At 41.7% G+C, this 144,179-nt stretch overlaps 9 protein-coding genes across 17 annotated transcripts in view; 5 read left to right on the forward strand and 4 right to left on the reverse strand.

Annotated features, from left to right (window-relative positions):
* The window catches only part of tmem245 (transmembrane protein 245), a 14,862-nt gene extending 6,120 nt beyond the window's left edge, over positions 1–8,742 (reverse strand). The window contains exons 1-7 of one of the 2 annotated variants that reach the window (XM_023400759.2): positions 8,123–8,741; positions 5,837–5,954; positions 5,185–5,280; positions 4,373–4,480; positions 3,656–3,859; positions 3,394–3,563; positions 2,309–2,332 (exon numbers count right to left, since the gene is read on the reverse strand). In XM_023400759.2, the coding sequence (XP_023256527.1) occupies positions 2,309–2,332; positions 3,394–3,563; positions 3,656–3,859; positions 4,373–4,480; positions 5,185–5,280; positions 5,837–5,954; positions 8,123–8,722 (1,320 nt within the window). In that variant the 5' untranslated portion in view covers positions 8,723–8,741. Of the gene's footprint in view, positions 1–2,308; positions 2,333–3,393; positions 3,564–3,655; positions 3,860–4,372; positions 4,481–5,184; positions 5,281–5,836; positions 5,955–8,122 lie in introns of both variants that reach the window. The other variant, XM_023400760.2, reaches the window with a different exon arrangement.
* Positions 8,743–9,877: 1,135 nt separating this feature from the next.
* frrs1l (ferric-chelate reductase 1-like) lies at positions 9,878–13,942 on the reverse strand. The gene is made up of 5 exons (XM_023400761.2): positions 13,365–13,942; positions 12,908–12,992; positions 12,448–12,586; positions 11,209–11,455; positions 9,878–11,117 (listed from the first exon to the last, which is right to left on the reverse strand). Exons 1-5 carry the CDS (start codon positions 13,567–13,569, stop codon positions 10,945–10,947), a joined length of 849 nt encoding a protein of 282 aa, XP_023256529.1. The 5' UTR covers positions 13,570–13,942; the 3' UTR covers positions 9,878–10,944.
* A 12,353-nt stretch (positions 13,943–26,295) lies between these two features.
* Positions 26,296–28,055, forward strand: LOC111650853 (phospholipase A and acyltransferase 4-like). Its single transcript, XM_023400791.2, has 4 exons — positions 26,296–26,385; positions 26,918–27,041; positions 27,224–27,525; positions 27,966–28,055. The coding sequence occupies exons 1-4, from the start codon at positions 26,332–26,334 to the stop codon at positions 28,053–28,055; spliced, it is 570 nt and encodes a 189-aa protein (XP_023256559.1). The 5' UTR covers positions 26,296–26,331.
* Positions 28,056–28,294: 239 nt separating this feature from the next.
* Positions 28,295–89,008, reverse strand: alg2 (ALG2 alpha-1,3/1,6-mannosyltransferase). 3 transcript variants are annotated; one of them, XM_023400788.2, is made up of 8 exons: positions 88,849–89,008; positions 87,427–87,592; positions 86,385–86,469; positions 64,665–64,828; positions 32,391–32,562; positions 32,125–32,262; positions 31,341–31,508; positions 28,295–29,802 (listed from the first exon to the last, which is right to left on the reverse strand). In XM_023400788.2, exons 5-8 carry the CDS (start codon positions 32,559–32,561, stop codon positions 29,062–29,064), a joined length of 1,218 nt encoding a protein of 405 aa, XP_023256556.1. In that variant the 5' UTR covers position 32,562; positions 64,665–64,828; positions 86,385–86,469; positions 87,427–87,592; positions 88,849–89,008; the 3' UTR covers positions 28,295–29,061. The 3 variants fall into 3 exon arrangements, with proteins under 3 accessions (XP_023256556.1, XP_023256555.1, XP_023256557.1); XM_023400787.2 differs by lacking the exons at positions 64,665–64,828; positions 86,385–86,469; positions 87,427–87,592; positions 88,849–89,008 and adding an exon at positions 33,363–33,507; XM_023400789.2 differs by lacking the exons at positions 64,665–64,828; positions 86,385–86,469; positions 87,427–87,592; positions 88,849–89,008 and adding an exon at positions 33,382–33,497.
* Positions 33,783–37,212, forward strand: sec61b (SEC61 translocon subunit beta). Its single transcript, XM_023400793.2, has 4 exons — positions 33,783–33,941; positions 34,451–34,548; positions 35,675–35,779; positions 36,635–37,212. The coding sequence occupies exons 1-4, from the start codon at positions 33,939–33,941 to the stop codon at positions 36,720–36,722; spliced, it is 294 nt and encodes a 97-aa protein (XP_023256561.1). The 5' UTR covers positions 33,783–33,938; the 3' UTR covers positions 36,723–37,212.
* Positions 89,009–91,167: 2,159 nt separating the features above from the next.
* nr4a3 (nuclear receptor subfamily 4, group A, member 3) lies at positions 91,168–113,155 on the forward strand. 4 transcript variants are annotated; one of them, XM_023400816.2, is made up of 8 exons: positions 91,168–91,504; positions 94,691–94,861; positions 98,783–99,618; positions 104,557–104,686; positions 105,508–105,671; positions 105,782–105,981; positions 109,227–109,405; positions 111,212–113,155. In XM_023400816.2, exons 3-8 carry the CDS (start codon positions 98,785–98,787, stop codon positions 111,472–111,474), a joined length of 1,770 nt encoding a protein of 589 aa, XP_023256584.1. In that variant the 5' UTR covers positions 91,168–91,504; positions 94,691–94,861; positions 98,783–98,784; the 3' UTR covers positions 111,475–113,155. The 4 variants fall into 4 exon arrangements, with proteins under 4 accessions (XP_023256584.1, XP_023256582.1, XP_023256585.1 ...); XM_023400814.2 differs by lacking the exon at positions 91,168–91,504 and adding an exon at positions 93,637–93,947; XM_023400817.2 differs by lacking the exon at positions 91,168–91,504 and adding an exon at positions 93,858–93,931.
* Positions 113,156–116,323: 3,168 nt separating this feature from the next.
* On the forward strand, positions 116,324–126,900 carry stx17 (syntaxin 17). 2 transcript variants are annotated; one of them, XM_023400780.2, is made up of 7 exons: positions 116,324–116,498; positions 117,310–117,519; positions 117,624–117,689; positions 119,647–119,979; positions 120,828–120,878; positions 123,014–123,100; positions 125,792–126,900. In XM_023400780.2, exons 1-7 carry the CDS (start codon positions 116,484–116,486, stop codon positions 126,044–126,046), a joined length of 1,017 nt encoding a protein of 338 aa, XP_023256548.1. In that variant the 5' UTR covers positions 116,324–116,483; the 3' UTR covers positions 126,047–126,900. The 2 variants fall into 2 exon arrangements, with proteins under 2 accessions (XP_023256548.1, XP_087028599.1); XM_087172473.1 differs by having other exon boundaries at positions 119,650–119,979.
* Positions 126,901–126,990: 90 nt separating this feature from the next.
* Positions 126,991–138,278, reverse strand: erp44 (endoplasmic reticulum protein 44). The gene is made up of 11 exons (XM_023400779.2): positions 138,124–138,278; positions 134,947–135,019; positions 134,048–134,087; positions 133,693–133,808; positions 132,640–132,824; positions 132,423–132,538; positions 132,131–132,305; positions 131,779–131,890; positions 131,517–131,658; positions 129,357–129,459; positions 126,991–129,259 (listed from the first exon to the last, which is right to left on the reverse strand). Exons 1-11 carry the CDS (start codon positions 138,181–138,183, stop codon positions 129,149–129,151), a joined length of 1,233 nt encoding a protein of 410 aa, XP_023256547.1. The 5' UTR covers positions 138,184–138,278; the 3' UTR covers positions 126,991–129,148.
* A 161-nt stretch (positions 138,279–138,439) lies between these two features.
* The window catches only part of invs (inversin), a 22,446-nt gene continuing 16,706 nt past the window's right edge, over positions 138,440–144,179 (forward strand). For both annotated transcript variants that reach the window (XM_023400784.2, XM_023400785.2), the window contains exons 1-2: positions 138,440–138,538; positions 139,673–139,778. In XM_023400784.2, the coding sequence (XP_023256552.1) occupies positions 139,776–139,778 (3 nt within the window). In that variant the 5' untranslated portion in view covers positions 138,440–138,538; positions 139,673–139,775. The remainder of the gene's footprint in view (positions 138,539–139,672; positions 139,779–144,179) is intronic.

Raw genomic sequence — 144,179 nt, forward strand, 5'->3', positions numbered from 1 at the left:
AGCCAGTTTATAACAGATTTAGTCTCCATCTGTATGTGTTTGTGCCCATGTGTTAAAATCAAGTTACTGGAGTTCATGGCGAGTTACTGGAAGAGGCTCTGTTAGTGGCATAAGGACGTGCCCTAATGTTTTGTCATTACACTGACGGCGATGTGATATGGAAGTCAGTTAAGGTTTCACTCCATTTCAGCTACACACTGCAATAAAATCCTGAAACTCAGAATAATCTGTCATCTTGTAGGGGTTTTTTTTGTTCCATCAATAAGGACGTACACTTATCTTAAAGAGAGTTATACCTGGCAGGCTGAATGAAGTGTATTAAATCCAGTAAAAACAAAAAAATGGAAACACCACATCAAAGCAAACTATATTTTGAAAAAAAAAAAAATAAGTAAATTACAAAATAAGCAAATTAGTATGTTGGGTACCAATCAGAAATAAGGGGTCTAGTTTAGAAGAGTTGTGGCGATCACCACCGCTGAATGCAACATGAGATCACTAATAAATGTCCAAATAGGCCACACACCCAATGCATTACTTACAAACACTGTATTTTATTCATACTGCAAGGGGAAAACCTTCAAAATCACGAGGAAGTACAAAAATCATGTGACAAACTATGTAATCAGAACTCTCTGAATTGGATCAATGCCACCATCACACTGTCTCAACAAAAACCACGACAAAAGCTTCATAACCCTAACCCTTTGAAAAGCAAAATATATATAATGCACATATAATATAATAATAAATGTCCTTGTGATAACCAAATATCAATAAAACCACAAAAAAAAGCCACCTTTTAAAATTTTCCTTTTCATTTCATGCTTTAAGGAAGCCAGAGGACACCATTAATGCAACTCTGCTTCTGGCTATTTTAACATTGTGATGAACCCACCACAGTCATCTAGTTCAAGTGATAAGGTCAACTGCCTGCAATAACTGCACTGCTGAAACAGCTATGTAATGCTATGAGGAACTTTTAGACTACTATTCAAGATGGGTTTCAATGTCCACCGTGCCCATGCCCAGATCTAAACTATACTGAACCTTTTAAGCCTAAGGCTGGTATTACTGTATATAACTCTTACTGTCAACAAATACACTGCAAAGACCAAAACCAACAATGTGTTAGGCCATCTCTTAATACTTCCCAATGTCATTATTCCAGTGACTCTCAACCCCGAAGATCCATAACTGAAGATATAAATCTTAAAAAACAGGACAGTTATGTACTAAAACAGCTCGCCACCATAGTTTATAGCAAACCTGACACAAACAGGAGTAGACATAGATTAATACACATTTGGTTTCTTAGTGAGTGGTTATGCTAACAGGACGACTCAAAATAAACTACAGTGCCTGTGTTCATGATAATGAAGGAACATGTCACCTTATGCCATGTTATGGCTCACTAATGTCTTTTTACCAGTTTTTGGACAACAATGTCAGGCTTTGGCTACACAGATCAGATCATTGATGGTTTTGGTCTATTCATGGGATTTGTTAATACTAAGAAAAACATAGAACATTTCTGCCTTATCATTTAAGCAAAGTTGATGCTAAAGCACATCCTTTTGTCCTGGAAAACTGGAGCTTCTTGTGTAAACATCTAATATCCTACTACAGACAGTTCAGGATGTCAGATGTCATGACCACAAAGAGAAGTGAAGCTCTTCTAAAGGATAAAACATTTTTTTAGTTTTGACACTCACAGACTGTTTGGTGTTTCCATTGTTTTGTCCATGCCCAGCACCTTCCCACCCATAAAAGCTCCCGAGATGTGATCACATCTCTCCAAGGGTTCTTTCTGGGAGACCATGGGCAGTGTTTCTCTTTCTACATCTCCATTAAAAACTTAAAATCAGGCTTTTTCATCTGCACTTTTCAGAAACACTGCCCTTGGCTCTCCTCTGCTCTGCTCCGTCTATACCAGCCTCCTCTCCATGCAGCTCAGACACTATCAAGCCAAACCTGCCAGTTAAGTAAAAGCAGGGAAGGTACAGACGGGGCTGAGGGACCAAGGAGTCCCCCCTTCCCCCGACTGTAGCTTCCTGTAAAAATAAAAGCAAGCAGCGGGAAAGCAGCGAGAGGACAGACATATAGACAGGATGAGAGGGTGATGAGTGATCAAGTGGATGGGTAAAGCGCCAGTCCAAGCTACTACATGGTGTGCTCACGCTTTCACACACACCCACACATGTACCCAGGTGATTTTTTTCTCCTTGACTCTCACGTTCTCTCATATACAGACACTCTTTCTGTCAGTCTCTCTTTCTCTCAGCACTCTGCTCCTCCAAATCATTACCTGCTTGTTAAGCCAATGCCAGAGCTTGGGAGGAGACAAGAGACATTGGGAAGATTATTATTGGAAAAAGATCTGTGCAGCAGTCATCACATGTACCCGTGCGACAAGAACACAACTTCTGTTTGGGTAGAGGCAGTGAGGGATCAGAGAGTGACAGGCAGGATTGAACTACTGACCATACAGGGAGTGTGGGATGCAAATCACTGATTACAAACACAACCACATCCCAAATCCTTCAGAACAAAGACATATTTTAGTGTGAAAGGTGTCAGCAATGAGGTCACTGATGCCATTATATAAAACCTTAGAAATGTAATTTATGTAACACCATCACTCATTCTAACACACACCTCTAGTTAGGCCCAGAGTTGCTGGTATCAAAAATTTCTATTCAACACTTTTTAAAGTCTTTTTAAAGCAATACTATTTGATTTTTGACTGTAAGGGCAACAATACAACAGTGACATATCACCTTACAAATGTATTATGGTGCTAGCAGACAATTTCCAACCATTATCACTCATTCATTCTCTCGCTGCTAAATGCTCCACTATGTTCACCAGCTAGTCGCAAACTGGTTGTTTATGCAGTTTGATGCTGAGTAGCATATGTTTATCAGAGCTTAATCTGTGAAAACAGCTGCCTGCTGCTGTTGCTGCTGCTGCTGCTGCTGCTGCTGCTGTTGCTGGAAACAACGCTGAGGAGAGTCTGTGAAACTGAGCCATAACAACAAAGTCGAGGACCTGAAATCCAAAACGAAAGATGCCAAAACACTCCATAGAGCTGAGGGGAACCGCAGTGTGTAGGATCCCTTTTTATCATATCTTACTAGAAGCAAATTTATTAATTTAATATCCATAAAGACAGATTTTAAGTGTGATTTACAACATAAGGATCAATTTTTGCTGAATTATTTCAATATTTTTTACAGAATCCTTATTGACCCGTTGATATCCTGTTTATGTCACTGATAGTCACTGACAGTCTTCAATGTGGACACTGTAACAGAAAACCGCAGTGTGCCTGGATGAGGATGTATGAAATAAGGACCACAGCAGCACCTGTAGATCAGTCAGAGGTGTTACCTTGGTGTCAGTGCGAAGCAGGAACTGAGCCAGGCCTTTGATTGGTCCAGGCAGCAGGGCCTCCTCTCGCTCTCGTCCGAACTTCTCCAGCCCCATCCACCACGAGGTAAGAGTCCGCTCAGCAAAGCTCTTCAGGCCAAAGTGGACCATCAGCTTCTTCAGCACCCACACTGAAGTATCAATGCAACATGGGCCTCAGTAGAATATACGAAGAAGCACATCAAAGGGTTTATGCATTCATATGTTTGCAAATGTGTGTTACCAGCCACAGGGATAGGCAGCAGCTGTAGGATCCAGAGGTTGAGCCAGACCTGAACCAGAACTATGGCCCAGACCAGTAGAATAAAGTAGATATCACTGGCTCTGTGGGAGCTTTTCTCTTTCTGGAAGAGGCCAGCTGGTAATGATCGAGAGCCCCGAGGGAACCCAGGGGTGGCAGGAATGGGGCCCACAGACTGAACACCATCTTGGGAGAGATGAGAGGGATTTGGCAGATGAAGCATGTAAGAGGAAGAGAAAGAAAGGAAAAGAAATTAGTTATCTATAACAAGTGCTAACCACCATGGCTGAATGGTGAAACTAAAGCAGAAGTGTCTTAAGCCACATTTCCTCAAATTGGTGCTAGAAGCATGTTGACAGTGGAGAACAGAAATTAAATTTCTCTATTAAAATGCACAGTGAATATATTTTTACACAATCAGATAGGGGCTTTATAATCAATAGTTAGTTCTTCTTATGAAAATCTCTATGGTGACGTTCAGGTTAATCTCCATTAAAGAGATATAAACACTTATGGAACAGTATGTTTTAGGGGCCTGTTTGCTTGACCAGTCATTGTGGTTATTGATTGGTTATCACAAATCACTTCCGCCGAGCCTTCCGCCACACTCTCACTCCATATTAGTCTGTCGCCTAAGAGTTGCACCTGTAATAAAAGCTTCTGTAATGCACTGAGTTGAATAAACGTAAGCTATCTTACCTGTGGTAGAGTTTTCACTGGGCTCAGTTTTCAGCTGAAGGTTGCTACAGGAGATTGCCATGTAAATAGTATTAGCAGCGAATGACAACACCTGCCCTGACAGCTCTCCTGGGGAAATGAGGAGAAACAGAAAACAACAGTAACTTACAAAGGCAGAGGGTGTAAAGAGCATAAAGTAACACTCTTTGTGCGTGTTGCCCATGTGATCTCATGTTCCTAACAAGTCCAGTGTTTCAGAGACAAACTGTCGACCTAAGGTCACTTGTGTTTTAGGGAAAAAGTGGGCAAGGAAAAGTTATAACTGAATCTAGGTGCTGGTTGAGGTTGAGGGCCAGGCTTAACAAATTATAAAAATTGTCAACACAGGAGGTTTACTTTTCCACTGTTAAATTAAAAGGATGATAGCTGAATAGCCTATGGTAGTTTAGCAGTTATTTTATAGGTTGTTTATCAGCTTATTTGGCATTTGACCCACTTGAATTTTAAAGAAAAACCTCAAATATTTTAGGAGATTCAAGAAACTTTCATATCTGTAGGATAAATATGAAAATACAGCAGACTTTAGCCTAGCTTAGCATAACGGCTAAAAAGAGGGGGCAACAGCGAGCCTGACTCTATCCAAATGTAAATAAATCTACCTACCAGCACTTGTAAAGCTCACAAATAAACACATTATATCGCTATTGTTTATTCCATATTAAAAATATTTACCTGTACCCTTTTTTACCATATGTATGAGTGCCCAGTTGATACGGCGCAAAGGCTTCTTACTGTGGGAAAATGTGAATGTGTGTGTGTCCAGAAATCTTCACCTCTTCCAGAGACAGGTGGTTTCTCTTGGGAGCCGACGATGAGGAGTATAACCACAACCACAAATATGGGCACTCTCCATGAGCCGGTCAGAGACACTAAAAACAGGCACAGAAATCAGGTTGATATCTATGTATCTCCTCTCTTCTTGCTCTTAAACTGCATGTTGTGTTGTTGACTTTACTGGTTATTATCTTGGTGGAATTGTTGGCACTACTTTGTCCTGCTGGACCTGAGATAAGATAAAATAATTTTGACCAGTTGTCTGACAACATTATTATTATAAAAAGGCACATGCCAAAAAGAGAACATTTTTCTAAAATTTTCCAACAACCCCCTGCTGCTTATTCTTGTCTTGAGCAGAACTTCTTTTTAATAGCTGTCAGCAACTTTTAACATTTCACGCCTAAAGGTCAATTTCTTTTCAGCGCCACTTGTGTGTGCTAAAAATACCTCTAAGACTTCTTCATCTTACTATGTAACTCTGCAAGTGCTCCGTCTAATGGACTTGTGGACCTGTGGAGACAGCTCTCTTTATCTCACCTAGAAAAAAAACCTTGCCAGGGGGCAAAGAGGGAATTTGCATAGAAGTATGAAATGACAACCAACACGTCTGAGCAGGCTCTCCACACATCCTCTCATCGCCCCACTCACCAATATAGAAGAGCAGGGCGGCCCAGACAGGAAGAGCCAGAGCCTTCAGGTAGCGCTCGGTTTGGGGACTCCACTTGAAACAAACTGCCAACAAGTAGCCAAACACCACAGTGCACACCTGAGGGGAAACAAAAGATTTAAAAAAACACTGCTGTCCAAATCAATGACTCCAGGCGACTTTTAATCAGAAGCTAAGACTCTGAGTTATTGTGGGTTTTGCTTTTCACATTTCAAAAAGAGCTGAAACAATGAGTTGATTATTATAAACTAATGAATACTTAGTGTCAATTGGCAACTATTTTGATGGTCAATTAATTTTTTAAGTATTTTTTTCTGCAAACGATCCCCAATTACAGCTTCTCACATGTGAGGGCAGAGCATTTTTCTTTGTTTTAAGTTACTGTAAATCTTTGAAGATGGCCCAAACACAAATTGCTTGTTTTGTCTAAGCAATCTGAAAATGGCACCTAGGACTTTCAGAAACTGTGACAGACATTTTTAACTATTTTCTGGCATTCTGATAATAAAAATTGTTAGTTGCACCCCAAATTTAAAGCGTTTTGTCAAAAATAATGTGTAAGAGCAGCTTATTGCACTGGAGATTTGTTTAATATAAATGTGATTTTGCATCATAGATTATCAGAATATTGTTCTTGTTATCCTGCGATATTGCTTCCAAATGTACCAGCTTTTCCCTAAATCATTGCACATTTCAAAAACATAAGTGATCAAACTGTACTTTCTGGTCTTTCCAGAAAAACATGAAATGTGATGCTCCGGTCTGTAATCAGCTAGTAACAGATGTCTTGGCCAGTTCCACTCCACACAAAGACATATTTCAATGTAATTTAACATAGTGTCCTCCTTCCTATTTATAAACAAGGGCCCTGTGTCAGTCTACCTCTGGTTTAAGAGAAAGAACGGGCTGTCTGAGGAGGAACATTTAATGTGATTTGTATCTAGTCAAAGCGAGGCCAGCTAAGGGCCCTGCAGCTGTTCTGGAATAATAAGGTATTGATTGATCAAACACTGGAATTGCAGGAAATTAGATCAGATGCCATACAAATTTAGGCATGTATTCCAAGAAATCAACTTTCTGCTTTGAGGTTAATTGAATAAGCCCTTAGATGTTCAAGGAAATAAGATACAATTTGCAGCTCTAAGTCAGCCTGCAACGCTTTTAATCCAGTACTATTGTTTATTGGCTATCATTTACTGTTTATGGGGTTGTATTGTGATGATTTGATGATATTATGTCATACTTAGACAAGGTTTTATTGTCAATATTAATGATTCTGAGCAAGAAAATTTAAGTGTTTATGTTGAGAGCCAAATAACAATTATTTTTACTGGCTGGACCGCAACAGCGAGGCCAGCCCCAAAATCACACACACAATATACTATATTGTATTACTAATTTTACCAAATTAGAAATACAGTATTACTAATTTTACCAAATACCACAGGAATGAGGATAAGACAAGTATAGCAGCAGCAACCTTGAACCAAGTAAAGCTACCCATAATCCAAAGCAGCAAAGGTATAAGAGCCCCAGAGGAACTAAGGTTTAAACCATTCAACTAAGTTGTTTAGGGACCACATTTACTGAAAGCTAAGGGCCTGGGGCCAAACATTTCCCTGAGCTATTTTCATTATGTACACTTGAAACAACATGGCACCACATTTTCAAAACTGTTATTTTGCCATATTGCATTTGATTTTCTGTTCAGCATAAACTGTGATATTAAAAGAAGTAAACACATAGTTTTCTACAACATTTAATGTCAGCTGTCTGGCATATAATTTGATTAATTCTGCCATCTCTTACAAAGCTACATTACAGCATTTTTTAAATGACAAAAAGAGACAACAGAAGAGATGAACTGAACTTGCCTGAGCATTTGATGCCAGACAACTAGGGATAGGCAGCTTTGGGTAATGTATCATTAAGCAAATTTCAACAGCATTGTTTTGAACAAATCACTATTATAGAATGACTTTATAATGATGGAAATGTAAAACAAATGTAATACACAATGATTTGCTACAGGGCTTTTTCTGGGACAGTATTTCTAAAGTGCAATAGTGTTAGTGAAGCCCCCACTTCACCATGTCACCAGAGCTGACCTCGCCCAACCTGTAGCATCCTCAATGGCTAACACAGAGGACCTTTTGTCACCAAAAGGGAAAGTGTGTGTGTGTGTGTGTGTGTGTGTGTGTGTGTGTGTGTGTGTGTGTGTGTGTGTGTGTGTGTGTGTACCCAGTTGCCACTGTCCATTCACTTACCCACATAGCGTGGAAACAGTCCAGCGCGGCCCCGATGATTCCACAGGCGTGCCCGAGGATCACCTGCATGCCGGTGATGCTCCAGGAAAGGTAGAGGAAGTAAACTAGCGGCGCCCCGGCCCCGATCACCAGCAGCACCGTGAGCCTCTCCAGCACCAGCCTGCCCATCGCCTCCACCCCGTAGTTTACGCACCACACCGGGACCAACAGGGTGCCCACTAGGATGGGCGTCCCGGTGTCTTGCAGGCCGGAGAGCCACGAGCGGCCGAGCCGGGCCAGGGAGTACTTGAAGGGGTGGAGGAAGGTGCCGCAGAGTACTGCCCAAAGCAGCGGGCGGAGGAAGGCCTCCAGGATGAAGTAGACCAGCACAGCAGCCCCGCAACAGATAGCCACAAAGATCATCGCCCCCGTGTTGTAGAAGGCCTGTTTGATGTTTTTGTCAAACTTGAGGGAGGAGGGCTGCGTTAGGAGCTGGCTCATCATCCCGACGGCCGGCTGGACACTCTCGGAGAAGGATACAGTGTGAGGGCGCTCAGTGTGAGGGGTCTCCGGCGGAGAGACAGCGGCAGGCTCCGGCGCTGAGTCTTCCTCGTCTGCCATGTTCTACGATTCCGCCTCTGCTGTCTAGCCGGGAGATGTGCCCGCGTGAAGGAGGAAAACATATGACGTAATCCAACCAAACCCCCCAAGGGCACTATGGGCAATGTAGTGTAAATGAAAAACAAGCCACTTCGTTTATTTTATAACACGGTTCCAAAATTGATAACCTACATTAAGCATGTTTATGAGATGTGTCCTATTACCTTTGGTGCAGATATTTGTAACAGATATTTGTTGTTTTTTGTGGTTTTCTATGGGGAATAAGCAAGACATCTTAATTTTTAAACAAGCTACAACACTGAAACAACTGAAACTGGTATCGACAGCGCCACCGTGTGGTTAGCTTACAACTATTGCAAAAATATTTTTGGTTCTTATCTCTGAAGAGATAGCTGAAGCCACGCCCGTTTGCGTCAAATAAATCTCCCACAATTTTGAATTTTTTTTGCTAGACAAACTCTTTTCACTCCCTCACTGACATCCAAGCTTCTCCAAACTTAGTACATCACTTTTAGACTACTTGGTTCATGGCTTTTGTACCGTTTGTCTGACAGAGCTGCCTGTTCATGCCCAGCAAGATCTGTATTTTCTTAAATATATTGTACTGTATTTTCTTACAATGTATATTGATAATTAAGACAGTCGTACCAGATTGTTTCAGTGGGAGGCATTTTGACATATCCATTCATTCTTAATACAGATCAAAAGGCCACATTGACAACGTCGGGAAAAAAATTAATAACAAGGGTCATAACCAGTACTTAAAGTAAGGCGTATTGGTCCAGTGTAGTTAGAAGCTTTTGGGTACAGCTACTATTTGATCTACTAGACATATATTTATAAATGGGTCTTATTTATACATGTTACGCATGGAAACAGAGAAGGCAGGTCCCTAAAAAAAACACTGATGTATTCTTTCTCTCAACTACACCAAAAAGGTTTCTGTTGGGGGTAAGACCAAAATTTTAATTTGGGGCTTTTTTTTAATATTTTCAAAATTTTGTTTTTTTTCAAATGTAAGTTGAGGTAGTCACTGATTGTTAACATGGAAGACTATTTTCCTCACCTGACTTCTATCAAAATATACAAGGGACATGACCTCAGTGTCTCAGTATTAGCTACAGTCCTGAACATCCTTATAATTCTACTAAAAATATGTCCTATGGCTTTATTTGGCTATTTGTATTTTCTTGAATATACTGTATTGTATTTTCTTAAAATGTTTATTGATAATAAACACAATCATGGCAGATTGTTTCAGTGGGAGGCATTTTAACATATCCAGTCATTCTTTATACAGATCAAAAGGCTACATTAACAATGTGGGGAAAAAATTAGTCCATGCCCAAGGAAAAATGTTCTTGAATCCACAGTTTGTTCCTGTTCAGTGTGTTGTTGCACACGTAGGCAACAAGAAGTCATGTAGCAGTCTCTCTCTGTTACACAGTCACAGTGCCACAGTACTGATAAACAAACCCAACAGCCACTGTGGTGAAAGATGGGGGAAGAGCTGCTAACGGAAATTGTGGAAAAATAAGATGAGCCAAAAAAAAAAGAAAAACGTTAATGAAAACCTTTATATGGTAAATGCTTATACAGTAGGCAGTGCCTCAAACCTTGGAAACTATATTTCGATAGTGCAAACCACTAGATATACTGTCTTTTTTCCTTTTAAGCATGTGTAAAGGGACAGGAAGAGTGTGTGCAAACGGCTGTGAGCTGTGTGGTTTCTTTTGTCCTCAGAAAACCTTTGTGTTTTAGCCAAGTTCAACATGAGGCCACTGTCTTCTCATCACCAGTGAACAGTGGATTTTTGAAATCATTCCCAGATTTTCAAGTGCATGCAACATTTTCAAAGATTTGTGATTTATTTATTGGCATGTGTACTCTTCATATTTTGTTAAATACTTGGAAGTTATAATAAATACTGAAAATAATTGGCCTATTTATAATATAACACTACTCTTATTAGACCTCTTGTTTTGTACTGACACCAGTACATAACACCTCTACAGTATAGGTTTAATAATTTGTCAAGATCCTATGTATGAGTTCAGAGTAATGAATATATATTCTCTATAATGTTTCATATATCTAACACTGGGTCTATTTGTGCAAAGTGAACACTTGAATGTGGCATCTAAGGAAAATGGCAACTTTCTTTTATTGCTGCTTCATCTTCTCTTCCCTTTTTTCTCCAGTCTGTGCTCTGCTGTGCTTCATTATGGCGTTCCCATTAGTAGGTAGAAGGTGAGAGCTACAATGAGCAGTAAGCAGAGGGGAGAGTTGAAGGTCTGGTAAGCTGTGGAAGGCATGAAGATGTCCTCGTACTTATAGATACTGATCATGTGGTCGCTGACTGGCGGACTGTCAATGTCATGCCTTGTGATGGAACCTGTTGGAAAAGGTAACACAATGTTAGATGGCATCAAAGGGAGAAGGAACATTAAAAGGAGTTGACTTTATGATGATGCTCAAACACTCACCTTGAATGGCAGGACCCCATGCAAACAGGTAATACCATGACAGGTGTAAGTCCACAAGCGTTTCCTCTCTGGGGACATACAGCGGACGCTTGAAACGGCAGGTCACCCGATTGTTCTCAAAAATGCCCTCCTCATCTCTGGCTGGGTTCCTCTTGATCTCCTTGGCCCACTGACCGACGTTGTAGAAGTGATGGATCCGCACACGACCGTTGTCATCATGGACGCAGCCCATGACATCATCTCCTCCCTGAGGATATAGAAATGAAATAACAAGGAATAAAGAGCATTGTTCCAAAATGCTACATATTTATTTCTTGAACAAAAGATTCTCTAAACTTTTAATAAGACGGTTCATTATACTGCACATGAGCACCGTGTGAGTCCCATGTTTTTCCTGGGATAGCCAATATAGGCAAAATAAACAACAACAATAACTGATAACTTTTCATATTGATATATTGTATAGCACCACACTAACTGAAAACCTGTCACAATGAACTGCATGTGCTATGGATGTCAAACTCGTCCAAGCTAATTAATGGGAGAAGTGTTTGCAATTTTGTAATTGTTTTGTATAGTTAGTTTAAATGTGACAAACAATATGAAAATATGATGAGCCTTCATTATAAGGCTCTAAGCACTTGATTGTAATGATATATATTCATATTGATTGATAGGGATGTTTATCAAAAATAATTAATGTTAAATAAAAGGTTTTATTGTAAATTATATTGAATATCTTTAGTGTAAGTTAAACATCTAAAAAGAGTGGTTCCCAACTTTCTTGGCTTATGAGCCATCACAATGAAGTAATGTCTACTACTTTATAATTCTAATTATTTTGTAACTGATATTTATCTTGGGATCCCCCACTGCCTTGGTGTATGATGTATAAACTCTGTACTTAAATGTATTAGCATACTTAATAGAAAGCTTTTAACATTCATGCCAACAAAGTTTGAAAAAGATGCCTCACACTGTGTGAAGGGGGACAATTCATTTTGAAATAAAAGCCTTAAGACTTAATTTTTGTGTAGTTAATGATTTGGTTTTATAATTAACTGACTGCATCATCATCAAAATTGCATCATTTTCAACATATGCATGTGTTTGATTATGGATTACTGAGTGTGCATTTGCAGTAACTTGGTCTGATACATCAAAAGTCAAATTAGCTCTGTTAAAGCAGGACACAGGAATTTCAGTCTCAGCAGTCAGAGAGGTCGTACAGCTACTCACCATTTTCTTGTCAGAGGAGAAACCTACGGCCACCCAACCGTCAGTGTCTGCGCTCATCTCATACTCCACGTCTGTACCAATACGACGATAACTCAGAAAGTAGTCACACGTCTCTGCATCACAACCTGGCTTCCCATACCTGGATATACACAAATACACACACATATTTGCTCACAGATTATACCATCAAACAGAGCCCAGTGGAGAACATTTGATTAACAATATTCAGAATATTACAGTAATCAAAGAGCCAAAGTAGATCAATATTTAAATGAATTTCATCCAAAAAGACATCCAAGAAGACTAGACAGAGGAGAGTTTCCATGTTTAGCTCCTGCCTAACAGAATCTCTGTAGTCAGGCCACAGCAAACTAGGATACAGCAGCCCTGGGGAATACAGCTGCACTGGAGCTCTGTTTTCAGAAGGAGAGAGCTGGCAAAAGATGTATCCTTCTCTGACCTTATGCAGCCTTTGGTTACTCCACAGTCGCTGACTTTGATCTTGGCAAAGGGATCCACTGGTGGGGCGGTGGGGAACGGATAACCTGCAAAATGCAAAATCAGCAACTCTGTTGGTTCCACACAAAAACAATTGATGCTTGTTTTCAAGACAGTCAAAGGGCCAACTAAGGGGAGGCCATCTGCACTGTGCGTGTGTGCGTGCGTGCGTGTGTGTGTGTGTGTGGTAGGCAACTACCACCAGGGAGCTGGCCTGGGTGCTGAAAGGCCCAGTGCAGAGGAGACAGTTGGATGCAAGACAAAATAAACAGCACATGTTGAGTTTCTACTTACAGTCTCTGTTTATTTGTCTCTAACCTGTGCTCTGTGCTTCTATGTTACAGCTATAGCTAGCGTTGACTGCATGTAAACAAAATACACTTGCTGGGGACTTTTAGTAAACGGGATTAGATCCTTACCATCATCGGACAGATATCTGGACTCCAGGAACTCAGAAGCAAAAGTACTGTAGGAGTCCTTGTGTGGCTCCTGGTGTCCCGGCTCTCCGTGCTCCCCGTGGCCTGCCCGGAGTGCTCCTTCATCGGTGGGGCTCGGCGCGACCCCCCACAATCCGCTCTGGATCAGCAGCACCACCAGCTGCACGAGCCTCCGCAGGAAAATCATGGCCAATAAATCAGAAAGCACCAATATACAACTACTAAACCATCGTGAAACCAAACTGGATCCTCATTGTGCTTTTCATTTCGGTATCCCCGCAGGTAGCCATCGCAGCGTCACAAAAATCATCTCCGCATCCTAATTGTCTGTTTGGCTGTTTATTCGCAGGGATGCGGGGGGATTCAGCGCCGCGGACGGTGCGATTAAGACGCTAATCCTACTTTAAATTACCCAGATTCGTAATCTTACCATCTAATTCAGATACACGCCCATAATCCTCTTTGAAATCCGAATCTAGATGGCTAGGCCACTAGTGCTCATTAATCTTAACGTATTTTTCTGTCGGAGTATTGGCTGGATGAATGGTTTCGTCCGGTCTGCCTCTCCACTCCCTCCTCAGTCAGTCAGTCACAGTAACGTCCAATGAGGAGCCGATACGTGCTGTATCAGGATCAATCAATTGGGGATTATGCCCCATAGACACCGTTAAAGAGGTAATTTTAACACCGATGACACGCAACATTTCACGGATTTGGAATAGCCTACATGTTACGTATCATTTGATGTGATTCTGTAAAGAACAGAACAATGAACATGTTTAAATAAACTACCAGGGTCACAGCCAGGATTTTAGTAAAGAAAGAAAGTTTCTAAAATTACTATAATAAATCACTTGAATGCATATTTTTTGTCAGTTATCTGTTTAATCAACATTTTCTGTCAACTTTATTTTAAAAAAACAAGGATTTAAAATGCTTTGCCAGGAAAAATATGCTAAATATGGATGAGACCATTGTGTCCTCAGTTATAGCCTCTGTCCTGCTTATTGCACCATTATGCTTAACCTATCCCTAAACTGCTCTCCAATGTGTATTTTTATGCAAGTCCAGATCTGGATGATATTTTAAAAATGTATAAAGGATTGTGCAGTCTTCTGAGTGCATTATTTATTTAATATTGTGCAGCTCAGCTTTAATTTGTGAATTTGTGTCACAGTGTCCCCATGAGTCTTATCCCAGCTGCTTTAGGAACACTGCAGTGGTGTACCTGCAGCCCTGCTGAATTTCTAAATTCATACACAGCACACGGGTAGACATGACTGTATACATAATTTGAATCTGCGAAGATGCATTGTTTCAAATTGACAAAGGGGTAACTCTTCTCATATATATCATCTGACCATCCTTGCTTGCACCCATCGATTTTCCTCCATCCTGTCTGTCTCTGTGGTTGTACACAATCCTGCCACTTGATGGTGATATAAATCCACAGTTTTAATTTCATTTTCAGGTCTGCTTGGGAAGACTGCTCTTGGAGTACCATCTAACTGTTCCACTTTCACTTTTATTTTATCACAACCAAGAAAAGACCCACACTTTCTAACTGACACAGTGCCGTATCTTACATTGTCTCTGGTTGACTGATGGTCTTATCATGGTTTTTGTTTTACTTCTGGGTTTTACCGACACATTTGTAAGGATTGCAGTCACCTCAGCAGGCTTGTGTCTTATTAGAATAGCAGCGGATTAAATCCTGGTAAATCATGAAACTTCATCTGTAGCCGTTGGATAATTTATCACTGTACCCTTGCTAAAATAGACATCACAGACTTGTAAATGCCTTTGACTCATTAACACACACAAGGGTTACGGTTTATATTTTCAGTACTTTAATATTTCATGAGTCAGTCCATTTAGTCTACACTCTCCATTAACTGTTAAAGTTTAACACTACTTGCAAGCTGGACAGAGCATCACAGGGAAATTTAAATTTGCATCAAAATCTTAAAGAAATCACAATGATGGTCGTGACACCCAGATCCTTTGAAATAAATGTAATACGTAATATTAAATTGGTGTTGTAATACATTTTGCAGACAACATATTTAATGTAGACATTATATCGCACACATACATTTACACAATAGTGCAAATTTTGGTTAATTAATAAATATAAAAATTATAAACTGTATATAAAAAAAAAAAACCTAAAACAAAAAAAAAAACGATATAGTATAACAAGTTACGTTAATTGTTTACTTTTCAGTATTTGGCCAAAAAGTTACCGTGTCAGAAATCCAAGGAGTTTCATAGAAAGAAAGAAAATTTTGCTGTTAACACTGTGTCCTGTAGGTGATGCTGGTGTTTCACTGTGTGTAAGAGACTGAAAGTGTACAATGACCGCCGGAGAGTGACTGACATCAATCCCACAAACACACTCAAATATACAGGCTAGCAATGTAAATGGTTTAAAAAAATAAAAAAAAACCCAAAGACTGATGAACATCTGCACAAAGACTGAAATAATACAATGATTACACTCATATGTTTATAAACCTTTAAAAAAAAAAGGAGACCACCTTTGCACTCTGAGTTTTCATGCCTGTTCCAGCATGTTTGTGAACATGCTTCAATGTGTGCGTCTGTGCTTCTAAGCTTATGCTGGACTGTGACCAGGTCTGAAGAACATCCACTCATGCATGTAAAACATGTGTTTTTTGTATCATGCCTGTGCACATACGTGTGTGTACATACGAGAGTGTGTGACCTTTAACCTCTCCTCTCTTCATACCATCTCTTTCTGCAGACACAAATCAACCTGATCAATCGCTCTTCTTATTCTCAATCCGCCCAATTATCCCTCGTTTATCCTCCTATTATTTCCACTTCTACTCCAAACCCCTCTCTCTCTCTCTCCCTCTCCTTCCCAATTACCATTCCATGTAGGGAGCAATGCTTGCTGGGTAATGAGGGACTCTGGGCGTACCAATCTTATCTTAATAGCCTTAAAGGGCCACTCATTAACACAAACACTCACTCTGTCTTTCGCGCTTGCGCGCACGCACATACACACACACACACACACACACACACACACACACACACATCTGTCCACGCACATCATGACATAGAGAGAGATGGAGTGACAGAAAGAGGGAATGAGCGAGGAACTTGATGGAAGCAGTAGGAGAGAGAGAGGGAGAGAATGAGACAGGAGAGAGGAAGGGGATGGTGGGAGAGAAGCAATGAGGAGAGGGTGAGGCACGCCGGGGGAAGAGGAGGAATGAGGGGGGAGTCTGGTAAATGTCAGCGGTGTGTCTCCTGGGCCTGAGAGACGAGTTAGTGACAGGAGAACAATGGCCGCTGGATCCATTCAGAAACACAGCTGCTATGACTGCATGCCTGGATCTGTCGTCTGTTTAGCCATCAACCAGCACTTGTAAAGGCAGAACTAAACACATACACACACACTGATACAAAAATGCATTCCTGGTACACATCCAGCCACACACAATTGTGCATCCGGACACACAAGGTAAGCCCTGGATGTTATAGGGGATCAGTCGCGATGTGGATGGCTTAGTCAGGGCTGTCAGTCAGTAACAGCCCCTGCAGACTCATGTAAACTGGCCAGTTGAACATAAGTCCTGCATACTCATATCTTCTCTGCCACTGCTTCTTTTCTTCCCTCTGTCACCAAAGGATAAAGCGGGCAATAGTCTATATTTTCATTACTGTCAACAAAACTGTGAGGGGGACCAAAAACAACAAGGAATTCATCTGACTAAGTAAGTCACGAGGCCCGATATGGTTCATTCCTTCCTTTGTCCAAAAACTATTAAAAATGCATAAATTACATGTTTAAGGGTGATACATTCAGGACAGAAAAGTCAGACAGTACACTGAGACAGTCTTACATATTGTTGGCTTCAATCTTTTCATGGGATTTGTTGACAATAAGAGAAATATTGAACAACTCTAGCCTAACCTTTTAATCCAGGTAACTGCCTCCTCTTTACATGTATATCTATGTATAAAATGTTTAACCTCTCCTCATTCCTTCTATTGTATCTAGTTGCTCATGTCTAACACTGTATTTGCAGCAGAATTGCAGAGGTTTCATTTTATTCCCTCACAGAGCTGCAGAAGTAAACCTGTGTTTTGTTTTGGGTTTTTTATTTTTTTTATTTTGGCACCTGAACTCTGTGTTGGATACCTCCCACTTCATTCTCTCCTGGACAGTAGCTAGATCACTTATCGACTCAACCAGGCTTATAACGCCAAGCTATTACCTCTGTCTCTAACTCTCTCACACACACAAACAGTCATAAAGCAGGTCTGTGATCTAGCTGCGGGCCTCTGCACCCCCAGGGCTTCATTTAGGAGTTGTCAGAAATCACTTTACTCACAGAAGACAGTAAGCACTATTGGCATATTCTTCTGTCTGCAGAGCAAATGCAACCCTACCCGACCCCTCCCAACTTTACACTCACCAAGACACTAAAAGAGACACATCTCTATCAGTGTATGCTTATTGCTCTCATTGGGTAATTCTCTGTGACAGTGGGATATGAACAAAAGTATGTCTGTCTTTGTCTTATTTGCATAGCGCGTTTGATTTGGGCAGTTTGTCTGTTGGGGTCTCTGTGTGTACCAAAGGCTGAAAGGTTCCATTGTGCTGATGAAGTGTTTGCTTTAGAGATAAGGAGGCACAGATGAGACATCGATCAGCACTCATTAAACACCTTCAACTGTGGTGACCCACACTAGCACACAAACACAAACACAGAGCCTCACATTCACATGCACACACTCACCTACATGCACAGGTACAAGATGACAAACAGAAAAATGTATTGAAGCTCTGAATGTATTTGATCTCATTCTAGCCTCGCATACATCGGTCACCTGCCATGTGAGTGGCTCTCAAAGCTTGTATTGACAGCTGACTTAAAATGCTTGTTGTCAGTAGACTTATCCATTAAGCTGTGACACTGCTCTCTCTCCATATAGACACGCCGACTGGCCAGGGCCTTAAGCAGTGATTATGGTGTTGGGCAGTGGGAGCTGGGGGCTGTACTGTCATTAGTCTGGTTAATCAGAGCCTTGCTCCAGGTTAAGCTCCGCAGCCTCAAGAGACAGGCTGATGAGCTGAGAGCCGTGCCCAGCCTACAGTTCTCGGGTCTGGGCTCCAGCGGCTCCCCTGGCCCCTGCCTGCTCCAGCCAGTAATCTATAACTCTCCCCTGGAGCACCGCGCGGAGGCTCAGCCTCCTGGACAACACTGACACATGATGCATGGTAATGAGACACACACAGAATGACACACTGTCACACACACCTGTTCGCACATACCCACACTTCCCACTGATGCAGTGTTAGCAATCATCACTGAGTTTTTGCGAGTTTGCTCTGCTCTTCTTCCAAGAGCGGTGTATTATGCTCAATAGCACTCCAAAAACAAGCGAGTCCCTCTGAGTCGTACCAGTTAGCTGTGACCTTGACTTAATGACCAACGTGATTCGACATCTAAATGCTTAACTACCCCTGTCTGTGGAGCGCAGTAACAACCAGCTCAGCAGAATGAGTGTATAATGACCACAGGGACTGTTGGGTTTTCAAACAAGAACTACCCAGACACACACACTCATACACAAACAAATTCCCACGAGGGCACAAGGGGCCTCAGCTCCGCAGGGACCCTCCAGAGAGGTGTATCTGATCCAGGCCTGCCATTGGCCAGCCTCCTCTAACCCAGCGTCCCCTGTGAGCTCATTAGCCCCAATCATAACCACTTCCCTATGTCTACTTTACACGCTCCATCCATTGCCATCCTGCCACACACAAATTACACCCTCCATCAGGATTGGATGGATAGCGTGTGTCTGTGACTGTAGGAATACATGTGTGTTTAAAGGACAAGGAAGGTCGGAGAGCCCCGTGAGCCCCCAACATTTCCCAGTGGACTTTGCAGACCCTACTAGAGCAGAGAGGAGTGGGCGGGAGGAGACAGGCGAGGAGACAACTGGAGGTGAGAAGTAGGCAGAAGGAGGTTAAGAAGTGTGTTTTCAGGTGATGAAGTGGGTGACCAGGTTTCAGTTCAGGGCCCCTACACTGCTCTTTTGTGCTGTGTGACCCAGATGGGCGGCAAGGGAGAAAAATAGGAAGGAGGGGGAGGCTGAGAGAAATAAAGAAAAAGGCTTTTCATATAACAAATTAGAGTAGGCTGCAGACACAGGAAGGACCCCAGAGAACCACAGAATGGGATGAGACAACAAAGAGCCCCATCATCAATTTAGTGAATAGATCTGTCTATCTATCCCTTTTATCTCCCTCCGCTCTTTTTTTTTCCACCATCTCTTCCTCTCTTAATCAGCCTCTCATTGTGCCATTAGCTGAACCTGTAGTCTTAATCAGAGGCTTGGCAACAGACATCATAGCTATCCATTGCCCTTCTCACACACCTCCACACACGCGCACAAACACTAAATAAACACATTTTAATGCGACACCAATCATGTCATCTCCTCAATGAGCCCGTCCTCCCCTCCCTCTTGTAGCCCACAACCCAAACATAACACATGGGACGCCCATCTCTCCCATCCATCAGTCAGGCAACACACTGCTGGTCTAAAAGTGTGTGTGTATGTGTGTGTGTGTGTGTGTGTGTGTGTGTGTGTGTGTGTGTGTCCCGAGGGAAAGGAGAATGATTTTAACTCAGTAACCTGAATCACCTCCTATCCCAAATCTTTGCATGAATACTGTATACACACTCACACACACACACTCTTTTTTTCTCTCTCTCTCTCTCTCTTATGCATGTCAGTGAGTGTGTATTGATAATGGCCATTAGCATATTTATGATCATTGCCAGCCTCTTATTGTTTGCTTGCTCCATTAATCTTCATCTGCTGCCTGCCGACTGACAGCTCAATCTAACAGGCCATCACTGGGCACTGGGCACACACACACACACACGCACACACACTAAGAATGCATGGTTGTACATAAAGCATACTTGTATCAACAATCGAGGGGGGCATTGTCTCACACATGCAGACACACATTCAGGAAGACAGCGTGATTGACATTCACCCCTGTGAGTGTAATCACCGGAGGTTATCCTCCCCAGCTGTGTGAGAATCTGCTTCAGCTCCTCCTGCTCAGCGCTGCGGTGTCATACCCGCAAGCGAGTGTGAGTTCCTTCTGGGCCATAGGTGGGCTGTGGTTCCCCTTGATCAGGGTGTACCAAGCCAGCCTCCCTCTTTACATCTGCCTGCACACACCCGCTCCACAAATGCACCACTGTGTATCTCAACCCTCGCCCCTCATCATTAAAGAAAGCTTTCGGTGTTTTCTCTCAGCCAGTCCCCATCAGCTGTACGCCAAATGTACCCCTCAGGCCAGCGTCTGTAAAGCCACAAACGCTCCCCTTCATCTGTGGGTGAAAAGCGTAAAAATCTGAAAATGCAGCAGGTAAGAGTGCTGAAGAAAACCCAGGGAGCTAAAATGTGGTTTACTTGCGTCTGTGTGTGTGTGTGTGTGTGTGTGTGTGTGTGTGTGTGTGGGTGCATTAAGATGTGATGACAGCATGTGCATGCGCAAGTGAGCTCTCCTGTAATGTTCGCTCAAATGTTAATGTGTTTGTTTAAAGCCAGTATGACTGACTCACAGCCGATTACTGGGTGAATGAGCGCTGGAAGCGAGCCAAGTTCAATGGGCGGTCTGTTCTCCTGTTGCCTCTTCCTTTCTCTTCCCTCTCCTCACTCCCTCCCCCTCTTCTTCCTCCTCCTGAATCACCCTGCTGCTCCAGGAAGAACAACCAGGGAGCCAGGATATCTGTGTGTGTTTGTGTGTGTTCAGATGTAGGCTTATCTGGGACATAAATTTAACATTGCAGATGAATTCAAGCAGAAATTTCATGATATGATTACCAAATTCACTTCTATGCTAGACCTGATTTATAGCTCACAACTAACATTACTGAATATATTTAAGGTATATTCAGCATCTTGACCTGGGATAGTTTGGGTTATACCAACACAGAAGCTGAGCGATGGACATCTGTGGACAGATTCAGCTGCAAAAAAATGCTTTTTTTTCTGGGAGAAGAGCTCCAGCATTTTGCTGCCAAGTTGAAAGATCCAAGCTTCCTCAGAAAGTGCTCATCTCCGTCTTGTACACTGCGTCAATGTTGGTCCTACTCCAGTCTGCTGTTAAAGTGGACTACCAATAGCGCTTCACAACTTCAGCCTGATTATGATAATGGTCGTGGTTGTAGTTTTCCTCCTTAAGTCGACCATCATCACCTTGGTCTTGTCCACATATAGGAGCATATGATTCCTGCTGCAGCACACCACAAAGTTATTTACCAGTTACCTGACTCCAACTCCTGGCCATCTCTAAAATTGCCCCACCACCACAGAATCATCAGAGGACCTCTGATTGAGAGTTACACTGGAGGTGAACAGAGTGAGCAGAAATGGAGACAGGACACTCCCCTGTGGCACTCCTGTGTTACTAACCACCACATCAGACAGGGAGGTCCTTGGCCGAACAAACTGGGGCCTATCTGGCAGATAGTGAGAGATCCAGGAGACAGTAGACCTGCTGACATCCATCCTGAGCAGCTTCGCGCAAGACAGAACTGGTCGGCTGGCATTTAAAGCACTGGAAAAATTGAAAAATATGATTCTCACAGTGCGGCCACCCGGTACAACCCAGGTAAGAGCAAACACGCTGAAGCACGTAGATGTCAACATCAACATCGTCCGCCCCCTCATTAGGCTTGTAGGGTCCAGAGAAGATTTGATCTGCGGTCCGAGGTGAGCCAGAACCAGTCCCTCCAGTACCTTAATGACATGTAACTTTAGGGCAACTGGTCTGAAATCATTGGGGCCAGATGGGGTGGCCTTCTTGGGTACTGGCATCAAGGAGGATTTCTTCCATAGCTCCGGTATCGTTCTCAGGAGTGAAGATGTGTCCTTCTAGGCTGCCACCCTGCTGACGGTCTTTGATGTTGAAGCCTGCCCATCATCACGTCCTTGATGTTGTTCTGCTGGAGTTTATCCTCCAGCTTCTGTCCTTAATAACACGCGCTACGTGAAAAAGTAGTTTGTTTAGTATGTCTGTGGTGTGGTTTAAACACGCATGCCACAGAAGAGATTATCTTCATTACAAAACAACAGGGGAGGGTTTGAGGTACCAACTGTGGAGTGGATTTATAATGCTACAAGCTCGTTTTAAGCTATGAAATTGTACAAACATTCCTGCTTTGTGTTTTCTGGTATTAATGCTAATACACCCAGATGTTTTTCTGTTGTAAATGAGAACAGCAGTAAAGGATCCGAAGTTGGGAAGAATCAAATAATATTCACAACACCAGTGTGTGTGTGTGTAGTCTCAGTCTAAACAATAAACGTCGGAGGCACATCCCTGATTTGTGGAAACTTTGGTGACTATTTAATCTTATCAATGAGTTAAATATTCTATTATGAGAACAGAGTGTAACCCACTTTTGTTTTTTCTTCCTGTTATCTTGTGTTGTTTCTTATCTTCTTATATGGACCGCCTCAATACTGATGGACATTTCCTCATAACTTTTCATCTGAAACAAGACTGCTAACATTTTTATTGATAAACCTAGCGTGAATTAAGTGATGTCTGATGCATGAAATCTATGGACTCATTTATCTTTAAGCTGTAAGATGGTTTAAACCAGAAAACACAGGGTAGAACAAGTCGTAATGCTTCTCTTTCCTGCACCATAAAGCTATTTTTATAGAGGCTATCTATAATATTCCACTATCAGAGATTATAGAAGTTTTATTGTGATCTCCCACAGAGAGATGAGTTTTATGTAGCTTTAGTAAATCATTCCTTTCCTCTGTGAAACCAGCTCCAACGACTGTTTGCTAGTGTGAGTAGAAGAGTTGTGCAGTGTTAACATTTATGAGGTGTAAGCTAATATATTTGAATAGTTTATGGAAGTAGTAAAGTGTGAAATACATAATTTGCTAACATGTACCATGTAAAACAGCTCTTAAAGATGAGCTGTGAATACAAATGCTGATTTCCTATTGTTTAAGCATATTCTATCATTCATGACCAGAAAGGCTCTTTCTCCCCTCTGTACGCCCGCTCACAGTAAAACCCCTCCTGTCATCTGTACAGAATGTGACAACATTTGGAGCGAGAGGGATGGTCAGATATATGCGTATTTATGTCTCTATACATCAGAGAAAGCTGAAGATTGTAATCTTAAAGCTTTGGTTTTGAAACGTTTTTGAAGCTGCCATATATCGAGTCTATAACTGCACAGCTCACTTACATCACGTATCTAGTGTACAGAATTATAAATACATTATATATCATACAACTGCACTAACACAAACTCATCTGAAGGTCCATATTTTCACAAATATTCCATGTTTTTTCTAAATCTTTATATTTAGTTCAGTGATTTTCTTCCCTAATTCATTCATTAATTCTGATGATTTTTATAGGCCTATTTTGTATTCATTGTGATGGATATATTTCATTTGTAAAGTCAAATGACTAATTCATGACAAATTGTCAGTAACCTCTTGGTATATTAGAGCATTTAATATATCATTTATTATAATGTTTATTATTAATTAGTCTTATTCTCGCTCTGCAGCGTCTGGCACTAAATGTAACTGAAAAATGTTCAATGTTCAAAATGAGAGAAAGGATTTTGTCCCCATTTGGTTTGTATCAGTTTTGCTAAAATGTTACAAGAATCTCAGCAACAATTTAAGAAAATACACAAACATTTTGCTATAATGACTTCTATCAATCTTAGCTCTTCATTACCAAGTTAACCTGCATAACAAACAGTGTATAGTGCGCACTAACAACCATCCAGTTCTTGCACTGCAGTTACATTTCATGTATATTTCTGTGTTTTCAAGGCAATGAGTCCATGACCCGGTTACTGGTACAGGAAGAAGAGTTCAGATTGATGTATTAACACGAACTGTGTTTCTCTCATCATCAGCTTCATTTAGCTCATGATTAACTCCCAATCACGAGGCATGATTAAAAGTCGGAGTAAAAATATTCCATACATATTTAATATTCCACTAACAAGGAAACCAGCTCCCAAACTGCCAACAAAATAGATATACACCCATAACACACACACACTCCCACATACATCTCTCCTTTCCTTGCCTGAAAACACACACCTAAACATTTTGCGGCTATCTCCCCCACACCCCGGTGCTGGCTAGGTGGAATTAGAAAACCAACCCCGCGGTCTCATTAATTAATTAAACACCATGTGCCAGTGGCACCTGGGTACCGGTTATCACTGCCACTCAGACACACCGTGATCTCAATAACCACCCCACCACAGGGCACTGAGAGAGCAGGGAGGTGGGGGTGGAGAGGACAGAAGGGACATCGATTTTTCTTTCACAACTTTGAGGTAAAGACAAGAAGAGAGAAAAGGGAGACTTCAGACATCATCTTTCTGTGTAGGTAGCAAAGTGGGACACATTCACTCTGAACTAATACAGAGGAGCCTGGTGAGTGTTTACTGCTGTGTGTTTTTGTGTGTGTGTCTTTGTCGCCCTTACAGGCTCCACGGGACCCTTTTATCATCTGGCCTAGAAGGGGCCCTAAATCACTGCAGGACCGCCCTCCTCATCATCTCCTCTTAATACTTCTGCATGTGGAAACACTGCAGAAACACACACACACACACACACACACAAACATATATACACATCTGCTTTTATTCTTGCTCTATTAGCATTTTGCATTCTTAAAGCCGTCTATAAATAAGTAGTGTGGTTCATATTCTTAATTTTTCCCAATTTTTACTCAAAACATATTCACTGTATATTGTGTGCTGTGGAGACAACACGTTTTGACTAGTGTAATTTAATAATTTACCCAACATAAAGGCTGTCGAAAAGCCAAAAACCAAAAGCTCAGGTATTTGCCATGTAATCTATAATTACTTTATAAAAAAATAAGTTAAATATGAAAATCACACATAGGCTCATTAGTTTAAAACAAGGACAATATGGATTTCCTATGGTCATGAAAAAAGCACTGCATCTGGCACATTTCCTCTATCCACAGAGCTAAGTCACTAATGCTACACTCGCATATTGTCTTCAATTATGTTTTATGCACTACTACCAACTTTTACCATGTTTCATGTCTTATATTGTACATAAAACATATATAGGTGCTCACAAGGCAAATTTCTAAAAACTACCCTAAAATGTCAATAAGTATCTCATAATGAATCTTATTTATTTACGGGGTAGATTAGCAACAATTAATCTGTGTCTGCTATTGAATGGCCAAACAGTGACCGATCAAACAACCAACAACAAAACAAATCACAGTCACAGTTTTAAGTATAGAGCTGGGATTTTCAACCTAGACCGAATATTAAATAAAAACTTTTTTTTTTTTATTCTATTTTCACACATAAGAAAATATGAAGCTCACATACATAAATTGACGTATCTCTGTGATATTCCAAACCTGATTATCTATTTTAAATGAAACCAAGGCCATCGACACTAATTGGACCTATAGGGACAAATAATTTGCAGTTTTGAAAAACAAGGTGTATTACTGCTGGTTTCTTTGCGTTTCAGCTTTTGAAATTGACTCAGATTATTCAGAAATGTCTGAATCAATATGAGATGTGGGAATTGAAAACTAAGTGCAGGTGAGCCACACATTTTAAACAAACTGAGACAAATGACAGAAACAAATATTTCTGAATATGAAATATGATTGAGGCTCATAGTGTCTGACAGCATATTACAGCATATATTAGATTAATAGGTAACATATTAGGTTGCCTATCATCCTGAAACAGTTACAGTCAAGGCTATCTGTGACTGCACTTGTGACGGCATTTTACACAACCTGATTACGGCGTCTTAATATTTCAAAAACACACTTTAGTCTGTCTGTTGACTCCAGCTCACAGCAACAATGGATCTTTTGGGAAACTGGAACAGCATTTTTCCCCAAATGACACGACAACAGGTGAGCATTAATCAATATATCCAGATACTTTTTATCTTCATACAGCAGTACCTCCCTATAGTCCTAACAAGGCATGTGCTTGTTTATGCTTGCTGGCCATGTTTTCCTGTATAAGACGTGATATAAACAGGAACATTTCATTATAAAATAATTTCAGATACAAGCACTTAAAAAACTATTATAGTTCTAATTTTTCGTGTAATTATTCTCAACATTAAGACCTCCTCTACATACAGTACGAATACAGTTTTATTACATAGCCTACTGAGTCATTCCTTAGTGCTAAGCTCCAGATTGTTTGCTGAATATTGTCTCACTCATTCTCTTCTCTTGTAACGTCCTTTAATGTTACAGGTAGCTATTAAAATCAGACACATTATTCAATTTCACGTCCTTCCTCTTTTTTTTTCCCAGATTTCCATCATAAATATAAAGTTTTTCTCGTTTGAATTCAATGAGTAAAGCAAGCAGAAAGAAAAAAAGGCATGTGGAAACAGTAAACTGCTCGAACTTCTAATCTGTTTGTCTTCAGATTGATCAGAGTGTGTCCACAGCAGAGATTGGAGACCTGATTGAGTTTGTGAACCCATTACTGGGATTGTCTCTTTGGGGTGTTTATGTTGGAGAAGGCCATGTTATCCATTTTGGGGTAGGAGGTAAGAAACAGAAATGTGACTTTATTTTAACCAATTAGTTTTTCTCAAGTTAGCTACAAATGTTTTTTTCTGCTATTCACTCTGGCAGAATTTATTTATTTATTTTTCTAAAAATAAAACTTCTCTAAAAACTTAAATACGCCAGATTTATTTTCATCGTTTTCACTCTTATCTATCTCTAGATGAAAACATGACACAGAAAGCCTGCCGCAGCTTCATTCAACAAATGGTTCCAAAGTCGAATGGTGATCGTGTTCTGAAGAAGACCAAAGTCTGCAAGCAGCGCATTACGGATATCAAAGTGCCTCCAGCAACTCGAATCAGGGTCAACAACAACAACCACAACCTGGTTCCATCACCACTGGAGATGATGACACATCGCTGTGAGACTTTTCTCCACCAGGAGTTCAAGTACGACCTCATGAACTTCAACAGTGAGCATTTCGCCACGTTTGTTCGACATGGCTACGCAGTGTGCAACCAGGTGAGTTCAGCCATACTTAAGTGACAGTGACTGAGTGATGTGGTATATTAGGTCTATAAGCAGTCAACCTGTAATTTATTGTGGAGATCCAATTGAAAGAATATTAATCTAAACTATATTGCTAACTGATTCATCGTTAAAGTAATTTCTCAAGTAATACCAAAACATTTGATGGTTCCAGGTTCTCAAATGAGAATTTGCTGCTTTTCTATTTTTTTATACATATTTTATTGTATCGATTGTTGCTCAAACAAAACAAGACATTCAGTGGAATCACCTTGTGCTCTAGGATAATATGATGGCCATTTTTCACTGTATTGTTATGTTTTATAGTCTAATTGATTAATCAAGAAAATAATCAGCAGGTGAATCAATTATCAATCAAATAATCATAAGCTGCAGCCTCCAATTTAATGTTCCAATTCTTTACTCTTTTTTAGATTCCCTTTAAGAAAAAGAATGAAGCGCATACAGATACAACTGAAACTCTGCAAATGATAATGCAGCAACGGATGGAGACAGAAACTTGAGATCCTCTGTGGTGCCTCTCATGCACCTCTGTAACACTAACTTAGTTAATGAGGAAAATAAAAAAAAATCCCTCACTGCTACTTTGAGAATGTTTCATTTAACAACTCAAGGCACAATAAAATATGTTCACAGCATTAACAATGTTTCTGTGTCTCTTCACTCACCCACAAAGTCCTTAGCAAACTCTATTAAAGGCCAAAAAAACTTTACAACAAAGCAAAGCCCATAAGAGTCAGGAAACTATTTGTCCTCTTGTTTATTAAGACTTCAGGAATGTCAATAAGAGCATTTCTATACAGTAGGAGGGCTGAGGAGGCCAGTGCGCAGACACAATGACCTTCTGCTATTCTCCTCGCTGATAATGACCCAGACACAGGCACACTGCCCATCAGCCAGACCTCTAATAAAGCAAAACACTCTCTGTCAGCATCTTGTGAAGCTAAGCTCTGGGTGGACAGGAAGTAGCGGAAAGCATCTTGTTTATCGATCTGAGACTGTGTACTGCCTGATGGCACATAGTTGTAACTACATTCTTCTTCTTCAACCCCCAAACACACAAAGACAAAGACTACTGTAGAAAAGCAAGAAAAAAAACATACACAGTGCAAAACATTTCACTCTAACAATCAATCCTTTTGGTACACTCATTTGCTAGGCTCTTGGTTGCCACGCTGCTACACATGCACAATTACACACGAACGCTCGTACACACTTGCAGGGGTGGTATTTTTCCAGAGATAGGGTAGGTAAACTCGTTACTCTTTTCTTAATTAGTATAGAGATTCCATCCTTTTTTTCCTCTCAGCAACCACTGCAAGGGAATGCTGATTAATTGTCCTCTAAGTCCTCATAATACCCCACCACCTACCTGCACATATACACATACATTCTCTGTTAGAAGACATCCACTTCAACTCAGACCCCAGTCTTCAGTTTCACAGTTCAGCAGAGGATCGTTTTTCCACAATTTCACTGGTTTTCTCTTGCCTCTCCTCCAGCTTCATATCACTGGCTCAGCCTGACAATGTACCCATACAGCTGGTCTGAGAAGGCCTGAAGAGAGAACTTATCTTGTACCCTCCTCCTTCCAGCTTGTCCCATGTCCCTGCGGAGCTGTGGCTCCCTGACGAGCCTCTCCATGGCCTTAGAGAAGGCTTCAGCTGTGGGCTCACACAAGAAGCCCGTTTCCTGGTCTGCCACGCTCTCCAGGGGGCCCCCAGAGTTCACAGCGATAACAGGGCAGCAGCAGTACATGGCCTCAACGGGAACTATACCAAAATGCTCTCTGCTTGGGGTGTAGAGCACAGCGGCGCTGCCCCGCAGCAGCGCCACCTTCAGTGAATCAGAAGGGGAGCGCAAGAAAGTGACACAGTCCTCCAAATGGAGCTGCGCTGCCAGCTCTTTCAGTTCAGTGTAATGTTCAACATTCTCAGTAACTCGGTCATCATAGCCCCCCGCCACCACCAAGTGAATGCCTGCTCTCTGGCCTGGAGGAAGGCTGCTCCTCAGGGCTGCCAGAGCCTCCAGAGCCAAGCCCAGATTCTTCTTTCTCTCATATCGGTTCAGAGAGAGAAACAGGCAGGAGGTTTCCTCAGGGAGCAGCCCTTCAAGGCCTTGTGCTTCAGTGGACGGCTGGTCAAAGGTACGCGTGTTGAGGGAGGGATAGAGGACATCTGTCTGGACTCTACTTAGACTATGAAAGGTCTCCCTGAAGATGCCTGCAGTGAACTGGCTGTTTACCAGAATCTAAGAGGAAGTAGAGAGAGATTAGTTCATAAGGATCTCACATATATCACAGGTCCCTATGAGTTGGATAGCAGCCTGAGGTCTTTGATTATCCTAAAGTCTAGACTAAAATTGAAATGTCATTTCATTTCTATCAGGGCCCTGAGCTTTTACAACAGCTGGTCTGTGAAGATCAGGCTGTATCACATTTTAAATAGTCACTTTGGTTTATTCAAGCTGTTTAAGTCAAAATAATATACCTTTTATTTTAATTTATTATATTACAAAACTCAAGTCAGTCAGAAAGAAACATGTTAGCCAGTCAAACGACATCTTGGTGAGATAAAAATAAAATCAACTCTGGCTGTATTTAACAGAGCAGTACTTCAGCAGCATGTAAATGCAATCTAATTTGCTAGTAGGCAAAAACAAATTTCAGTTGACACCTGAATCTATTTGTAATTTGATAATCACGGATTTGTAAAAACTTCAGCAGCAAATTGCATTGGAGGTAGACAAAATTATAACAGTCAAAACAACTCAATCACAAGTTTTTTTTGCATGAAGTCAATCCGTGCCTCTATCCAGTAAAAGTTTTTCTTCTTTATTTTGTATATTTTGGGTGTATATATTGGTATTTTCTTTGTATTGTCTCACCATTGTACAGCAAAAAATACAACTACATCTTTTCATGATTGCAGGGTGTATATAAAAATATATATACATAATCAAGTAGCACTGCTTTTTCTGAGCTGATATTTTCTGCATTTTAATATGCAATATGTCATACATTTACAAACACATCCTTTCCTCAACATACATGCACAAAAAATGTCTTTCATATCACTTGTTACTATAGTTACAATCAGAAATCAGAAATCACTTTACTGCCAACCTGCTGCACAAAATGCATCAGTAAGGCTTCAATGTAATATGCAGCAAATTAATAATATTATGTTAGTTTAATTTTGATATTTTACTGACTGCCTTCAAGACATGCAAAGGTTTAGACCTTGACTTTCCTCAGACTCAGACTCTGAGGACTCTCTGGCCATTCTCCAATCCAGACAGAATTTACTGTCAGCACCCTTAATACGCACCACCCAAGCAACTCAAGAAATCAAACCCCATGCATATTTTTTAAATAGTTTTAGTCGTATATTTTTAACTTGCCCTAATTAATGTGTCATTTTTATACTGTATTTATGTTTTTGTGCTTTCCTGCTTGCTTTGCATTCATTACCACGGTTTCAAAAAGATGCTATTTTATATATTTGTTTATTTATTTTTTCATCTGAATGAAATAAAATGACCTGAGTCTTGTCTTGTAACCAGGGCATGCAACAGAAAGTAGCAGTGTGCACAACTCCAAAGTACTCAAGCAATGTATCAGGTGCACGTTGCAATCTAAACAGATAAATAGTCCTCTTGTTCAATAGGGAGTGAAGAAACAAACATGTTTCAGCTATAAGCCATCATCAGTGTCATCAGTGCTGGCATTCCGTTTGTTCCATAACAACCTATTGTATGATACAACCCCACGCTCAGCCGTTACGTACCATATCAGCCATGCCCGTGGTGTATTCCTCCAGCCAGTCAATGGGAGCGCGGTAAAGCTTCTTCAAAGTTGACTTTCTCTGGGTCAGCAGCTGGTCTGGGAAGTGACAGTAAAACAGAACCTTCTTCCTGTGACGGGACAGACGCAGCACTGGGATACACACCGACACCTAGGGAGGAATGGAAATTGTTTTATCAAAAAATACAAAAATGATCCTGTCCTCATGGCTAATCAGTGACAAATATGGCAGCTTTGATGTGTGATATAGCAATTAGTGTGAGTGTGAAAATGTCACGAGTGATGTGATGTATCATTTCACACATAGGGAGAGGGAATAAAACTAACAAGTAATAGTCTAAAATGGTAACTAAACATTTACATATACAGTATACGACTCCATATATAAAACATACACTATGTTAATGCTCAACAATGCTGGATAGAAATATTGTGACAGCTCTTTGTGACCTTTGCATTACATGTTTTGGCTGATAATCTAATTAATTTAGGTAATGAAGACTCTTCAAGTATCACACTTACAGAAGCCAATCTGTGGTTTTCTCTGTAATTATGTGCTAGAGAGAAGGGTGATACGTGTGTCTATTTGTATGAAAGACGAAACAGTAGAAAATAGGCAAGGGAGTGTATAGTAAAAAGGTGTGACACAAAACAGACTGCTGATAACAATGGAAGGTATTCTCCGAGAAGCAGAGTCAGTTACGAGATACAGAAGGCTCAGAAGAACTCAGATAAGTGATGACGAAACAGACACATAGTCAACTCACCTGATCACAGAAGATGACATCATACTCCACCCCACTGAGGAACACCAGGTAGAGGGCCACATAGATCATCCTCAGGTAGGCACACAGGGCATGTAGGTAGCCAAACACACCAGTAGGAAGCCAGTCACCCACACATACCTATTAGAAAAGTAACAGAAACAATGAAGTTACAGTTATTATAGATTCTGCATTTTACATACACTATTCTTTGTCTTTGTTGTGTATCTTCGAGGGACACTATTATGTAGTACGGTGTGTTAACTTACTACAGGCATGTCTGGGTCCAGGGTTTCAGAGAAGCAGTGTGTTGGATCATAATGTGCCGTCCAGATCTGAACACTACACCCCTGAGCCTTAAGAGCGACAGCAGCATCGACCACCAGTCGCTCTGCACCACCAATACCCAGGTCTGGATGGAGGAACACCACTCGTGCCATCCTGCACAAAAGAATGAATAAAGTGAAACTGGAGTATATTTTCCAAAAACACAGTGCGAGTTTGCAGAAAAGGTTTTACATACAATAAAATACATGAAACATCACTATATTGTGTAGAATGACTACAATGATAAACTGATGACTATGAGCACAGACAGCCAGAAGAGCAAGTAGTGCAAAGAGTCCAAAGCTCATGTTCACAACAGTTGGCAATTATAGGAGTTAACCTTAACCTGTGAGATACATCAATGAAGGGAATTCATTTTCAGCGGAATTCAAACAATCTTTAACTTGATGTTGTCGAGAACAAATTACTCTTTCCAACAGAAGAAATTCATGAACCTACTCTGATGTCAAGAAAGGAACGTGTCAGAGCTGCATTGTTGGCAAACTTAAAGAATCGATACTTGTGGTTTGTAACTTAATTCAATTTGTAACTTTTAACCTTTAAAGCACTTTATTTCATGACTGTTTAACAGGGAAAAGTACATAGTACTACTGTCTGCCAACCTCCCTGGCTGTCACTCGTTCCCAGTGGCCCCATGTATTATAAGGAAAACTGCTGGCAGACACTGAATTGCAGGTAAGGACACAAATGAGTCCTTATTTATTTAGCTGTTTACTTAAAAAAGCTAACATAAGTGTCTTTAGCTACAGAGATAAGATTGTGGATACTAACTAGCCTGTCGCTAATGAAATTACAACCCTGTTAGCCAACCCCAAATAGCCAACTTGGTTAACAGTTGTCTTTGTAACTAAACACCACAACTACGTTATAATTTAAACATACTATGTGTTTACCTTTGGATATCTTCACTACCTTGTCTTAGCTTGGAAACCTGGGCTTATGCTCGTCTAGCTTCCCGTAGCAACAAGACCAGCTGCCATGAAACTCTGTCGTGTCGACGCCATGTTGGCTCAAAATAACCGTCTGGATCAGGCTACTCGGACTTCGCGTTAGAACCACAATGGCGCCAGTTTCCCTGACGTAAAGGGGACACGTCTCATTCCAGTTAAAGCGGGTCATTAATTTGCCTTTGAATAAAAGTTCAAACAAGCATCTAATTTCAAGACATTATAAATCGTATGCTTTTATAAAATACGTATAATTTAAGTATTACAAAAGTAAACTCCTTAAAATTAATTTTGGGTCTTTCTCTTTGTACTGGATGCGATCAGACGGTCAGGCTTCTGCTCGGTCGCCCGCTCTGGTCTTGTGTTTTGCAGTCGTGTCCTTTTCAGACAAGCGTCAGCTCTGTGAGATCTCTTCTCAAGTTTTGAGCCGTTCATACACCTACTGCTGCTGCTCATTTAACGTGGACATCGGCTGGGAAAGGGACTTAAGGTTTCAGTTCGCATCTGGAAGAATAAAGCAAAATGGTAAGATTCTCAGCTCCATCTTCAACAGTTACTACTGTTAAAGCTAAGTGGCTCTGTTGCACTCATTCAGACCTGAAGTAACGTTTTGCTATGTGTTAGCTCGGTTGCTAACGTTAGCTCATCATTTGTAGACGTGGCTGTTTTTTAGCAGCTCAAACAGTCCCACAAGACATTTTAAGCTGGTTCAAAACAGAATGAATTGCTTGTATATGTTTGTGAACACATTTGGTGGAGACTGTATGTTAACACTAGATGTTGAAAGCAATGAACAGTGTGGACACTCAGTCAAGGCCTTTACCACCAGTCTCTAACAGAAAACATACTGTACAGTTCAGAATCAAATGTGACTTAGAAATCCAAGAATCATTGTTAAGTCTCTTTATCTGAATGCTGAATGTTACTTTTAACTGTGAATGTGTATTTATAAAATATGTTTATGTGAGTGACAGACATCTGGTATAACGGAAATGAATCCCATTTATGTTTTATATCTGGTGTTTCTCTTTCAGCCTGGACCAGCAGCAAGTGCAACCAATGTTGGGGCGTCTGGCCGTTCCCCCAGTAAGACAGTGGCTCCCCGTGCAGCAGGCTCCACAGTCAGACAGAGGTATGCACACACTCTACTTGTACTTCTACTGCATTCAACCAAGCAGATAGATACAGAGGGTAAACTTTCCACAAGTGAACACTACACACAGATGGATGATAAATAAAAGGAAAAGTCAGAACATGTTTCCACACAGGCCACAGTGGGTCTCTGAATGGTCAGTGAAGTCTGACAATCACATGAATCATATCATATTGCCCTCACAGTCCTCACACTTTGATCCATTTAAGCTGTAGATGATTTTTGGCTGATGTCAATCTTTACCACCATCCTCAAAACACCCAGCAAGGGAATATATTTTGGAAGAATGGTGTTTATCTCTTCAGTAGAGTTCAGAGACTTGTAGTGACCCAACACTTTACTGAGACACTTTGTTTCTTCTTAAGCTGTCACACAACTCTTTTTTACACACTAAAGACTACCACTGTAAATGTAAAGCTATTGGTGGTCATTTTAAATCAAACATGAAAGATAAGTTATGCAATTGTCTCAGCCTGAACACACTCCCCATAATTATTTTCCAAATACCCTCAGCATTGACCCCACCTGCTCATGTCATCATACTGTAAAGAGTGATAGATGAATTTTACATGGTCCTTCTCTGTATATTTGTGTGCCCTCTGTAGATTGGAGCAGCAGATAGATGTTGTACTATGGGCTTAATCAGTGTGTAATCAGAGGCTCACTGTCACCTCTCTCATTATGTACCGATACTATCACCCTCTTCATTACCTCATTAACCTCAGTTTAATCTCATCACATGAGTGAAGCAGCCATGAATCACTCCACTCTTTCATCACCTGCTACTGTAGTTGGAGTTACTCTTTTAATAAGGTGTATAATGGCATATATTTTTTGGTAAATGGCTTACGTACATTCAGATTTAATGGTCTCAAGATTCTTTTGAGTTGGTTTTTGAGGCTTGGTTTTGAAAAGTTTGGTTGCAGTTAGTGTGATCATTAAGTTCTGAGAAACTGCTGGATGATAAGTGGGGGATTGTCTTGTTAAGGCCGAAATAATGAGAAATTTCCTCACTCAAATACTGTATCAGTCTTACTATGGTTACTTTATGCATATATGTGTGTGTGTGTGTGTGTGTGTGTGTGTGTGTGTGTGTTTTCCACAGGAAAGCCACTAGCAGTGGTACACGCAGCGGTGGCAGGACCACAGGATCAGCTGGCACTGGTGGCATGTGGCGCTTCTACACAGAAGACTCACCAGGCCTCAAAGTGTAAGTGCAGCTTATAAAAGCAGCTGCTGTAAAGCAGTTATACCCCCCCCCCCAACACACACACACACACTCCACAACATATACACGTACAACAAATTTACCCTTCTATATTTTAACTTACATCCACTCAAAAACAGACACTAATTCACAGGATTTCCGACACTTGCACCTCCATTAATGTCATTTATGTTCATCGGGTAGAATGGGAGGAATGTTCAATGGCAGGAAATTGGGCAGACGCGCCACTGTGGTAAAACAAATCTGTTTCATTAAGTGTGTGTCTGTCTACACACACATACAATTATGTGCGTTAGGAAAGCGCATATTTAGAAAACTCTTTAACTCATAAACATCCATTCTGCTGCATCCTCACCCCAAATATTAGAGAAAGCATCCTGTCGTCTGGTCATAGCCAGCCATGGTTGATCGATGGTGCTGTGGTGGTTATTGAGTGTGTCTCTCCAGCAGTCGAAGGAGGGCAGACTCGCCATACAGTGCTGTATATCGAGTGCATGTTTGTTTCTACGTTAGACACCGGCCTCAAAGCTTCATTAAAGGATCCACTCTGAAAGGTCAACTCAATTACAGCCTTCTGACAGGGGGAGGAGGGGGCCGCGGAGGAGATGGTTGGCATGGCAATACTGCTACTTAGTGATGCGCCCCTCCACCCCTCCCCCAACTCAATCCCTCCTTGATAGATGAGAGCCCCTCCTTGTTTCCGAAGCTCATCAATAAAATCAGCCACTCAACTGAGACTCTCACTTTGGTTGGGGTTACAGAAAATGATGGGATTTTGTGTGTGTCTGTGTATGTGTGTTAATCTGAGTGTTAATCAGTGTCTCTTTGTTGTGACAGTGGTCCAGTGCCAGTGCTGGTGATGAGTCTGCTCTTCATTGCTTCAGTCTTCATGCTGCACATCTGGGGGAAGTATACCCGCTCTTAAGGCCCACCCAATGACCCCTGACCCTGCAGATTGGTTTCTTCTTAACATATTGGACTTGGACCAAACAAGAACCGAACAACAACCTTATGTCCCTTGTTCCCTTCTCCTCTGTCATTACAACACACAGGCACTCAAACTGGATTTTTATGCAACCGTGTCAGTACATGATCTTCATTTGAATCTGATGTTGGTAACCACCTTGCTGTTTTTGTCCACCCATATTTGAACATCTGATTGGTTGATCTGGAGGAAGCCATGCTACCCCGACTGTGTGTGTGTGTGTGTGGCTGTACTTCCAAGCAGCAGCAGCAGCAGCAGCAGCAGGTGCTCCCTCCACTGCTGCATGAAGGTTCAGTGCTGTGCTCAAAGACACTGTTATTTTCAGGCCATGAGCAAACATTTTTCCATCTAGCCTGAATTGTATTTTTTTGTTAACAGCATTTGTACAAAATGTAATTGTAATATTGTACAATAAAAAAGTAAAAATCAATGCATTCAAATTTAATGTTATTTCATTTTTGAACCCTGTTTTAATGTGGGAAAAAGTCTTTTGTGTCTACAGTCAGAAAGAAAATAATTCCTCACCCATATTTTTAGTGACAGGTGAGGTAGTGTTATCACTTTATAACTTCTGTAACCACTAACAGACTTCTTCCAGACAGGTTTTTCCAAAAGGCATTTACCATCCTTTGTTTCAACAAAGATTGCACGGTGGACGGTGGACAGACAGGACGACAGGAATATTAAAAAGGAACATTTAAGTGTCAAGTTTCAGCATCATTGACAGTTTTAGACAGTTCGTTTAAACAAATTCCAGCTACTTGCAACTTATTTGACGAAGGTTTTGGCATTACACCACTCAGTAATCCTATCAATGTTCTTTTTCATCTGTTCAACATTAACTGGCACCTAAAATTGCCTGTATACTCAGTGCAATCAACTTTAATTGTCAAATATGCATATTTGCCATAACAAGGTTACACAAGGCAAGAACAATCAGCTGATGTTGTAGGAAAGCATATACCTGCATATATCCAAAGCACAATAATCTGTCACTGAAACACATGAAATCAGTTCTTATTATGTTCCTCAAAATTTTTTTTGCACTTTTTGATTGCTTGAAAATGGCTTGAAATTTGTTTTGATGTTAATCTAGAGACTGAATTGCACAATCAAAGGAATAGTAATTGCATTAGGTCTACCTGTATAATCACTGAAAACCTATCCTGTATGGTTGTCATTTGAATCTTGGCCACAGTGTTTTTCTCTCTTCTCCTGAAGGGGGCGCTGCAGACTATTTTCTGAATATCACTGGCTCCGAGGATATCAGGTCTCATGCTCTCTCTCATGCCTGTCCGGGACAGGTATGAGCACATGTTCCCAGTGGGGATTTTTTTACTCAGTCAAATACTTTGTGGTGTAACATAAAAAAAACAGTCTCCTCCACAAAAGTCTGTTTGATAATAACGTGGTTCATAATCAGACTTTTTCGTGTTGAGGAAATTCTTTTTAGATGAACATCACTATAATGGAGCTGAGTGGAACAAAATGAAGTGATGAGAAAAAGCTTTAGATTGGATAGGTTTACATCAAGTTAAAGAGTGTGATACACTCAGAAGAACTTAAAACATGATGTTCAGTGTAGTGAATGCTGCTGGCTGGGTATTTTACATTTGGAGATGTAGTTCTGGCCCAGCCTGCATCACCAGGTTATCTGTGTTGAATATGAAACCACCAGCTGGCATGGCTTGTGCTTGTTTGTGTCATTGTGTGTGTGTGTGTGTGTGTGTGTGTGAGTGTGTGTGAGTGTGAGATCTTGTACCTTGTGTTAAACGTAGCATTCGAATCCTGTTCATTAATTTATTCTGTTGCTATGGCTCTGCTTTCCCACCGGCTTCCAGTGTTCGTGGCAGACTCAGGCACTACTGCCACATCATTCTCCCTCTTGTCCCTGTCCTACACACACACACACACACACACAGATACACTCACAAACTCCGCGACCCAATTCACGGTGGCACAACACGGCACTGAGCCAGAATAATTCAACATAACAATTAAATATGAAGGAGCTGTGGCGAAGCGGTCCCTCAGTGTACAGGAGTCAAACAGGCCCAGGCAGCATGTGGAGCACTGTGACCCTCCACACTGCTGCAACCTGTAGTTCCCAACTCCTCTTGGCACCATATATTCAAGTCAACTCAATATTTCATCAAAAGGTAGAAATGTTTATGTCCTAATGCTGGGACCAAAGTCATCAGTCCTTGTGTTTTGGACAGACAGACAGAGGAATCAATCATGCTGTGAAATCACTCAGAGGTAGAGATGTAAGTACTAAACTCTTTTCTATCTTGTTTCTCTGTGTTCCTCTAGTTTGCAGTGTTTGGCTTTTAGATATGTGGAAATGTTTTTGTTGCAGGCTTCTCAGGGACTCTGTTTGTCAAGCTGGTTACCCTAAGAGCTCTGATTTGAGACACTTATAGTCTTATAGTTACTTTAAAAAGCTGTATTTATCCCGAAGGGGGCAGTTTACCAAAATATTAATCTTTTAAACAGAAATAAATGATCTAAGAATCTGAGTTATGAGTACGTGACTTTTTGATTCTTTCTTTGATGTATGCCAGAACTTCACTAAAATAGGTATGTGTTTCCTTTAAATCTGCAGCAAATATTCAGTAAACATTATTCATACAGGCTGACATAGAGAAAACATGGCTTTCATTCATAGGTCATAACATCAGATAACATTATATAACAATTTTTAGGTTCAAAAAAGACATTTAAAAAGCACAGGAGGATAAGTTAATGCATTCAGCTGCAATGTGACTTCTGAAGTCAACCAGGTTGTGAACAGTTCTTAAGAAACACTGCAATGTCTTTGTTTAAACTGGAATTTACAAGTGAGTGATTTATTCCCCCTGCACATGAGATTATTAGATAAAAGCTGTCTGGATACATATTCATTCTCACTACATCAAAGCTGCATCAGAAGAGATTTCATCAATGTGCATGTTATGTTACCGGACACGCGAAGCCTATATTCATTTGAACATTGAAATACCAGATAACATTTGTCTCGTGGAAAAAAAAAAGACAGGAGAGAGAAAGAAAGAAAAAGCGAAGCTTTCTTCAGAGCTCTTCCTCTGTGTCTTTTTCAACAGAACCCATATCCTGTGAAGAAACCACATACTTTTACAAGGGATGGCCCCTTACAGAGAAACAGATCAGCATACACACACACACACACACACACACACACACACACACACACACACACACACACACACACAATCTTGAGAAGACTTGTAAATAGGTCATATGTATTTTCTGTTCTACATGACACATGTTGCTCCTTGGTTCAGTGTGAAAAAGAAAGTTTCAGTCTCTCTCTCTCTCTCTCTCTGTCTCTCTCTTTCTATCTCTCTCCCTCCTCTCATCCATCACCACAGCTATCAGGATATCAGATGCAGCAGAGGGCTTATGATTTGAAACTCTTCTTTCCTGTCAACGACTATGCAGAATATTCTGTTTTTAGATGAGTGTGAGTACCCAGTCTTGCATGCACGCATGTCAAGTATGTGTGTGTATTCTTGAACAGATCACACGGTTGGTAAAGCGTGGAATGAACGGACAGACGAGTGGAATCGATCCCCACTCACTGACCAAGTGCGTCCTGAGGGATGTCCTGAAAAATGAGGGCTGGTGGACGGGATGTAGAGACACCTGTGACAGAATCTACATTGTGAAATGGTATAAATGCTGTGCACAGGCCCATCAGCGAACTAATTTCATCTATAGATATATGTTGTAGCATTCAAGTATTATATCATGTATCATGAGCTTATTGTATGCTTTGCTTGGAAAATTGTGACCTACAGGAACAAGCTTTTATTGTGAAATAAAATCTCATTCTACCCCTTATTGTTTAATGACTTTTACTTAACTCATTTCTCTACGCTTTATTTATTTTATTGAGAAATGTATATAATTTATACTGCAATATTATTATAATAAATTGCTTATATCATTTATACCAGTGCCTCAAAATTCTACCAAACTATAGCAATTAAATACATGCACATAGTTACTGTTAGTTATTGTTACTTTCGTCTTCTGGGTCAGAAGACTGAAGCAGAATTTATTTATGTTTATTAATGATTATATGTGCTCATGTTGGACCGGTTGTTGTGATCATAAGGCCAGTGATCAGGCAGTGATTAGTCAGTAACATTGCAGCCAATTGGTGCAACACTCTCTTAATGGCCAGTGACCAGTAGCACACACTGATCTGCTGAGAGGTGAGAGCTTGTTCACTGTAAAATAATCTGACTCCATATTTTGACATCTAAATCACATGGGCACTGTCATATGTCCTGTTATGTGGGTCACAGAGGTCGGAGGGAGAGGGGACACACAGAGAGAAATTGTGAATGTGTGTGTGTGTGTGTGTGTGTGTGTGTGTGTGTGTGTGTGTGTGTGTGTGTGTGTGTGTGTGTGCCAGCTGGAGGCTCCCTGATCTTTCTGGACTTAGATCCTCTTTCAGATAGAAATAAGAGAGTCAGACTTGGATCCAAAGCTGAGTCTGCATCTATCAGTACCTCATCTCTCTCTCTCTCTCTCTCTCTCTCTAATCCTCTATGTGATAGTCCATACACTTAAAAAGTATAAATAACTGCTTACATTTCTATTAAGTTATATTCCATTTACCCATTATGCAAAATAATAATAATAATAATAATATTGAGAATGATATATGTTGATAACAGAACATTTACAGTGACAGAACAGGTTATTTGTGTCTTTGGTAATACTTTACTGTAGTATTTCTTTTTCATCTTTTTATTGTCATCTATCATACTTAAACACAGCACATTGATGGCTATACTTCCCGTTGATGTCAAAGGTCAATTTCTCAGTCAGTTCAAGTATTTAGAGTTGGTATGTCTTCATTTGAACCATTCATAGACTTACACCCATTCACACATATTAACCGGTCATGAATAAGCAGTTCAGTGTCTCTTGCCTTCTTCTTTTCCCAACTATGAAGTAGCTGGTCACAAAAACAAATAAAGCAAAAAATAAATTATCTGTAAACCATGACAAGTTAATTTAAAATTCCGGCACCAGCTGTGTTTGGAAAACTAATGTCATATAGGAATGAGTCTAGATAGCTGCGAAGTCTGTATTGTAACTCAGTTTACATGTTTTCTGAGATGTGATTTCCATGGTACTGGCACTCACTCTCATGCCTTTTCTGCAGAAGAGATACATAAAAAAATAACAAATGTATCAAAACAAAGGAAATAAAGAGAGAAAAGAAAAATGTACATAACTGTCAAGACAAGAAATTGTTTCAAAATAGAGATAAAAGTCAAATAGAAATGGAAATTACGATCTTGAAGAAGGATATAGCTCCAACGGCTGAGGTTAAAAACACAAAAGAAAGAAAACAAATATACAGAGTTGAAAGAAATAGAGCAGAAACAAGGGGTAAAACAAAGAGAGGAAGAAACACAAGGCGCTGGAGAAAGAAAGCTATGAATAACTACATAGAAATGGAAACAAGTGGAGACAGTCGATGGTGGGAGAAAACCAAAAGAAATTTAACAGGTCTACAGTGATACATGCAAAGAATTTCACAGAATGGAACAATGTGGAGGCTCAAGTAAAGACAAAGATGAGCGCTGAATAAAACCTAAAAGGAACAGGAGAGGAAACTAAATACCACAGTTGTGCTTTTTGATGAGAAGACAGCGAGCACAGGGCGAGGGATCAGTTAAAAGACAAAATTCAAAAAGTGTCTCAAACCATGCGCAAACCGTAAATAAAATATATCATAAACTGAGGTGTTATATAGGAAAATACGCTGTAAATGCCGAGTTTTGTGTGTGTATACGTGCCATAGTGTGTGTGCACAGGGGGAGCTACGATAAGGAGAATGCCAGGATGGAGGCCACGTTGGTCCCAATGACCATTTCACACACATCAGGCCTAGTGATGCCCCGTGTGACTGCCACAGGCATGCAGGGCCAACTGGGCTGTGATGTCATAAGCATGTAACACCCCCCCCTTCTCCCGCCCGTCCGTTCCTCGCTCAGCACCATCCTGCAGCAGAGCAGATCAGACTGGACCCTCAGGGACATGCTGGCCAGGGCTGGACTAATTTAAGGCGGGGGGGTGACACCGCTGCACTGAGCGTCTCAGGTGTCAGCCTTGTGCTTTCTAATATTAAAGACACTTGGCCTGTGTGCGCGAGGGTGTGTGTGTAGTGTACCCATGTGTTTGTAAGCGTGTTGTTTATGTGCAGTGTATTTTTAGGTGACTGTATTTTCCACTCCTTGTGCAGCTCTCCAGGGCAGCAACAGAAAGGAGAGGTGAGGCAGAGGCTGGGTTGTACAGTGAATCTGGGGATCACCTGGCCCTCATATCATTACATTTATATGTCATTAAAATAATTATAGATTGATGTAGTTTAAAAGACATTCTGAGCATGCTCTCTAATTGTGTTATCATTACATTCCTTGCTTTCTTGCTTTCAGTCAGTCAAAAATGATTGTAAATCTAACAATTTCTACCTGTGGTAGAAACAGTCCAAATAATCATGTACACAGTCCTTCTTTTCTGGTTTTTATAATGATATGATGATGTACTATTTCTACATTTCTGAGTCATATTTATCAGTTTCTTGGCTCATCCATCTGTCCTGTGTTCCTAAATGAAATGTTTCCTACATTACATAAAAATGAAACAATATTCTGAGATCCATATCCTGAATGCGAAAGAACAAAAATGGAATGTCACGGTTTGTTAGCTGCAGAATCTATTGTGTGTGGTGGGAAAAGCTGTGATTGTATGAAATGAAATATTCAGTTTGCCTGTGAGGACTGCAAGCACAGCAAATATTATTGTGTCTGTGTGTGCGTGTGTGCGTGCGTGTGTGTGTCTGTGTGTGCGTGTGTGTGTGTGTGTGTGTGTGTGTGTGTGTCATCTTTCTATCGTTTTGTGGGGACATTTTGACTGATCCTCACTACATCAAAGGACTGTATGACAAGTAACACCTGATTTTAAGGTTCGGGTTATAATTGGGTTGGAGGTAGATGTAGCTGTAGGGTCTGGCATGTGTTTTTGATGGTTAATGTTAGGGTAAGGGCTATAGAATGCATTATGTGAACAAGAGTCCTCACAACTATAAACCAGAAAGACCAACATGCGTGTGTGTGTGTGTACATACTCCAGATACATGAATTGGGTGTGGTAGATGGTGATTTAATAGTATGTCTATTGTTTATTATGAGATGTTGCATAAATGAATGTCAGCACTCAGATTATCTCCCCCTCTCTCTCTCTCTCTCTCTCTCTCTCTCTCTGCACGATGCCAAACAGCTTGTAGATATCAGGTGTGGCGGCTTTGTGGATTTTGATTTCACATGCTTTCCACACAATGAGCAGCAGAGTTGCAGTGTTGATGAATGGGGGAAGGCCGTCTGTAACAACAGTCGCTGAGTTTCCTCAAACCTGAAATATTTGATTTTTTTTTGGTCACTTGGGGGCAGCGGACACAAGTTGTGAACACAGTGCTGACATACAGTGAAATTCTTGGCCAACAATGGCCTATATATACTGCTAAAAGATACAGAGCAACAATAGCATTCATCTGGAGTTGTTTTAGTGTCCAGCTGTGGGCCTTAAAAACAAAACAATGAGCTGAAAGATGTTATAAAGGAAGAGAAACTGCAGACTCAGGTGATAATTCTCTGTGGTGGATTCTTCACCACAAGCCCCACCTTTCAGGGCATATATGTATGTGTGTGTGTATGTGTGTGTGTGTGTGTGTATATATATATATATATATATATACACAGTATGTACTGATTTATCTGTTACTATAAAAATATAAATTAGCTTTAAAGGTAATACAGAATTAAAGGTTAATGAGTTGAATGAGTCATCAGTACATGTCTTGATTGGGTCTATGAACTGCATATCTTTCCCCACCTACAAATTTAATTCTACAGTTACCTGTTATGTGAACAAAAAAAGAGTCTGTGATCATTTTGAAACATTGTAAAACATGTTGTAAAACCGCCTTATCACAGCAATGGCTTCTTTCAGGCCACTTGATTTGCATATAGTGGCTGCCTGATTTGCTCATAGCACTTGTTCTTTTTGTTTTAAGGCATGTTCTGTTCTTCAGGGCTCTCAGGGCATGTCAGTGCATGTGGTGTGTGTGTGTGTGTGTGTGTGTGTGTGTGTGTGTGCGCATGTGTGTGTGTGATTGTGGCATGTGACTGCGCATTATGGAATCCCAAGTGTTCAGGGAGTGGGGACATATGTGAATCAGTTTCTCATATAATGCATACCCAAAGCTTCAAACACAAACTTTAGCCAAGCGTGTTTGTGGATGAATCTCAAGATCGTACAGCTGGTGTGATGGTTTAATTTTATACATCATAGATATACCTACATGAGTTTACTGCATTTTGTTCTTATCTGATTAACAATTCTTTTTTTAATTCTTTTTCAGACAATACTTTCATTCACAACTCTCCTTCAAATGATGTCAGCACTCGGTTAACCTGTGGCTGTGACCGGACAAGCAACAACTGCAGTCTTGACACACTGCCCTGACTTACACATCCTCCTGAATGGTTACGTAACCCTCTCCCTCTGCTTACGAGACTCAAGAATTTGCATATTAGTCCAGTTTGCTCTTACGTTTCGTGGCTCTTTTGCGCTGAATGAGCACATACCGTACTACACCCCTGGGATGTCTGCTCATCTATCTTTCTCTCTCAGCTGCCTACCTGCTGCAGGTCTGAGCAGGGAATTCCCTCATATTACTCAACTATAAATCAGAGTAAGTGTTCGGGAGTGGGTGGGTTTGGAGGTGGGGGTGGGGGGTGGCTTCTGTGCATTTGTGCCTGAGTTTGGATGCAATGCGTGTGTGTGTGTGTGTGTGTGTGTGATCATACACATTTCAAAGCCCCAGGCGATAAAGCGGATAATAACATAATGACAGGCCAGTCTTCCAGTCCTAAGTCTCCAAAAGCCTCGGGGTGAGGTGTGTGTTTGCGGGTGGGTGGTGTGTCAGGGAAAAAGATGATTGGAGCTTTTTCTTTTCTTTGTTCTTCTGTGTTTACCTGACGTCTCTGAACTCCTTCCCATCATCCTTTCTTTCACTTAAGTGAAAATAGGGCAATCCTGTTAAATCCTCCATTACAAGTCCTGCATTCAGAATCTAACCTAAGTACAGAATATAATCAGCGAAATTGACTTCAGTACAAAAAGTAAAAGTGCATTCATTATTGAGAAAAATGTTCCATGTGATGCAAGTGTAAAGTTACATAAGCTGGAGATACTCAAGTAAAAAGCAAGTACCCTACTTAAGCACAGTACAAAGGTAAATGTACTTAGTTACTCTCCACCACTGGTTCCCTGTTCCTCGTCCGTTCACCTCACTCACTCCGGGCTCCTGCTTCCCCCTGACGTTCACCAGTTGCTCGCATGAATAAATGGATGAAAAGAAAAACAGGTAAAACAAACTCCAAGATACAATCTGCAGGGGAAGAAAAATGCAGACTTGCAGATTCTTCTCACAGAGATTTGTCACGGTGAATGACTGATGAGCGAGGGACAGACAGTAAACATGAGTAAACATAACGGTGGAAGCGTGCATGTGTGTGCGTGTGTGTGTGTGTGTGTATGTGTGTGCGTGTGCGTGTGTGCGTGTGTGTGTGAGTGAGAGCTGTCAGCACTGGACTTTAGCTGTTTTTCTATGTATTATTAAGGAGCAGAGAAATACAAGGAAACACAGGAGCTTGTCTTGTTTAGCAGGCAACTTGTTATTCTTTTATGAGGGTGTTTCATATTGATGACTCTGTTGTGAGTCAGTGATTTGTAGCCAAACAGAGATAACTTTGATTCAACTTAATGTTTCAGGAACTTAACAATGACCTTTTGGAAACTTTCATTTGAAATGCTCTCACTGATAGACTGGATTAGTCACAGATTTACAAGGTTACAAACAAATATACGCATGTGCAAGAGTGTGTTTGTGTGTGTGTTTGTTGAGTGTGTGTGGCTCTGAGGAGAGGTGGATCCAGGTTCTCGTCAGATGTCACGTTTAATATCGTCGCATGGCCACTGGAGCTCTATTATTCATGAGATCAATGCCGAGATTCAACCAGGCCTGATACAGGACAACCTGTCCCCCTCAGGCTCTTCCCCTCCATCCCTCCATCCCTCCATCCCTCCATTTCTACATCCTTCCAACCGTCCTCCTCAATATTTCTCAGAAGATTATTTTCCCCTCACTGTACTCTTTTCTGCTGAGATTGAGTTGTGAGAGTTGTGAACATGAAAACTGAGAGTGTTCACCTCAAGGGATGACAGCCAGTGAGAGACAGCAAGGCGGACACCAGTGCCTCTGACACCTCCTCTGACAGGGCTGTAAAGCCAGAGGCAAAATAGGGAAGGAAAGAGGGGGAAAGGCGCAAGAAGGGAGAAAGAATCAAGGTGATAGGATGTAGTGGTGCAGGGGTGGGTGAGTGTCAGACGTCCAACAATGACCAGAGAAGTGTGAATTTGTGCTACGTGTCCCATACTTCCTAAGCAGTGTCTGAAATCTCTCCCTTAGACACTCATTCACTATTTTCTCCATAACACACTTGTAGTTTACTCCAAAGTGAGCAGTAAACAGCAGTAAAGAGATTTCAGGCATGCATCACTGACAGGTGTTTTGTAGAGTTGCATAATTGCAAACTGAGCTGAAAATAATTTATATGAACACAAAATCTTTCTTTTCTTTTTTTCCTTTTTACGCCTACTTAACTATACACAGTAAAATTACCAAAAGTAAATATAGATCTGTTTGTACACTAGTAAAAATTATACATGAATTTAGTGGAAACAACTCATCTTTTATCATTATCTTTAAGTTTTATAAATTTCAAGTTCATTCAGCCTTACAATCTTTAGTTACAAGTAATGTCTTAATGGAGCCAAAGGGTGTTTAAAATATAGGAAAACTCTTCCTCAAATGGGAGAGAGAACAATGTGGAATATAGCCCTCAATCCCGATTGCCCTTTTCACAAATCCACCAACACTCAACACGCAACAGATCCACCCACACACACACACAAATATACACATTTTTATTCTTCCATGTGGAAAACATGACTGTTGCGCCAGAAGCCGGAGCGATGGGGAAAGGCGGACTACCCATGCAAGCTGCTTGATACCTCACAGATCCATCAACTACACAGGCTTTAAAGCACAACAACCATAACGTAGTGAACCAACGTTCACTATTTATAACAATGGCTCAGTACTCAGATCCGCATGCACAATGCCGGGACCCTCAACCTGAGGCAGCTAAATGGAACTCCGTCATCAATATGCGACTGTGACATGTCAAAATGTCTTCCATGAACCATATAAGATTTTCAGATGAACTAATTTTCAGTACCTTTGTTGGAGGAATAGCAACATGTTTTTCTAAAAAACCCTTTTTCCTTTAACTACACCTGCGATCACTCTAACCTAAGTGTTTAAAGGTCCTTCACACCCACACAGCTGCTTTCTCTTATTGTGGCTGGTTTGGCAGAGCTATACTCTTATACTTCATTATTTCATAATCTAGATCAAATAATAAGCATTTGATGTCACCTCTCAGTAAGTGACAGTTTTCACTACTCTGTGCTATGGATACATTTCAGTCAATACACAAAATGTACTGAGGTCAAATATCCAGCTCTGTTCATGCAGCATCTCAGCTGTTAATGTATGTCGCACAAGATTTCTTACAGGCCCAAGCGATGTGTGTCATATGTGCTTTCAGAGCTGCAAATTAAAATGGTCAAGAAATGTTCACATCATGTACCAACCACATCACTTTGTAATGTTTCACACAAAAATGCAAATGTTAACAGACTAACCCGGTGTAATTGAGCCTTTAATAAGATCTCTGTTCTTCCTGTGTGTCCCATCAAACGAGTCAGTTTCATAGCAACTCATAAATATTTTAAAGTCCAGTGCCCATAACGCTTTACCCCTGAGAACTACAACTCAGAGGCCCAGGGAACTACAGCTTCCACAGAGAAGCAACAATGTGTCTGCGTGTGAGTCGTCTCGGCCGTGACGTCCCTGTAGGCGTGCGTATGTGCTGGTCTGAGCTGCCTGTGCGTGGAAGCCCGGACAGTGATGTCAGCACACAGACTGCGGCCGTGGTCCGCGAAGTCGGGTTGAGGCTTGGGACCATGTGGAGCTGCAGCAGCTGGAACGGACTCCCGAGGGAGAGCTGGGAAAGTGGCCACAAACCTCCCCCCAAAGGACTCAGCGAGAGACAGATAGGGGACGACCCTGACTGCAACATGTTATTAGTGGATGTATTGTGATGCTGTTCTCATATTGTGTGCCACATTGTTCTACGTAGTCACTAAAATCGTCTTGTGTTTTTGTGTATGTGTGTATCTGTAGCACTGCGCACAGGAAGCAGTGGTGACGCTCTCACACCACCCACCATAGATATTACAATCGAAAAGCACAGGCTACTGAGCAACTGTACCCTGTGCCCCCCTTAGCCCTCCAACACACACATGGAAAACTACCATACAGTTGTTGTATGGTTGTATTGGCCAGCTGGTGGGTATATCCACTATCATTGGCTCAATAAAGGCTGAGTCAGGACACATTGGTCTCTGTATATGTGTGTATCTGTGTGTTTGGGGACAGTAGAGAGATGATGGCAAAGCAAAGTGGTGTACACACACTCACATGCTTCTCTCTTGACACGTGTGAGGATAAACATCGACTTCTTTGACTGACGTTAACACCCTGTTGAGTAAACACACACCCTAACTCACACCACCGCAGCGACGTACGACAGCCCCTGCACACTCAGATGCCTACAGGCACCTCAGCTCCGTCTACAGTCGTCTGGTTAATGGCGATAGGCCCAACAAACAGCGCCAGCTCAGGGTTCAGAGCAGCTTCGCTACAGCTTTCCCACACATACAGCCACTGAAAACAACAGCACATACCTGTATTATGGTTTAACAGTCTCAGATTGTCAACACAGTTCACTGTCATGCCCCACAGGGAAAGAAACATAGAGACACAGGTCACACCAAAAGAAAAAAAAAAGAAGACATCTCACTCCCTCTCGGTCTTGCTCTCACACTCAAAATCAAGTCATATGTAAAATGTTAATTAAGAAAACTATGAAAATTATATTATATTATTATTATTATTATAAATACAATTCAACCCCAACAATCCAGTCCTCTGTACATTATACATTTGTGGTACTGACACAAATTTGCTGTTATTTTATTAAACAACTTTAGTTGGGAATATGCAGCATAAGCACAGTATAAGATAAAACAATTACAACATCTTATAAATAGATCTTGCCACAGGGCCCCTAACAAATACAACAACTTTGTTGTGAATGAATGAACTGAAATCTCACATTTACTATTGTATAAAGACCATCTACTCTGGCTCTCCAGATTATGATTAGGTGCGTCCTCTTTGCTTTAATTTTTCTTGGGATGCATCTATAAATTGAATTCACCTGTGGCAAACTGAATTGATTGGGCATACAGTAGTTTAGAAAGGCACAGACCTGTGTATAAAAAAGGTCCCACAATTCATACTGCATGTCAGGACTAAAACCAAGCCATGACTTCTCTGTGGACCTCGGGTGAGGGACAGATTGGTGCAAGGGTATAATATGAAACCATTTCTAAACCTTTGAGTGTGGCAGGACTCTCTTCCTAGAGTTGGTCATGTGTCCAAACTGAGTCATTGGGCAAGAAGGGCCTTGGTCAGGGAGGTGACCAAGAATCCAAAGGTCACTCTGAGAGAGTTTCACAAGTCCTCTGGAGAGATGGGAGAACCTGCTGAAAGGCGACCATCTCAACAACACTCTATCAATCAGGCCTTTATGGTAGAGCAGCTAGACGGAAGCCACTTTGAAAAAAAAGGCATGTAAGGGAAAGAGAGCGAGTTTAAAGGACTCTCCGGTCTGATGAGTTTAATTAAGTGTTAGGGTTACTTTATAATACCTTGATTTTTAATGAATTTGCAAACATTTCTAAAACCAAGTTTTCACTTTGTCATTATGATTGACTGAGTGTATCAATTTTATCCATTGACAATTAAAGCTACAACACAATCGAGTGTGCAAAAAGAAAAGGGATCTGAATGCTTTCTGACGCAACTATATACCAAAACCAGTCGACATGCAGTGAATCAGGGGCTTCTGGGACGCCGGGGGATATGTTTGTTAGGTTGGTCACCCTTTCTTAGCTCAAGCACTCATACTTGACCAATGAAAGGTTTTTTGTGAATGAAACCGTGCTGCAGTAAACTAGCAAACCCTTACCCCACTTTTACAACTTCATTTAAAATTACTGTATATGTTTAAATGTCTATGCCTCTAAATCACCCTGGAGTCCAACAAAGTCAAACTAAACATGCAGTTATGTTATAGATTTGTTTATTTTATAGCTCTCATTGTACACACAGATGTTCTATTCACTCTTATTCATTTAAATGTTGTTACAGTTATGGTTATCTTTATACTAATCAATGATGAAAAAAGCGCCTTTAGGCTAAAGTAATCTATTAATTTTAACTACACAGTTGATATTAACCTTGTTTGTTCCCTCTGACAACCACACACACACACGCACAACAGAGACTCTGTAAGGAACAGCGAACTGCTGGGAGCTGCAGGCAGGGAGATTACAAAAGGCTGAATATGAAAAACCGTGTACTGAGGCAAAAAATATTTTACTTAGGGAGAAAAAATGTTAAATATTCTCACATGAAGGGCACGATGGGATTTTGTAATGGTGTTAAGGACACTTAATTTTAGTATGGGCCTTAGGCCACAGGCTGATGAAAACACTGAGCTCAGGACGTCAGAATTAGATGTGAAAATGTGTCTCTGGGCGAAGGGTGAAGTTATTGCGTGTGTTCTGAAAATTCTGAGAATATTGTTTTTTTGGCCTCCTTTTGTGTGAGTGATCAAATGCGTAATTTGGCTTTTTACTTGAGTGTGTGCGTGTTAGTGATGTTTGTTTACCAAGAGACAGAAACACTGACACAGTAACAACAGTCCAGAGGGGGCAGTCATGATACTATGAATGAATTCCTCTCCTGTACCAGAAACCTGAGTCAGATGTGTGTGTGTTTGTGTGTACAAGTACAAAAGTGCTGCATATGAAAGTGTGTATAATATTTAACCACATTTAAATCCCTTCACTTATCTTGCCTGTTTTTTCCAATTTTTCTGTCCTGACTCAGCAACATCACACCATGACACAAACACAGTGAAAACCTTCCTCGAATGATCTTCTTATAAAATGTGATGCACAATTATGGATTAAACTAAGTATATAAAATAGTTCAAATTAGCTCCACCTCAACCAACTACAACAAAATTAATGCAAAACAATAACACTCACTAGGGCAATTTTTATGAGTACTTTGATTTTTGATACTTTAAGTGCATTTTGCATTTTTCTGATACTTCGTCCTTACTTCCATCAATGCGGCACTTTTACTGTATGTGTGATAAAGTATTTTTATGTTGCAGTATTGCTAGTTTTTCTAAAGTAAAGGGCCTGAATACTTCCTTCACCACTGGCCAGGTGTGCATGTTTGTGTGTGCATGCACAATATCACTGCATATGACTGTTTTAATTCATAATCACATTTGAGCCCTTATAATTACCTCACCTGTTTTTCTTGTCTTTCTCTCCTGCCTAATGGCAAAGTTAAGCAATGAAAGAAGGTGAAGTCCCTATTCTCTCCTTTCATCTTAATAAAAGACAGATCGGTGACAGACAAGGAAAGAAAAGACCGAGAGCAAACAGAGGCGAGGAGAGAATGTCCTGAATGTGCGAGTGTGATGGGTGGAAGGTGGCTGTAGCGAGGTGAGGTTGGGTTTGCAAAGGAAAATGCTCAAGGATAAGGCGTGTTCCCTTTGGCAGCACCGCGCAGTGTGAATCCACCAGTGCCATCTGATGCCTGTGTTTGTGACGGTGCAACAGTGTGCGGCAGACGCTGAGAAAAGATCTGGCAGCTATAAATAGGCTGTGTGTTACAGAGGCACGTTGTAAATATAGTGCCCTGGTGTGGTGTCACTTTACACCTCCCCCCACCCTCCCCACCCCCTCTTGGTCTCGGCCCCAGCCTCTACCGGACTCCTTTTAACAGTTTCATTATACCAGAGTGCGTCATGAGCGCTGGAAAAAAAGACTTGAAAACACAGGAAGAAAGGAAGAAAGAAAGAAAGGAAAGACGGGGGCTGGCAGCGGTGTAGTTATGGGACAGATTACGCTCAAGTTGTGTGTGTGTGTGTGTGTGTGTGTGTGTGTGTGTGTGTGTGTGTGTGTGTGTGTGTGTGTGTGTGTGATGTGATGTAACTGAGGCCAGACTTCCCCAAGTCCTCTGGTGTCTGCAGGTCTGAGAAGCTTTGAAAGTAAAAGGGAACAGGGGAGAGGTATTGAGAAGGATGTGATCGTCTCCTCTCCTCTCTTCTTTCCCTCCTCTTCTGTTCTCCTTCTCATCCTCTCTCCTCCCTTCCATCTTCTTTCTTCTCCTCTCCTCTTGTCTTATGGATCCTCCTCTCTCATCTTCTCTATCCCCCCTTCTCTTCTTTTCTCTTTACCTCTCTCATCTCCTTTCCTTTCATCCTCTGTCCTCTTTTTATTCTAGTCTACTATTCTAGTCTACTCTTTTCTTTCTTCTCCTGTCCTCTCCTCTTCTCTCGTTACCTCTCCTCTTGTTTCCTTTCATCTCCTCTCGTTCATTCTCCTCTCCTCATTTCCTTTCCTTGTTTCCTCTCCTCACTTCTCCTAATCTTTTCTAATTTTCTTGTCCACACACTCTCCCCTCATCTACCTTCTCTCCTCCCTTACATCCTCTTGCCTTCTATTTTCTTTTCTTCTGTTCCGTTCTTTCTTTCTTTTCCTTTTCCACAAACCTGTTGAGAAAGTGCTTTGCTGGGTGTGGTGTGGTCTGTGTGTAGGCAAAGTCTACTCACTGTGTCCACTGTGCATAACACTTTGTGTGTGTGTGTGTGTGTGTGTGTGTGTGTGTGTGTGTGTGTGTGTGTGTGTGTGTGTGTGGGTAAATTGCTCCTATCGCAAATAAAATCCTTCCTATGACATCACACAGTGACGTCCCTTGACATTCAAATGTCCACTAAGCCAACTTTCAAGGGCACAATGTTAGTGTGTGTGTGTGTATGTGTGTGTGTGAGAGAGAGGGAGAAAGAGAAAGAGAAAGAGAGAGAGTTGTGCTCTTGCACATCTGGCAAGGATTTTCAAGAGCTTTTTCCTCTCTGTTCCTTTTCAGCTTGAACAAGCGACTTCTTTACAAGAGAAAAGTCGGATACACACTCTCACCCTCTCTCTCTCTCTCTCTCTCTCACACACGCGCGCACGCACACACACACACACACACACACACACACACACACACACACACACACACACACACACAGCGACACAACAGTCACTGGTCATGTTCCCAAGGTCCTGTTCTCAGAGCAGTCTGACTGGAGGCCTTTGTCTGAGCTCACTTTAAAAATAAAACTGGAGCAGGGTTACCACACACACACACATGCACGTGCACGCGCACATACACACGCACACAAACACACCCACACATACACACACATACACACACACACACACACACACACGCACACACAGTCTCATTCACTCTTTGTGCATGAACTAAGCCTGACCTGAGGTGGAAAAGGAGCCCACTGCCAACTCATGATGCTGTTTAAGTGAAGTGTGTGTATGTCTGTGTGTGTGTCTGCACATATGTGCACTAGCATACTGTATTCATATCTGTATAATTCCACTCAGTCTCCTCCTGACAGTATAATTATGGGCTTGTGTAACACGTATATATGAGCGCGCAAAAACACACACACACTCTCACACACTCTCACACACACACACACACACACACACACACACACACACACACACACACACACACACACACACAGGTGCCTTGAACATGATCACACCACCTGTCAGTTTACTGCCGCGCAAAGTAACATGATCCTCCACAAATTGCATGACCCAGATTAAACTTGTCAAACTCTTCATAACTCATCATAAGTTGAGGAGACTTTCTGTTCCTGTGGTGTTACTTATTGACCCTCCAACACATCCCATACAGCACTACAGCAACACATTGGATCAGCGTGTGGAAGGAGAACAAGATAAGAATCAATATCCAGTTTCACTATAACTTTGATTACTAACATGTTATCACTGCCAGCTGGACATTTTATAAAGACAGTTTGAAGATTCGACATTCTAAAATATTATGTTATAACTTCAATTGAAAAACTACATGCTCCTGAATTGGATGAGATAAAACTCTATGACACTTAAACTCAAAACCAGTTACAACAGATAAACTCAAAAATGCCTGGTGGTCAAGAAAAAAACAAGGCAGGACTCGTATTTCCGAATCGACAGCACAGAGAACTCTGGGTATTAACCAGGCAAAGCTAAGGATGATGATAAAGGCCTAACAAGGCAAATCATATTTTTTTCCTACTCAGGTGAAAAAAAAAATTGCTACAGAAACTGAAATATAGAAAGATGCTTCAGACCCTTTAGAAAACTAGAAATAATAAATAATATGCCTTCTGGAAAAATTCCATCCAAACTATGCAAATTATCCTGAAGGCGCTACAAGTACTTACATTTCCATCACGTGGGATTCAAACCCTTCACTTTGCTACATTTTACCATACTGAGAAACACGGTACAAATATCTCAAGACTCACTTAATTAGCTTTGTCTACTAACTCCGAGGTCCCTTCCCTTCTCCATTAGTCTCTACTCCAAAAAACACCTCAGCCACAAATGAATCACTGCCATCCTGAAGCTTTCAAGAGTACATGCTGTCGACAAGCACAGATGATACCCAACGAGAGCTCTCACAGCGGATTAGCATAGCTTTGCCACAACAAGGTCCCAGAGTTCCACATCAATGCTAATAGAGGTGGCAAATGGAAAAGGAAATGGAGAGCCAATTCGTAAAAGAGAGAATTGAAAGAAGAACCCTCCTTTAAATATCCATTTTTGTATTAATTTCTATGATAATTTATTTCTTCCTATTCATTTTATTTTCTTTTTGGTGTTTTTGTCTGTTTTTCATGAAAACAATAAAGACTAAGCTCCTTTTGAAAATGATATTGTTATCATTAATTTCATTGTTTAATTTCATTTTAAAAACTGATTAAATTTATTTCTAAATTAAATTACAGTGACATATCACACTTTTATTTATCTATATATTAGTTGTTTGGATCCTTTTTAAATTTTATCGCTCTATTAATAAAACACATGGATGAAATATCAATAAATTAAAAAATGCTTTATAAGCATTCGCGAAGCTCTCCAGCTCCTCCCGAGCCTCAGCTCCATCCTTTCCATGGATATATATACCTGCCAGGGGTCACACAGTTAAGCAGGTCAGCGGTCAGGCCACATCACAAGGCAAACCCTCCTTAGGACACTAAGACACTTTTGAAGGAGCCAGAGAACAGTGAGGACATTCACGGGGACACCTGCTGAATCAGGCGCTTCTACGCCACAGAGTGTGATGGAAACTGATCCACTAATATCAGCCATGTGGCTATTAGTGGCCTGTACAAACACACTGCCATCTATTAATACTGTAACCTGGCACACACACGCGCTGCTCTATAAATGCACACTCACGCGGTGGCTGTCACACATACCTGATCTGGTTTCAGCTGCACAAACCTTCCCGGCAACGCATTATACAAGTGAGTACACTGGCCCACACATGCAGACGCACACGCACACACACACACACACACACACACACACACACACACACACACACACACACACACACACACACACACTAGTTGGCCATGGCTCTCAGTAGTGTCCCGTTCAGCAGACACTTGAAAGGACACCCTAGAGAGGGGTCCTTTTCACAGTAATAGTGCCCAGCAGCACTTAGCGTGGACCCAGTGGCTCTCTCACACTGTAGTGAAGGGGATGAGGGTTCTCAATTCCACGGCAGCCCGCTCTTCTCTTCCCCGCCAAGTGGGTTGAAGAAGAGTCTTTCATGGACACAGCACTCCACCGGCTGCACACTCACGCACACTCCAAAGCACTCACTCACCCGTCGTCCACTATGGAGTGCGAGATCTCAAATTTGAGTGAACGAGCAAGTGGGAATTGGCGATGAGAGTGAAATATCTCTGATTATATTCAGAAGGTTCACACTCAAAAACGCTGAAAATCAGCTGCTGCAACAGAGAGAGCACATGAAAAATGCTCAACATACACATACAGATAGGTGACAAATTAATGGAAAAACCAACATAAGTTGGTGTGCCACAGCAAACTGCCAGAGCAGCTTCACTGCTCCTTGCCTTAAGAGCTCTGTCTAAACCTGTTCCCACAAAGACATTGGAGAAGTGTAGAAAGCTGAACCTGGCTTTACTTTTGCGGTAATGCAACTTTATCACTTTATCATATATAATAAACCACTGCTGAATGATGTGGCAGCTGAAACAAGCCTTCAAACTCATGGATCTACCACTCAAACCGGCGCTTTCATATTTTATCATCTCACTGGCACCTGAAATAACACATCCCCACCAACACATCCACTTGTGTTTTTGGGTAAAGTGCTGCTTTCAGTCTGAAAACCCAATAACACGTCTATCCAACATCTCCCATAGGCTGGGTTGAGATTTGGTGACTGCAGTGGTCGCAGCATAAAATTCACATCATGCTCATCAAACCATTTAGAGACTTTTCATGTCCTGTATAGAAGCATTTATGTTTATATTCCTACACCCAGTTATCTATTTTTTTTCCTTTAATTTGTCATGAGCCAGTAAATGAATAAACTACATATACTGTTATATAAACACACAAAGTACTTATATGTATAAATGTATGACACCCCTGTTCATATACTCTTGTATGGGACTATTCAATGTTAACCCATGGTTTGGGCTAGTCCCTTTAGTTCCAGTTAAGTAAAGTATTAATTCTACAGAATACAGTGTTTCTAAAAATGAAAATGTGCTTCTGTGGCACTAGTTTGGGAAGATCCCTTCCTGTTTAAATATGACAAAGCCTCTCTAAAAAAAAGCTAGGCCCAGTAACAAATAGAAAATCAGTCCCTGCAGCCAGAATCCAAAATCTGATAGAAAGCCTGAAACCAGAAGAGTGGAGGTTGTTGTAGCTGCGTATCATTTTAGAATGAGATGTTCAATTGGTGTAGTGTTTGGGTGTCCACTTACTTTTGTCCATGTACCTACCACCCCTGTTGAGTAAAAAGCTCTGGAGTCCCTTGTCCCTTGTACAAGCTGACTCTGTGTTGTCTAAACACAGAGGAGTGTAGACCCTGACTTTACCCTCACAGTGGAAAAGTGAACCTGAGAGTCTGTGGGTCTGACACAGACAGGCATGAGAGCAGGCTGAGGGTAAGAGGAGCTGTGGTGAGAGCCCGCCTCTCATCTCCAAACCACCAATTTGAGTCAAGTGTGACATCTTTCAACAGGTTATCTATCTTTTAACTTTCTCCCTCTCATCTAATCCGAACATACTCGTGCATATACTGTTGTCTATGTGGTATCCCCGTTAGTGTGTGTGTGTGTAAGCGCTTGCCAGCTCAGCATCGCCGATGGAATAAATCATTTGTAGTTCAGCACAGCAAGGATTACAACAGCATTCCCTGCTGCTCAGTCACAACGTAAATTCAGCTCGTCCAAGTGGATATCTGGGCTTGTTGGACTGTGTGTGTGTGTGTGTGTGTGTGTGTGTGTGTGTGTGTGTGTGTGTGTGTGTGTGTGTGTGTGTTTGAAACAGTGAGTGAAAGTGAGAGCTACAGCTACTATCTTCCCCTATCTCTCTCTCTCTCTTCCTTTTCAGGCTACAGCCGGCTGTATCTACTCACGAGACTAGAATTATGGCACAGTTATTCGGAGAAGCCTATTATGGTATGAGGACACAACACGTCTCACTCCCACACAGACAAATACACACATAGACAGAGACAATTACAACATCGCAGGTGATAGGAATCAGGCTGTTCCACTGTTATCAGACCAGAATGTGATGATGCTGTGGATTCCTCAGATACCTAACTGGTCAGGTTTATTCCTCACTATAGACGCGCGTTGAAGACGTTTACCTAATAGCAGTCTAAAGTGCAATAAAACAAAATCTATGATTTGCCATTACACTCATGAAGTCATGCAGAGGAAAAAAGAAACAAGTTCGCAGATGAAAGGAATGCAGGCGAAAAGTGAAGAGAGGGACAGAGGCTGAATCAGAGCCGTGACACATTCTTTCTTTGTCCCTGTTAACATCACAGCTGATAGTTAAAAACCCATTTACAGAGTGTTGACACTGGAGACAGACAAATGTTAACACAAGAATAGTCAACCAAACGAAACCACGGCTTAAAGGATGATTCTGGTTTATTAAAACTTATCATTTTCCTCTTATTTTAATGGCTGTGGTCAGTGTTTATAAGAATCCTGATAACATTATACACACCAAATGAAAGTATTTTATGCACCGAAGGACAGTATCTAAGATCTCATACTCAAATGACAATATCACTGTCAGATGATCAAACGGCTTGTTAGCGAGAGAACAGATTTACCGATTTATCTAAACCGCTTTATTTGGAGATATCCCACAGGAAAGCTCTGAGCAAATAACGGGGGCTCTCCAGTGGTTTAGTATTGCACTTCCATAAAGGTGGAGGACTTGCAGAAGACAGACTATCAATAGAAAGTATTCTATATTCACCTCTCATGGCTGGTAAAGTCAAAGCTGAGACTGTAACTGTGACAGCATCATCAGAGTTATTTTCTTAGACTTTACAAAGCTATTCCAGAGACACAGAAGACATTACACAGCTGTTTTCACAGTTAGGAGTACCAACAAGGAATTGTAAACTGATGCACAAAATCAGTGGATTACACCTTTAACTTGGTGAGTGTGATGTCATTATCACTGGTAGAAACAAAATGACGAAAATAATATGTTTTAATAAAGCAGAATAATCCTTTAACACTTCGTGTGGAGCAACTCTGCTCCCGTTTCATGATCTGTTTGTCGGTGTGTATGTGTCCTTCTCTTGTGATTTTTGTAACCGCAGCTGTGACAATGGACAGGGATCAGGTTCACCAGGCAGGCACATCAGGAACTGATATTAAAATGATGCCAGAGGCGGCACAGAGGCACACCTTGTGGAACGTTAGGGCGGTTAAGAAGAACATGACACACATAAACACAAACACAGGGCTCATGGGAGATCAGCTATGGGCATAGGTGTCATTCACACTGGGGACTTGTCTGGGGACTCGATTTTTTTGTCACCATCACTTAAATAAGCATTATTTGTTAAAAATGTTCTGAAAAATAGTCTGCACCAAGACATGTTTACTAACAAATAAGAACGCTTTGAGAAAGGTTTATTTACACAATAAGAAAACACGGGCTTGTGGGTAACCTGCGTGGGCGTGACGTATATCATCGGGGTGTCATGGGAAGAAGTTCTCCATCCTGTGTGAGAGTGCAGAGTACTCACATGTTATCGCAGCCACTCACAGTGAAGTACATGCTACAGGTAGTGAGTTACTGAATAGTCAGTTTAGAAGTGTCTATATAAGTTCAGGTTGCAGCATAACAGTGGTAAAAGGCTGTGTATTGTACCACCATCCTTCATCAGCCGAGCGGTCCGGACTGCTCAGGATATTATCATCCCTGAGCTGACATGCATTGGTGTTTTCTACAATAGATGATTTTGGCATTGTTTGATTGACACGGTGTTGCAGCTGTGGGTGTGATGCATTTAGATGAGTGTTACTTGTGCAGTCAATGTTGTAATGCATTTGATGCTGAGTATTTTGGATTGTCGACCCTGCAGTAGCTGAGGTTATTGCCCTTTGATGTGCCATTATGCATTTTTTTTCCCAAACGTAATTATCTACTCCGACCTCATACTGATCCCCATTACATTGCCATCACATATGTTGCAGACCATTCAAAAATGGTTTTTCATCTGAGCCCTTATGTCCTCAAAACCTTGGTTGTGGGCATTCCTCAACTCTCTCTCCACACACAAACACACACACACACACACACACACACACACACACACACACACACACACACACACACACTTAGCTTCAAACAAAGACATAATACATTTTTACTGCATGTTGGCAAACAAACTCTCCATTTGTCCAATACTGATTAGTTTTAAATCATAATATACCACACATTCACGCTTGTCCACACTCAGAATGCTTTGGAAAGAATCCCCACGTCACCAGTTCCCACAACTCACCTACAGTGGCCCATTGGGGACAATAGATGCATTCAAGAATGAATAGCTGGCAGCTTACTGAAAACTTGTGAACAGGGTGAAAGGATACTCCTAAATTGCTGTGCTATAAATTAACAGTCACATCAACAACCTTCAACAACATTGTTGCCTGAGGTACATCTTATTTCTTTCTGACAAAGCAGAGACACGAATGTCTGGTCAAGAGCAACTTCCCACTACTGCATCTCTCTTGTTGTGCTGGGTAAATTCGCATTGTGATCCTGTGTCTTTCCTCTTACCACCTTCTCATACACAGACATCATTGCTTCCGAGACTCAAAGAACTTTAGAGGAGTGAATGCAGCGTCTAACAGCTGCGCTGATGTCAAATTCATTTTCTGTTTGTCCTAATAAATGGGCAGTCACTTGTGACGAATGCTTTGATCTCAAAATGAACTACTGATCATCCATTGTGTATGTGTGTGTGTGTGTGTGTATGTGTGTGTGTGTGTGTGTGTGTGTGAGAGATATCTGTCACTTGGAGGCTCCCAGCACTATTATAACGAGCATACGGTTGGCGTCACAACAGCATATTAACCCTCGGGCTCATTTTTGTGTCTCCAAGATTGTGTATTTGTATCTTCTTCTCTATCTTTCCAAATGTACACGCACATTCCTATGTGCACATGACCGTCCTCATCCACAGCAAGCGATGGCTAATGTAAGTGCTTTACTCATGTTTTAATGTCTGATTATGTGCAGTGAGTCAGGGAGAGAATGAGGCAAAGTCTTTGGCTCAGAGCTACGACTTGAGTACCGCCTCGCTCTTCTCATCTAGCCTCATGATCCATCTTTATCAAGCTTGCAGCCTCCGGTTGCTGTCCTAAACTTCTGTGGTCGGTGCCCCGAGAGAAGTCAGCCATGCACCCAGAAACCTCCCTCGCACTCCACACAGCCACTCAATAAGGACTATTCATGGCCCACACTATAGGGACAGAACATTGTCTACATTGTGCTTACACACATTTATTCCAATGTAGGGGGTGAGCCAGAGGTGAGCAAGAAACCCCTAGAAGTCCCAATCTAATTTCACAGAGAAATTCACTGCAGAAAAAATTTGCAGAGACACAATGAGATGCTTCAACTGCAGCTTCAATCTCTAAAGAATTGCAGTCAAACGTCCCGACGATCCCACACTCCCCTCCCCACTCGAATCCCTCTCTCCTGCTAGAACAAGATCCATGAGTGGCTCTGGCAGATATCTAACCTGGCAAGCATATGTATGTCTGTGTGTGTGTGTGTGTGTGTGTGTGTGTGTGTGTGTGTGTGTGTGTGTTCCTCAGGGTGTCCCAGAGGGGATACGTGCATCTCGTCTGTGAGTCACAGGCAGGGTCTGTGTCTGTGTGTGAGCCCATCAGAACACATCAACATCAACATCCTCTAGTTCACCTCAGGCAGACACAACACACACACACACACACACACACACACACACACACACACACACACACACACACACACACACACACACTCACACTGTTCTTGCATTGTACATCGTTAAACTTCCCCAGGGCTATGTGCTATCCCCCCACGTCCCCTCAAGCTGAAACCTCAGTTTCTCTCCACCCTTCACTTTCCATGTGAGACAGGCCATTCACTCACACTGGACAACTGCTATAGCATATGCCGCTCGCCTGGGAAACACAGGGAGCTGTCTGCAACGGGCACACATACTCACACAGACTACAGTATGCATAAAGCTCACTTTTTTCCCGTCCTTTCTCTTTTTCTTTACCAAAAAATATGAGCTGATTTTTTTAAATGCAGGAAATACAAAAGCTATGTCCCCTTGTGATGAGCAACCTTCCAGTTATAGAAATGTACAAGGAAAATAGAGCAACTGGACTGTGAGAAAAACAATAACTGATTAAACAGTGAGTGTTTCTCCACCACATGTTTTTTCTCAAAACCAGACTGGCAAACAAATTTTTGATTTTTCAATTAAATGTCTTTTTAAATAATACATTTAAAGTCAGAAAAAAATCCCAGATTTAAAAAATTGTATATTGTGGTTTGGATTTTTAGGGTCTTGTACGTGCACATCATGAAGAAACACTTTAAATGTCTGGTTTTCCAGGAAGTAAACATAGTAGGGTATGAATGAAAAATGGGTGATGCACACATACAAGGACAGATTAGAAAGACAAAGTCAGACAGGGAAATAGACACAGAGATAAAAACAGGGAAACAGACAAGAGGAGGAGAGTGTGGAGACAGAGAGGCAGACAGACAAACGGAGACAGGGAAGAGTAGAAACAGAGACAGACAAATAGAAACAGCAAGAACGAGAGAAACAGTGGAGCATTCAGACAGAGAGGCTGACTGTGGAGTGGACAGCAGAGCTTTACTCTGCGTCTGAGTGCTTCAGCGGCCTCTCTGCGCTGAGAGTCATTATCCTTCTATGACACAGATGAAGAGTACATTAGCATAAGGGAGGGCCTGACATGACACATGACAGACGCAACTAACTTGATTTCTCTCTGTCACCTTTTCATGAGCTTTCTTCCCCCAAAACACGGCGGCGACCTCTTCTGTCCTGCCTGCGGCCTGTTTTTTTTTTGTTTCTTTCTTTGTCGTACATGTGCCGTAAACATGTGTGACTGCAGCATCCAAAGCACAGTTCATCACATAAAAAGAGGATAGGCCATTGTGCACAATCACACTGCCTGAGCTGTCAATGCGGTATGCAGAGTGTGTATGTGTGTGTGTTTGAGTGTAGAAGAGAATAAAAGAGAATATAACAGCTCTGCAAAGCCTCACTACACTATGAGTGTTGGGTAAGAGCCTCTGTGTGGACTTGTGGCCTTGTTTGGAGTGTCCCTCATTCTGGTGTGTTGTTTAATGAAGAGGCTCTCAGAAAATACACAATTGCATACACACGCACACACACTCACTACAAATGGTATCAATGGTTTTCTAGCACATGGAAAAGTAGTGCATGTTTTGTGGGTGAAAGCAGCATCCCAAGGTCTTCCATCCGTTGATTGTTCTTCATTCCTGCTAATAATTTCCAGAGTGTATATGTCCGTGACTATTCCTGGCATGTGATTAGGAGTTTTGTGCAGACAGAGCCGTGCGTAGGGGAAAGTGTCTTACCCTGGCTAAGCTCTGGGTTTCCGGTTCACTCTCAGCAACTCTGCTGACTGAGTGGAAGTCACTTCTTGGCCTCCTCGTCGTCTTTGTTGACTCACCGGGCAGGCAGCGTTTAAGTCCACAGAAATAGCAGGGGGATCCTTTGTGCGTATGAGGTGTCTTCCTGATGTGGTGGCACAGTGCCACTTAAGCTTAAGAGCTGGGAAACACTGGGATTGCCCGGCCTATCCATCCAGTAATAAGTGGATCAGCATGTGTCCAAGGAGGTCTGGGCAAGGCTGCCACTAACTAATATCCTAATTGGATTAGTGACTGTGGCTATGTCTGTGTGTGTGTGTGTGTGTGTGTGTGTGTGTGTGTGTGTGTGTGTGTGTGTGAGAGAGGGTTTCCCCAGCTTACCGTGTGCGCGGTGTGTATAGTAAAGCTGCTGGGGTAAGACGTGCGTGTGACGTCACTCTCAAAGACAGTTGTTCGGTCGCCGTTGTGACCCGATGACTCGGTTTTTCCTGCTGCCACGGCAACGACAAGCTGGAGATTCCATCAGCAACACGCGTAAGACGTCACTGGGTGAGAAGAGGACAGAGGGAGAGAGGAAAAGACTAATTTACCTGACGGGATCCAACAGAGCAAGCTGTTAATGAGTCTCTAACTCTCCCATGGAATCAAGTCTGAGTCTTGACAGGAGATGGAGCCTGCTGTGTGGGACAGCCCCAACAATAAACACAAGAAAGTTTATCTGTTACCAGGATTATATAACTCAGTCAGTAATCAGTGTTTTTTTGGCTTTGAGGTGGCTTGGTGATTAGTATAGTATAGTTTAGTTGGTTACCTCATGATGAGTGGTTCCTGGGTTCTCCAGGTTCTTTTGGCTTCCCCTCTCAGTCAAAAGACAAGTAAGTTAAGGTAACTTATGACTCTTTTTTACCCATACTGTTTCATTCACTGAATCTGTGAATGGTGCCCCATATTTTTTATATTTATATTTTTTTCTAATAGACTGGCAACCTGTCCGGAGTGTACCCTGCCTCTCACCAAGTTTACCTTGGGACAGGCTCCAGAAAAATGCATAAGCAGGTATAGATAAAGGACGGACGGATGAATCCTCTTGGGCATCAGACGGTTCTGGGGATTGAACACATAGTCCAGGTACACATAGGTAAACTGGAATCTTTAAATTGCTTATAGGTGAAAATGTGCATTTAATACATATACCCACAACTTCATTAACTGCAAGTCTACCTGACACTGGATGAACTTATGCACTGAGTGCACAACTCAAGACACAAACTAATTTCCACAAAGGGTAAAGACAAAGACCGTTCTTATGCTTCACTGACCAGCTTGCGACGTTCATGGGGAAAACAGCATGTTCTTCTAGTCCATAACTAAAGAACTGTTTGTTAAGGCTTAAGCTTATGGCAAGGCCTTAAGTTATGTCTCTTGAGTTACTAAAACCTAAATATCCTTGCACAAAGAACAAAAAGAAGAAGAAATGTACATCCCTGACAAGCATGATGCATCGATGTTTACGTGAAAGAGCTCTCTGTGCGTCTGTACAATGTACAACCCAACAATGAAATAATTCCATGGTTAATTTACAGTGTTACGCAATAATGTTCTAACTCAAAAAGTCTCCCTTCTGTCACCTGACCAATGCAATAAAGTCTAGATCCAGTTTTTTTCCTGCAGTGTTTGCATGTGTGGGCGAATGAGAGGGGGTAGGGATACTGAATGTGCCAATCCATAAGCCCCATCGACAGAAAAACTACTGTTCCTCAACCGGAAAGAGCATTGGAGGAGAAACACTCAAACTGGATGTCAATACTGAATTTTGGCAATAGAAACATTCTGAGAGTACACTGAATGGGAGCAAGAGCAAGAGAACTTGTTCAAAAAAATAAAAAATAAAAAATCTGAAAACTTCATCACATACTATTTATACATGAGTTTTAACTATCAAACACAAAGAAAAGCATTTAAACATTCACAACCAACAGATAGTCAAAACATAAGCAGACAGTTATCAGGGATAACAAATATGCTACGTAGCTCGCTACAAACATTTTCCTCAATATTAAGTAGCTGCGTGGTTTCTACTGTTCATCGCAACTTGGCGCTGCAGCCTTTGTGTGTTTGAGTCTGAGATGGTGCCCAGTCTTTTGAATGAAAATTGCCTGCCCAGCACACAAGCCCAGAAAAGTTTTCTCACTCCTTGGCTTGCTTCCACGTTGAGTGCACATGTTCATTATTGTTTCTCCCACCGGTCCAGCCCCGCCTCAGCTTCTTATACTTTACATTGGGCTGATGTCCTGTACATAAAAATAGCTTTTCTAGGTTCTTGGAAAGTTTTGCAAAGATATATCCTACATGGTTTAAAAATTCATTATACAACGGGTAATGATTGATCTCATTAGCAGTCTGAGGTGTCATGTTGTGTCTGTTACAATGGTGGAGAAAATGTTTTCTTGGGTAGATGGGAAGCTGATGCAAACTAGCAGCAAGACTGACTGTGGCAACACCGTATCTAGCTCTCTTAATACATCCTGGAGATATCCACGCCTGAGATTCCTGCCTCCACCCCTGTACCAACACATCCTTCAATTTGTCCACGACCTCCAGAACAAATATTTTCTAATCTGACGCCCATCGGCAGTAAAACATCATTTGTCTGTGTATATCAAATCCGTTGAAAATGACTGCTGAAAATTACATGTTTTATGCTACAGTTATGGTTTAGTTAGGTTTAGTTAGGTCGGGGCAGTTAAAGGGTTAAAATGAGGACTATGTCGAGGTTATAATAATTAACACTTGGTTAGGGTTACGAAATGATCGTGATCATGCTTTAAAAAAAGTTGTCAATTGGAAATGGGAAACAAGCGCCAATCCAATGTTTTGTTGACTTTGTCACTCTATATTAAAGTCACCATACGGACACCTTTCCTCCCATCATAATGACTTCATCTGCTGCAGGGCTTTGTCGCGTAAACTTAAACATATGTCATTTCCAGGTGCTTGCTGAAACTGTAACTTCACAGATGATACTTTTATCAGTCATAGGGACTGTTTTTTTCAATCGAAAGAGAATCTGAAAAATAAATTAAATTCACCGTCGCAGATCTTAGCGATAGATACAGTAACAACATGAGAAACAAAACTGAAACTAGCCAAATATGTTTTTTTGTAATTTGTTTGAATCAACCCTTTAAAATGACATCTTCCAACACTCTCGTATGTAGAGTTTAACTATTGTTTGGAGACAACATTGCACTTACCTCTTCAGGACACACTGACACAAAACAAACACAGAAGAGTGTTTGTTAACAATAGCACATATTGTGACTGAATGAGTCAGAGAACAGTGCACAGGAGAGGACACCAGTTAGAATATTGAGAGCTTCATTGTGTGTGTTTGTGTTTTAAAGCGCTGTATGTGGCGTGTTACCACAGATCTTTCATGGCATTCTAATTAAACATTCAGCTCTTCATCTGAACCATCCATGAAGCAACATCTCACTATGGGGAATTCAAACATGAGGCCCGTTTCAGCACGTTACCTTTCATCAAAGTCATATTACAAAAGGATCAACTCAAGGTCAGCATGCCCCTCGCGCCCTCTGACACAGCTTCTGTCATTTTAAACCTAACCCTAAAAGCCCCACTTATTCACACATCAATCATACACCTTCTCAAACACAGACCACTACCACACACACCCACACACAAGCGCACAAACACACAATTCGTGTGTGTATTTACATTACATGGGTAATTAGGTACAGGACTACACCTGTCTTTTGATATTCTCATCCTAAACTTATAACCTCAGGCGTAGCATGTATGTATTATCCAAATCATGGTGGATTCTTGAGTATGTGAGTAAAAATGCCTTACAGCCACTGTCTGTGTATGTCAGTATTTGCATACAAGTATGTGCATGTCCTGTACGTGCAATTTACTTTTTCAGGCCTCAAGAATGTTACTCAAAAAGTAAAAAAAAAAAAAACCCTGACAGGATTTACAAAACCACTTAATTCAGCAGGTGGAGCAACCTGTTAAGTAACATGCTAATCAGATTATTCTGATACTGGCATCAGACTGAGTGATAAAGGACAAAGGTGTACTTGGTACAGAAAAGTCAATAACTCATCCATATAGTGCAAAAAACTCATTTTATGTAAATGATATGAACATGAAAAAAATTCCATGTAAAAGATCGTAAAAATACAACTACTCTGGCAACCATGGCTCCAGATGACTTTGTTTACAGTAATCTGCTGTGATCTGCATCACATTGCTGCAGGACACAGCAAATCTTTAGTTGGGAACAAAAAATCTGGATGAAAATCTATTTAAACCAATCTCCATTTAAAAATATTTTCAGTGAGTATTTACAACAACCAAACTTAAATTTGCAACAGGGAAAAGCATACACTTAAAAAACAACAGTGCTTCAATTTTTTTTCTCACGGTTGCGTAATGAAAGATTTGTCATTTAGGTTAAAATATCTGTTCCCTATTATCAAGAAAGACGCAAATCACTTGACAGCTGTGAGACTGTGCAGTCATACTTTGAAATATAAATTTGTTCTTTTTGGCGTGGGCTGAGTGACATCATTTGGAAAAATTTTTTTTAACTGTTTCTTTCTCACTTGGAAACAGGATGTTTTTATCAATTATCTCTGAAAAGGAGCCCACTGAGACCCCTCAACGCTCTGGCCCACATGCACACGCACATATGTACACCCACAAAAAAAAAAAAGTACACATTCACAGCTACCTCAAAGACGCACAGCCTTTGCCATTGAGAGGAGAGCCTTAGCCAATCAGAGGAAGGAGGGCGATAGAGGAGGAAGTTAGTGTGGTCACACTATGTGTTCATCATCAACGCTGACAGAAATAGCGCTCTGTCAGAGAGTAAACAACACATCCCATTCATAAAAAAAAAAAAAAAACAGACAGTGAACGCCTACTCCCCTACAGTGTAACGAGAGGGGAAGCAAGAGATAAAGACGGGGAGAGAAACAGATAGAAAATTGCACAGAGAGACACATACTGTACAGAGACAGACACAAAGATTGACGGAAATATAGACACAGACAAAAAGAAAGTGACAAAAGAGTAGCGCGAGACGTGGGGCCGCAGTTAGGGTGAAAAAGAAAGCCTGATGATGACATCACATCCTCGTCACTGTTGGTTCCACTTCTTTGGTTTGGAAAACACCAGAAACCTACGTCACGTGGTGAGACGCCACTTTCCAACTCTCACTCTTTCTCAGTAATTCACACACACAATGACACGCACACACATTCACTCATAAATGCATATATATGTGTTATCACAGATGTACGTACATAGTAAGCCTTTGCAGCACAGCACTTTATGCATCCATGCACGTTAACTAAAGTCACCAGCTGTTTCCCAGCCCACACATTGTGCTATTACACCAAACGACTTTCCACTCACACACACAAACACACACACACACACAAATCAAATGCACACAGAACATGGTTACCATGCAAAGCCAGATAAGGAAATTGTTAAGTATTGTTAGGTTACATACATGCATGTGTGTGTGTGTGTGTGTGTGTGTGTGTGTGTTTGTGAGCGTGAGAGAGAAGTTAGTGAGTGTATGCATAGTGTGTCAGAAAGAGGAAGTGATGCAAGAGAAAAGCTGCAATGGAAGGTCTATTTTTAGAAAAGAGCGGAAGTGTAGTGTCCATCTCACTTCTCTTTCCAGGATTAGCACATACACAAAATACAGACACAGACACAAACACATACACACATACACCGACAACCAGTGAAAGTGCACACTTCCTTGCCACAAACACCCACACAGTCTTCCAGCGGTACACGATGGTAGATCTGATGCAATGTGTCGAAGGTTAAAAAAAAAAAAAATCATCCCTTGCAGGTAATGTTCTTCCAACGGCGTGCAGACCTGCAGCCATTACACTTCCACTCATTTCCATTCATTCAGTAGAACGAAAAAATGAAAACAAATCGACATGTCATATATAAGGTCAAAAGGTACAGTCGCTTATTTCCAAGTGTACTTACACACAGACACACCGACACACTGTTTCAAGTCTCCATCACCTTACCAGCCGATCAGAAACTTTTTAATCCTGCCTTCTGAAATGCTTCACTAACCAGGTGAAAATAAAGCAATGTCATTGCAATACTGATGTCATATGATTGTCATGGCACCGAGAAGAGAGTAGGTGTTTTCACTTCCATTTACATCACATGGTGGCAGGATGAAACCAAAAAGTGAGACTCGTGGGCGACGTTGTCACTACCTGGATCACTGGACCAAAAGTCTGCTCACTATGTGATCAGCGCTCGGCACATTGTTTGGGCACTGCCAGTCCTACGGTTTAAAACCTCAATCCCCGCAGGACTGTGTGAGTATCGAAAGAGTTGGCCTCGGGTCTCATGAAATGTGATTAGTGAAACGTAGGCGGTGCCCAATCTGTTCATTATTTTCATTTTCCACTGAAACTCAAAATTAAGGCCTGTTTAATGTTAGTGTTCAAAGAAACAGCACAGTTAAACTTTCTTCTTGAATATAATGCAAAGAATGCTGCTTTGTTATTGTTTAAAACCGTACCATGTTTCAGGCCTTTATCTGCTGTCCCAATCATGTATTCTTTATTTTGTTGAACAGCATTTGTTAAAGAATACAATACATTTTTAGATCAATTTCCTGTTTGCTAGACAGCCATTTGTTTGTATTTATTTCAAGATAATGGGAAAATCTAATTGTCCTTGTAGAGCAAGCGCTCTACATGCTGCAGATAATTTATTGCAATAAAAATTCAACTGCTTTTCTGTCTTTTTCAAAGTAAGCATTAGCTGGAAGCCAAGCCCGTACTGTTTTAATACTCTGCATTTAAGGAAGCTCTGATATCTAAGATTTGACATTTGGCTACAAAAAAAAGCATTGTAATGTCAGAAAATCAAAACCGGAGGAATCATGAGGCAATGAAGAAACATGTACATGTAAACATGTAAAACATGACGCAAAAGAAAAGTTGCTGTTTTGTATCTGATGTTGGAAGATGGAAAGTTGGAGTTCCCCCACAAGCACTTGAATGCATCAACAAACAAGGAGTTTTCCATACTGTTCCATTCCAGAGATGCATTACTAAAAGATGCTGAAACAATTAAGGCAAGTCATTGTTTTCTATGGTACCTGTCCCATTAAATTTTCGTGACACTACAAGGTGATTTTTATTTTTTGTCTTGTATAACCAAATTAATGGAAACTGCCTGAATGGCTGCCATGGGAGGTGGGAAATCAGTCCAAAGGCGCTGCAATAAGGAGCATTCCATCAATTAGTCAAAGTCAATTTACACAACATGTACCCATGCAGCCTGTGGAAACAGCTGTATAATGGCTGTGGGGGAGCCTTGTCAAATCTGAGAACAATTACTTAAGTGACATCACATGAGTATCTCAGCTTGGACTAAAAGCCTGCATAGCAAAACAGAAGTGTGAAAAATACGGGGTTTTAAGTTGCATTATGGGACATGTGGGACAAAGGGGTTTAACATATACTCAGGACTAAAAGTCGAGATATCTCGGCATCTTCTGCAACTATTTTGACCCTTTTCATATAGGTCCACAAACTAAAAACCTCTTTAATAGACTAAAATTTTAATAAAAACAGCATGTAAATCAGTAACAAACAAGGTGGCACAAGTAGAAGTAAAGAGGACACAGAACAGAAAGGTTTTCTAATATTGTGGACACAGGAGACAGAGAGGATGTTTTCGATGCAGAGTTGCATTTTTTCAGAACCAACTCCAATCTTCCTCTAACACATAAGCAAACACAAATAAACACACGCACACATTTAGCACAGGCACACGGCCAATCCCGTAGCACCCCTGGGGTGTTCCTCTGGGAGGGTTAATGGACGTACTCACTCACCCTGATACTTTCCTCCCCCCCTTAAGCTCATCTTCCACTGCCCCTGTCCTCCCACTCCCCTCTTTTTCCCCACTCCACTAGTGTTTTCCACCCCAGTGGAAACAAGGAGGGGTGGGTGGAAGGGCTGCTCACCAGCGTCTGCAGTGTACACGGGAAAATGGGTCAGATACAGGAATGGATTGGGAGGTGGGGGGCGCGTCTATCTCGACCATCAAGCAGTGCGTGTGCTTGAGGCAGGGTGTATGTGTATGTATGTCTGTGTGTGTGTGTGTGTGTGTGTGTGTGTGTGTGTGTGTGTGTGTGTGTGTGTGTTCAAAGTTGACTTGGGTGAGCTGGTGGTGAGAGCCCCCAGGATGTCATCACTTCACCAACAAGCAGCATAAAAAAATACAGACAAAAATAAAAGAAGCTGTATTTCAGGACCTCTCATTTCTTCCATCAGTCTGAGCAGAGTAAACAACATATTCATTTATCTCATAAACAAGTAACTCTATTTTGACACCCAGTTTTAAATCTGTCGTATACGTCGTTGTGTGCGTGGGCGTCTTTGTTGTGTGCGTGTGTGTGTGCATGTGCACATGCGTGTGCATGAGTGTATGTGTGAATGTTGTTGATGCGTAGGAGACAGTTACGTGTTTTGGCTTACAACATGGCTGTCGATGGTTTGAGTTGTCATGACGATTTTTAGTAGGACTTCTCCATGGTGACCATGACTGGACACACACAAGAACACACACTTTTAATCCAGTTTTGTGTCATATTAGCTCCTGCTGCTTCAGAACCAACCACTGATATTTTTTAAACCCAGATTAAAAGCCACTTTTAATATAAACCTTTGGATATGAATTGGAGGTTTTTTTTTTTTAAAGTATATTTTTTTGGGCTTTTATGCCTTTAATGGACAGCACAGTGGAGAGTGACAGGAAACAGGGAGGCAGAGAGAGGGGGAATGACATGCAGCAAAAGGCCGTCCGATGCGGGATTCGAACTGGGGCCAACTGCAGCGAGGACTGTAGCCTCTACACATGGGGCGCCTGCTTAAACCACTACGCTAGACGACGCCCCATGAATTGGAGGTTTTAACTGGTCCACTATTTATGGAAACCTGAGTCAGGTGCAAAATATTCTAAGCCTTACTGCGTCCTATTGTATTCCTGTGGTCTCAGGTCTGCGTGTCAATATGATTAAATCCAAGTGGACTTGTTATCCGCTTTGATCACTCACAAATAATTGTTAAACTATAAAATGATTACCCAAACTGTCTGTTGTCAACATCCATCACAGTTTGCAAACTGACTTCCTGGTTCAAATTTGTTTGTTTGTTTGTCTTACTGTACTTGCCGTAGTTGTGCTCACACAAATTTCCTATGCAGCCATTGATTGTGATGGAATTTTCGGGCATGCTCACTTGGGGGCTACTACCGCTTATGGTCGAGCTCCAGAGGGAGCTGCAAGAATTCTGCTAAATTGCCTCAAGTGATGTCACTTGAGTCAGCGTTGTACTACAAGTGTGGAGTTAGAAAAAAGTAAGGTTACCAGACACCTGTAGGTCACTTCTCATCTCTGGTTGAGGCTAGCAGCTCAAAGTTAGATTAGCTTCTACTAGATCAACACACCAATATCTCCAAACAAATTGTTGGTGATTGAGTTGCATTGTGGGTAATGTAGGCGCCAGGTTTGTGCCAGGACTGCTATAAATGATAGCCAGAAATTAGCCCCATATTGTATTAAACTGTACTTAAGCTAATGGTTGGCCTAACCTTCTCTCCTGTATTCTGATCTTTCATTTCTGAAGCTGCAGACAGCACTGAGTTCAACTTTGAAGCGCAGTGTTTTCATTTTATCATACACATGCCTGTGTGACTTCTGGGTCACTAATGTATCTGTTGCAATCCATGACGGAAGCGCAACACTGTGACAGAAGCGCAACACATTTTCACAATGTGGTGACAAGAAAGACGTAAGTGTTCCACTGTAGGATAAGAGGTCACAGACCAATTGACCATTTTGCCCATGACCACGACTCTCTATGGTACAAAGAGCGACAGTCTCCCACATACACAGGACACAATCAGACGTCAGCCAATCACACACAACAAAGCTCTGACATCATGGCTGACATGACAGCTAAGCAGGAACAGCTGTCTAGTAGTTACAGACCACACCACAGGAGAGTGACGCAACAGTGTGTGTGTGTGTGTGTGTGTGTGTAGGATTGCGTGTGTGTGTGTGTGTGTGTGTTGGCATGCGTGTACCGTATGAGAGTCTAGGTCAGCACTGCGTCTGTATAGGACAGACAGCACTGGTGTGGTCAGCGTGGGAGAGATGAGTCACAGGGTCAAACTGAAGTTACATTCCAGTGAAGGGGGAAGAAGAGGAAGAGAGAAGAAAAGAATAAGTCAGAGAAAGTGAGAGCGAAGAAGTCAGAAGTCAGACAGAGAAGGGAAAAATCAGACAGACAGAGGCAGTTTATGTTTTAGTGATTTGGTAACACATCCTCAGTAACATGTAAATCAAATTTTGGATAGAGTAGCCCAAAGCAGAGATCTCACAAATGGACATGTGTCTCCATGCTGTGCTGTGCTACGTGTTCCTGTTGCGTACAGATAACCGTGTGTGAATGGTCCGCTCCGCTGGGGAAAAGAGGGAATCCTGCCCAGACATTCCATGGCACAGATTCCCAAAGAGTTTCCACTACAAGTAACACACACACACACACGCACACACACACACACACGCACACACAGACATGCTGCCTCTCAAGATGAATTCCTATCTAATGTACTATGGGAAACAGAAGACAAGGACTTAAGAGAGGCACAGCACAGACACTCTGACAAATAAAAACCTATTGGTATATTAGTGTCATGAAGAGTGGCAGACAAGCAGGTTGTTGCAGTGAAGTAGCTCATATTACCGCAGCCTGCACCCAGCATGCAAATCCATACCAGACTCCAAATGGGGCTTCCCATAATGCAAAGTGAGGGCAGTCCCTCCAGTACAGAAGAAAAAGTTATTTCTGCACAGTGAAATACAGTGTATGAATATATTAACACCTATGTTGTGAGTTTCAAAGTTAGGTCACGCTTCATCAAGCAAAAGACAAGAAAAGAAAATACCACAGGCACGGTCATATGACTTGGCATGAGACTCAAAGCAAGGATAATGTACTGTAAACACACTGAGAAAAGTATGGAGAAAGTATTACAAACAACATCTATAAGGCAATTTAAGAAAAAATGTTATGACAGTATGTATTAGTATGACTGTACGCTGTATATAGGAGCTGGACACAATAATACAAATTGAGCATTTTAAGCTTTATAAGTGTAGGATTTATCAATAGGATTCTGCACTGGATTAAACATTTACTGAGAGCCTTCATTATCAGAATAGAGTACAATTACAAATCCACGGTTAATTCAAAGAGAAAAAACTGTCCTGCAGTGTACACAAACCATCCACCAACAATTGCTAATTACAGTAGCACTAAACACAAAGCACAGATTAAGCTGATTGGAATGTCATTAGTTGTATTATGTATTAATATGTGGAGGAAAGGTCATGGAGGAAAGGTCGCTGAGGAAAGGTCATGAAGGAAAGGTTGGCGCATCACCAAAGTCATTAGGATATTTCAACTGGGAACCATAAATGTCTGTACCAAAGTTTACATCAATTCATGCAGTAGATGTTTTTCACGGAATAAGTGAAAACTTTGATCTGCTGGAAAGTTCAGGGTATTACAAAATTCGAATTCATCCTCTAGGCATCATGGATAACTGTATCAAAGCTCAGAGCGAAGACGTGTCACTAAACGCAAAACAAGAAACATATTAAACTGTGACAGTGACATAAGTCTGTCACATCGAAGTCAAACCCCGAAGCCAAGCGACAACTGAGGAGGTCTGGTTTACATAAGATGGGAATAAGCTCAACTTTCCCCCTCTCAGTTTGCCACTGTCTTTCTGGCACTGCCACAGTTCAATAGTTCCTCTTCACCATCCAACCATCAAAGACCCCACTCCCCATTCATTCGTTCATTCATCCATCTATCCATCCATGCGCCTCTCCAACCCCAGTCTCCACTGAGCAGAGTGGGGCAGTGGAGCATTTCCACAGCCGTGGCCAGGAGAGCTTCCACGGTGTCACAGAGACAGACACACACACACACACACACACACACACACACACACACACACACACACACACAAAAAAAACCACACACACACACACACACACACACACACACACACACAATCACACAATTGCAGTTCCACAAGCTTTCCAGACACACACACAGAAACTTAAAGTGCCAAGAATTATGTAAGTCCCAGGCATACTTTATATAAAGACCAGATATGTTCATGGAGAAAAGGAATATCTTGATTATGGAAAAGGCATCTTTGACAGCTGTATGCTATATGCCTGTATATACACACACACACAGACACACACACACACAAACACAAACACACACACACACACACAATGAAGGTTACTTCTGGTCATGGTCATTGTTGAGGTAATGGCTACTGCTTACGCCACTGTGGTTACCTCATGTAGTCTGTTTCTATTCCTGTCTGCTTTGAATATGGTGACTCTTCCTGCTTTTCCTCGGTGTGTGTATGCACGTGTGTGGTCTTTCTAAAGCACCTACCTACGTACATGTCTTGTCTATCCATTAATGCTGATAAGTGGCCAATTATAGCAACTGTCTTTCAGGAGAAGATCCAAAACGGCACGCACACAGTGACAGATATAGACCTCTGCTTTGCATGCTGTTGTCATTTCAGATGTTCGCTGGATGTCCAACTCTTGTCATTTAAATCAAAGTACCACTAATGATGGATGGTGAGATAAAAGGAGATCTTTCTTTAACGTCCATAAAATCACATTGCGCCAAGATAGTTAAGATTATTTGTAAGAAAAAGAGAATTATACAACAAAAAGAATAATATCACAGCATGATGTGAGTAGAGATGTACTGTGTGTGTGCTTGTGTACACATATATTTGTGGAAATGTGTGTGTGTGTGTGTGTGTGTGTGTGTGTGTGTGTGTGTGTGTGTGTTGATGCAATGACATGAAGCCCAGCTCCCCCTCTCCTGCTCAGTGTGGAAAGCGAATTGGAGCAATGCAATGTAGCTGTGTTTCCACAGTGGAAGCCTGTTCCTGGATAGAAGCTGCAGTGGAAGTTCCCCCCTCATGGAGCGAAGGGAACACGAGGAGGGAAAGAAGAGAGGGAAAGAGGAAAGAGAGAGCAGAGGAAGGAGTGAGTACTTGAGTGTCAAGAGAGGGCAACAGAGAGAGGAAACTGTGGCCAGAGACAGCAACAGAGTATAGAGGAGAGTGTAACAGAGACGGTGATGGTGAAGGTGTTGTAGGGAAGGAGGAGGGGGCTATTGACATTGGCTAAGAGGGTCAGTCTGAGGTCATGACCTGCCATTGACCCAAGTCTGGTTTGGCAACTGTCTGAGAGATTATAAGAGCAGCTTCTCTGCTTCAAGCTGCCCTGTTCAGACAACATATGTGTGTGCACATAAAAAAAAGTAAATTAAAGGTACCCTGTGGCGTTTTTGACCACTGGTAGCGCTATAGACCAATGTTTTGATAAGCATGTTGCTCTATTAGTGCGCACATGAGGATACGGGTGACTCAATACATATTGTTGTTGACTGCAGAGGGTGTGAGGTGCATGCAAACGTGTCTTGTGTGCAAGCCTTAAAACACTAAGACGACAAACAGGTCAGACAAGAAATGTGGAAATTCAGACAGAAAACAGCCCTGCACCAACAAAGCCAACATGGTGCAACAGATCCATGAGTTCTTAAGGCTTCAGATGCCAAAACACTGAATAGCAATTTATAATACCATGAGGAAGGAAGCTTCTCACATCTGCAATTATTTTATCTTTCTGCGTGACGTAAACAACAGAAGTACAGCATTGATTTCGCAAATTAACCTACAAAGAATTGGCCACTGCCTTACCGAATGACATGGAACTGCGGTCCAGCTAAAGTTCATCCAGGTTTTTGTTTCACAATCCAGCACTGTTTTGTCAGACTGCCCGTGCAGCGGCAAAAAACATAGGCCAGTGCCCCGAGAACCATACCAATGTGCCAGTGAATGGTAAGAAGAAAGAAGGACAATGTTTGCCAGTGTAAAAATGCTGGTTTCAAAAAAGAAAATGTGCAAAAAAAATTGGGTTGGCTAATGTCTACATCATGTTTCTTATAGGCCCCAAGGAGACACGCAAAGTGCATTATAATTTAGTAATATTCTAGGATAATCAACTAAATAGAAATTTTGTAGCTATTATGGTTATGAGGGCGACTCTGTTAGATCCATCCAATTCCGTAAAAGTTAATTCACAAACTGTGGTCGTAGTGTAATCTAACATAATAACGTCACTCTGTATGTGCAAAATATATCTGTACTTACTGTACTGTACCCTCAGTCATTTATTGAGTGAAGATTTCCAAGCAGCAGCCACTGAGGCTCAAATGAATTTATCTCACAAACACACAACTTTCCAAACATTACACATTACTGACCAAACATTTAGACAACAGAACCTTCTTTCTGACTGCGTTAGTTAGGTGAATCACATCCGGTGAGTAAGCAGATTATTCAACCGAGAAGGAGGGGAGGAGTGATGTCTCCATTGCCCAGGTGACAGAGCTAAAGCTGCTGTCTTGGTCACTCCTACTATCTAGCCATGAAAATGATTGCACAATTTCTGCTCAAAGTTATGAAGGTAACACCTTTAAACTTCTCTAAAGATGGATGACTGGGCGAACTACACTACAGGCTTCTATTTACATATTTTTAAATGAGCAAATTTTACTATTAAAGGGACGCTCCACAGGTTTAACAATGACGCTGAGATTAACTCAACTTGCGTTTACTCAACTTACGCATATCTGTGGTGACCCCATAGTGGAGCTGTTAGGGTGCATACCAAGTGGGCGTATATGCCCTGAGCATGTCCTTCCCTCTCTTTCCCCACATTTCCTGTCTGTCTTCACTGTGGCTGTCAAATAAATGCATAAACTGCTCAAACAAATGATAGAAAAATCTATCAAATGAGCTGGTTTCAACTGATGCACCACAGTTTTGTCACACTTTCAATTTCCAAGTAACTAAGCAAAAGATCCAAAGATTTATATCATGACCTATGTAGAGATTAGTGCAGGCAAGTTGCAGCAGAGCACTGTGAAAGTATCAAAGGCTTGAACAGAGAAAGAAGGACCTTGGTGGTCTGGGACTTGGCAGAACTTTGAGCCTCAGGAACCTCAGTCTGGTTGGAGCTCTATTATGTGGTCATCTGAGTGTGTGTGGGAGAGTACACTGAGAGCGTATGTGGAAAATCAGAGTCTCCAAATGATGCAAAAAGATCAAAAAGATGTTTTTTTATTTTTTTAAGTATAATTCTCTATGTTGTCATTGCACAGGCAGGTGGTTGTTTGGATGTGGGTGCACTTACAATTAAACTAAATTTTGATTTCCAGTATTCCTGAAAATTCTACGTTGTACTGGAACTCCCTCTGAACATCTTACATCAGCATGGGATTATGTCAGTGTCTTTGGCGCTATACTCCCACACAATAAGTCAGCACTTCCAGTCACAGGGAGCGGCACGCGTAAATACTTGCTCTTCAGGTATGCAGCTGGCATCAGAAGGGAAGTCCTGATGCCCCACTCTCACCTGAGGAAATCTTTTTTTATGGAAATTTCTGGGAGTGTCTCCCACTGCGCACGACGGACTTCTGGGAATATCATAATGGCACTCATGGGTGCGTTGGAACTATCGTTACGTGGTACCCACACAGCGGCCATGATACTCCATGATGCATATTTTAGATCGTCACTCTCAGGTAATTGTTGGGCACCAGGTTTCTATCGTGAGAAGGAGAAGGAATTTAAATGTCAAAGCTGAGATGCAGTGAATCATAAGAGGTGAACTTTTTAAAAGAAAAGGTCAAGGCTGAGGGGAAGCCAACTAAAATAACAAAATGAATCCTCTCATTTAACCCATAGCGAGATGTTACTCACAAATGAGATGCCGATCTTATCAAAATGACTTTTATTTTCTGTAAAACAAAAAGATAACGAACATGAAAAAAGAAGAATAAAGGAAAAAATACTGTTAAACTTATAAGAAGACTCTTGATGGTGTTAATGATGACCAGGCTTGCAGTAATAAAAGTGACTGCATGAGGTTATTCAGGGTCATCAAGTATCCAGCTACAGTGTATAGTGAGTAATTTAGTCATACTGTATACTTAATAACAGTACATAGTTTACCATGATGTTTTAATTCTGCCTGTAAAATGAATGCTCTGCTTCCAATAGTGAGTATGACTTCTGTTTTCATCATGAAAACCAGCAGACCAGAAGACCAACACCTCTCATAATGTGACCAAATAAAAAGTGAAAGTGTTGCTTTGTTTCTGGTTTTGACTGAATGACTGTCTGTGAAATGATGAATGAACATATTAATAAATAAAGTCATGTGATAGTTATGCTACTAAAGAAAATTTTCAATCATTTTGAAGCACATAGTTTTCTCTTTTAAAATCAGACTATCCTAGAATGTGTACATTTCCATAACTGATTCACGTTCGTTCAGTAGTATTATTTCTATTATTAGAGTTATTTTTGGAATGATTTTAACATTGATCATCTCGAGGACATTCTGTGATGAAAAGGGGAGAATATCAACAAATGTGAACTGTCAGTGTCCACTGCGGCCTAATTTAGAGAAAATGAGGCTTCACCAGAAGTTCACAGTGTGATAAGTTCTCAAAAGTGATCTATGTGCACCAAAATATGCAGGTGTGAAACTCCCTACTGATAAACATGACAAGGGTTATTTTTTTGTATCATGTTAAATCAAAAGTTTTTTATTTTTCTTAAGAAAAACGTTTGCATATTTGCAATCAACACTGACAAAAAATTAAAAAAAAAAAAAAATAGAAATCTAAATGTAGGATGCAGGTAGATAGTTTTGTAAGTGAACCATCCTTGAAGGTTAATGTGTTATGAGGTAAACCTGTGACACTACATCGAAAAATTCTCTTAATCCTATCCACCCACACTTCCCAAAATACCAAAGATTGACGGGATTTTGGTAAATGATCGCACTTAATGAGTCAACCTGTAAAATGTCATCAACTTTTATGTTACATGTACACGCAAGCATCCACGCACAAATACACACGAGTGTACCCGCAGATAGCCACAGGCAAAGACATGGTTAGACAAGTTCCTCCCTGTCGGCCAACGTTTGCTGTTTCCTCTCTCTGTGCAAAGCAGCACATATCTGAGGTTTATAAAGCATAAACTTATTATGTCTCATTACCAAGAGACTCTCACTGCACAGGCCTTCAAACATTTCATCACACACTCCGAGGGAGAGGGTGAATGCAAGCTTGGCTGGTAGTGTTGTTAATTCTTGGGTGTATAATCGAAAAATAAATGAATAATAATAAAAAACACCTTTATAATCCAATATTGCAAATACAAATAATTACCTCAGTGAGAAAACCAAATACTGACAATGCAAAGTCACAGACATTTTAATCAGCTGACAATTAATATGCAAACTGGAAGATTTATTGTGTTGATTTAACGCATCAGAGAGGATGATTTTGTCCGATTACTGTTATGGTATGATAATGCACATCGTTTTTAAACTTTATTGATCAACGGGAAGTTTCACCGAGAACAAGTCTGTCTTTCTTTTCCAGGTGTGAAAGTGTATAACCACAGGATGTGAACGCCCTTTCTTTTTTTCCAGTCTGTCTTCCTTTTTTTTCAGCTTGGCACACTACATACTTTCACACCTAGAAAGCGGATTTGAATCATGCAGATTTGTTGAAGATTTATTTTCTCGGAAATTAAGACTAGTGTTGCAGCTGATCATTTCTTTCATTATCAAGTAATCTGCCCATTATTCCCTCAATAAACCAGACTATGATTTAAGATCATTTAGGCTATGAAATGTCAACAAGTAGGCTAATAAAAATGCCAAACTTCGTAGAGTGTAAAGTGATTCAATTGCTTGTTTGATTTGAACAACAGTACAAAACCAAAAAATATTTCACGATCATATGATAAAACAAGCAACAAATCCCCATTTTTAAGAAGCTGGAAGCAGCAATTTATCTTCCCAGCATTGTTTTCCAGTTCCTCCTGGGGGACCCTGAGGCGTTCCCTCTCCCAGGTCTACCCCGGGGCCTCATACTAGTTGGACGTGCCCAGAAGATCAGATGCCCAAACCACCTCAAAAGGCTCCTTTCAATGCGAAGGAGCAGCTGCTCTATTCTGAGCTGCCTCCAGATGTCTGAGCTCCTTACACTAGATAGATCAACTATCTGATCTGATCTTTCAACTCACAGAGAGAAAATAATAGAGGTGTGTACGGTTCTATAATAGTGTGCTGATATTCACTGATATGACAGCAGTGGAAGAGAGGGAGTGTGGTTAGGATATACGTAGTCTTAGAAGGTATGAGCTGAATCTGCTGTCCACTACAAACGCATCAGATACTACAAAAAGTATCAAAAGTGTCAGCAGGGGGGAATAGCCCAAACAAGGAAACTTTCCACCTCTACCCACGACTGTGACTCATGCAGAAATGCAACCACTTGTTTATCTCTGTGAGTGTGTGTGTTTGCGTGTGTGTGTATGTGCCTGTTTGCCAGTGTAAATGCCCATGTGGTCAATGCGTGACCCAGGGTGACATTACTCTGAGACGCAGCATAGCGTCAAACAGCAAGCACCTATTTAGACCCCATAGAGATTAAAAATCACAGAATACACACACACACACACACACACACACACACACACATTCTACTCAAGTGTTGAATATCTGAAGGACGACGAAGACACTGACTCAGTTCGTTAAAATGTCATCATGTCTTTATACAAAGTAAGCCGGAACCACAATTACAAGCTCTCAAACACATACCTGGGCTGAAGCTGTGGGACTGGAGCAGAGGTGAAACTAATCGAGGTGTGCAGGGCATCCAGCCAAATGGCACAAGTGGCTTCCCAAAGCAGCACCCAGATGTGAATAACTAAAGGGCAACTGTTTCTCACACAAGCGCCACAAATACGGCTTCAATACAGTCTGCAAATACATATACACACTTCTGCATGCAGCCGAAATTCCCACACTTTTAGGATAACATGTACTGTATCATTCAAGACCCTCAACAGCATGTTTTATATTAAGTTTATTTATAGACTGCATGCAAATATTTGGTTACTCCTCTATCACTTGCTGTACTCCACACCATGTATTTTCAAGTGGACACCTACTATACCTCTGCAGAGAATCTATCTGTTTAATGTCTGTTATCTTGATCTAAACACGCTAACAGGGGGAGTCCTGCGATGTTTTAACTGAAACGACAAAACCACATCACACACACATTTGTGCTAATACACGTTCCTGTTTCTGACATCTCCTAGAAAATGGCCTTTAAACAACTGCCCACACTAAGGTGACTCATACACCCACTGTTCACATATTTCAACACACTATATTATAAATTACACCCCCACACACACTTAAATTACCACTGGTAGTTGGGTTGTAAACTTAATACCTACAATAGTGATACAAGTAGTCATTCAAGTACATAACAGGTGAGTGGCTAGGCTTCTCACCGGCAGGTATACAGGTGCCGAGTGACAGGATTTTCTTTTAATCCAAGATGACACAAGTGAAAACCAGGCAGGCAGATTTGGGATAAAGAGACCATAACCATGAACAAAAGGAAGGCATGTGCTCATCTGATGACATTGCTCAATACCAAGATTGCTTAACATCTAAATTCCATTGGGTTCAATGTCTGTGGGGTTTTATATCTTTCTTTTCTGCAGCCTGGCAAACGACAATGTGTGCCACACTAACACTACATGGACAAAATAATCATCAGTGGGTTTACGTTGGTGACAGAAATCTCTTCTCTGTCAGTAACATCTGGATATGAATAAGCTTCCTTCACATTTGCATTATGTACTAATATTCGAGCTGCTTGTGTTTCTCCAAAGTCAACGAGTGCACCATCACCCAGATGGGATCTTTTGTGTGACTGAAACGATTGATATGCCCATCCATCAACAGCCCGATCCACACAATACAAATGTTACATTTAATTACTAATCTTCTGCTGCTGCAGTGTCTCATTAAACCTGGGACGACTACTGTTACCTGTTTGGTTGAGTACAGTCTGCAACTGACAACTGTTCCGCCCAAACACATAGCAGCCCGGCAGACTGGCTAATAATGGAGATAATCTGCCAGTTTACTCAGACTTGAAGGGTGTAGACGAACTTGCAAAAGTCTGAATTGAATTATTAAAAAAAAGTCAAGCCAGTTTGACTGACTGCGTGATTCCAGCTTTATATCACAAAACATAGCAATGCTAAAGTTTCTATTTGACCTCTAAACTTTATTCTTAAGTAATATCAATATATAATGCACTTCTAATATTATAAATCGAGCTGAAACACAAGAGATTCCTACTGGCAGGTGGTACTAGTGAAATAATCAGTCACTTAAGAAGGTATGAAATAGCCTCTAACATGCTGGATCCTGCATGAAGCACACCTGCTTCTCACAATTGTGTGTGTATGACAGACGGTTATATATACTGTTCTTTTCGTACACAGAAGCTTGTGCGTAAGTGCTTCAGGAAAGATTTCTGAAATGATGTAAAGAGAGGTTATTCTAGTCCCACAACATTGTCTGACCTCCCACTACTGTCGCAGCAAGCCTGCAACTCTATCACCCTCTGACTCTACAGATGTGCACAGAAGATGATGTGGGCTTAACAGCAAAAAAATGCATGAGCTTATTGAGTATTTCACTGTGTGCATGCAAATGAATCCACTGCAGACATCCCCTTTAATGTGCTTGCTCAACTTTTACACTGAAGAAAAATGTATGGGTGCGTGGTGGTGGTCTTGTAAAACTGCCACTGCAGCACACAAGCATAAATATGTCCACATACTGTATATAAACACATGCACAAAAGTAGAGATAAATGCACACACAAAGGAAACAAACACTCGACTGGGTTTTACTCTCAATGCCACACACCCTCCAAAATTTACACAAAGCGGTGAATCACGCGGTTACATTTCACTGCAGAGTAATAATAAGAAAGGTGATAAATCTGCCATCAAACAAGCGAGGGAAACTACAGAACATTACGCACAAGCTGCTGTACATTACCCTCCTCTCCCTCCACTGACACACACACACACACATATGCACACACCCACACATTAAAACACAAAAAAAAGTGTAAAAATGCATCATGATAACATCATAAAATGGTCCACAATCCCTCGCTCCTGTCTTTGGGCACTGGTGCGATAAGGCAGTGATGGGTAGTGTTACCTCACTTGGGTACTCCCGGGGGGAATCCCCTGGTGTTGCTGTTTATGTGTGTGTGTGTGTGTGTGTTTGTGTGTGTGCGTGTGCGTGTGTGTGTGTGTCCACAGAAAGGGAAGAATGCCACCATTGAGCACCCTGCCATTGCGCCAGCAATCCTCTCCCCCGCACCCGCACCCCCACCCCTTCCCGTCCTCACTTGCACTCTGACGTACAGTTGGAGCAGATTTGGTGACACGATGATAAAAGCCTTCCTCTGTTTCTCTGTTTCTCTGCTTTCCTCTTTCTCCAGTGTCACCAGAGTGCTGAGTGCTGGTGCCTTTGCCGTCCACATAGAGAGCTCATTCAAACTGACACAATTACTTTTCACTTCTGCTGTGTGATTAGACAGAGATCAGAGTGTCTCGGTGCATTATCTCCACCATACAGTCAGCAGCTTTGTACAAGAGGCCTAAAGGTGCTACGCCACTCTATATACTTACAACCCTAGACTACTGTGAATGGTAGCATCTTTGAAGCACTTTTTTACACAAAGGCCATAACTTCCTCTGTCATAAATCTGACAACAGTGACAAGCCTGCAGAGGTTTAACAGTTCTGCACGGAGGCAGGAAAACACTCAACCTGTCAGTGTGATTCTTTATTGCTGGATAATTAGTTTTAAACAGAGGCAGAAAAAGAAGCTCAAGAACAAAAAGAATTGATTTGATTTGTAAAATTCAATTTGCCTGGCAGAAAATAGTGATACCAAAATTCACTCACCATTCATCCAAGATGTTCCTGCTGTCTTGCACAAATTGGCCACGTTGTTCACTTTGTGAGGAACTCAGTCTAAATGAACTTCACCCTGCAAAAAAAAAAAAAAAAAAAGCAAACCAATTGCCAATGGGAGTGACCTTGTCATCAGCAAGTTTTTAACTGTAGCCTTTTTATATTTATATAAATGCACAGTGGACGAATAAACGCAGCAGAAAAGGGGGATCCAACAGGAACAGGGGGTACAAAGAACAAAGTGTTAAATATAAATAGGTGTATCATTTTTAGTGTGGAAAGGTAGTGTTTCTCAAGTTCCACCTGACTCTCACCAAAATATATGAAGAAATAAGGCATTGAAGGGGGAAATGAAGTTGGGGAAAAGTTAAAGAAAAGCTTGAATATCTAAAAATGTAAGTTTCCTTAAAGTTAAGAGATGAATTCTCCTGGGGTGCTGACTACGTAGAGAAAAAAATAGGAGCATACACTTCAAGTTTCGGCACGTGGTTTTCATCAGACATTGGAGCAAAAACATCTTGTTTTACCAGACTATGTGCTTTTCCAATAAGGTAGTTTGTGTTGCTGAGTAATCTTTTACATTTCCTTCATTTTTTCCCCCTTTTTTCCACCCCTAGCTGCGTGGTGAGATAGCACAAGTAACTGATGAAGTTAGGAAATATATTTTCAGATGTAGCGAGACAAAACTAAAGGACAGAGGCAACATACACTGAGGAAATGATATGAATGATATATAGGGGTCAAGATCCGAATACTGTCATAAAAGTGTCACAGTCACATTATTGGGACTCATTCCCCAATTGTGAACAAAAACATAGTGCCTTTGAGGTAAGCCACTCAATTTCAGGCTTATAACTCGGTGTATGGTTGAGGTTAGGTGTAGGCATGTATTGTTTATGGTTTAGAGTAGGGTGAGTCTCTGGGGAATTTTTGCAAATCAATGCAATGTCCTCCTTTGTGATAAAAATAAGTCCTTGTGTGTGTGTGTGTGTGTGTGTGTGTGTGTGTGTGTGTGAGAGAGAGAGAGAGTCACCTGACACGAGACGTTGGTGGACGCAGTTGATTACCCACATGTCCAATGCTATTAAAAGGACACGGTCATAATCTCTAATCACTTCCAAGTCTGGCGGAATAAGAGAGCAGGTTAATCTGGATTTACACGTCACCATGGTGAGGTCACAGCCGAGGCAGCTGATACCCTGACCAGCCAGGAAGAGCGGGAGAGAGACAGGTGAAACACACAGAGGGGAGAAGAAAAACAGTGAAGAAGACGATGCTTTATTTTTAGAGATAAATGATCTATTTACTAAATCTTACCCTAACACGACCAAGATACATATACTGTCAGGGAATATGACCTACAAAAGGTTCTGACATGCAATAAACAATATTGATAAACAATATATAACAACAATAATAAAATGATAAAAGGTCCAAAAAATAAATAATCCATTTAGAGATCACCCTAGATGACATAGATATTTCTTTACAATTCTGACGAGAGGGACATGCAGACGAACTTGTGATCTATGCCTATAGGATATGTTTTGCCCTAAAAACAAAATGGGGGGGGGGGGTAAGGTTAATTTATCATTTATTGGATATTGTCACGATAAGATGGCACATGAGAAAAGATTTAAAAAACGCAGCAAAGAGCAGATGAGACCAGGCTGAAGGGTGCTTATCACCCTGCAATTTGTGCACCTAAGATGACACGCACTTAACCGTGCTCACCACCATCAGATTGAAGAAACAATACTATGCACAATCGTTTAAATGAACTGAGTTCAAATTTGAATTGAGTAGGCATATTTTACATCAAATTACAAACGCGTGAATGCTGGTGTGCGCTAAGGCTCTAGTGGTCTAAGGCCCGGTGGCATGTGATCTGTATGCCCTGCAGCTGATCCTGGCACAGTGGGACTGGCCACAGATTTCCCTTTCCCCAGCATTAACCAGTCACATTTAAAGCACGTTACACACAAACTTAGCAAAGGACTGGGATGCTGGGTCCCCTGCACATTTCACTGCCTCTTCGAGGAAGGGGGAGAATTTGGGTCACTGCATGTTCTACTGGACAAACAAGGCTCCCCACGTCTGTCTGCACACATGCATAAGCAAATGTGAGGCTTCCTTATCTGAAGTCCAGAGAGAATCGGTTTCAAGGTGTTCCACGGAGGAGGGGTTTCCCAGAGAGGACGGGTACTTTAAAGCCTACCTAAAAGTGTGCACAGTCTTCTTTCCCGGGTTGTTTTTCAAAATCAACACACCTTTAACCTAAAAAAACGTTTCGCCCTGGCTGCTACAAATTTCACTGTAGTTTGACTAAGGTAGTGGGCTGTACCCCCACCTACCCCCGCCAAGTCCTCTCAGCTAAAGACGCCTTAAGTCTGCGCAGCTGGTGAGGAAAAAGCGGCGCTGCTGTGCGAAGCTGCAAGCCATCACATTCACAAACCTGTTGTAAGTGTCTGCTTGACGAACCGAAGGCTAAGCATCTTCGGATCTAAGGTCTTTTCATTCCCCCGCTTTTCCAACCTTTTCCACGGAGAGAGACAAAGATTGACAGAGAGAGAGAGAGCCAGTGGCAGTGAGAGTTTACTCTCGACGGCTCCTACAGTTGTTTATCTCTCTCCCTCTCTCTGTCAGCTGACTGTAAAACTATCCCCTACTGACTTAACAGGTTGACAATAAGTGTGCTGACTGTGGAGTCGGGGCTCAGTTCAAACTGCATCCCATATCTCCCAGGTTGCCTTAGCCGAATGAAAACGGGGGCACGGTTTACGGCTAAAAATACCTGTCTACGACTATATTTGGCTTGGCTGGATCACAATCACAACGCTAAAATAGTCGGGCCCGCCCCGGCACAATGAATGGGTTCTCTGCTATCTCACTCTGCCTCCGTTCGCCAGCTGCTAAATTTAGCAACAAAGCTTGCGTCAATCACGAGCCTCAGTGCGTCAAGGCATCCCCCGCCCCCGGGAGCTCATCATTGGTCAGAATGAGGACGTTGAGTGAAAAAATACGCGCCTCGTGATTGGCTGCTGTGAGTTATTGTTCTCGGTGGCTCTGGAGGCGCCTTTTTAATTCTGAGGTTGCCGGGTACGCTGCAATGATCGTTTCTTCTTGTACCTGCTCGTCTGCCGTATGTGATTAGTGTTAGGATTTCCTCTCTCTTGACCAAGTGTATGTGCAATCAATAAAACCACAGTTTTAAGCAAGTTACAATGGCCCTCGATAAAGTCAAGTTTTAACTTTAGTCACGTTTTCTTTATGTTGGGGGCCTTTTACTATTGCCTCACTGTTGGGACACATAGGAAGCTAAAATGTAATGTTTAAATTACAAAAGCACTATTTTAACAAGTTCCCAATATGTAAAAAAAAATTAATAAATTCTGCTTACGGGATGAGATTATTCTGTTTGCTCCCACTGCAATTTCCTTTGTGCCAGGATACAATAAGGCTGGACACTGACATCAGATTGTGGCTGATATACATTTGAAAAAGGGTGAAATCTTTTAACTGTATCATTTGACTTGACAAAATAACACTTGAAGGCTTGATAATGGACTACATTACAAATAATGATGGTGATTTTTAATAACTTAAGTCAAAGAAAGATCATAAAATTAACCTAAGAAGCAATTCAGATATCCTATCAATTGATTTATTTTAATGATGGTCTGTGACATGACAAGACAAGAGAGTCTTATTATGGCCTTAGGTATACAGAGACTATATTGAACATCTTTACTGGCAGGCTCATGTGACGAGGGAAGCATGAGGTCAACTACAGGCCACAGACTTTATAAATATAAGTAACAATAATAATTTTATCTCTGTCACCTCATTAAAAACACACAAAGCAGGATAAAGAGAGAGGGCACTTCAGTAGGTCATTAAGTCGAAAAGTCAACGTCTCTGTGTTGATATTGATTCAAGGGAATGGACGTGTCATTTTAATGTTGTAGTTGGTCCTGGTGGAGCTAATTCTACTTTATATGTTGGTGAGTAGTTTTTTTAAAACTGCATCCTATTTTAATACAGTAATATGTTGTAGAATCTGAATCTCCAAATTAGCAAATATTAGATAAAAGTAGTGGTGTGAGAAGTGCAATATCTCTGAAATGTAGTAGGCAAGAGAGTAGCTTAAAATGGAAATATTCTCATAAAATATTCTAAGATTGTACTATAAACTAGGCCTAGCTGAGTAAATGTACTTAGATTTTTTTCCTGACATGTATTGCCCTATAGAAAGAGTAGGTGGTGACTGACATGTGATTTGACCTTTCATTTTGCTTACTTGATTTGATAAGTATTTTTTTCAAACAACATAACATTTTGTTGTTGTTGTCGTTTTTGTTTTAAAGCTTTTAAAAGTACTTTCCATGGTAATGCTAAGCCTCAAATTTGGACTGAAGAGCCTGGCAAATGCACATGGTGCGCGGCTGTCTGCCGTAACCAGTAATTGTGCAAGCTTGCCCGCTGGATCCCCCTCTACTTCCTCCCCTGCAACCATCAAACCAACCGCCTTTCTCTCTCTCTCTCCCTCTCGCTCTTTCTCTCTCCTTCACTCTCTGGCACGGCGAGCAGGGCTTATGTGTCTGGTACTGTACGGAGAGAGAGAGAGAGAGCGAGAGGGAGAGCTCTACTTTGAGTGACGTCACCTCTCCCATGGCGTCACATTGACGTAGCGCATACCAGCCGCTCTATGTGGAGGCAGAGCCCACATAAATGCACTATTTGACTTTCTCCCCTCAGACGGCGCACATAAACAAACCCGCGTTACAACTCCACACTTTGCAAAGCACCCATCAGCACTGACACACTCAGCTCACGGACGCAGACACACTCCTTACACTCGGGAGTTTTTATTTTTCATTTTTTTATTTTTCTATTTCATTTTTTTCTACTTTGCTCGACTTCAGAAAAAGTAAGAGGAAGAACTTTTTTTGCCACCGATGCATCCTGTACCTCTCCAATACGACTAAGACTTTTTTTATATATAGTTTTCTCCTCATTACTTCGACTCTTGGTGATTATTCTGGATGGAAATAGGATACTTCATGCGAGGTTATTACCACATGTAAAGACGGAACCGCTACAGCAAATCAGTAAGTAAATTGTGAATGAATGAATCCGTGTTATCCTGTCTTGCTATATCGCACTTGTTATGTTGTCAGATTCACACAGAACCAAACATTAACGCACAGCTCGCATGGTTTCGCTTCTGTTCCCTAAATCTTATGACATTTTCAATTTATACTTTGATCACATCATTGGTGTCTGGTCTGTCCAACTTTTTGCCTATAACCTGTTGATATGTCAGTACGCGTACAGCAGCTCATATTGTATCTGTGTGTGTGTGTGTGTGTGTGTGTGTGTGTGTGTGTGTGTGTTGTCACCAAGAGCAAATGAAGCTGAAATCGAATTTAATTTGCGCTGGGAAGGTATCATATCCTTTCTGGTTGTCATGGAAATGAGATGCCTCTCACTCACACAATGAATAGTAGAGTCAGACGCACTAATGGTCTGAGTGGAGAATAGACTAACCTACATTCAGGCAGGAGCTGAGAGATAGGAGAGTTAAAGCTCTTTGATTTCATGCCATGTGGGTTTTTTTGACTCATGTAGGATTTTCTGGGGAGGTTGTGCTGTTAATGAGGGATTTTTAAGTATGACATGGTGTGTTGCGTTTGAGTGTGTTTGTGGGATAGTGGGTGTGTTTGTGTTTATATGCCATGTCATTGATAGGCAAGTCTAGCCTATAAGCATAGCCTATACAGCCATATGATTCCTTACCCTGATCTGCTTTTTTTGAGGATTAAAGCTTCACATAAAGGTTTTAGTTGTTTTCCAAACAGCCTTAATTCATATAGTCTGAGCTGTTGCCCAACTCGTGGCCAAATGCAAATGTTAGCAGTCACACTGTCTTTGTGGGGACACGGCCTCTCCTTCCATTGATATCTGGAAAAACACCCTCAGCCATTCACCAGAAAGCCATAGTACATCAGATTTCAGAAATCAACTGTGAAGTATTTCCTCGAAACATCTGAAGACAACACAGGACCTGTATTCTATAGCAGCTGCCAAGCCTTTGGGTTGTCGTTGTTTATATTTTATGGCATATTATATTTGAGTTAAGGCGCTTTGATAACTTGCTGATGGTACACTTCTTTCTTTCACACACTCTGGTTTACGCAGGCACTTCTGACAGCTTCCCTCTCAGGGCTGATTTACAGTACTCACATATTTCTCCTGTCTCTCCTTTATGTCCTCTCTTTTCTCTGTCTCTGTTTGCTGGAAGCCTCGCCCTGTCCGCGGTTATTGGTGCGAGGGGCTAACCGGGGGCTACCGGCGCTCCGGGGCGCGTGCTTTGCAGCTCTTACGTCGTTCTCTTGGTTACCGGTGCGCGCAGGGCCAGAGCCCCACCGGCCGACTCGGCCTGAGAAGAAAGCAAGGGGGGACCCGTTTGTTCATTTAGAGAAAAACAAACAGACTGAGTGTCTCACTTTGCAGAAAAATGCGTCTCTTTTTTTCTTTCTTACAAGTGAATATGGAACTTTTGAACCCTCCACAAAGGTTATGACAAGAGCGCATTTACGCACAATTACACTATTAACTTGTTTAGTATAATAACGGGGCTATGTTGGCTTGCATCAAAGAATATCTTATTTCTGCTGCTACCATAACCAACTAGTTTTTTTTGCTTTTTTCTGCATCCAAGTTGCTCTACATAGAACTGAATAATGGTTTAACTGTTCCAAATCCTCCCTAATCAAATAAATGTTATAGAGCCTGGCTTGTTTGTTTACTCTGGTTTGTCTTTTTTCTTTATTCCAACATATTGGTAGCCTCTGTGGGGCATTAAAATTGTATAACAGCCGTGTCCTGACCAAAGAACCATCAAAATAGTTAGGTCCAATGTTTAGTCTCAGAGAGGGGCTCTGAGTCCAGAGTTAGGGGAAAAGTGCCTCCTCTATTTAACACAAAGTGGGTGAGTTTGATCTGTTGACACAAAGATTAAGAGATGACAGCGGGCTGCAGGTGCCTGTAGCCCTCGATAGTCTGCTATGAGGGCTGCGCCTTGTCAACACACAGTATTGAGATGCATACTGGGAGACTGAGTGGTCTCCCGGCTTGACCGTATCCTAGAGGGTCTGTGTGTGTCCGGCAAAAGAGAGAGAGAGGAAGGAGAGAGAGAGAGAGAGAGAGAGAGAGTGTGTGTGTGTGTGTGTGTGTGTGTGTGTGTGTGTGTGTGTGTGTGTGTGTGTGTGTCTTTATGAGTGTGTGTGACAGAAAGGGGGCGCTCTGGGCCTTGAAATCCACTGGCCACGGTGCGCCCTGCTGCAGTGAGAGGTGAGAGGGAGTTGGAGGCGCACGGCGCACAGGAGTCCGCTGGTTTGGTTTCGGGTCCGACTCTCCAAAATTTCCACATTTCTCTCTCCCTCTGGATGAACCCTGAGCAGGCGAATACGGTAGTGATCAGAGGCAAGAAAAGCGATGGCCTGGATCCACTGACACAGACTGCTTTTATAAAAGTTAGCACTTTTGTAGGTCTGTATTTGTAGAAGTTGTGTGTAGTTTTTTTTAGACTGGTTGAATTTGACTTTTGCAGAGAAAAAAAAAAAGGAAAGGAAAGGAAAGGAAAGACAGAAAATTATAATAGGTCTAATAACGGAGCGCTGCTTAGTGTTAGAATGAAACCCATCGCCCACGTAAGTGCAAGTCTTGAAATGAGCAAAAAGTCCTCAGTTGTGGTTCTTAATATTCTCTTTGTAGCATGGATTCAAAGTTATTGCTCTATATTTCATTTAAATGTGTAAATCTTGCTCTTTCTTTGTAATTCTTTGGGTTTGTATGGATTATTGAAATGATCCTATACCGCTTTGGTACAGTGGCATTTGGTTCTGATGTGCGCAAAATAGTTTGCAAACCCTCTCGTCTGTCTGCTTCTTTTCATACTGTCCTCTGTCAGATTAGATTTTTCGAAAATAGTTATCTCTCATTCTGTAAAATTACGCTGTTGCTTATTCTCTTTAAATCGTGGCAGCATTTCTCTGGGCCAAGTGTTTTTGGGTGTTAGGATGTTGTAAAGTCCAGCCTCATTTAGAATTTGCCAAAGTTTGGGGAAGCAATGTAAAGGTAGGATTCCTGATCAGAAAAATACAAAAACATCAGTAGCACTTACCGACAGAGCCTCTGAGCTGTGATGGTCGCTGAGTGGAAATGACGGTGCCCACCTTTTTATTCAGCCTGCCACCACATCACTGGCTGTAACCCAGACTTGTCTCCTCCAGACACAGGTTCGGAAGAGCGCGCCCAGCCGAGCTCGGAGCCCCGGCGATCGGACACTTCCTCTGTGACGCCTGCCGAGCCCTCCCCGCTCCAGGAGCCCTGTCCCGGCCGCAGCCACGCCACCCCTCAATCCCGGACACCCAGCACCATTCAGCGCGAAGCTCTATCACCAGGTACACACCGGGACCCGAGCCCTGCCTTTTCAGTTTCATCTCTCTTTTACTTTCTTTCTTTCTTTCTTTCTGTCTTTCTTTCTGTCTTTCTATCTCTCTCTCTTTCTTTCTTTCTTTCTTTCTTTCTTTCTCCACTTCTACTCTTTTTTTCAGCTGATGCTTTTGTAGTGAGAGACTGTTGTGGCGCAGGTCTGTTTTTCTGCACTTATTGTGGTGTGATAGGTGTCTGGTTATGTTTTAGTGCAGGAGAAAAAAAGCTTAATAGCCCCGAAAAGTCTATTGTCGACTTAGTTGTTAAATTAGAGTTTAACTTAGAAAACATGCTATATTTTTATCTCATTTCTCCTGTCTACTCTAATCAAAATCAGAAAAGCAAATGATAAAGTTGAAAAACATGCTGGCGATCTTTTCTCTGTGTGTGTCGGCTTGAAAGTGCGGACTGAGTTCACATTTCGACCATTAGACAAACTGGCAGAAATAAGAGACTCCTGAGACTAGGCACACCTAAATATAGCCTATATATTTAGATATTTATTGATATTTAACGTATTGTCTCTGGTAGTGTACTTGTGTGTCTGTGTTTTGAGTGTGTATTTGTGTGTGTTTCATATGTATGAAAATCACTCATTGAGTGATAGGCCGGTGAATTCAAACTATTTATTTCGCAAATCACTGACTAAAAAGAGAAAGAAAATCCTGTGTTTTTGTATTTATGTCTGCAACTTAATGTTTTTATTTGTTAGATCTATGGCATTCTGACAATGAACAAGCGCACTCAGTTATTGGAACAGCTGCAGTTTGTCCAGTTGAAATGCACACCTCGAGGTTAGAGACTGTTTCCCTTCGCCTCACTATATGCTGCACCACCTGTGTCTGACTCTGCTTGGGTTGTCTGTCCTCTTGCTTGCACACATACACACACCTCCTTGCATGCAAGTGCAACAAAAGGTAATCCGATGGTGGTGTTGGAGTGTAGAAGGTGTCCCCACAGATTTGTTTCGATGACATGAAAATAAGGATGCCCCACTGATACAACTGTATTTGTATTGGTGGGTGAGATGAGTGCGTGTGTGTGTGTGTGTGTGTGTGTGTGTGTGTGTGTGTGTGTGTGTGTGTGTGTGTGTGTTTGTGTGTTACTGAGTGAAAGCGAGGCACACCACCAAATGTAAAGCACAGAGGAAGATGATATATTTGCAGACACAAGTGGTTTTACAGGTTCCTCTCAGGCTAAGGGCACATGTTATTGGCTGAATGAGCATATGCAGGTTCATGTTGACATCTTGAACATCATTAGTGATATGTGTGTGTATGAAAAAACAATTCATCAAAAGCTTCTTTCCTCACCTGACACACACAGAGGCAAACATCATAATCCACACAGTTTGAAGTAGGTCTAACACTCAAATATATTGTATTTGTCTTACAACACTTCTTTGCCTCTCTCAGGTGAACTCAATTTAAAATATATGTGTGTGCATGTAGCTGCTGATAACATACTGTGTATGACAGGTGCAAAAAGTCTTGAACAAACCCCCCCCCCCAAACACACACACACACACACACACACACAAACACACACAAACTAATGCACCAGCACTGATCTGAGGCTTGACCTACTGACATAACACAGAGAGCCACAAAGTTTGCCACTGTGATCTCCTCCTCTCACGGTTTCCTTTTTTTTTCTTTTTGTCTCTCTCTTCTTCCCCTGATGCCTAATCAGATCTAAAGGTATTTAGGTATAGCCCAGAAAGGCCCCATGACGCCCATAATGTTGCATGTGTGTTTTTCCACGTGGGTTGAAGAGCTGGTCACTCGTAGAAAAAAAAAAAAAACTTCATGACGTCAAACACACGTAGGCCTGCAGCTTGACTCATATCCTCAATTTAAAAAAAAATCTTGCAGTCTAATATCCCCTTTGAGGCATGTTGTAATTCTCTCTGTATGTCTCATATACTTAAAAGTGAATTATGATAAAATAATTATACTTTAATTTTAACAATACCCAAGATAATTATTATTTTATACTGGGATTCTTTTCAAAATAATTGTAGGCTATTTTTTTCCCCACTAGGTCCACAGCTGAGATGTCAGCTGTCTTGGTTATAACAAATACACCTACTCAAAGACCTTCAGAAATATTAAATAAATAAAGGAATAAATAAATAAATAAAGTTGTGTAGATGAGTGTCCCTCATATTGTGTTTTTCTTTTTCTTTTACTTAATTAACGCTTTGAGTCATCCTTTTGTTTTTTGAGCACCCGCAGCCAAAACGCATGCTGGCCCCAGGTAGCTATGATTTAATTGAATTAGAGCGGCTAAAATTAATGTGTCACTGTCTGTTTCCACTATGAACAACATCGATGTAGTTTATTTGGCATAAATGACTAAAACTGAAAGTTGTAGGGCTATTTTTGAGTGTGGAATGTGAATGTGTTATTAGTAGCTTATTAGTAGAAGTTTTTTAAGTAAGAAGAAAATTAGATTTTATGAAGTTAGAGGACTTTTATTTTGTTGAAACCGGATTGGAGCCGCTAATAAAAGTAATAGCCTTTAATCCTCTGAGCGAGTCTGTGTGAGTCTATTTGGATGGAGGTATTTTGTGAGTGCTTTAACAACAGCAGGGCCGATATGTCCCGTATTTGACTAGACAAACATGACGCGCGGGGAACAGGGGCGATTACGGCAGAGCGCGCGCATGCTGGGCGTCAATGGGAGCAGCGCTGTGTTGACAGTTCCCTGCTCAGGAGCGACGAGCAAACACCACAAAACCCTGACTGCGCTGACACTCATGACTGATTAGCCCGCACACACTCACCATGCACACACACACGTGCACGCCCAGACGCACGCATGCACGCAAATGCAGGTGGAGTGTATTACGTCAGAGGTTTGATAAGGGAAGACCATATAGTCCACTTACACACACGCACACACACACACACACACAGATGATGAGGTGGTGGCCTGCTGCTGTGACTGCCAGAATTAAATCAAGGGGAAAACTCAAGACATGCCGACTGGCGTCTGCTGCAGTTAGAGGAAATATCTATGTCTGTGTGTCTGTGTGTCTGTGTGTCTGTGTGTGTGTGTGTGTGTGTGTGTGTGTGTGTGTGTGTGTGTATGTGTGTGTGGATGTGGATGTATTTATGCAGTTGTGTATGTGTGGGTTGTGTAAGCATCCAGCACCACCATGGGGTTCCATTATTATTTAATGTTATCTCATCTGCTTTGCTATACACACACACACACACACACACACACATATTTCGATTGGATCTTTGCTTTACTGATCAACTTCAGCTTCTCTAACTGAACTAACTGCAGGAAAATCAGCAGCGTTTGAGGTTGAGTGTGTGTGTTTGTGTGCTCCAAATATTTCTGCTATACCTATTCAGTGAAGTGCAAGAAGTGTCGAAGTGTTAAAGCAGGAAATTGAGTAAATGGCAGTAAATGGAAAGATTTGTTCAAAGCTTCTTTTTTTTTATTCCTTGAAAGGTTTTTTTCAGAAAACTTTTACAACATTGCAAAATCTCTGACACGAGCTGAAAAAAATGGCCTGTTCCAATAGAGCTGTGCAGAATTATTTTTATCATTCACTGTTTATTTGTTGATGCTGTTTAGCACTACCTTTGTGTGCATGTGCTACTTTTAGACTCTTTATCCCGAAGATTTACTGTAGGGTTATTCCTCTACTGTGTGTCTTTGGGCAGTCTCCTTCTTGAAGTCCTGCTTCTCTGTTCAAATCAATGTTTAACTAATATCTCATTAAACTTTCTCCTCTGACTAATGATTGTTGCAGTACAGCTGTACCCTACTAACACCATAAAAATGCTTTTTGATTGAAAGGTTTTTGGAATACATGTGGTCTGATGTGCCACGCAGCTCTGACCTACGTGTGTGCTCTGTCTCCCTGGCAGACATGCCCTGTGTGCAGGCTCAGTATGGGCCCGCCCCTCCAGGCTCAGCCTACTCTGGCCAGTCCTTCAGTTACCCGAACGACAGCTACAGCTCTGACCTCATGACCCCTGACTACACCAAGCTGGACCTGGGCGGGGGTGAGATCTCTGCCGCCGCCACCACCTCCCTCCCCAGCTTCAACGTCTTTGTGGAGGGGAGCTACGAGCCCAAGTCCTCCTGCCTCTACCAGATGCCTACACACAGGCCGACCATCAAAAAGGAAGAGGAGAGCTACCCTACGGCTCCGACACTGGATGCCATGTCCTCCTCCACCATGTACTTTAAACAGTCTCCACCCTCCACTCCCACCACCCCGTCCCTACCCCCCCAGCCTGGCACCTCCTTCCTTTGGGAGGATCACTCCCTGGCTCCTCCGACGCATCCCCACTCTCTGGGATCCAGCCTGGAGACGGGCCCCCTCAAGTCCCCCCGCTTTCCTCACTTCTACCAGCACTCGCCACCCCACAGTGGCGGCAGCGTCGGCGGCTATGAGAGTCTTGGAGGAGGACTGGTTCGAACCTCCTCCTCCTCCTCCTCCTCTTCATCCTCAGTCTCCCATCCTCACGGCCCACCCCTGGAGCAGCCCATGTACCAGCTGCACCGTGGGGCCGGGGGCAGCAGCCTCGCCTTCCGCTCCCTGGCTCTTGGGCCCTGTGGCCCCCTACTAGGAGACAGCCTGCCCTCACCTCCCCCACGTGGTCCCCAAGGAGAGGGCACCTGTGCAGTGTGTGGGGACAACGCAGCCTGCCAGCACTACGGCGTTCGCACTTGTGAGGGCTGCAAAGGCTTCTTCAAGGTAAAAACCTTTCAAAGCTAATCAGTCATATGAGAGTGTTACTCCAAAAACAGAGGCATAATTGTAATTTCAAGCTTCTATTTTTACTTTTAAAAGCATCATCAAAGCTTGAAACTGCAACAGTGCCTCTGTGCTTTTTAAAGTAACTCATCTGTATCAGTTGATCTTGTAGCTTCTAATAAGACATGGCCCAAGTGTAAGTCTTTTAAAGTATCCACTCCTCTTGTGTCTGACCTCAGTGCTTTCAGTCCCACCAACAGACACACAGATCAGATGCTCACACTCACATTCATAACTGACATTCCACCTTAAAATATCGCCTACTATCTGTGAACTAGCTGTAAACTGACTGACATATTTCATTTGAAACAATTTTCTTTTTCACTTGCCTCGCTCCCACTCTACACCATTCTCTCCGCGCTCTAAATCATTTTTAAAGTCATTACGAAAGCACAACACACCCACAGGGGTCGTCTCCCCCAGCGTGTGTGTGTGTGTGTGTGTGTGCATATGTGTGTGTGTGTGTGTGTGTGTGTGTGTGTGTGTGTGTGTGTGTTGCATGAGAATTCATGATGATAAAAACACATATTCTCTCTCAGACAACCAGGGAAAATTGTCCTCCACGCTTGACGCTCAGCCACTCAGAAATAAAGTGCAGTGAGAGTGCCGTGGAAAAGGAATCCTCCTTGAAATTAAATTTTCCTTTCAGTGTCTTTGTAGTAAATCAGTGGCCACAAAATTGACCACAATTTGCTGACATAATACTCTGGATGATATGAGTCAGTTTGAAATTTGGTCCGTCAAGTGATTCAATCTAACACTTGTCATCTAGGTGTCTCACATCCCATGTTACAACACACGTGCTCACACACACAACACTCAGTTTAACATCACTAAGAGGCAGGTTTTAGTCACACTGATTTTCACACATTTTCCTTGAGCAAGTCATACAACGCAATAGACATGACGACAAAATTATCTGACACATGCAAGTGGCTCAACACTTCACTCAGATTACAATAAACTCAAACTCCGTTACACTGAAGTAATTTCTTTGCACAGTTTTTGAATTATAAAGTTTTCTGGCACACTTGTTAAGCATTCTATTGGTTGCGTGAGACAAGAGAGCAAAATTAAGAGACAGCAAGAAGGAGGGTGCAAACACAGAGGTAATTGAATAATGCCTCTGGTAGGTGGAAATGAATTATCCTTCTTTTCAATTAGTTTCACAATTTGTTTTTATTTAGTAATTAATGAAAGCAGCGTCTGGTGGCAGCAGGCCGCGGGCTGTCTGCTTGCTGTAGCGCTCAGCAGCCACACAGCCTGTCGAACCTCACTATGTTTCCTTTACACACACATGCAGATGCAACCAACCATGCACACCCCAATGTATGCACACAACCACACATCCACACATAGAAAAACATGTTTATTCATACAGAATCTTGTGCATATTTTCCAGGCTGTTACAACCTGAATACAGGATGTAACAGCAGAAACTAAAACACACCTTTCACACATGTGCTTTTTTCCATATTCATTTTATCAGGCACATTATGTCCATTATCCTGATGGTTTTATTGTCCCCTAAAAATATGTTTCTGATTATATTTAATTATTCCTGAATAGTTATTAGTAGTGGTTTTCTGTAAATTATTGTTATTTCATTTGTGCAATTTGAAACACATTTTCACTGTGAATTAATTTTAGCTCTTAAACAAGTAGTTAGTTTTTCCTCTTAATTATTTTGGCAGAATAATGTGTTCCATTCACTGGTTTCCATTAATTCAGTGAATCTATTCAGAATTGAATTTTTAAAATTAAAAACTAGATGTCAGCTGTTAGTGTAATACAAAGATTATGTTAGAAACAAAAAAGAACATTAAAAAGCAACCTATTTTTATGCGCCCCCTGTCCTAACCAGTGAGTTACTTTAGCTGTGCTTTTATCAGTCAAAACACCCGCTCAGCTCAGTTCATTGCACATGATTTTTATTTTCCATTGCTTGCACAGCGTACAAGTCATAAAAAGGTTGTGAGGTGGCAGTGGTGAATGAAGACTGAAAAATACGCTGGATGGTAACATACACATAAATGCACATATGAGGCATATAAGTTGACCATTTTATTCATTCAGAAACAAAATGCTACCAGATAAACACCCACACACATGCACAGACACAGATATATGTATGTGCACTTTTAATTAGGTTATAAAGGTTACTAAGTAATTCCATAAAGAAAACACAGATTCCTATACATTTTTTTTTTTTTTTACTACAAACCACCCATGCACTTTCTCTATAGACAGAGAGTCTGATTACCTCCGATTAAGAAGCAGAAGAGAGGAGGGGAGAGAAGAGACAGCGGGAGGAGGAGGAGGAGGAGGAACAAAGTCCCTAAAGGCTTTTAATTTAAGCCAAGGCTATTAGCACATGTTACATGTCAAGAATCTGCTTCTGCATGCCTCCATCCAGCCCACACAACACCCGCAGCATGTGAGCCTCTGGAAGAGTGTCTTCATTTGTGAATGTGCTTTTAGTGCACATAACTCTTTTTTCACTTGAATTAAGTCCTTTCCCACACAAGCACTGCTGCCACCCTAAAGTTTCAGATTCTGGGAGCAAGCAAATTTTAAATTTCTCATATTTTGTCCTCATAGTGAAATTCAGCAGATGACGTGAAGATAAATTACAGAACAGATGAGATTAATTAATATAGAATAAAGTAAACTCCACACTCTGACACACACATTAATAGGCTGCCCTAAATAGCTGGCAATATACAGAGCACAAGAGGGATCTACAGATTTGATAATTGTACTGAGATAATTTGATTTGTGTGTGTGTGTGTGTGTGTGTGTGTGTGTGTGTGTGTGTGTGTGTGTGTGTGTGTGTGTGTGTGTTCACCTGCATATATATGGAGCCAGCCCATTGATAATTATCAGAGACTACTGAGTTACGCAGTATTAGCTCAGATATGTACTGTCTCCGCTCAGATGCCAGTCACGCTGCTTATTAGAAAGCAAAGTCACAAGCACTTCGACCTTACCCACACACACACGCACACGCACACACACGCACACGCGCACACACACACACACACACACACACACACAGCAGTGGAGAGACAGGCTGGCACTCACTCATGAGAGCTTAATTTATCAGAACCTTAACTGATCATTTCAAACACAGGCTTTTCTGGGAACCAGCTTTCTTATAAATTAGGCTCTGAGGTCACTGAAAAACTTCCTACTCAAACAACTACCAGGCTCAACCCAGCCTGCATCACTTTCACCCCCAATACACTGCAGAAAAAACATCAACTCTTATTGCAAAAGGTGGAGCTGAGGAAAAAAGATTATCCTTAAAATCCAAACCTGAAAGTATCACTCCACACAAAAAGCTGACAGAGCTCAAGAGTGTTTGCTGCTGGACAACATGTACAAGAAAGACCGTGTTAATGTCTTTAAACTTTTTTCTGGCCTTGTTTCAGAGTTGTAGAGGTGTAAATAAATGCTGGCATGTTGAGGCTTTGTGCGTCATCCACCCTCTCTCTCGGACTCCCACTAAACGGATGCTATTTTCCCTCAACCACATTAATGACCATAACTAACTTATCCCCTCGCGCACGGGTCACTGACCATTGAAGGGATGAGAGGGAGGCATTCACAGTGATCTGCGATGCCATGGCAACCACTCTCATCCGGCGCAGGCGCCCATTACGCGCCAGTTCCGCACTCGCGCCGGAGCATATGAAATAATTGGTGTGTTATTGGTCTCCCGGGGGCACGGGCATGTGTGGCGCTAGGGGTTCCTAATTGGATTTATTTATTTTGATGTGTTTTAGAGGCGTTGAAGAAGAGGGGAAGCCGCGACACTTTCCGTGTGTTCCGTTTGTTTAATTTACAGTTTGTTGTGGCGCTGCCTTGCCTGAGTGGACTAAAGTCACAGCTTGACAGCGTTTGAAATGAACACACTTTTTTTTTTGTAAATTAAATTGTTTCGTGTAACAGAGTTGCACCCCAGGCAAAGGTTTGCTGAAGAGTTTTTATCCTTCTGCCAAATATGCCTATAAAGATTGGCAACATGCAACAGGAGGCCTCACCGGGTTTGTGAAACAACAACTGTTGATACAGGACTGTGGTTTGTTTATAATAAGAATAATTACCGTATTTTAATAGACTTAATCTGCATTCTCACACTGCACTCGCCTATAAAATGAAGAAGCTAGTAGACTCTAGCCAGTGTCTGCCTACTTCTAACTCACCTCAGGGAAGTTTTCATTGGGTCATTAGTGCACTTACTCCACCTTGAGAACACTTGACTGTGTCTTCATACACAACTTTATCCAGTCCCGAGCGCGCGGGATTGTGCGCGAGAGCGTACAGGCATTCACTACCATCTCTGTTATTATTGTCTTTCATTCACGCGGGGAGCGCACCCGGCCCCCACGTGGCCCGTTTCTGATTTCATTTTAATAAGGTCAGTAATAATCGCGCGAGCCAGCCGAGGAGAAAACAGCTCCCGCGGGGCCCATTGAGGGAGGCGCGATGCGCGAGGCCCCGGAGGTGCCACGAGCTGACCCGCGAGCTTCACAAACAATCTGATCACGCAGCTCTTGCGGCCGCTGTCCCCCCCTCCTGTCTCGCGGGACCCGCCTCGGCACGCCACGCGCTCGGTCCCCATTGTCAGCTCCGGCGCTAATAAAATTGTCCCTCCTGCAGGCGAGTCTTGTTGGAAAATTAATTTTATCTAATTATACTGATGTCACCGCCGCCTTTCAGCGCGTAATTAAAATCTGACCTGCGAGCTTCTGCTTTCATTCTTTGATGGGGAGAGGAAAAAACAGAAATTGAATTAAACAAATCACATATTAGGTGGATGATTGTGTTTGGAGGCTGATTATCGGTATGCCTGTTTCTTCTCTCTCTCTCTAGCGCACCGTACAGAAAAACGCCAAGTATGTGTGTCTGGCCAGTAAGAACTGTCCTGTGGACAAGAGGAGACGCAACCGCTGCCAGTACTGCCGCTTTCAGAAGTGTCTGAGTGTGGGCATGGTGAAGGAAGGTAAGAGACCACACACCTTATACACACTGAAAACAATGAAAACAGGTCAGGGAGTACACATACGGGGATGGTGCAGCACAAATATGACTTCCAGCCCACGAAGGTAAAGTTTGTCTCTGCAATTACGGTTTAATAGGCCAGTAATGACCTAGCCTGTGGCATCATCACACACATCCATGCAGCAGTAACTCCCTTATCCAGTGGAGGAAGCAAAGTAGAAAATACACCATAACAGCATTAAGCGCCCATCACCTTTTTAAACCTCTGAATCTGGGATGATTGGAAGGTGTTGCACAGACACAAAAGTGGCCACCCCGCTCAAAGATTCTCAGACTTTCCATCTTTCCATTTGTGTCATCAGGTCTGATTTAGCTGACTTGCTGCATAGAGATGTTTTGGGGATGTGTAAAATCAGCTTGGCACCTCATTCTGCCCTCATTTCTCATGAGGTTTCTCACCTGTCTTACACATGTCGTGTAATACCCCCACCCACATACACACACACACTCAAATAAACGCAAACAAACCCACACACCACACACACTTCTCTTTCCCATTAACACATGTCTGCAGCCCATACAACAGCTTCACTGCCATCTGCTGGTTATAATAGCCACCTGTATAGGGATTGTGGGAATGTTGGTGAGCCCCCGTGGAAAGAGCTTACTTTCAGACAGACTTCCACGGCGATATAATACTGATAACAGGCCTATCAGTACGAGAATAGAAGTTCTTTGTGCATGCATACGTAAATATTACTATCTTCAACTGAACATACTCTTCATTATTGTGCCCTGTCTTCTATCTTCTCTGGTTCACAGTGGTACGCACTGATAGCTTGAAGGGGCGCAGAGGCCGTCTGCCTTCCAAACCAAAGAGCCCCCTGCAGACAGAAGCGTCTCCTCCTTCTCCACCGCTCAGCCTGCTCTCCGCTCTCCTCAGAGCTTATTCCCACTGCACGCCCCGTGACCTCGACTACAGCCAGGTACCCCCCACAACACCCGACTCATTTCATTTCAGTTACAGAAATGTATGTGTTCATTGAGAAATGCAGCTAGTGAAGTGTTTTTTCATTCATTTCTCTACGTCCCACAGTTCAGTGCTGCCGACCCTCCCTCCTCCTCCTCAGATGCCGAGCACATCCAGCTCTTCTACAGGCTGCTCACCATCTCGATGGAGACCACGCGGTGCTGGGCTGACCGGCTGCCCGGCTTCTCCGAGCTTCAGCGCGACGATCAGAACCTGCTCATAGACTCTGCCTTTCTGGAGCTGTTCGTCCTGCGATTGGCTCACAGGTAAGAGGGTGGAAAGGGAGCCTGTATTGTACCAGAACAAACAGCATGATGATACAATGGATGACAACTTTAACACTTTTAATTTCACTTTTTTTAACAAGTCTCCACTCATACAAACACCTCTAAAACAGTTTTGGACACACTTTGGACTTTATCAGCAACTTAACTCCATTTGGCATCTCACTTTATGTAAATAACAACAGGCAGTTGATATCCTTTACCGTTACAGTACAGTGTGTAACTGTGCTGGCAAAGTTGTGTGCTGCTGTGTTGGTGTATCTCCAGAGTAGGAGGAGTGGAGCTGAGTAATCGCCATATGATCCAAATTATGAATGGAGTCTGTAGCTATGACAGCAGCTGCACCCACAGAGTTCCGCTCTGCTCGTCTGATATCTGACGCAGAGAGAGCTCTGTGTGTGTTCTGCCGGCTAAAACTGTGCTGACATTGTGAACTGTGAATTGACAGGATCAATTCCATCTAAAAAGTAGTCAGCTGAGGAACTGAAAAGGGCTGTTATGGAAGGAAATACATATTCAATTCAGCTGACTGAAATAAACAGGGAATTAACTTAATTTACCTCATGCGTCCAGTGATGCATGTGTGTGTGTGTGTGTGTGCGTGTGTGCGTGCGTGTGTGTGTGTGAAAGCACGTGTGTGTGTGTGAAAGCACGTGTGTATGTCTCACTCGTGGGTACCTGTGGTGCCTTTATGGCTGCCCCGGCCCGTCTTTGCTGCAGAGCTGCCCTGGGTTACCGGTCTGTTCTCGTAAGGCATGTGGCTGGTTAAATTTATGGGGAGGAGGGAGGGTCGGGCTACAAGCTCATCCTTTTGTCCGCGCTGTCATCTAGGGCAGAAACCAACACAGGCAGACACACAAGCGCACTTACTCACACTCACTGATGATGTAGAATCCCAACTTTCTCTCTTCCTCCCAGTGCGGGTCCAGGTGCAGGGTGGGTAGAGGATGGGTGGTGGCATCACAGTCCCAGCAGGAGGGGGATCAGGCTGGGACTCTGACTCACGCTAAATGGTGGACTCATAGCGGCCTCTATCAAACACACACACATGCTCACGCACACTGCTCATCTTCCCATCAGCCAAACTCCCACGGCACAGAGGAAAACACACACAAGCACAGCACTGTCTTACTTTCTCTCTTTTCCGTGAGAGCAAAGGATGTGGTCCACACTCCCATCTCACTGTTGACGCGGCCCTGCATTGACCCCGTGTTTAACTCAGATGCCTTGCAGACCACCCCCCTCCCCCTGCAAGCGTATGTCTGTATGCCTGTGAGTGTGTGTGTCTGTGTGTGTAGAGTAAATTTGCTCTGCTCTTCTGGACGGGCATTGCTGTAAGCACCCCGTTACCAAACAGTTTCTGTGGTTATTGGTTGATTACCGTGGTGACAGTGTAGTCAGGGGTGAGTGGAATGTGTGGCAGACATCCAGCTGTGCGTGTGTGTGTGTGTGTGTATATATATATATATGTGTGTGCATCTGCCTGGCTGCTTGTCTGCCAGCCTGTCTGTATAGTTTTGCTCATGTACTTCTGTCAGACATGGGTCAAATTATTTTGAAATAATTCTTAGCGTTGTTTTTACGCTGCTTAGTGTGCTTGATGGCTGAGTTTTATTTGATTAGGACAATGCAGACATTGTCAGTTAAACTCACAGACGTAGTGAAATGGCTTAATTTTATTATTAAGTCACAAGGCTTATAGCTCTTAAGAAGTTCTTTTTCGGTCATACTGAGTAAATTCCACTCATTTGATTGCAGTAGAAGATAAATGTATCCCATTTCCATTTTGCAGCATCAATTTATCAGTCCATCATTAAAATGCATAATGTTGCATATAATAAAATTCCAAACTATTCAATGCTAAATTTGAAAGAAATGTAGTAAAAACGTGCAGGCTAATAAGATTTTTACATTAAAAAATAATGATGCAGCCGTAAAACCGATGCCATACTTGGTTTAAATTTTGCTCAGTATTAGTGCACAAAAGCAATGGGCAGCTCCAGAATTCAGTGCACCTTTGAATATGCGCTACATTTTGCAAATAAGAAAATAAATTGTTGTTAAGGAGTCAAGAAAGCAGGTTTGTGACCGAAGGTTGCTGACTTGAACCTCAGCCTACAAGAGACGATATGGAGAGTGAAAGTCTTTCTCGGTAACAGGAGATGGGTCTCTCCCTGCCTTATGTATCCTCTCCTGCATGAACCTTGCCTTTCTTAATTATCTTCCCTCGTTCAGGGCTTAACATTTTGGTTCCGATAGTGAGCTCTAATAGTTTTTTTGTGTGTTGTTGTACTTATGTACGACTGACAGAACTGATGATGCGCAAGCATCTGTGTGCATGTGTTCTGCTAAGAGTGGGTGGAGTACGTCTTTTAAACTGTAGTAAGGATAATTGCACACAAATGGTATTTCATCTTCTCCTCATAACTGCTAAACCAATGTTTGTGCAGGGTGTAATTTGAGGCTTCCCTTCTTTCCCCCCATTTCCCCTCCTCTCTCTCTCTCTGTGTTTCTCTCTCTCTCTCACTCGCTCTCTCGCTATTCTCGCCATCAGCTGTTTTCCAACCACCCACTTCGGCCTTTCCGCCTTTGTCCTGCATATTCAGACTGTCTTAGCTTCATGCAGCCTTTTGTTGTCCTCTTGAGATCCACCAACTAAACACTGTACCAGCTCTCTGCAGAAAGCCATGCTCTTCTTTTAGGCACTAATAAAGACCAGTCATAGCCCTCCCTCATTCGCTGCTTGTTCTCTCTCCCTCTCTGCTTGATGGCAAAGGAGTGGGATGTTGTGTGTCGTGAGTAACTGATGGTTAAATACATCTGAGAAGCCTTTTCATTTCCTCATTAAGGCCTTGTGTTTCCACTGCACACCGCAGCCTGGGCACATTAAAGCCATAAGAGTTTACCTATCTGCAAATACACACACACATAGAGCAGCCCTCTGCCCTAACCCTTCACCCCACCCTGCCAAAAGGAAACACAGGAATGTTTTAAAATGCTATAATTTGGAAAACACAACCTTAATCAGCTGCATGCCTGTGTTTGATGTGTGTCCCGTTTGTGTGTGAGTGTGCATACTGCCAGGTTTTCTCATTGTTTTTATTGTAATTGTTTCCTTGCCCCGGTATCTCAAGCCATATTTACAATACATGAGGGAAAATACAGCATTTCATTAGAAGAGAGATCCAACCAGAGTCTTCATCTTCCTTTTTCTCTCTGTTTTTCAGGTCGATGTTGTCAGAGGATAAACTAGTGTTCTGTAACGGCTTGGTGCTGCACAGGTTCCAGTGCCTTCGTGGATTCGGAGAGTGGCTGGACTCCATCCGGGATTTCTCCACCCACCTCCAGAGCCTAAACCTGGATGCCTCTGCCTTCGCCTGCCTGGCCGCCCTCGTACTGCTCACAGGTAAAAACACATGCCAATAACGTCAGATTTCATCATCAGGAGGAAATAAAATGAACAAAAATAGCAACTTGCTTTCTTTCGTTTTTAAAAGTATATCACTATTAGGCACAAATCTGTCCCTCTCTACTACACACAAGCAACTGCTGTCAATCATACAAGCTATTTTAACGTAAATATACTGATACAATTCCACACACACACACACACACACACACACACACACACACCTTCTTCCCTTTGTCCAGCGCTTTGTCTGCGGGTGATTCAGTGTGACAGTGATCAGGTGGACACATCCACTAACGTCACACATTCGCTGAAAAACACACATGTGCATGTGTGTTCTCACACATCCCCGCCTGAAACTAGAACTTGATACCCAGAAGCACCTGCTGCACCTGCCACACACCTGGCCCCCTAATCAGTGTGCATGTGTGAAAAATGGAGGGAGAGTTACAGCTTTCTCTGCGAGAAACATCTGAGACGAACAGAGGAGACAGGAGTTTAGTTGTCAGTAAAGCACATTAGAAATGCATTAGAAATAGTCAATTACCTATGTAGCCCAAGGTGACAGAGGACGCCTGTGCAATTAAGTGTTCACATTTCATTTTTTGCACCTTCACGTCAGAGTCTGGCTCTGTACATAAATGTGTAATGGGTAAAATATCCCTCCCCCCACACTCAGCTTCCTTACCTCACCCTGCCCCCTGCCACCTCCTCTTCTTCCTCCACCTCCTCTTCCTCTGTCTAAGCCCTCCAACCCCATCCTCACTCTCTGGGGGAGCACTTAACTCTGTGCTTGATCGACCAGCCCACCGTGGAGCACAGCTCCGGAATGGCGTCTGCGATGTTCTCAGTGGCGCTCTGCCACCTCGGCAAAACACACAGTGCACTACCACGACAGAGCCGCCAGAGCCACCAGGCAATCGACCACTTCAGAGTGGCCTGTGCAGAAAGGCAGTCATCGATCCCTCCCCAGGAGCTCGCACACATAGAGGATAGGGAGAGCAAAGAGAGAGGGAAGCGAGAGCGTGTGAGAGGTCTGAAAGCCGCAGTGAAAGGAGGGCTGGAGTGACTCTGCAGCCGCAAACACAGAACAAACAAAAGAGTCCCATAAACAAACAATAAATAAGCTTCAGATAATGGATACCTCAAAGTGAGACTGGTCTTAGCGACAGCCTCCCTGCAGCACGAACCAGCTTGTGTATGTGTGTGTGTTTGCGTGTATGTGTGTGTGTGTGTGTGTGTGTGTGTAGCTGGACACCCTGTTCTCTACAGAATGAGTTAGTGTCACATTAAGCTTGGTGCGGGTGCCACTGGAGTTGCTATGGGCAGCAGTGTGTGTGTGTGTGTGTGTGTCTAATTTCATTTGGCTGCTCACAGGGCCGAATAATCAGCTAATTGTTGAGCACTTTTGTTTCTGTCATTGTCTTAAATTGCAGGGACTATTTGTGTGTCTGTGTGAGTGTGAGTGTGTTTGTGCAAATGTTTATATATATGTATGGTGTGTGTGTGTGTGTGTGTGTGTGTGTGTGTGTGTGTGTGTAAACAGTGTGCAGGGGGCTTATTAGGTTAGACTGTGTATTGATCTGTAGTGAGTGAGACAGGTTAAGGCCTGTTAAGAACATGAGCCATACAGGCTAATGAGGTGGAATTCAATATAAAAGAAGATGTAGCTAATGCTCTTTAAGCTGAATGAGCTCTGATGTATGTGTGTGTGCGTGCGTGTGTGTATTTCTTTTTTCCACTGACTTAATTTTTGCTGTTTAATGAATTATTCTCCTAACGTCTCTGTCTGTCTTTCCACAGAGCAAGTCCCAGGTCTAAAGGACTCAAAGCGGGTTGAGGAGCTGCAGAATAAAGTGATTTGTTGTCTCAGAGACCACCTGGGTTGTGGCCCTTCTTCCTCCTCGTCCAAGGCTGTACCGCCCCTGAGTCGTATTCTGGGTTTAAGAACGGAGCTCCGTTCCCAGAGAACCCAGGGCCTTCAACGAATCTTCTACCTGAAGCTGGAGGATCTGGTACCGCCTCCACCATTGATTGACAGGTTCCTGGACACTTTGCCCTACTGACAGCCCGGGCTGTCGCACAGAGAAAGACCCATGTCACGTCCTGTTCAGGCCTTTTTTCCCTCCCGAGGAGCACACACACATCCAGAAGAGAGACTCACTCCCCTCTGACAGATGCAGAGCAGAGAGAGCCAATCAAATGCTTTTCACTCAACAGGACAACCAATCAAGAACGCCTTTTCACTCAAATGGACAACCACCTAAATGCTTTTCACCAGTATAAAAGACAATTACTCAAACGCTTTATCACTTTTTATTTGATCCTCCTATTTTTCTCACACGAGGGAGGATGACGAGGCTGAGATGGACGATGGAAAAATGACTTTTCACTGTCCTCTCTCCGTCTGGGTGGCAGCTCATCCAGCAAAAAAAAACAAAAAAAAAAAAACAAAAAACAAAGAACACCAAGGTTTATGAGTACTGTTTATCTGTGTTTTGGCCTGGCTCATCCAGTCTGAGGACTACTTTTTAATAAAAAGGAGAGGGGAGGTGTCATTGTGATCGAATGTTATCAAAGTTGAAGACGTCCCAGTGAAACACAAGTCGCTGTGCATTCTACTTCTTCCTGCTGAAAGGGAAGAAGAGGGGGTTTTCATAGTGAAATGTACTGCAATGTCAAAGGTCAGACAGTGCAAGCATAGACATGCAGAAACATCAAAAAGCAGGACACAGATATTTCATAAACACGTGGAAGTGGCTGTTGAGTTGGGCTCTTGATTCCAAGTGCAATTTTTTAAGTGCTATCTCACCACAAAAGGAAGAGAGACGGAGAAGGAATGGTTTAATTTCAAACTCTAAATTATTTTAATACAAAGACTTGTCCTGTACTGTCAGTAGCTAAAAGAAAAAGAGACAGTCTCCGTCTGGCTTTAGACAGCAGAGGAGATACTGTGCACTAACGATTGATAACTGAGTCACCCAGACTTGAACTTGCTCTAGTATGTTTTTTTATTTTTATCAACTCATTTTAAAATCATAGGTTGAGTAGGAGTATGGAGGAATGAGTATGGACTGAAATTGGCTTTTGAAGCACTTACACCCTGAGAAGGGCTAGAGGCACAGACACACACCCTACCTGCTCGCCCGGAGGACGGCAGGGAGTCGGGGAGAGGAGGGTGCTCGACAGATAGCTGTACGTCCAGGGGTGGAACATTCCGCAGTCATGCTCTTTTTCTATTTGTTTCTATTGTGGAGGCCGTGTGAGAGTGTGGAGGACATGGTTGCATACTGTCTTTGTGTGTACGCTTAGAGAAGCCAGGATCATATGCATGGTGTGTTATAAGCTGTCAAGAGCTGCCATAGCCTGTCAAAACAGCTCGACCTGTGTTTGTGTCTCAGACTGCGGCTCTACGGGGATCTCCCTGGGCCTCTACCACCCACTCACACACTCACGGCAGCAGTTTGAAATATGAAAAAAAGCAAATTATATAGATATAAATATAAATATAAATATATATATATATATATAAAAAACTAATATTTTGAAGTGTTTTTAGCTTTTTCAAATATTGTGGTACGAGTTGTGCATTGTTTTTTGAAGAAGAGAAACAAAAAAGAAAAAAAGTTGCTGTTTTTTCAATGTCCCTCTTTGGTTTGAGTTTCCTGTTCGTTTTTTTTTTTCTCTTTGGTTCACTGGATTTTATGTTCAGCACTTTGAAATCATAAACTAGTTCTGATTAATCTGCCTGACTGTGTCCTGTGTTTTGATTCTTTAAAATTACTTAACTCTTTCACACAAAATGAAAAAAAAACATTTAAACTTTTTTAAAGTAAGCTAACAAATTTGAGCTGATTTTACATAGAATGTGTGTGTGTGTGTGCATGTGTGTGTGTGTGTGTGTGTGTGTGTGCGCGCGCGTGTGTGTGTGTGTGTGTGTGTGTGTGTGTGCGCGCGTGCGTGTGTGTGTGTGTCTGGTCAGTCACAAAAGCCTCTTGGCAGGTAAAAGGCCTCATCTCTCTCCCGAGGGACCCTTGGGCTCTCAGAGAGAGTAGAGGGGGATTAAGAGAGCAAGGAGGGGGAGGAAGAGGGAGGAGAGGAGAGATTCATGTTAGCATGAGGTCCAGATCAGCCTCCAGCCTCGTTAAACACCATCGATCGCCATGGTGACATTTCACAGCACATGCCGTCTATACTGTCACTGCCATCACTCACTTTCCCTCCTGCGCAACAGCGTGAGCACTAACACACACACACACACTCTCTCTCTAGGACAGCCAGGTGATTGATAGTAACTGTGGTACTGAAATTGTGAAGGAGTTCTATCTGTGTGTGCGTGTGTGTGAGATAGAAAGAGAAGAGTGTACCAGAGTAAAGTTCAGAGTGAGTACATCAGTGTGAAGTGCACCCTGCTGTACACGCTCCATACAGAATCAATGATGTGGCACCACATGACCCCAAATCTTCTATCCCGAGATATTAACATTTGTCCCTCTCTAATAAAACCAAAATTTAAGAGGCAGAAACAGTTTTGTTTATTTTAGTGGTAAACTATAACCAGAAAGTGGGTTTTCTGATTCTGTGTGTTTGCATGTGTGGGTTTATGTGACAGACACAGATCTGCTCAACACCTCATGCCCCTGTTGGGGATTGTGACGTCTGTGTTTGATCATCATGCAGGAAAAGACCATTCACACCGTTTTTTATAGTGGCACGCATGCACTGTGTTGATGTGTGTGTGCGTGTGTGTGCAAATGATTATGTGTTAATCCTCCCACTACAACAGCGACATTTCTGAGTGTCAGGTAAAATAACATGACCACAAAGCAGAGAGCTCTGCTTGAAGAGGGAAACACACACTAAATGCACACACACACACTAAATGCGCACACACACACACACACACACACACACACACACACACACACACACACACACACACACACAGAGTTAGCTGTCAGTCTCCCAGCCAATCGATCAGTGCTGACAGATAGCAGATACACCCAGAGTCTTAATTACAGGTCCCATTAGAACATACACACACACACAAATACATATGCACACATACATTTAAAGCAGCTTTTTTTCTATCTGTGGGTTCATAACTTATACTAATCCATTCAGAAATGTGGAAAAGCCCCTTTAAGACTCCAAATATATTCTTTAAAAAAATAAACTTGCAGCAAATAAAAATCTCCATTTGTAGTGTTGATATATAGTTCTTATTGATGACTTCTGCAAAATTGTCATTATATCAGATTTTGTACATGGAAGACATTTTGACATGTCACAGCACAGGTGTATATTATATGATGAAAAATGGCTGAATCCGATTTAGATGCTTCAAGTTTCAGGGTCCTGGTGCTGTGCATGCTGGATCCCTGTCACACTGTTACTGGAACACTTATATTAAAACAAAGCCACCAGTGATGTTCTCAGTAAGACCTGTGCTTTTCCCACTATGACAGGTCAAAATGTCAGCTGAGCCGTCAGGATGTGCTGATCACACCTGCTTTAAAAACAGTAAAATGCAGGATGGAAGAAGTGAACAGTGTTCCCTGCTGACAAACTTCCTGGATTAGACTGAAACAATGGACACCTGAGTCCTCCTGAGAACAGATACACACACACACACACACGCATGCATGCATGCATGCACACTCTCTCTCTCTCTCTCTCTCTCTTTCTCTCTCTCTCTCTCTCTCTCTCTTTCTCAAACAAACACAGAGACAGACAAATGAACCCAAACATTTTTGATGATTTGCTGTTTGGACTTTCACTGTCAACTTTGTTCCTCCCCCTCAGTCTGCAACAAATCTGGGAGTCCCCTGGAAGCGGACAGATAGACAGACAGACACACAAAGATACAGACACAGAAACAGACACAGACACACACACACACACACACACACACACACACACACACAACATCTGTACATCACCAGGGGAAATCCCCTGTTGCTGGGGACTGTGTGTTTTACTGTGGCCCCTTGCATGGAGCATCCGCTGAGGGAAGAGTGTGTGGGGAGTTGGCCTAAATGTCAAAGGTAAAAGGTGCTGAAGAAGAGCAATGGAAACATGCAATAGACCCACTCACATAGGCTGATCTCAGAGTAGAGGAGGGGGAACCCCATTTCTCTCTTCCATACACAGCACATACATAAATATCACACTTAATGTTTCTTTCCACAGGATTGATTATATTTATAAATGCTGCCAACTGTTTAAAGCTAAATGGAAAAGGCAAAAAATATGTCACATTAAATCAAATCCCTCATCTCGTTGCTATAACCTTAATCAGGTAGTTCTAACTTTAAATATTGAGATGTGTTACTTAACAATGCTGGAGCTAGTACTTATTTTGCTCCAACCTGAAATTTAAGCATGGTCACATTATTTTGATAGTATAGTTGTTATGAGTAATTGTGAGATATAGTGACCCCACAGTTTCATAACAGCCCTCAACTAAAGTAATTATGGCCCCATAGGAAAGCTGCAGCCAGGATTTTGGAAAGCGCAATAGCACAACATGAACTACTCATGTCATTCAACCCTACATTCCCAGATACGTTAAGACATGATCCAGTTAAGAAATAACCTCATTGTCCTCAATGGTAGCTACAATACTGTCTCATAATAATTTGCTAAAATCTTGATTTAAATTAAATAGAATTGAATTATGACAATTGTGATAGTAAAAATCTGTGTGATTCGTATGTAAAATTTTGAATACTTTTTTGTTTCGTATCACGCCCCTCCTGATACAACACAACACGATCAAATTAGATCAATACGAAAAATTCAAGTCGCCACAGAATTAGTTTATAAACATCGTAGTAACTTGGTAAAGGATACTTCCAAGGGACCCGGTGACGAGGAACACAATGTGCTGCGGGTTCTGGTTGAAGTCGGAAACTATTCGTGGACGCACTGGGAAGAGAGTTGTTTACAAACACGAAACTGTTAGAAACAATAACGAAAGCGTTGTCGTAAATTAGTGAATGTAGCTAAAGGTTCATTTTCACATCAGTGTGGAGACTCACAGCAGTCTTTAGCGAGTGTAATATATTCTTGAATGACATTTTTGCTGGTAAGTGTCGCCGTATGTCCTTCAAGTTTCGTTTGCCTCAGAGGTGGTTAGCAGTAGACTGGTGTTTCAAAGCGCTAATATTTAGCTAATAGCGTCTTAACTGTTTCTCTGACATGTACAATACATTGTACATGTTCATAAAACCTATTGAATGTTTTGGGGGTTTGGGGTATCACCCCCCGACTCCCCCTAGTACTACTGTGTGAGAGGTTTAGGATTATTATTGGCTTCTAATAACCATTAAAATAACAGCTTAGTAATAACATACGGCACTATTATGAATATCTACATGGTACAGTACTATTATATAGGGCTACAATATTACATATTAGTTTTTCATTCTTGATTAATCTATCAATTATTTTTCAATTAACCGCTTTATCATGAAAAATGCATGTAGCAAGTCCAAAGCCTAACCTTAACCATTAAAAACCCAGAGCTACTTAATTTAAAGTGATATGAAGTAAAGAAAAACTGCTCATTCTCACATTCGAGAAGCTAGAAACTGAGAATTTGGGGCATTTTTGCTTGATGAATGACTTGAATGATTAGTCCATTATCCAAATTGCTGACAATTTTCTCTTGACTGATTGACTGAGTCATCCTTTCAGTGTAGATGTTGCACTGTCAGTATATCAATGCTGTAATACTTAACTTACTCTTTTCACTAAGAGGATGCTGGTGAGCAAAAAATTGTATTCATCTTATGGAGGTGCCAGTTCTAGATGTGTGGGCAGGACCGCATGTGTCATACAGTTTATTAATTTGATTTATGTATTTTATCAAAATCATACTCTGCTGGTATTTACAGTGTCTGTGGGGGCAGATAGATAAAGCTGAGCAGGTGCAGTGTCTAAAGTTACACAGAGGTGTTGGCTGTGGGCAGTCAGCAGGACACATGGCAGAGGAAAGCAACAAGCTGACACTGAGGCGCCTGGAGGCACCGATCCACAAGTTCATTAAAGTGGCTCTACCCACGGACCTGGAGAGACTGCAGAAACACCACAATAACATACTGAAGGTGACGGCTGAAATCTGGCTGGACACATGATCTCACCCTCACATCCACACTCTTACTGCCGGTCAACAGATGGACAACTGATACTTTTTCTTTCATTTTCACAGTACCAACACAGCCAGCAATGGGACCGCCTTCATCAGGAGCATATCAATGCCAGCAGAACTGTTCAGGTATAATAATAGATACTCAGTTAACTTCAGAAAAGCAGCAGTGTTTGTGTGTGACAGACAGATAAAGGTAACTGGCCTGTCAGTACATTATATTCTCTTGTAATTTTGTAAAACAAACGATAGGAGTCACATTATTATTTTGTAAACCATTAAGCTATTTGATATATTTCAGTGTTTCAGTATTTCAACTTCTCATTCAAAACAACCAGCTGCTATGTCATTACAGAGCCGTTACTACATTATTCAGGTCGGGCAGATATGTGAATGTGAGGATTGTTTAAATGATGATGTGACTCACCATCTCTCAAAATTTCTGAATAAGCATGACCTTGCAACAGTGTGACATGTAACTTTTGATTCATATTGTCCAGACAATTAGGAGCTCAGTTTAGGAAAAACTTGAGGTTTCCTGTTTTTGTGAGCGACCAAGGTCTTCAAGTTTGAAAATCAAAAGTGATGACCAGTGGCGGGACAGTAAGTGGTGTCTTTAGTGTTCTTGGTGATGTTTTAGGGAAGGAGATAACTTTCAGTCATCAGCACCTGACTCAATCAAATGCCTATTCAACCCTGCAGGACCACAATGAACAAAATGAATACTGTATTGTTTGAAACAACCCACTGTTATTACATTACTAGGTTGCACGATAACAACTAGATTGTCTCCATGACAACTAAACAACTCCATCTGCTGAGCAAGGCCATGTGATTTGGTTGAAAATAATATAATAAATCTGTCTCAATGTATTAATTTAGAGTTTAGAGCTACATACATACAAAAAAAGACTGAGTTACTTATTAAGAACTGAATTAATGTCCTATATAGAAATTCCATGGAGTTTTAAAAAATCAGGACAAGAGAAGAGCCGTTACCAAACCTCAAATGGACCATCTCTTGTGTGTGTTGTGTAAGTACTTGTGTACTTGTTCACATGGTGGGTGTGAAATGCCTTAGGGGATGTTGTTGCCTGGAAGCCACCATGTCTCTGAAGGTGAAATAACTCCAAGCAGACACACACCTATTCTCTCACCATTACTCTACAAATCCCAGGGACACACGCAGAGTGCTTTCTCATGTCTTCATGGTGTTAATCCAGAGTAGGGCTTAGTCTACTCTGCTTTAGATGTGTATATTCTGTATGTGTGTGCATATGTGCCTATGTTTCATAGATAGATAAAGTAGGTAGATAGAGAGTAGGTGGCTGAATACGTTTGTGAGTGTGTTTAGGCTCTCTCTTTTGCTTTTTATCCATTTGTCCTTTGTCCCTCGCGGAAAGACAGGCTGAAGTCTCTCCTCCTGCTGATGATTGACATGTACTCCCACTAGCCTATCACCAAGCTAACCCCCAGGAGGAGGGCACAAGCAGATTCAGTACCCCCACCCTCACCACAGCAGCCACAGCAAACGCTGTGAGACAGGGGGAGCGTAGTCAATACTGTTTTATCATGAATATCTGCTATTGAGATTGTGGTCGGTTGGTCTGGCTGAGTGTGTTCAAGCTACTTACAGTCACGGTTAATTTGCAGGCTGACAGGTGCCTGACCTGCCTGTCTTGGTGTTAATCAGTGTGTTTTTCAGTTTTATGCACGTGAGGCCAAGTGTATGCATGTTTGTTTATTCATGTTGTGTAATTAGCTGAATGTATTATTGGCAGCCCATTGACCCCCTGAGCCCGGGTCGTGCCGCGGCCTGGAGGGCTGATGGCTAGGATGTAATCCTCCTGTCACCCTCAGGGCACGGTGGGATGAGGGGGCTTGTTTTCCCCAGCCTCCATGAACCTTAATAAGCCCCCGCCAAAGTACGCACATGCATTTCCCATCACTAGATGAGTTTATTTCTTTCCAACTGGGGCAACAGGCAAAATTAATTTTACTTGTATTTAAGGAGAATTTTTATGTCCTGTGTTGATATATAACTCAATCTCACTGAGAAACCTGCTTCTCCTCCATGTCCCTGCAGCAGCTGAGAGCTAACATCAGAGAGATGGAGAAACTATGCGCTCGGGTCCGTGCTGAAGACGCTGATGCACTGGAAACGCTTGTCAAGCCAGTCAGGGAAAGAGCGTCAGCTGCCACACAAGACTTCTTGCTTTTGCACTCTAACCCTGTTCAACAGCCTGCACCACCACCATCACCACCACCTGCTACTCAGCCATCCAGCTATGTGTCCAGCAGTTGCCATGCTGTTGATGATGCAGGTGAAGAGCCGATGTCTACCAGGCAAATACAGCTCCACCTTCCAGAAATCCCTGCAGATCAGAGTGCAGCTGAGTCCTGGGACAACCTGGAAGAGGTATACATGTGTGAACTCTATCATTCCCTACACAACATTTTTGAACCGTACCGTACCGTAACACATAGTCTGGCAATCATACTCTATTTTATACCTATTTTATGTCATTGTTAGAGTTAGCCCTAACCCTGTTAGATAGATTCTAGTTTTTAGTATATATGTAAATACAAGGTGTACAGTGTATTCGTGACATCCATGGCAGTTTACAAATAGCTTCACCAACTTGTGTAAATTGTGTTTAGTTTGATCAGGATTACTCGAATCTTACTTCTTGTGATGTAATATTACCCTCTGTGTTTGTATTTGTATTTGTATTGTTTCATCCCAGCACCCATCATAGTACCTTTTTTAAACATAGTAAACAAATCGATGTTTCACATATTCTGACTATGGTATATCCATCTATCTATATCTCCTGTATTTGTAGGTGATGTACAAACACAAAACATGTATAGAATGAAGCGTTTCTTAAGTAACCATCATTAATCGTATTACTTACACTTAACTGTGATTTTCCCACTGCGGCACTGTCTCTGAAAAAGGTCTATGTTGAATTCAAATTAAAGCTCTAAACATAAGTACATGAAAGTTGTTTCCATCCTCGGTCTGTACTAAGTGTTGCTATGGTTACATGCACTATTCATAGATATTGCAAGATCGTCTAATGCAATTGACCCTCTTACCTGTTCCTACAGACGCACCTATTTCACTCTGCTTCACTGTTATATTCACTGTCTTTAGTTAATTCTATTGTCATTCTCCAATACTGACAGCATTGACATACTGTAGCTGTAGATTTTTGTGATAAGCATTATAATGAATTAAATACAGACATTTTTTCCTCTCAGGATCTGAAGGAGCTGAGTGGTTTGGTGACGGAGTTCTGTCTGCTCGTCCATGTGAGTACACAAACTGAACTCTGTCTGTTACTTCTTCGGCTGCTACATTTGCATTTTCACATCGTGTGCATTTCTCTATCTACGTGTGTGCACAGCTACCCCTGTGAACAAAAACAATGTGACAGAGACAGTTCGCCTATAGCGTTTCCAGGAAGTAGTGTGTATTTGACCGTGTGTGCTTTTGTTGCCTGGTAAGGCTCCTCTGAGAGAAGGTTACACAGATCAGCTCAGGACTACTGCTGGGGCCCCAGAGGCCCTTCACCCAGGCAAGAGGAGAGGTTGAGTAGTAGACAGGGGAGAGAGGGAGGATTTGGGGGAGGACAGCGGGTTGTCCACAGAGGGAGAGGAGAGGAACAAGGGATGCATCGGAGCAGGTGGAGAACAGACGGCTCAGATTATCACTCTATCCTCAGGGATGGAGGGAGAGAAGCAAGGAGGCAGGGTGAAAGGAGAGATTAACAGTGAAAGAGAAAGAGAGAGAGAGTATGATAGAGTGAAGATGTAGTGAGGGTGAATAAAAACAGACAGAGGCATTGGTGGGGGGGGGGGCAGAAAGAGCATAGACATGTTGTTGTGGTGTCTCTAGGGTGAAAGATGCCGTTAGGGGAGTAATATTCCAGCGCTCAGCCACAATGGAAATACTGAGTGTGTGTGAGTGCGTGGTTGTATCTTTGTCTTTGCATGCGTCATGTTAGTGGTGGTTCCAGTGTTTGTGTGCTTATATTTGAGTTTCTTTCTTTGTGTATCTTCTGTATCTTTCTAATGAGCTTTAAACGCACCAATACAGTATTAAATTATCTAATTATTTTTCTAGTATTTCTTCTATTAATTATTTACAGTGTAAAATCTCAACAGTGGGCAAATTCCCATCGCAAGTTACTTGAATCTCAATAGGTCAAAAGATGCTAAAAAATAATTCAATTTATTTAATTTCATTCCATTTATTAAGATCACCATAGCTTCAAAACCAAGGCTTTTTCATAGTTCCAATTATCAATTAATCAAAAGATTATTTCAGGTTTCACACAAAAAGAGGGAAAAAAATTTAACGTTTCTTTGTAGGTCTGCTGTTGAAAACAGTCATAAAGTTAAGATAAATAAAAAAAATAAAAAATTTTGACAAATGTAGGTAAAAAACAGTTCCACCACAACGTCCATTTAGTATTTCTGATGAAGCTTTTGCTTGTGTCACACATCTTTCTAGGTAGATGGTGTTTGCCCAGTTGTCATGGAATTGTAAAATTCCCCTCTTTTTGAGCCAACAGCTCCTGAATGGACTGCTTTCAATTTAACAAATGTTTTTTTTTTTTTTGAAATTTCCACCAAACTACATATACATACACAACAACAACATTCGGGTTTATCAGTTGGAGCGGCGACTATTAGTCGATTAATCAATCAACAGACAATTAGTGATTAACTATTTTTAGAATGGAATAAATGTCATATTTTTTCATATTTCATTATGATTATATGACAGTATTTCATACCTTTATTAGACAGTGATATATTAGAAATGACAGGAAACAAGAGGGAGAGGTGCAACAGAGGTCCCTAACTGAACTTAAATTGGGGATTTTTGGCTCTTATTTGGTGTATGGGTCTCAGTGAAACTGCTGCTCTTCTGATCTAAGAAGTCGCAAGACTCAAAACTGCCATCCTTAGTCCTTGAATCGACAGAGCTGATTCTGTAAAATAACTTGAATCAGAGTGAGGAGGTGAGAGAGGAAGAAGCGGCTTTAAGGGAAAGGTGAGGAAGAAGAGGAGAAAGAGAAGGAAAGTGCTCTAGTTGTTGTTTGGTCACTGTGTCTATCTAGCCCCCACATGGAGAGAGACAGCTGCCACTCTGAATATTTCATGAGATCTACACAATACCACACACACAAACACACTGTATGGCTCCACCCCCAGTTAATCTCTCTTGAATATACCTACAGCCTCCACACACACACTCACACACACCCTTCCCATGTAATCTTGTGCCGTGGAGCAGAATCTGGACGTATAAGAAAACTTAGTACACAACAGGTGGTTGCTCTTTCACACATGTGTATACTGTATGTATTGCTGCTTGCTTGTATGTGTGTGTATGTGTATGTTAATATGTATTTGTGTGTCTAACCCCTGTGCATCAGTCTCAGCAGGAGAAGATTGACAGCATAGAGGACAACGTCAACACAGCCGCTGCCAACGTGGAGGAGGGGACCAAGAGCCTGGGGAAGGTGTGTGTGTGTGTGTGTGTGTGTGTGTGTGTGTGTGTGTGTGTGTGTGTCAGTGAGTGTGTGTGTCCTGATGATCTGATGTGCGTGTGTTTGTGTTGGTGGTGTTTGGAAGATAGGGAGATCGATGGCACTTTGCCTCCCAGCCATTCCACAGCGTTTGTCCCTATTGATCCGTTCAAATACGGAGGAAAGCTGCAATTAAGGAAATAGAGAGAGGAGAGGGATAGAGAGGAGTGGAGGGGAGGAGGAGTGATAGAGAGGTAGGATGAGAGAGGTGACAAGAGAGGGTCTATGTGTTAGTGTGTGTGTGTGGCATTAAGGAGAGGTTTGAATGACTGTTTAATAGTTTTTCGGGATTTCTGCGTTTTGGCCTCCACTGTCGATTCAATACACTCGCGCTGCTCTGAATGTAACTTAAAAAGATACTTCAGTGCCCTTCACACACATAACACACTTCAGATGTTGAAACTTTTGTCTGTAATATCCAGAATGATTTGCTTGTTTTTCTCAGACTACAATACACACACACATACACACACACACACACACACACACACACACACACACACACACACACACACACACACACGCACGCACACACCAGTGCAAGCAATTTTCTGGCATTGTGCTTATTAAAGAAAGCTTGTTCTAAGTTCTGATATTTTTCATTTGGGATTAAAGGAAAGGAAAGAAATGTTAATGTGTTAGATGAAGGAATCTATTTTGATCTTTGTTTTGCTCACACTTTTAAGAACATAATGGAGGTGTGAAGCATTAAGACTGTAATTACAGACACTCTGAGATGATGATGACAGAGATGTGATTCCTGTGTGCTGATGAAAAAAACCTGTAAATGCTAACACACTGGACAACTGAAATTCAAAAAAACAGTATTTCCATAGCTGTCTTCTACCACAGTGTTCAATTTATACCAATGACAAAAAAAGAAACATATTTTCTCACTCACCTCTAGTGTTATCTAGCCATGCAGATACTGATTTATGCTGGTTAGTAAGATTTCTGCCACCACGCAAACAAGTATAAATCACTTATATTGTTTTAAATAACCACCTGATACAACTCATTGAAACATCATCAAGAGTCAAAAATAAGTAAAACAGTAGTAGTAGAAAAATACAACAATAAGTCACAAAAACACAGCTTATGCAGAGTATTCCTAGAAAATATGATATTAAATACTTTTAATAGTGTCTGTGTGTATTCATAAAAAACAAGCTAGAGACAGTTCGTCATTTAAGCCCCAAGGATACACAGTCTGTAAATAATGTATCCAATAGGCCTCTCTTTGGAGAAGCCTCTTCTCCTTATCTCCTCACCACTATGGCTCCCTGACCCCCTCAATACCCCACAGCTGAAACACGTTTGTTTCTGTTTGCAGCCGTGAACATTAAAAGTGATTTATAATTAGTTATGAGTGTTGACGGCTTTTTTGCCAGTTTTGTGACTTTTGGGTTGACGCCCATTATACTTTTAAGACATTTGAGTTGAACATGCTGGTTCTTTTGTTGCCACAACCCAAGTACAATGGGGATTTACATTTCTTTTGTGATGCTCAAAGCATCAAAAATGACAGTTTACTAATTTAACAGCAACACCCCATCTAGAAACTGTCCTCATATTATGCTGCATAAAATAGTGAAATAAGGACTATTTCTTTGTCAGAAAGTAGTTCCAGTAAAACTGTCCAAGGTCTCTAAAGAGCGACGTTAGTCTACTGTATATTATTATCAGTTCTCAATATAATATTTTTGATGACTGTGGCTCATGTGGTAGAGTAGGTTGGTTATTGTTGGTTGGCAGTTTGTTTTCTCATGTACACGCAGCCTTCAGTGTTTGCGTTACTCCTAAAATTTATAAAATAAATGCCTCAAATAATGTAATATTCTTTTTAAATGGTTAAATCAAATTAAATTTGCCCAAATGGTGACACAAACAAAGGTTGACCTCTCTGTAAGGTTGCTGGTAGATGTAGTGAGCTGCGCATTAGACGAGGGGCGTGTGGAGAGATAAAGCAGATGAGAGGGATGTCAGATGTTTTCGTGTGTTTGAAAGCTTGTAATCTGTCATCAGGTCAAACAGCATTACACACACACGCGCAGTGTGCAGTCACACATAACCCGCATTTCCAACCATCTTCTACAACCTGTACCCAGAGTCCTTTTAACTCGGCTCAGATGAAATTTAAATTCCCTCAACTGCCACAGGGGTGGGGACAAGGAATGCTAGCTTTTGAACTAGATTAATTTAATGGTGAAGTGTTAATCAAGTGTGTGTCCCTGTGCGTGTGTGCATGTGTGTGTGAGGATGGTCAGAGAATCAGTCATTAATTGCCATCAGCAAAGAGCACCTTCCACTCTGATGATAACAGCTGCAATAACACACAGGCCACATCTCTCTGATTTCTCCTAAATGAAGATAATGAAAACGCTTTGATGCAGCTATGGAAGTGTCGGTTTACATTTACACATGCAGCCTTGTTTGTGTAGTTTTTTTCTTCTTCCTGCCGTGGGTCGATGTGTGATCATGAAAGGATAGACACATCCAAACTCTATCTCAGACTGTCTTGAAGCCACAAAGTACTAATGCCTCTAAAACGTGTGTGTGTGTGTGTGTGTGTGTGTGTGTGTAATAAATTAAACTGGAACATATCTCTTTCTCCTGTCTCTCCAGGCGGTGGGCTACAAGTTGGCGGTGCTGCCGGTTGCTGGGGCGCTGCTGGGCGGTGTATTAGGAGGTCCACTTGGCCTGCTGGCTGGCTTCAAAGCTGCAGGGGTGGCTGCTGCTCTGGGAGGGGGCGCCCTCGGGTTCGCGGGGGGCAACCTGGTCCAGAAACACCGCAAAGCTCGCGTGGATCTACAGATGAAACAACTGACAGCACCACCACCAGAACCACCAGCTGAACCAGAGTCCAGCAAGGACAAATGACCTAACTGTCGTGGTTAGTCCTCTGACCTCAACTGCTGGCTAATCACTGAGGCTTCTGTGTTGACTGACCAATCAGAAGTACAAACTAGACTCAGAGAGACTCAGTATTTGACACTGACGCCACGCTTTGCTGTTACCAAGCACTGCCGTGAAACAATTATGTAATAACAGCCTTACTTGGGACATGGATACTTTGATGTTTGGGTGTGAATGGCGTTTCTGTGAAGACATGAAGCTAATTTTGTACAACTGATTTTTTTTTTTTTTTTTATTCTGAATACAGCAAAGCAGTTATTTACACTACAGCTGTTGGTGAATGGTTGAGTCAGCCCGACATAGCTGTGAGCACCACTTACTAAAAGAATTCCTTGGCACCAAATAAATTAAGTCAGTGTAACAGTAAGAGTAACCCAATTATTCTGTCGAATGCTAGTTAGTGTGTTCGTCAAGCTTAAACCTTTTTTTTTTACCAGGGTTTGCTAGTTACAATTATAATATAATATATATAATATAATCATGACTTAATATTCTTTTACAAAGAAAATAAAGTTCCAATATGAACAGCTGTAATACTGAGACAACAAAAAGAATGTGTGGAGAAAATAGTTTTTTGGCCTAACATAACTGTCGTGTTACATTTATTTAATAATTTAAATTAAGTGGTACTGCTTCAGAGTTTATATATATTGACATACAGACCTGTTTTTGTAGTTTGCAAGCGTGAGAGCAAACATTGCACAAAAAGCGCCAAAGTGCCACCGTCCAGATCACTTCAATGACTGGAGTGTTAAGAACCTGCCATGTATTGATTATACCACTGCTGGTTTACTGCCAAATAAAATGTTTCTTTCCAACAGTAATGTCATTCATTAGATAAAGAGAACAGCAAACGACAGCAGTAAAGTTCAGCGAAACGGACGCACAAAGCATCAGACGAGACAACATCCTGTAAAATGGTTTTTAATTTACTTTTTCGTTTTTTTTACTCTCCTTCCCCTCTGAGATGACTGGTTTAGAAATGGCATCATACTACCCCCTGTTGCTCTCCTGTATGTAGGTTGATATGTCACTATGCAGGCATCTGTTGGCCTCTATGGAAGGGCAGGACGCACGGTACAAACTTAGCAATGGGTCCCTGTACTCTTTAAATCTAGCTTCCACTTCTGGATTTCATTCAGTGGATCCCAGGGATCTAGACTTATACCAAAAACCTCGAAGACATATAAAGAGACAAAACCAGTTTTAAGAGGACTTGTATAAAGTGGCAGACTGTAAATTTCCACCGTTCATCACATGGGTTTTCCCCTGTCTCGACTTTTTGAAACACTGGGAAGGATGCAGTCTTTTCTCCCCCAGCATGATGACACATTTGACAACAGGTGACAGCAAAAACAACAGCCATTTCCTAATTCATGATCATGTTAAAGTACACCATTTCAAAACATTTTTTTCCTCTACTTTGATTCCCAGGAAAACAACTCAAGAGGTGTTATGGCAAATACTGTGCCTATGAAAAGTACCCACCTCCCTTTGACTTATTCATATTTTACTGTTTATTAGCTTTGGATATAATTAAACTTCAAGACACTGATCATCACACGCTTTAATTTCCACATCAAATGTAATTTCTAGAGATTAGTGAAGGGGGGCAAAATTGGCAACATTTCTGATTGCATATGTTTCATGTCCTTCAAGACACTTCTCAGAAGAGGCACCTTTGGCTAAAATTTCAGCCTTGAGCTTATGTGGTCTCAAGCTTTCTTTTCTCAGTGAAATAACAAATGAACAGCCATCTGGAACATTAACCGGGTTGTTTTCATGTCACTTTACCTTTGAGGTTTATGTCTCCCCCTTAAATAGAGTAATATACTTAAAGATTTTACTTTAGTATTTCCCTTTGCTGCTTACATCTGACCCTTTCTACCATCACAAGCCATCCAGAGCCTGCTGCAGAGAAGCCTCCACACAGCATGATGCTGCCACCAGCAGGCTTCATGGTGGGGATAGTGTTTTTGATAATGTGCCGTGCTAGATTATCAAAAACCTGACTCGCTTTGACATTACAGTGTTCTGTTGATTGGTGGCAAAAAAAAAAAAAAATCCTAATTACATCCTCTGTGATTCAGTGTTGTAAAAAAGTAAAATATGAAAAGATCCAAGGGGGCAAATATTTTTTACAAGCACTGTAAGAGACATCATATCTATTATCATTTAGTACCAGGGAGAGAAGGGGTGCATCTCAATAGGCTGGAGTAGCTCTGTCTATATCTTCTTGCTCAAGTCATATTTTGAAATGATGTTGACCCTAACAAATATTTCAAAATATTTTTCTATTCCTTCAGGTAGGTGTGTGTGTGTAGGTGTGTGTGTGTATGTGTATGTGTGTGTGTGTGTGTGTGTGTGTGTGTGTGGAGAAGATATGGAGATAAAGCTACTTCAAACAGGCATATTGTTATAACTTGTGCTATACAAATGAATTAGACTAGAGTTGGTCATATTGAGATGCAGCCATGAGGTCAGTGAGACGAAATAAGTGTCTCCTAGCAGACAGGCTGAACTGGACTACCCACAGATAAGAACCGTACAACTGGAGTGAGGGAACTGTTCTGTTTTTTTTTCCTACAAATAGCAGGGTGATGAAAAACAAAAGAATAAAATAAAGAAAACTCTGCATTTAATTTAGACCAACAATGAGATTCCCATGTAGCACAAACATATTTACAAGCTCCAAAAAATAAAAGTAAAAACACTTCTCTTGATGTCCTAATGCCCCTAACCCCCTGCCCACAAACGTTTCTTCTTTATCCCCCTTTCTTTTAATCCAAAATAAAAACTGTACGTGAAAGAGTTATGAAAATATAGGTTATTCCAACATAGTTGTGTCATGGACTGTGCTCCACTCTTCTCCTCCTCCTGTCTTCTTTTTCCTCCTTCTTCCTCTTCATCCTCCTCCTCTTCCTCATCTCCATCTCCCTATCTTTCACTCTTCAGTAAGGGTGTTGGGTGTTGCTGTTCTGTCCCGTTGGCCTGTCCCAACCCTAACCCCCTCCCTGACCCCGGGGCGTGGCATTGAGTCACAGGTTCACTGGAAGGCCGTAGAGGTCACAGCTCGTCACGGTCCCGTCTGAGGATGGTGTAGCGAGTCTCACTGGGCGCTAGCTTTTGGAACGAGCTCTCTGGAGGGCTACTGGCCACTTCTCCTCCCGTCTCCTCCTGAGGGTAAAAGTCAAATTCAAAACAAACAGTCAAATTTTGTGTGACAGAGCAAACCCAACTTTCATCGACTCCGTTGTGTCTGCTGCTGTCTGACCTGTCCAGGCGTGCTGTCTGTGGGGTCAGGACCGTGGTGAAACTCTCGGTGAAGCTTTCCGGAGTGAAGGTCCAACACAAACTGTCTCAACTTGCCAGGGACACTGTAAAAAACACACAGAAACATACATTGACATGATGCAAGAAAATGAACACATGAATCTCCCAAACTTTTTTCTTGAGGCTTGTTTGTACAAACAAGTTGGATTCATCAAACTCTCTTAATGGCAAAAACTTGCTCATTTCATTTGAGTGACGCCATTTCCCAACTATGTGCACATGTTCTGCTCTATTTCAAGGTGAGTCTCATTCACAAAAATGTCACTCGAGTAAAAACACAAATTTCACACCACCGAGCTTCAGAGAGGCAATGGTTTGACATGGTTAATGTGCTTGCTTGTGCTTTTCTATACTACTGGACAAAGCACTTCACAATTTAACATCTCATTCACCCCTTCACACATCAGCGGTGATGGAGCTGCAGTACAAGGCACTGGCCCAACTGAACCAACAACTGGACACAACCTGCTCTACCCCCTGGGCCCTCACTTCCCCCAACAATACCAAAAGTAATGCAGAATAGGAGACTGTCATGGGGATGTGATAGTCAGGAGATGGACGACAGCGTATCAAGCAGCAGGTTATGCTAAGCTGTCAGGTGTACAGAGGATGTTCTCTTGGACAACAATCCACATGAAGATCCTTTGGCAGCTGTTGGACTGGGAGAATTTTCCTGAACAACTACTGAAATTTACAAGTCATCATGTCAAAACATGCAAGTTTGTACAATATAATAGGATGTTGTCAAACCTTCCAATACATTAGCAAGCCATGATGATATGGTTTAAGTATCTATTTTCATGTTAAAAAGGTTTCTGTAACAAATTTAGACTCCAAAATCATTCAGATTAAGATGTTATTATGATTCTTAGGTGTTTTTATTCTGAAGTGTATGTGTACATTACTCATGGACAGGTCTGGACCACTAATGAATTTTGTGAATAACAAAGACCAAGAAAATCACTATCATTTGTGCGTGCTACTTAAAAGCTAAGTCATTTGTACAAGTGATTCTTGCATGAGCCGCATTAACTATGTGTCTGACAAAGACATTCCTGCAAACTACAGAGCAGGTCGGACTTAACCGTTGATGTGAGACAAAACAGTTTATGGCAGCAGCAGAGGACAGTCCCTGCGGACGTGTCACGAAGAAGCATTAATCCATATCAACGGTGTCCTGTGAAGTGTGCTTATTAACGACAGGTCATGTGCTGTTGTCATATCTCACAGACGGAGCTGGTCCCCAATCACAGCTAACCCTGTCTGTCAGGACCGCATGCAGACACAGACACACACACACACAGATATATAAAATATATATATATATATATATATATAACATACACTGCACTAATGTAATTACAAGCTGTGTGCCACATGCAGTGGTGATGTGATGCAATTAGGTTGTGGAGGCTGGTCAGTCCTCGGGGCTTCTGTCTATCTGATCAGACTCTGATTGGGGACTCGGGGAGGCAGAGTGGAGGGGGGCAGAATAAATAAGATTAAATTAGATTAGACTGGATTAGTTTAGCATTTATTGCACGTGCCAAATCACGTCACATTAGCTCTGGTGTCCTGGCCCATTCATAAAGGACAGATTTTAAGAGGTGTGACATTTCACTGGTGTTCAGTGCACAGTGGATTGTGGTGTGGTGTGGTGTGGTGTGGTGTGGTGTGGTGTGTGTGTGTGTCTGTGTGTGTCTGTAATGAAATTAACTTTATTTAAGGAGATCCTGTTATGAACAATTCCACATAGGGGTAAGTGATATAATTTAGCTCATCAGCATCACGCAATAACTGTTCAAAACTGTCCAAAAGTACTGAATATATCACAACTATTTGACATGTGGATGATTCATGTTGTTAATCACAGCTGCATCTGGGGTGAGTTTTCATTTATATTTGGGTATTTCTTTTTGCAATTAAGGGTTACCAACCCATAATTCTAGTGTTTGGACGGAGGACACGTGTAGTGGAATAACATGAAACGATACTGCATGCAGTCAACAATCTATTCTAAGTACTACATTTCTGCACAAAAACTGTGCATCCACATGCAGAACAATATCATTTCATAGACAAAGTGAAAGGTAGTACTTACGAGAGGTCTTTAAATTCAGGAAAGACATACATATGTCTGAATGAGTCTATAGCAATGACGGGACAGTCAGCTGGGGTTTTCTGGATGTGGAGCAGAGGATGGCGGAACTTATCACAGTCTGCATGAAGGAAGTTTATAGACCCTGAGGAGGAGAGAACAAACACTGTCACCGATGTCACAAACACCATTTCTGTACAAAAGGCTTTTGGTTCTAGACTAAAAATCATAATCCTGACAGGTACATAATTTCACAAACGCTCACCTTTCTCGCTGATGAGCTGGCGAGCTACTTCATGTTGGAATTTCTCTAAACTCTCTGTGTCCTCTTTGATATGGAACAAAATCAGGAAAGGGATCCCTTCTTCAGTCAGTTCCTGGAAAACACACAACACACCAATAAACACACAAAGTTTCGAAAACAGATGGAGTCAGGGCCTTTCCGTGGCTCAGCAGATGGACTATCCACAGATACCCATGGATATCCTGTAGGCTGTTTTTCAGTTTAAAGATCTATGTATAGCTACATATCCATATTTATGCATCTAACCTCAGACCAAAAAAGCCAGATTATCTTCATGCTGATAATGCTTTATAAGCAATAGCAGAAAACAAACCTCTCCATTTTCAAAGGTGATCTCCCTGACCAGAGGCACACACTTGTCCTGGACCCAAGCGTAGGTCAGGTCAAAGTTGGCGAGTGAGCCGAGGTAGATCATGTCAGGTACACTCTCGCCCACAGGTTTGTAGATCACATTGTCTCCACTGAAGCGCTCAGACTCAGAGATGGCGCTAGAAGACAAAGCGGTTAAGAAAACTTTAACATAGCAAATATAAACAGAGGAAGAACATTACAACAATGGATAATATATGGTCTCCACACGGGTCTAAAGATGGTATGTGACTCACCCAAAGGCAGCCAAGAATGTGCAGTCATCTCGAAGAATGTTGGCAACTTTTTCATATGTGCGGTAGCTATCAGAGTCCTTTTGTTCAAAGTAACCTATGATGTTTCTCTTGGCCCTCTGTTCAATAAGAAAGCAAAAGTGTTAAGAAAATAACTGATACAATTTTATTTCATGATGTGGAAATTTGTATTTTTATAGCCTGTGTATTTCCCACTTACATCCAAAGTGTTAACCTCCTCCATTGAGTGCATTTCTTTCACCGGGTCAACCTGCTGCTGGCGGATGAAGTCAGCAATGGCCACTACCGACCTCTGACCCCTGTACTCCCTCTTCATCATCATCCCATTGCGGAACAACTTCAACGTCGGGTACTTGGTGATGCGGTACCGCTGGGCAATGTCCGCTACACACCGAGGCAGAGGAGAAGTTAAGTAAAGAAGGACAAATCAATTGATGAAGAGGAGGAAGCAGAGTAAAAACACATGGGGATGGGTGGATGAGGAGCAGAGCAGTGACAGAGATGGCGGTTAAACCTCAGTCTGAAAACACTGCCTTCAGTCAGCTCGGAGCTCTGATCTCCCACATGAAAGCTGCCCCCCGCTAAGAGTAAATACTCTCTCTGCACACAGTGAATGAGTGTGTGTTTGTGTGTGCATGTGGCAGGTGTCAATCTCCCTGCGGGGCGTCTCTAAGCCTCCAGTCTTCACAGGAAGCAGCAGTTTTGTCATTAGTCTTCAAACAGTTTGCGGGTCATCAATAATTCTCTTTAATTTGCTTTATCTCAAAAGGCTGAGGCTGGCGGTTTATGTGTCTGTGCTTTGGTGTGCTGGGCATCTATGTGTACATATGTGCATCAAATATAGTAAGACTGTGTGCGTGTGTCTTTTTTGTTTCCTGTATATAGAACTAGGATGTTATAGCAGTTGAGGGCATTGGATCACCATCAACAACCACCACCATATATACATAGAATACATATATTAAGAATAATAATAATTTGGATAACAGACTCATCATTTTAGCAGCTGGAATGTAAAAATAGATACATTTTCCAGTTTCAGCTTCAAAACTACTAATATTACTTTCTTTGTTTCAGATCATTATGACATAAATCTTGTGATAAGCGTGTCTCATTATTTTTTCATATTTTAAGTTAAAAAGGATCAATAAAAGTGTATGTATTACTTGCATCTATACGTTTTTGATTGGTGCTTTTCTTGCCAATGTTAGAAAGACAACAAAATACTGACAAAAAGGTAAGTTAAACTCACAGTGTTGGTCACAGTCGACGCGGGCAAACACCACCTGCTTGGTATCAGGGAACTCCTCCCGCACTACATTAGATGCCTCCTCAAAAATTGGATGGAGCATCTGACTGAACCTACACCTGCAGGGGGGGATGGGGTAGTGGTGTCAGGTCAAGAGGCTTTCCATAATTTGTAAGTAAATTAAGTAAATTTTCTTTTACTCCACTAGACTAAAATGTTCAGAATAAATCAAGAAAATCTCCAACGCAAATGACACTAATCTAATCATATTTATGGCACCATGTGGCTTCAATAAGAAATGTTTAAACGTCACTTACATAATATACGTATATAGGTGGCAGAAAAACAACACACTTACCAGTCAGCGTAAAAATTCACTAATGCCACCCCAGCATTATCTGCAAGAAAACACACGGACAAACAGAAGGTAAATATAACACACTACACATTACTGAATACACTCATTTATGTATATCTTGCTACTAAAATTAATTAATTAGACTAATTAATCTTAAACTGCCCAGTTTTCTGTCTATGAATGGAAAAAAAAGATAACAGAAAAGCACATAGAGCATGACCAGTGACTCATGGCCACATAAATTTATCCATCACACCACAGACTGGTGGAATGTGAACATCTACAACAATGTGGCAATCATAAGAAAACAGTACACCAAAAACCAATGAATGAATAAGTTTCCTTCAGGTCATCCAAAAGGAACGCTCTGCCTCTTGACCTCATAGTTTAGGAGTTACAAGAAAATGTAAAGCATCAGGTAAATTGGTGCTATCCACACCAACAACTAATTACATTATGGTCCAAGATCTTCCTTAGCAGACAAATTTAACTTAAGTCTGTTAAATGATATTTTTGTGATAGCCTGCTAACTAAAAGGGAGACATGTTAACATTCTGAAAAACTGCACTGAAACATAACATCCTTAGCAGAGCTACAAAAGATGAAGAAATGGATGGGCTTCTCTTAAAGACAACTGAGAAAAAATAGTGAAAGTGAAAGAACACCTGAAAGGAATAGTTGGGAAATACTATAATTTGCTTTCCTATCCACAGTTAGATCACAAAGAAATACAAGGAAATGAGTATCAAGCTAAGCTAACTAGCTGCTACCTGTAGCTTCTCATGGTGGTGGTATTTTCTCACATCTCTCACTCTCAGCAAGAAAACAGATACGCACATTTACCAATGTCAAACAAATTCCTTTAAGACACCTCCAAAGAGTAAAGTGTGACTTCTTACTTAGGACGTCATCAATGTTGCCCGAGTCCAGACTGGTGATTTCTGCTAGTCCTGGAGTAGAGAGGCCCATCACCTGCAGACACACAGATAAAAGCAGTTAAACCAGATCAGCAATTAAACCATAAAACACAGAGACAAAGGACTCTGAAGATAGTTGACTAAAGACAGTGCACAAACTCGTCTGTCAGCATATTGTTAACTAGCATATCTACAAACTGAATCAGCTGAGCACCAGCTTTTGCTATGTCAAATAAACAATAGTACTGAACTAATGTCTTGGCACCAATAGGAAACTAAGGTATTGCTTCATGCAATTCTAACAATGTAGAACAGTGAAAGCAAACAGATCCAGTCTCCAGCAGCATGCAGTGATGTAGGTTTGTAATGGAGAATTGCATTCTCATTCTTTAAGTCACTCTTCTCAAAATGTGGTCATTACTGTGCAGTCACACATGATACTGCGCACATGCTTGAGAACATCCTCTTTTTGTCAGTTTCTCTTATCTTTTAAAATACATGTGCTAGAAATATAACATGTCAAATACTAATTACCAAAAACAATGGGATTCCAATGGAATTCCAATTTGCACCTTGAGCAGGGTGCTAAAGAGTTTTCCAAGATCCAATTATTTAACACTGTTATCAAAACCTCAAAAATAAACTGAAGTTTGGTCTTAAACATAGCATGGCCCTAAATCCACAGCATCTCCTGTGTGGTAAATGTCAAAACAGAAAAAAATGTAAATAAAAGAGCACATTACAGTTGCTATCTCCATTGCCATATATCACTGACATAACATTAGTTGTTGCCTGGGGAACTATTTTTTGTGTTAGGAAAATAATATTTTGCAGACATCCATTCATCTTTCCTGTATCTCCCTCGCTGGACCACTCAAACAAGAATAAGGTTGTAATTATGATGTACCAAGTGGGGATTTCTGAATTCCTTCTCTGATTTCAGCGCTGTAAAAGTCTTATATGAAAGAGATCGGCATAAAGAAAATTTAAGGCCTAAAATGGCATTCACTGGAGGATGAAATGAGGGACAGAACACCAAAGATGGAGAAGTTCTGACTGCCAACTGAAAACACAGAGAAACAAATAAACAGGGAAATTGTAGTCTGAATTAATTATTTTATTAAAAAGAGCCTACATTTAACAATGCTGGCACCATGACAGAAGAAGACCAAAGAAGACTGTATTACTACAACCTTCACTCTGTTGGCAAATTATTTCATCATGGCTATAAGTGCAATCCCATGTTTTTCTGCTTCAAATTGACCCCACTGCCCTATAACATTACAATACTTTAAACGTCTGCCTGCACTATCTATTTATCTGTAGTGATCTGCTGAGATCCTCTTCAAACAGGATATAAGACAAAGACAGTCTTCCTCCTTGAGGGTGTGACAAACACAAATATCAATACAGGTTGTAAGACAGCAATTCATCAAACAGTGACACAAGCTGAGCTGGTGCTGCTTCATGCGTTTATGGGTTACCTGAATATGTGACTGAACTTTTACACATTAACACACACACACACACACAAACCAGTAGTCAGAGTTTAACTATTACTTAGTTTAGTGTTGTCTTGATTTAGAATTAGGGCAGGAACAAACTATTAACTTGGTTATTAATTCATCTGTTGATTATGTCTTCAATTATATGATTCATAATCTAGACTATGAAATTTCAAAATAGTTCAAAAGCGTTCATCACAGTTTCTCAGAGCTCAGGATGACGTCCTCAGCTTGCTTCATTTATCCAAAAAAAGGGCCATACTCAATTTTCAATGATATACGACAAAGAAGGAAGTAAATCTTCACACCTGAGAAGCAGGGCAAATGAATGTTTCATGTTTTATGCTTGAAAATGGTGGAACAATAAATAGATTGTCAAAATAGTTAGAAATTATTCTTCTGTCAATTGATTTGTTGTTTAATTAGGGCTGCAACCAAAATTATCTGTTAATCTGTTGAATATTTTCTAGATTAATATGTTAGATGTTTGGTCTATAAAATATCAGATAATGGTGAAAGAAACCCATCACAATTTCCCAAAACCCAAGACGATGTCTTCAAATGTCTTCTTTTGTCTTCACATCGTCACATTAGGCAGACCAACAGTCCAAAACCCAGAGGTGTTCAATTTACTGTCATACTTGATGAAGAAAAGCATCAAATCTTTACATTTGAGAAGCTGGAACTACAGAATACTGCCATTTTGTTCTTTAGAATGACTCAAAACAAGTAATTCATTAACAAAATAGTTGCTGATAGATATTCAGTTGATCAACTAAGCAATTGTTGCAATTCTGTAGAGAATGCTTCCTGATTACCTTTTCATATTAAACCTTCTCAACATTGAGGACAAAAGGCCTGTGAGGTCCCCATTCACCATGCAGTATGACACAGCTGCAGACTGATATTAAATGTAACAGTTACCGCGGTTAAACCCGTGAAGACACTTTTCTGCAGCTCAGAGAGAAGTTTTAAGTTTTCATTACAGGCCCAAACTGCGCTCTGTCTAGTTCCGGGTTGTCAGCCAATAAGAATGAGCCACAACAGAGGAATTCACCAACCGGCGGGCATCATTCAGAGACACACGAAGAGTCCAACAATAACTTTATGCATCTGTACAACAGTAAATGTTAAGCCTGAGCGAACACAATAGGTCAACTCATTCAATTATCAAAAGCTTTTAACTAACCGTGCTAGAAATTAGCATCTATCTGCCCATCTACCTACTGGCAGTATGTCATGGCACTCAATGCTAGCTGCTTCACTCAAACAAAGTTTGTCCTACTTCAGCTCATTTTTCAAAGTTTAGAATATACAAATGAGAAACATGTCAATTATATAAGATGGATTATGGCTGGTTATAACACCACAGCTATCGTTACTCAACACTACCGGCTGAGTTGACACTGCAGCTGGATAACTCGATTAGTTATGGAGGTCGCTAGGTGAAACACGGTTCAAAGGCCTGTTCGGTGAACCTGGTAAATGCCCGCAGCTCCAGCGTAGAGTGAGCCGGCTCTCTGGTCACCTTTGCCACTTTAAAAGCCACGTCTCATGCCAGCAGAGACTCATCGGTTAGCTAGCAGCTAACCAGCGTTAGCTTAAAGCGGCTAACTGTTAGAGCGAGGTACAAAGCTGAGGCACGGAGGCTTACCAGCAGTATAACTGTGACGAAGCGGGTATCCAGAGAGGGAGATGCTGCTAACAGTTTCATTGTACAGTAGCGTTATTTTGGAGGTGGTAGTGGTGGTGTTGAGTCTTCCCAGTCTGTCTCGACGCCGCTCTTCTCACCGCAGCAGGAAACCGACGGCGAACCAATCTGACTGTGACCACGGAAACGCGAGCGATGCTTCCTGTTAGTCCTTTGGCTTCATGGGTAATGTAGTTCGAAGGAGTAGGTGAAAGGACTGAGGTGGACGATGTGGAAAACTGCAATAATGGCGATTTATTGCTGTGCAGCTGTGATGGGAGTTGTAGTATTTTGTGACCCAGACGGTGGAGAGATTCAACGGGACGCCTGGGAAGAAAACTTTCCAAAGACTTTCATCTGGAGGAAAGATAATCAAACGGTAAATATAACACCGACGAAGGAGAAGTGGAAGGAACATTTCATCAAAATACAATAACATAAACAGTATATTCAGTTTATTCAATGTCACACTCTTTGTAGTTCTTTACTACGCTTATGAATAACTGATTTCTCTTGAACAGGGGGGAGTTGCATCATTATGACTTTTTGTAATGCTCTCTTCGTCCTATTTTCAGCATTGAACAATGCGTTTTATGGCACTGAGTGTTAGTTAAAAAACCTTGAGGTACTCTGATGCACAACTCTCTCAAAATCCATTTTATCCCTAAATCCAGCAAAATTGCATGTTTAGTTGCAGTGGTGGAAGAAGTACTCAGATCATTTACTTGAGTGAAAGTGGCAATAACGCAGTGTAAAAAAGCCCTGCATTCAAAATTCTGCTTGAGTAAAGGTATAATTGTATTGCCAGCATTATGCATAACGGTCCAAAGATCCCGAAAGAACATTGTTTAGAAATAATGTGCACACGAGATATTACTTTTGTAAAACAAGAGTAATTTCTCCGGACTTCTTTTTCAAGAGAGCTCCCATTAGCTTTTTGTAACTTTCACTTATTTATGAGCTCATGTAAATCACAGCACAGCTTTCCACCACTCCACCCTAACTAGGTCCATTCAGCATCAAACATAACTGAAAACACCTGTGTGAGTGTGCAAGCCTGTAGCTATAATGATGCATTGTATTTTATAAGATAATCATATGGTTTCTATGTAAAATCTAAAGTCAACAGATAAATGTAGTGCAGTAGAAAGTACAATACTTCTCTCCAAGATGTAACAGAGAAAGTAGCATAATTTGAAATACTCAAGTAAACTACAAGTACCTAAATGTTGTACTTAAGTAGAGTAATTGAGTAAATGTATTTGGTTACTTTCTACCACTGTTTAGTTGTTTCTTAATGAAACATAGCTCAAAACAAAGACTAATACTTAAACAAAAGATTGTTGCACCTCATTAGATTAGATTAGACTGACGAACGAAAACAATCCATCATTCTGAGGCATCCTCCCTCTGTCTGTGACCACTACAGTAGCAGTATTATGCTGGCAGTTATTTGTGTGAACAGGTGGGCCGGTCTCAGTATGTGAGTGATCCTCTTTCTCTAACCTGGCAGGAGCCAGGATCAGGGCAGGTAGGGGACCTGGACGTGCATCCATAGCCACCAAGGATGCACTGAACTGGGAAACATCTGCTGAAGTGTCCCCTTCAACACAGTCATGGTAAGAATCCAACACACGGAGAACAGCAACCCAGATTCCATTTAGGGTTATAAATCCCAGAGGAGTTTTATTTTCTATTGTTACTTGGTGTATCTGTTGGTTACTTTGGTGTCTCCCCTGTTCCACCAGTTTGTAATTCTCCCTCAAGAGTCAACACAGCCTAATTGTTAAGGAGATTAAGGTGTAATGTTGAATTGAATCCCGACATTAATATTTTATGGGCTAAAGCTGTCCATAGGGGGTTCACAGTGTGTGTGCAACTCACAGATGGAGTTAGAGGAAGATCTCTCTCTGCTTGTCTGAAAATCAGGGATGGAGAGACAGAGGAGCAGAATGTCCCTCTTTAGTTGTTAATCCTAGGAAATAAGAACAAAATAAACATCACAGCAGCCAGAAAATCCTTCTCCAGTATTTATTTAAATCATTAAAGCTGCTGAGGTATGAAAAATCACTTGTTGAGTTATTGCCTTTAAGTTAAGGGTTATTTAAATTCAAATTGGAACATTTTTTTTAGGTGCAGTTCTTAAATATTTCAGGAATCACATTTATTTTTACTTTAGACTACAAACTTGTATGTCACAAGTAAAGATAAAATGAAAGACAAAATATGATTATTGTGATAGATGATGACAAATACAAATATACAGCTGACCTACAGTTTACACCCAGCTGCCAGTATATCAGGTTATAATGTTTAGTTTTTGTTGAAACTGTTATAGAGTAATATTGCTGTATTGCAATATATATAGAAGTATTTCTGATATTCAGCCCATTGTTACTGAGTGAAATGGGGTGGACAAATTGATAGAAACACGTCAGTATAAAGCAATACAGTTCAACAGCAACAGAAAGTACATCCTCCGAAACAACCACATAGTTTAATCAACACCTGTTTTCTGAAAACTCAGCAGTACATTTATTGCAGGGCTCTTGCATTACACTGCAATAGTTTTAGCTTGGTGTATTTAAACTGGCAGTATGTTAGTACTATAAGTTCACTCTTATTTTACTTGTAGAAACAAAGTATTGGCGTTCAGATCTACTTAAGTCAAAGTAAAAAGCAGCCAATTTGAAATTATTAGAACTGAGAATTAGAACTGTTCTTATAGAAATTTTTTTTTTTTTTCTTTGTACTGAACTGCACTTTAATTAGTGGACATAGATCTTTCATCATTGTTCTGGCTGATTTTTTTTCTAAAACTTTCATATAAAGGCCTTTATTCTGATTTTGAAGTGTATAATTCTGTCAGAAGCCTTTATAGCTGCAGATAGAAAATTAGACAAATGAAGCCAAAAAGCTGTCAGGAGTCTGATAAGTTTTAAAGGGCTCTAATAATTTATTTCATTACTGATTGATGTAATGATTTTCTTTTGATTGACTGGTTGTTTAGTCTATAAATATCTCTATAAATACTGGCAGATGCATTTGACAAATTAATGTGATGTCTTCAGTGTGTGCATTGTCCAATACACTATTTTCTGAGGTAACCTTGTCTGAAGAAGTAATGCACTGTGTCCTATCACACGACACACAGTACACACCCATACCACTGTCCCTGCACTCTGATTTCATCTGACCATCCTCACCCTATTTTATCCTCTCCTCCCTTTTCTGTTTTCTCCATCTTTTTCCATTTCTCATTGCTCGCATTGATTTTTTTGTTTGTTTTTCCAGCTGATTATGTCCCTGTACTCTGATTCGCCGATGGGCACATAGCTCTCTGCACTTTAATTGGACATTTAATTAGATCACAGTTTTAGTCCAATTAGACTCAGAAGTGTGGTGGAAAGGGGGAATGGAGGTGAGAAGAGGCAAAAGTCCCCAAGCTGGTCTCTCTGTCTCCCTTCCTCCTTCTCGTTCTCTCCCGCTCTCCCCTCCTCACTCTTTTTCTTCATCTGATTTTTTCTGTCCGCCTCGCTGTCTCTCTCCCCCTCCCTCCTGAGGGCGGCTCATTAGTGATATAATGGGATGACACAAAACACACAGCCCCTAATTCTCAGAGTGTCTCTAGCAGCAGCTGAACCACACACACACATACACACACACAGGCCCACACGCCCACACACACAAGTTGACAGGAACTGTATGTGCTCACTGTTGCAGAACTTGTGTGGTTGTTTTAAGGGAGTGTTTCGTTATAAACTCTTGCCCTCTTCCTCCCATTTGGTACTGAAGCCATGAAGGGGTAAGCAAAAGTGTTTTGAGACAGATCCTGGGTGTTATTAGTGCCTCTGATTAATCTCCAGCACTGCCTGACAGTCTGCCAGTCACAGCAGCATCGACCAACACACACACACACACACACACACACACACACACACACACACACACACACACACACACACACACACACCACAAACATTAAGGACATGCTGAGCAGAACCCTATCGACTCAGTGGAGTGCTCCGGTATGATATCACTACACCTAATGAGACTAAGATAAGCCTCATTACCAGCAGCGCGCCCTTACATGCTAGTCAAATGCAGGGCTATTCTGCACCAGTTTTAGCTCCCCTATGGTTCCACCCTCTTCCCCCTTTTGTTGCCATAGTCTTTGCACAGAGCTCAGACTCAAAGCATAAACAACACTATGTCCCAGTGGGTGAAAACACATGGGCAAATGTAAACACACACTAACACACACCCAGATGTACGCGGATATGCACACACTTACGCTCAGGTGTAAGTCCTCGGAGGACACGAGTCAATCTCGGTGTCCCTGGAGCAGTCACACACACACCCCTCCTACCCTCCACCCGCAAGAGAAAGATACCAGACTACTGTGTCTCCTACTCTACACACACACACACACACACACACACACACACACAGACACACACACTTATACATCCAACACTAATTTGCGTGTTCCCTCTCTTTATGTCTATGTACGTATAGGTGTGTGCATATATAGATGGTCTGTGTGAACGACAGGCAGCAAGCAGGGGTGTTTGAGCCACAGGCGTCACTACCTGACCCCCGTGGCTATGAGATTGACAGCTGTGGTCCCGCCTAATTGCATTACTCTCCCAGGTGATTGGCTCACACCCTGGGGGCTCATTTGTCAGAATGCATTGTGGTAATGATGTAAATTAGCAGATCTATGTGTCACTCAGCCTTCTCCCCCCCTGCTGATTGGCCCCGCTGTGCCCCAGGACTCGGCCCCCAGCTGAGGGAGCCAGCTCATTGGTCCTTGGGGATCCAGGAAGTCCCCCAGAAATAGGGCTTTACAGATTGGGCATCCCTGTGGGCTGATATTATCCTTCCTCCCACCTCTTTACCTGTCAGTCAAAACCCAGGGACCGATCCCTGCAGCCTCTATCTCGTATCTGAAACATAGATACACACATACACACACACACACACACACACACACACACACACTTGCACACACACACACCCACGCAGAGAGACATGTAGGTGGTATAGGCACCTGTAATAACCCCATGTGGACGCTAAACACGCTGACGTTATAACTGCGTAAATGATATAAAAACATACTATATATAAAAAGGTGTTTGTGTGTGTGTGTGTGTGTGTGTGTGTGTGTGTGTGTGTGTGTGTGCATGTGTGTGCGTGCACTTGTCTAGAATTGAAATAAAGGCCACAGGCTCAGGCTCTGTTCCCCACTGCTTACCCAGCATGCCCTAGCTATGTCCTCTATCAAAAGCAGACAGCTTCAGAGTTACAGACAGCTAGAGAAACATATAGACAAACACACCACTCACAATCTCACACACACACACACACACACACACACTTGGACTCCCTGGTTTCTTTGCTTGTCTGTCTCAATAGCATCAACTGAAGTGTTAGTTACAGCAAGTGTCTGGTGTGTGTGTATGTGTGTGTGTGTGTCAGGAGGCAGCAGTGTGTGCATGCGCAGCTCTCCTGTAGTGTTGCTGAAAGGTTTCATGGGAGTGTCTAGGTTCTTTGTTAAACTCGCTGTGGTTATATGAGGCCGAATATGAATAAAGACTAAATAATGTCAGCATCAGCATGAATCAATACGTATACAGATGTACAATCACTTGGTCTGGACCTCAGCCCGTGATCAATGCTTTTCTCTGAGTTATTGTCTTCATATTAACAAGTGGAGTGCTCCCTGAGGAACTCGTATGAATGGCTAAATGAGACCACTGCACACCTCTCAACAGGACCTGGTGTTGTTTTTACACCATCCTTTGTTTGATTTCATACACTGCATCGCAAAAGCCTTTTTAGCCAAATTTGGACGCACTGTAGGTGTTTCCAAAACACTCACGCCCTCATGAAACTCTAATTGCCAGCTCTTGGTGACATGAATGTCCCTCACACAGGGTCAAATATCGACTTGTGTCCCTCCCTGCCAGTGTTTGGCCAAATTATAACTTTTTGTCTGAATCTAAGATTATTCATAA

The sequence above is a fragment of the Seriola lalandi genome, unplaced genomic scaffold, assembly GCF_002814215.2.
Source record: "Seriola lalandi dorsalis isolate HSWRI2012SDOR001 ecotype SW California unplaced genomic scaffold, Sedor1 jcf7180002052955, whole genome shotgun sequence".
Taxonomy (NCBI): Eukaryota; Metazoa; Chordata; class Actinopteri; order Carangiformes; family Carangidae; genus Seriola; species Seriola lalandi.

Excerpts from the sequence above, each read along its gene's own strand:
- frrs1l (XM_023400761.2), bottom strand. The coding sequence starts at position 13,569 with ATGATTTTCCTGCGGAGGCTCGTGCAGCTGGTGGTGCTGCTGATCCAG. Across the intron at positions 12,587-12,907 it reads GTAACCAAAGGCTGCATAAG|GTATGGGAAGCCAGGTTGTG; the intron begins GTCAGAGAAGGA and ends GTGTATATCCAG. Across the intron at positions 11,456-12,447 it reads TCTCCTCTGACAAGAAAATG|GGAGGAGATGATGTCATGGG; the intron begins GTGAGTAGCTGT and ends CTATATCCTCAG.
- LOC111650853 (XM_023400791.2), top strand. The coding sequence starts at position 26,332 with ATGGATCTTTTGGGAAACTGGAACAGCATTTTTCCCCAAATGACACGA. Across the intron at positions 26,386-26,917 it reads CCCAAATGACACGACAACAG|ATTGATCAGAGTGTGTCCAC; the intron begins GTGAGCATTAAT and ends GTTTGTCTTCAG. Across the intron at positions 27,526-27,965 it reads GCTACGCAGTGTGCAACCAG|ATTCCCTTTAAGAAAAAGAA; the intron begins GTGAGTTCAGCC and ends ACTCTTTTTTAG.
- alg2 (XM_023400788.2), bottom strand. The coding sequence starts at position 32,561 with ATGGCACGAGTGGTGTTCCTCCATCCAGACCTGGGTATTGGTGGTGCA. Across the intron at positions 31,509-32,124 it reads ATGTCATCTTCTGTGATCAG|GTGTCGGTGTGTATCCCAGT; the intron begins GTGAGTTGACTA and ends ATTCCTCCCTAG. Across the intron at positions 29,803-31,340 it reads CCACGGGCATGGCTGATATG|ATTCTGGTAAACAGCCAGTT; the intron begins GTACGTAACGGC and ends ACTTCCTCTTAG.
- sec61b (XM_023400793.2), top strand. Across the intron at positions 34,549-35,674 it reads GGCTCCACAGTCAGACAGAG|GAAAGCCACTAGCAGTGGTA; the intron begins GTATGCACACAC and ends TGTTTTCCACAG. Across the intron at positions 35,780-36,634 it reads GACTCACCAGGCCTCAAAGT|TGGTCCAGTGCCAGTGCTGG; the intron begins GTAAGTGCAGCT and ends TTGTTGTGACAG.
- nr4a3 (XM_023400814.2), top strand. The coding sequence starts at position 93,845 with ATGAACCCTGAGCAGGCGAATACGGTAGTGATCAGAGGCAAGAAAAGC. Across the intron at positions 99,619-104,556 it reads GCTGCAAAGGCTTCTTCAAG|CGCACCGTACAGAAAAACGC; the intron begins GTAAAAACCTTT and ends CTCTCTCTCTAG. Across the intron at positions 105,672-105,781 it reads GTGACCTCGACTACAGCCAG|TTCAGTGCTGCCGACCCTCC; the intron begins GTACCCCCCACA and ends TACGTCCCACAG.
- stx17 (XM_023400780.2), top strand. Across the intron at positions 119,980-120,827 it reads CCTGGGACAACCTGGAAGAG|GATCTGAAGGAGCTGAGTGG; the intron begins GTATACATGTGT and ends TTTTCCTCTCAG. Across the intron at positions 120,879-123,013 it reads AGTTCTGTCTGCTCGTCCAT|TCTCAGCAGGAGAAGATTGA; the intron begins GTGAGTACACAA and ends CCTGTGCATCAG.
- erp44 (XM_023400779.2), bottom strand. The coding sequence starts at position 138,183 with ATGAAACTGTTAGCAGCATCTCCCTCTCTGGATACCCGCTTCGTCACA. Across the intron at positions 132,825-133,692 it reads CGTCGACTGTGACCAACACT|CGGACATTGCCCAGCGGTAC; the intron begins GTGAGTTTAACT and ends CTCGGTGTGTAG. Across the intron at positions 131,891-132,130 it reads TCACCTTTGAAAATGGAGAG|GAACTGACTGAAGAAGGGAT; the intron begins GTTTGTTTTCTG and ends TGTGTTTTCCAG.